Source organism: Cydia pomonella, chromosome 26, assembly GCF_033807575.1.
Source record: "Cydia pomonella isolate Wapato2018A chromosome 26, ilCydPomo1, whole genome shotgun sequence".
Classification (NCBI taxonomy): Eukaryota; Metazoa; Arthropoda; class Insecta; order Lepidoptera; family Tortricidae; genus Cydia; species Cydia pomonella.
In genome coordinates, this window is record NC_084728.1 from 7,065,269 (window position 1) to 7,209,447 (window position 144,179).

At 36.7% G+C, this 144,179-nt stretch overlaps 4 protein-coding genes across 7 annotated transcripts; 3 read left to right on the forward strand and 1 right to left on the reverse strand.

Moving 5' to 3' along the window:
• The first annotated feature begins 27,066 nt into the window (after positions 1–27,066).
• Positions 27,067–84,104, forward strand: LOC133531899 (uncharacterized). 3 transcript variants are annotated; one of them, XM_061870310.1, is made up of 7 exons: positions 27,067–27,145; positions 29,143–29,221; positions 29,793–29,890; positions 49,651–50,872; positions 53,023–53,051; positions 82,524–82,617; positions 83,545–84,104. In XM_061870310.1, exons 4-7 carry the CDS (start codon positions 50,842–50,844, stop codon positions 83,856–83,858), a joined length of 468 nt encoding a protein of 155 aa, XP_061726294.1. In that variant the 5' UTR covers positions 27,067–27,145; positions 29,143–29,221; positions 29,793–29,890; positions 49,651–50,841; the 3' UTR covers positions 83,859–84,104. The 3 variants fall into 3 exon arrangements, with proteins under 3 accessions (XP_061726294.1, XP_061726295.1, XP_061726296.1); XM_061870311.1 differs by lacking the exon at positions 27,067–27,145 and having other exon boundaries at positions 28,903–29,221; XM_061870312.1 differs by lacking the exons at positions 27,067–27,145; positions 29,143–29,221; positions 29,793–29,890 and having other exon boundaries at positions 48,640–50,872.
• A 1,527-nt stretch (positions 84,105–85,631) lies between these two features.
• LOC133532190 (uncharacterized) lies at positions 85,632–88,841 on the forward strand. Its single transcript, XM_061870739.1, has 5 exons — positions 85,632–85,849; positions 86,564–86,705; positions 87,071–87,224; positions 87,515–88,136; positions 88,389–88,841. Exons 1-5 carry the CDS (start codon positions 85,800–85,802, stop codon positions 88,627–88,629), a joined length of 1,209 nt encoding a protein of 402 aa, XP_061726723.1. The 5' UTR covers positions 85,632–85,799; the 3' UTR covers positions 88,630–88,841.
• Positions 88,842–99,066: 10,225 nt separating this feature from the next.
• Positions 99,067–100,742, reverse strand: LOC133531861 (uncharacterized). The gene is made up of 2 exons (XM_061870257.1): positions 99,439–100,742; positions 99,067–99,359 (listed from the first exon to the last, which is right to left on the reverse strand). The coding sequence occupies exons 1-2, from the start codon at positions 100,517–100,519 to the stop codon at positions 99,067–99,069; spliced, it is 1,374 nt and encodes a 457-aa protein (XP_061726241.1). The 5' UTR covers positions 100,520–100,742.
• Positions 100,743–103,243: 2,501 nt separating this feature from the next.
• Positions 103,244–110,534, forward strand: LOC133531941 (uncharacterized). 2 transcript variants are annotated; one of them, XM_061870378.1, is made up of 8 exons: positions 103,244–104,044; positions 104,873–104,918; positions 106,089–106,185; positions 106,883–106,993; positions 108,063–108,161; positions 108,954–109,081; positions 109,299–109,382; positions 109,634–110,534. In XM_061870378.1, exons 1-8 carry the CDS (start codon positions 103,701–103,703, stop codon positions 109,994–109,996), a joined length of 1,272 nt encoding a protein of 423 aa, XP_061726362.1. In that variant the 5' UTR covers positions 103,244–103,700; the 3' UTR covers positions 109,997–110,534. The 2 variants fall into 2 exon arrangements, with proteins under 2 accessions (XP_061726362.1, XP_061726363.1); XM_061870379.1 differs by having other exon boundaries at positions 106,895–106,993; positions 109,634–110,532.
• Positions 110,535–144,179: the final 33,645 nt, after the last annotated feature.

A 144,179-nucleotide genomic window follows, 5' to 3' on the forward strand; every position in this document is an offset into this window, starting at 1 on the left:
TAGCTTGATTCATAATTCAAAACCCCATATGGAGCCAATTACCAACTAAAGCAAACTTTTCTTACATTTCTAAACACATTCGCGATTGCAAAAACATTTCACCAAGAAACATTAAATACTTAAACGCCTTTCGCAATGAAAGCCGTATCCCGCTTTCGAAAACGGAATATTACATCCAAAAAGTGCAAAATAATCAAATATTTCCATAACTTAATACCTTTTAAACCTACTCTAAAAATACTTGAAAAGTGGTATACCATTTTTAAACGAGATCATGACATCCTTTTCGCAACAAAATGGCTTATCCTTCTTTATGGATTTAAAATTCTTCCGCATTGCTCTAGGATTTTCTTATTTTTAGGAGTGATCAATAAATCTACTACAACGATAAATATATCAAATGAATCCTTATTTAATTGGCTTTCTAACAAATAAAAAAGAATTAGAATCGGTCTAGTAATTTAGAAGATATAGCTAAAAATGTAAACATACTATTCATTTGTAACTAGTCAACTTAAGTCGTTTCGGCTTGAAACACTCACAGAGCAAAAGTAGTATACTATTTATTGAACTTAATACCAAAAGGATTTAAGTATAACTAATATACATATGTTTTCATACATTTTGAGTGTAAGACGTAAACAGCAAGGCACTTAGAATGCTAGTAATGTAGGGTAACGTACGTTTAAGGCGTGAGTGAATTTTTGTAACAACTTTAACTTGTTTACATTCTATCATGTCGCGCTGATTACGTTTAATATGATAATAGGGTATCGAACTATGTTTTTTAAACGTCATTAGGCATATTATCTTAAATCTTAGTAAGTATATTAGTGTTCAAATACCTTGGTTCCGTGCTGCACGAATCTGGTGAAATCGATCACGACGTCCAAGTCCGAATAAGTGCTGCTTGGGCAAAATGGTGAGAAGTAACCGGTGTCATCTGCGACCCTAGGATACCGGTGAAGCTAAAGGGCCTTGTGTACAAGAGCATCATCCGACCAGTCCTACTATATGGTAGCGAGACCTGGCCTGTCCTCGGAAGACATGTCCAGCAGCTTCACGTCCCCAAAATGAAGATGTTGCGATGGATGTGTGGCGTTACGCGATTAGATCGCATACGTAACGAACACATCCGTGGCAGCCTTGGAATTCGTGACGTAGCGGATAAGCTGCAGGAAAGTCGCCTCCGATGGTATGGTCATATAAGCGGAGGCGGAGTTAGCTTGGAACAAGTGGAGGCTACCACCTTTTTAGGTTTCAAAATAGACCGGAAACTGACTTGGGCAACTCATATTGACCAGCTGTGTGGTAAGCTAGGTGGTGCCTGCTTCGCTCTGCGCCGCTTGGCTCAAGTAGTGCCGCAGCATACCGTGCGGACAAGCTACTTCGCGACTCGACTGTCCACTCCCTGTTGCAATACGGTGCTGAAATGTGGGGAAGCGCCGCGGAATGGCAGCGTGCGTTCCGATTACAAAAAAGAGCCATAAGATCTGTGGTCCAGGTAGCACAGGAAACCTCAGTAAGACCATATTTCAAGGAACTAGGAATATTAACTCTGCCGTCGATAGTAATCTATCAGATAGCAATTTATACGTACGTCAATTTAAGCGAATATAAAAAACGCTCAGACTCGGCGCGCTCTTTGCGGCACCCAAATATGCTTCTCCCTGTGAAGCGACGACTGGCGAAGTCCGAAAAGGTCACTCACGTGATGGGTCCGACCGTATACAATAAATTACCTGCAGAGGTCACCTCCGCCCCATCCTTGCAATGTTTTAAAACTAAATTAAAAGCATGGCTTCTCAAACACACATTTTATAGTTATAATGAATTTTTAAATGTAAAGATATAATATACTACCTATACATAGTATATTATATGTTGAATAAATCACGTACAACGTGGATAAATAATTATAATATAATACTGTACCTAATAATAAATTGACATGTAATATGAATGATATTATAAATAAATAAATATGAAAATATGAAATATAAGCCGCAGACCAGTAGATTACGTCGGAAATAGATACCTCTACCTCACTGTCCAAGGCCCTAGATCACGCAGCCGCGGTAGGCCTAAGAAGCGCTGGCTGGAGGTCGTGAGAGCGGACATGGAAGAGAACAATCTCACATCTGAGGATGCCGAAGACCGGGCAAAGTGGAGAAGATTAAGTAGGAAAGCGGACCCTGACGTTAGGCCGGGAAAACGCTAGGTTGAAGAAGATGTGGTGTAACCACTATACTTCTATTAAGTGCATGTATATAATAATAAATAATACCATAATATTTACTTATATACATAACTAGCATATAATATTAATACCAAATATTAATTTCTTTGGAGTCAGATCCCGCTACTACAACTACAAAGAGAAGATTATATTAGTGGCTGATAAAAGAATGTAGGAACCAGTGATTAAAATTTCATAAAGTGCCTGTCAAGAATATGGCTGAAGTAAGGGGATCAGATTTTACTGATTTATTTTAATTATTTTATTGTTACATACAACATATTGTACAGCATTACAGTGAACTCTAAGGCACTATACAAATTAATTGTTAATAAGGGACATAATAATTTCAACTATTTCAAGAGACATCCAGAGTTTTACAACTGACATGTCCGACATACATTGATTTTGGCCCAGAGAGTTGCAAAAATATCACTTTTTGGTGTCCATGACCGAAGCGAGTTAGAGTCTTTGTGCTCGCACTGCCTGAGAGTTTCTGTGCGCAACAGTGCATGTGGTTGGGAAACTTGGGAACTTGGGATTGCCAAGATATTTTGACTTTTGGGTTAAAAAAAGCTTACAATGAAGACCTGGAGGCCATTTATTCTAGCTCACATTGTAAAATCAAAATCGTATCTAAATGATCCAAGGCCAAAGGTATGGTAGCATCGTTTCGAGCGATGGCGCCATAACCTTTAGGTTGTGTCCGGTAAGATGGCGCCACTTATTAATATTTAACAAATATCAGTGAAAGAATAAGGATCTTCGGATCGAAGGAAGGAAAAGTTTTAATCATGTGTCGAAAGATGGCAAGTACATTTACGTGGCTACAAAGGTACAAAGTTTTCTTTAACTCTTTGCCACTACATATTTGCTGTACCACGCCATCTGTACACATGGCGTTGAACTCCGTAAAAGTTGGCATTTCCAAGCACAACGAGGGCTCAGTATCACAGCAGAGAAGCTAGATAATGTAACCTACCCCACAATAGATGGCAGCACATGTAATCAAAATTATTAACCACAAAAACGTTTACTTAATTAAATTGCCGAATTTTAATATTTATTAATGTTTTTATTAATATTAACACAAAATGATGGCGCCAGTTAGTTATAATTTATATAACGTAGATACAGATTGTTGCTAATATGTTATAAATTATGCCAAAATACTATTAACCGCTATCCAACGGTAGATGGCAGAAGTAGTATCTTTTATCATCCTTTTCCTTATTCTTTCATACATACATACGCTTTATATTTAAAAAGTTGTTGAGTTTGTAATAAAAACACTGATTTATTCTTTCCCGAAGTGGTTTATGGATAAAATATTTGCTTAGTTTGGTATTCTTTTCTAATGTACAAGTTGCAAACATGATGAAGTTCTACGGAATCTTCCAGCATAATTATATTATATGTATGTATGTCAAAACAGCACATTTTTAATACCACGTCGGTGACAAACAAGCACACGGCCAGCCTGATGGTAAGCGACAACTCGCCTATTCTTTCTTTCTCTCCTGAACAATCTATCATTCCAGGCTATTTAGATGTTTAAAAAATACTTTAATCATCTAAAATATGGTGCTACTTTCCCGCACCCGATACATGTGCGAATAGATAATTCGCACATGTATCGTACAACGTTTTACAGTACATATGGCCCTTTAAATGTTCGACATAGTAACGTAATATGCTAAATTTCGCACTAGTGCTATAAAGTAGCACCAAATGTATTGTAAATAACTATTATTAAACATCCAAATCAACACAACTTGCAACCCGTTAAGTAAGTAGCAATTAAAGTAGGCTTTGACACGTGCCTACGGATCAGCTCACCACTTTTCATTCACTGACATTGACATATATCTGAACTACGACCATCCTTAGCGCCCGAAAGGCCCGTCCTTAGATATAAGTCAATGTTCACTGATCAAAATCTGCAACAGGCCTACGTTCTTCCTGATATCACCTTTTTTTTTTAATACCACGTCGGTGGCAAACAAGCATACGGCCCGCCTGATGGTAAGCAGTCACCGTAGCCTATGGACGCCTGCAACTCCAGAGGTGCTACATGCGCGTTGCCGACCCTTTAAAAACCTGTACACTCCTTTTTTGAAGAACCCCATACTGTATACCCTCGGGAAAACCTCGGCAGGGAGCTCATTCCACAGCCGGAGCGTCCGCGGGAGGAAATTCCTCTTAAACCGCACAGTGCGCGACCACTTAGGCTCTAGGGTATGAGGATGAACACCCTGCCGACGGCGAGCGGTGCGGTGATAGAAAGTGGCCGTTGGCATCATGTCAAACAATTCTTCAGAGCACAGCCCATTGTACAAGCGGTAGAACACACACAAGGAGGCAAAGTCACTCCTTAGACTTAATGGCTCAATGCTTCTTGTGAGTTTGGGGTCGTCGAAGATTCGTACAGCGCGCCTATAGACTGACCTTTAAACTTTCAAGAAAACATCTTATGCACTAAGGCACTAATCATGGGACATTTAAGAGAAAATTTGGAGTATTTTTGATACATCACCGGCACCTATAAAATTTAGATAGAATAGAATACTCTTTATTGGCACACCTCAGTAAAAGGTACAGCTTAAAGAAAAACTATTGATTAGTGATATTAGAGGCAGACAACAGCAGAGTAGGTGTTGCAAAAAAAAAACCTGTATGACGCTTTCTTTCATACACACAATTTAGGTCAATAAACATACATATATAAGGAAATAAAATAGACATACATAAACATACATATAATAAATATATAAGACACCAAAATATACTAACATATCAACCACAAATTTCTACCGCTTTGTGCGTTAAAAGTTGAATGTCATACAATCATATTCGTTCTTTATGTTTTATATGTATTTAATGAAAGCTACTGCAATTGGTTTCAATATTGTTAACAATTTAAAACTATAGTTTTTGACTCCGCTCGTGGGATGTGTGGCTCCATTAATTTTGAAACTAACAAATATCAATGGAAAACTAAACTTATGCAGCTCTATTGCTCCTGTTTATGGTAAAATGTTGCCAACGTTTAAAAATTTATGGTAAATACTTGTTTAACAGGATTTGTCTATACCATCCCGTTACTGGTAGCAGTAAAGTGGGCTGAATCGAAAACTATGTCTATAAAATGCTACCTGTAAAATTTAAGTTATTTTTTCCCGTTAATTTCTTAGAAAATCGCGAAAAAGTGTAACTGGAAGTGTGACGTCATTAGTATACTGTGTTCCAACTCCTGCTTGTAAGTTGTAAATTGTTGAGCAATCTTTCCGTCAGTCGCGACACTCGTGACATCTAGTGTCAAGGAGCAATTTCATTTCATTTATTTCTTGCTTTGTGTGTGTACAAAAGGTCTTATGTATTAACCCTGTGAGGGTATTGCAACATTTAAGAGCTAAGTAATAACATTTAATATTGAAAATTAATAAGTTCCTCATTCGAATACAATTTAAATTACCTAATTTAAAAGATGATAAAAATATAATTTAGATATTACTTAGATAATGGTTGGTTAGCTATAATTTCCATTGATTGATAATTAGTTATTTATATATAATACAGTGTTATATATAGAGGTGACAATCTGACAATATCTATGACCATTTTTAACCGACTTCAAAAAAGGAGGAGCTTCTCAATTCGACTGTTTTTGTTTTAAATATCTTGGCTCATCATTCTGTAGATATTCCGCGACGGAATAATACGAGTAGGTACTATTATAAGGTCGCTACTTGACCCTAGATGTCGACTACGAAAATAATAAGCGTTTTGGTAAGAAACGTTTTTTCTATGCCTAGGTGGACTATACTGAACTAACATGGATCTGACATCATTCCAATATGAGATAGTTCCAATCTCCTTTAGAGGTCCTGCTGAATTGCGCATTACGTCAACCTTCAACCAAAAACGTCAAACGTGGACCCGGTTACGTCCTTAAATTACGTCCACAAGAGAGGTATGGGCATTGTGAATGTCATCACGCTTTGTGTGGTAGGGTACAGCCGGTGGATGTCATTCCAGATCTAGAGCAGAGCCCAACTGGGGAAGTACCTCCACCTTACAGAAAACCGCAGCCAAATAACACTAGACCCTACTCATAGTGTTGTGTTCCTGCCGGTGAGTAAGGTTACCAGAGCTCAACGAGGGGGGTGGGGGTTTAGGGTCGGCAACACGCATGTAACTCCTCTAGAGTTGCAGGCGTACATAGGCTACGGAGACTGCTTACCATCAGGCGGACCGTATGCTTGTTTGCCACCGACGTAGTATTAAAAAAAAAAACTTTGTCACTGACAGATCAGTATCAGGTGGGAGAAACTGCAGCATTCGGGCATTCTCGGCTCAGTTTGGCTCAGCATTGAAAGAAAGAAAGAAAGAAAGAAAGAAAGAAAGAAAGAAAGAAAATAAATTTATTCAGGACGCGTACAATATTGCTTAAATCTATTGAAACACATTTATTAGTAAAAAGTATAAACGACACTGAAAAGGTCTCCCCTCAGCTTGATGTCAAGTTACCTTTCAAGTATCTTGACGCTGGTCTTCCGTGGAGACCTGTCCAAGCGATCGCGTCTGTACGTAAACTTAAATAACAGTACTAAGTCGAGATGAGGATAGGAATCACATTTTTTTTCAGTTAGCGCTATTTATACACCGTGTTTTTATTGAATTTCGTTAACTTCGGGATATCGGTAAGTACGTTTAAGGAAACTAAATGGCATAGTTAATTTAAAAAAAAAAAAAAATGATTTCTGTTATTTTTTTACTATGTTTATTTTTATAAAAAGTAACTAAATGTTGCATATAGCGTTGTTGTAAAACGGGCATTACATTTAACTCAACCAAACAATTGAATACTGTGACATATCAATGTCATTTCGAACGTCGATCGTCCGAGATAGTACTTACGTTTAGTAGTAAATGTATGAACTCGCACTAAACACTAATCAATAAGTAAACAGGCCCTAAGGCAAGTGTACACGCTCGTAAGGGCCTTATAAGATAAAAATTAATGATTGATTATCTCCGAAATGGAGTTAATTAGAATATCGGTGTCTTTGAGAAAGTTACTTAATTTAAGCTCAGGAATGCACCCTCGAAATTAACGCAAATCAAAAAAAAAACACGGTGTATATTATGTATAACTTATTTTCACAACGATATATGTGTAGGACTAATTAGAATTTACCCCGTGGTTCTATGGAATGAAAATAATAAAAACTTAATAAAGGTTAAAGTTGGAATTGGCACTTGGAGCAGATTTCTGCAAAAAGTTGCTCCGAGCAATTATTAGGGTTGGCACAATTTCACGTTCTTTTGAGTGCACAATCACAGATAAGATAATGACTTGAATCTTGACAATCTTAAATAGCCGATAGGGATAGTGCCAGGTAAAACGAACTAGAATCGTGATGGCTCCATCTAGTGACAATATTCATTATTACTTCGACAGCTCGATATATCCGTCGTGCGCTGTTGCCCATAACGTAGTCAGTCGCAAATCGCAATATAATTATGGTATCAAATTTTGTAAATTAATGCATTGAATTCGTGTTGTTATTAATGTTTACATTTCATTTATAATATTTTTAATTTATGGCACTTTAAATAACTCTTAATCTGTAGGATAAGAATTTCATAATGGCTGATTGTGACATTTGGCGCCATCTATGATATCGATTTAGAAATAATTATAATTACTTCGAGATGGGAGGGCATGGCCATACAATAGACATGTACAGCATGATTCGTCCCTGAATCGCTGTCAAACTTCGGTTTTGTAGGAAGTTTGTTCTCTGTACGATAGTACTTTTCTTATTTTGTGTCAGTATCATATTGGAATGAGATCTAATAACTAAAACTCGAATTCAAAAACGTCACATTTTACACAGACAGATCAGGGGACCGATTTTTGAATTTGGAGCGCTCGATTTCTTCACTCTAAAATCTGTGGAAAACGGCGAAATGCCATTTTTTTAATACGAGCGATAGAAATTGGGAATCGAGTGGTATTGACCACTCGTTTTCAATTCCATTAGGAGAATTTAAATGCCCAGTAGTGGAGATATTATTGAACAAAATACACGAAATCGAGTGGTCGAAATTCAAAAATCGGCCCCCAGTATCAGATAATAACACTCGAATTGGTCTGTAGATTTATAAGGATTTTCGGTACAAAAGACATCAACGACATAATTTATATTAGTTACAATACAATACAATACAATACAATAAAAATACTACTACTATTGCACACCTCAATACAAAAACAGTACAAATAATACAACACATAAAGAAGAGGTAAACAACAGGCGGTCTTATCGCTAAGAAGCGATCTCTTCCAGGCAACCTAACCTATATAATTATATGTCATTTGGTTTAAGGATAATGTTCTAGCCTACTTTATCCACAGAAGCTGCAAGTTAAAGGATATCTATTAGAAAACCAAGAAAACAGAGACGGATATTAAAATGAGCAACATCTGCCGCGGTCGCGGCTTACGCCTCGCGAATTACATTATCCTGTAACCGGATTTATTCCTTAAGTCTGATTTCTGCTTTGATTTCTATATTAATAATGTAAAATATTGTATTTTAATATTTATTTCGTACCTTAACTTAGTTAAATACCATTTAGCAAAAATAAATTAGGAATATGTAATATTCTTACTTACACGTATCACACGTCATTTACAAAATGTAAATAAAAATTAGAGCTATAATAGAACTGAAATCATAGTACATCATTTAACTGAAAGAAATCTGAGGGCACGGTAGTGTTCCCGCCAAGACGAGCAAAGTGAAACGCAAGGGCACTAAGTTTTCTCTAAAGCACTTTGTCGTTTATATGAACTCTCATAACTTGGGTTTGGATCATACCAGATAAACAAAATTCTTAGGATATGATGTCAATAGTGGACTTATTAAGCACACACAATTTCAATTGCCTAGCTCTCATACTTTAGAATTTATTCATATCTAAAATAAACCCGATTTCGTCACTTACTTACTCACTCACTGATGATCATCAAAACCCTTTGGGAACTTCCTAAAGTCCTAGGAAGCTGAAATATGGTATGTAGGATAGTATTAGTACATAAACAACAAAAAAGTTAGATTGTTTTTGTTATGTGGAAGGATATAGAATAGTTTGCAACCTGAAAATCACCCCTTAAGGGTAAAAAGGGGGAGGAAAAGGGCGTTAGGGGGGGAAAGGGGAATCAGTAAAAGCAGATTGTATAAGAGATGCCCTCAGATACGTATTTATTTTTAATAGTTAATCACCGAATTAGGGGATGGAAGATTATCATAAGCGACTTACAAAAATAAGTGAAAATCCATCAAAAACATTTTCATGTAAAATGTTGCCAAGACTAAACCATATTCCTTATCATTTCGTCTTAGCAAAATATAACATGAAAATGTTTTTGATAATTCAAAATATTCTCCTTTATTTAATAAATATCTTATTTCTACCCCGCTTTTCACCCTCTTAAGGGATGATTTCCGGAATAAAAACTATGTCCTACCCTGGGACTCACACTATTTCTGTAATAAATTTTAACTGAATCAGTTCAACGGTTTAAGCGAGAAGAGATACCGCACTTACAACCCCTGGTCTGGTGTTGCAGGTGTCCATGGGCGGCGGTAATCGCTTACCATCAGGTGATCCGTCTGCTCGTTCGCCTCCTGTGTCATAAAAAGATAGACAGTCACACTTTCGGATTAGTACGAAAGTAGGGATACCATCTCAGGAAAAGGAGGGAAATTAAGAGGAAAGAGGACGGCCAATACTCCATACAAACGTAGTCCCCATTTTCCTCTCTGAATATTGACATATTGGAAAATATTTTTATATAATTTGATGTATATTAACCATAGCTATAACCCTACGTTTGACTTTTTTCGATTATTTATTATTATGACGGATATGACGTCCGACTTTCAATCCGGAGGTCGCGGGTTCAAATCCTGGCTCGTACCAATGAGTTTTTCTGAACTTATGTACGAAATATCATTTGATATTTACCACTAGCTTTTCGGTGAAGGAAAACATCGTGAGGAAACCTGCAATACATCTGCGAAGAAATTCAAAGGTGTATGTGAAGTCCCCAATCCGCATCGGGCTAGCGTGGGGACTATAGCCCGAGCCCTCTCGCACGTGAGAGGAGGCCTGTGCCCAGCAGTGGGACGTATATAGGCTGAATTATTATTATTATTTATTATTTTATTATTATGAAAGTTCGAAATTCTTCTAATTTCTACAGTTAGTTAATAAAAATCTAATGTAGGCGCATAACTATGGTTGATATATAACAAATTATGTAAAAATATTTTGAAAAATGTTAATATCCAGAGAGAAAAATGAGGACTACGTTTAATATGAAATAGTTTTTTTTTATATACTACGTCGGTGGCAAACAAGCATACGGCCCGCCTGATGGTAAGCAGTCTCCGTAGCCTATGTACGCCTGCAACTCCAGAGGAGTTACATGCGCGTTGCCGACCCTAAACCCGCCCCCCCTCGTTGAGCTCATCGTATTTGTGCAACAAGAGAGGAAAGTTAGTTTTTCTTGCGAGTATTGATTTTGAGTCCCGAGTAAGCGAACACATACAACTTTTCACCTCAGTAGTGAGAACATATTAAGGTAGAAGTACTAGTGCTCGACGCTGCACTAATACTCGACATGGGCACTTTATGTCAAAGTGACAAGGATTAAGTTCGAATACAGAAAAATCTTCGTTGTTCAAATTTAACCTATATTGCCATGAAATAAAGTGCCCATGTCGGTGACTAGTGCAGCGTCGAGCACTAGTACTTCTACCTTAAAGGTTAAAACAATTCAACATCAAGTAAAGTTTTTATTCCTGTATTCATGGCCTTCACTAAATTAGAAAGCTACTTTGTCTCACTCCCTGGAGTGACGAAAGTAGGCTTGTTCGAGCTGCTGAGGTGAAAAGGTGGTTTCGTTGCGGGTCCTTCAGTTTCATCTTAAAGATGTTGAAGATCCACACTTATGATACAAATCATGGCAAGCAGGATAATCTCAGAATAGGATTACAAATCAGAACAATGCTTCAGCAGGAGCGCTCAAGCGAGCGGCCATTTTGTATTCCAAGCATTCTTGCTGCAGTGCAACTGACTGCAGGGGTGCGGGGGATCGGCTTATTCTTGGGTCTTATTTATTATTAAAATTTTGAATCAGGCAATAATAGGCCCATATTTAAAAAAAGCGTTTATTTCAGATCTTGGTCCATACAATGTTAGTTTTAACTTAATTTCTTAAGCACACTAAACATTATTTATTTATGTTAAGCTTCATGGCACAAAATATATACAACAATGTACAAATGGCGGACTTAATGCCAAATGGCATTCTCTACCAGTCAACCATAGGGCCAAACTGAGACACTTACAATTGGTGCAGAGAGAGAAAAAAAAACAATGAATTAAAAAGCAAAGCAAAGTAATATCGCGCATGTAATGCCATTGGTGTTGCTTGCGTGACTGCTTACCATCAGGCGGGCCGTATGCTTGTTTGCCAACTTCGTGGTATAAAAAAGTAATATACTTATAAACTACATAATTATATATGGCATAAATACAAACATTAATACACACTATAAATATAAGACACACATACATACATACATACTATAAATATAATATAGATGAATATTATTTGAGCTCTTGTTTTACGTAACATCATAATTATGATATTATTAACTAAATTAACTTAAAATTAATTGAAATATTTACAGTGTTTAACTGGAGCCAGGCCTATACACCAGTAATAACTACATACACTCATGTGGGTCACGTATATGTAGCTACCACTGAGTGTACCCTGGTCCAGTGCACAAGAAGCTGACTACCAAGCCTGTCAGCTATAACTGCCAGGAGACTGTTGCGGCTGTCCCGCAGGTAGGATTAGAACTACTTGACAGTTTTTTGTGAATAATGTCAATCGATCTTGATTTTCCTGAGGATCAAATGTCTATATAGGATTCATGGCATTTAAGCAACACAAAGGTCAGAAATGAGAGTTGAAGTCTGACGCTTATACTCGACGATTAAAACGCCTCTAATAAAATTATATTGTAATGTGACGCCAGATTACATTAGTCTATCCTAAATGTATGGAAAATCAATTTTGACCCTGAAATATTACGTTTAATGTGTATAGTTGTCATACAATTTATTTTTCAATAAAATGTAAGAGTGTCAATAAAATCGAATGGTACTATTTTCTTTTTTGTTTAAGAAAGTAGATTTTATTTATAGACTTGGGAGCCTTGTATTTTTTAAAAAATCTGAATATAATTTTATAAATCTCACTTTTTTAAATGGATGGTTCATTTTTTATCCATTTAGCTAAATTTTGTTATAATATTCTACATGTGTCAACTGTCAAGTACTTATGAACTTAAAAAAAATCACTATTTAGGCGACAAACGGCGTGGCTCTGTTGAATCCTCAGTACCCCTAGTGTAACTTTGATCGACATCATAACGTGACGAACGCGTTTGCGTTAAGTCTCATTTTGTATAGGATTTTGAGTTTCCAAAACGTCCCGCTTGGCGCGCTCTTTCGAAATGCAATACAAAATGAGACTAAACGCAAACGCGTACGTCACGTTTGGAAATCGAATTTATTTACACTAGGGGTACTGGTCTTGTGTCTGGATTCGGCGGTTTGCCCCGGAGTCTCCGAAACACTACACCTTGCGACCAGACGGTTCATAGTTCATACACATTTTACATCAAACTCGTCCGCGTCTTTCCTGATGACATTTCAAATTTAAGGGAATCTAAATTTAATTTTGATGCGGCGCTTTTACAGGCGGGATACATTTTTCAGTGCTTGAAACTCAAATAAGAAAAACGTGATATCTATGTACCAGAGTCTTTAACTTTTATCGCATTTTTCACAGAAGTGACCTTTTTCTAAAATTGATATTTTCTGTTTCTTTTTTTTTTTTTTTTTTTATATGGTAGAGGAGGCAAACGAGCAGACGGATCACCTGATGGTAAGCGATTACCGCCGCCCATGGACACCTGCAACACCAGAGGGGTTGTAAGTGCGTTGCCGGCCTTTAAGATGGGAGTACGCTCTTTTCTTGAAGGTTTGAAGTTAATTGTATTTTATAATTGTCGATGTGTTTTTTTTGCATGTATGTTAAGTCCATTATGTAGACGTGTAAAAGTGCCTTTGTGGCATATTTGCTGAATACTCGTACTCATACTCATTCTCGTTTCTTGGTAAAATATAAGAATTTTACATGTCAGTAATTAAAATACTTACGTGAAATTAAATGTACAAATAACAATTATTTAGTTGATCTACATTACATTAAAATAAAAGGATACAAATGAAAACGTTGTAAGTAATTAAACGTTGAAGTTTGAATTTTGAAGAAGGCGTTTGGTGCCTAGCCAAGGTGACAATCCACGCCTTCAACTCCACAACGGCCGGGAAAACGCTAAGATGAGAAGATAGAATCGTTGCAGTTTTTAACCCAAAAAACATTTCCCTCCCATCGTAAGTCAGGTCTAAGAAAGGGCTAGAGACAGAATTTGTAAATATTTAATTCATCATCAGAAATTTAAAGGCTGCCCTCTTGTCGGTGAAGTAATATCCTGGTATTTCTTTCCTTGGCCTTTCCTTTAACAGCCTGATACGACACGACGTTCACTTTCTCCTTCACTTGGTCCATGTATGTCGTTCTTGGCTTTCCGCTCTTCCTCTTTCCCTCGACTTTCCCTTCTATGATGGGATCATCAGGTTTCCTCTTTGGTTCTCAATGTGCACCGCTTTCCTCGAACTCTAGTCAAGACCTCCTCGTTAGTTACTTTTTCCGTCCATCTTATTTTCTTCATACGACAGCATATTTCAAATGCTTCAAGACGTTTTCTATCGCGTTGAAGCATTGTCGACATTTCGCTACCGTATAATACAAGGTTCCAGATGTAGATGTAAATATTTAATTAAGGTAAAAAAAAACAAAAGGCACATGGTCATAAACACGACTCGAACCTGGGACGGGTGAATAAAGAACGAGGTTACACCGCCGAGCGCCGCCGAATATCATCTTAGGGTAGGCCTCACTAGGGTTGCCAAAATGCCCAAAAGTAAAATTTATACGTAAACATCTATTCCCAATTGTTCCCGGCGGGGACATTTTTAGGGTTCCGCTGTCCGTCCGTCTGTCTGCCTATATGTCCGTCTGTCACCAAGCTGTACCTCATGAACCGTGATGGCTAGTAGCGAAATGATAGTAACAGGTCCCCAAATGTCAAATAAATGGTGTGGTCATGAAAAGGGCCCTTTAATTTACATACATACCAAATTTCAGGACTGTTCAAGAGATTTCGAGGTTTGTTCAATTCCGATTGTACTAATTATGGTTCGATATATTATATTGACTTTGCCCTTACACTTGGTACGTGATAAAGGCATTATTACCGCTAAAATAGTGATACCTCCTTGTTCTGTTAAAATCGGTACAAACTTATATCTAAATGCGGCAATATTTTTTTGCTTGAAACAAAATTATTGCCACCCCTAGTAGCTAATATGTGAGTGACAGACGCACATAAATAACACGCGCCGCTCAGGTCCGGGTTCGATTCCGGCTTGTTTACGGCCGCGTCTAATTTTATTATGTTTATGTGCCCCGCGCTCCGGCGTGGGGCATGATAGTCTGGGGCACACCTATGGTGCTTACGGTAAGTTATTATTGGTAATTTTTTCGTGTAACTGTTGTTAGATGTAACAACAGTAAAATCGCGTTGATATTTAAATCCTTACTAATATTAAAATTATAAATGATTAAAATCAAATCCAAACATAATATGAATAATAAATAATATTGCAATAATAATTGAAATAATGAATATAAACATAATTAATAAATTAACATGTCAAATTCAAAATAAAATAGATTGGAATAATAATTAGAATGTCAAAATTTACTATTTTTATTTATATAGGGAGCGTGCATGAACTGTCACCACAGGAGCCGTCAGATTTTTGGCGCGAGGCGTAAATGTGATGTTTTTTGTTCCGATGTAGCCCACAAGATGGCAGAACCTACTATGCACAAGAAAACACGTGACGTGTACATGTGCATGTTTATGGTTCCGATTCAGGCCACAAGATGGCAGACCCTCCAATGCTCAGGGTCCAGATTCCCATAAATAATGATATCACGTCAAAAGAACAATAGATCCAAGTATAAAAATGTCGATGTATTTTAATATTTTAATTAATAATTTCGACCGATGTACACAGGATGGAAAAGGAAAATAAATCCCTATTGCTTTAGATTTAAGCTAGTTATAGTGATATGTATGCTGTTATTATAAATGAAATCATGAAAGAATATCAACGTAAGCTTCAATACCGTGCCATGTAATTTCCCAAAATAATAGACTTTTCTATCCAATGTGGCAACGACGAACAAGGTGATCTTGCCTATTAACCCTAATAAAACCTTAGGCCTACAGAACCCCAATGAAATCGATAACATGGATTCAATTACGAAAAAACATCCCAAAAAAGTCAACTTTGTGAATCTTAATAGCAAAGCAACAAAGTTGAAAGTAGTGTAGATATTATTGACGCATTAAGGTGAGCTGTGGGAACGTGGGGCTAGCGTGGTCCGGAACGGTCGTAAAATGGTTGGTTTACCCCATACGTGTAGGTCGAGGGTGTTACCCTACAAATTAGGGGGCTTGAGGTGAAAGAGGAAGCGGATTATTGTTTATTTTTACCAGCTTCTACTCGTAAATCCGTGACGTTGCAGATGCTGCAGGAAAGTCGCCTCCGATGGTATGGCCATATAAGCCGCAGACCAGTAGACTACGTCGGAAATAGATGCCTCAACCTCACTGTCCAAGGCCCTAGATCACGTGGCCGCGGTAGGGCTAAGAAGCGCTGGCTGGAGGTCGTGACAGCGGACATGGAAGAGAACAATCTCACACCTGAGGATGCCGAAGACCGGGCAAAATGGAGAAGATTAAGTAGGAAAGTGGACCCTGGCGCTAGACCGGGAAAACGCTAAGTTGAAGCAGCTTCTACTCGTGTTCGTCTACGTGGTATGATGACGATTGATAAGAACTATACTATTTCCTTCCCCGGACCTCAAACTAGGGATGTTATGGAGGTGGTTTTATCGGAACCGAAGCCGAAACCGGAGTTTCGGCTTCGGTTCGGAACACAGATGGGAATACACCTAAGGTAAGTATGCATATTACCATTTTTGCTTTCCGCTACCTCTTCTGTCTCACAACGGACCATGTATCGAGGTATCGATGTGTAATACGACGGAGTGAGACAAGACATTTTTACGATTGTACTTCTTTTTTACGGCTGTTATAGTCAGTGTGCCGAGAATTGGCTACTCGCCTTAGATTTTTTTTACACATGCTTGTAGTGTTTGAAATAGTAGCTCTTCAACGTGGTTCTCCTGTTTAACGAAAGTTATACGGTTCCTGTTTCCCGATCGGTTTAACAGAGATAGCAACAAAGAAGGAACACTTGAAACAGCCCGGCTCTGGGCCAACCGTTATGCACCTGCAGCCGATTCGACTCCGCGCGCATTGACTTGTCTTTCCCGCGGATCTAGTCGGTGAGATCGAGAGAGAGCCATAGGTCTTGGGCAACCCTGTGTCTCTTCGTTTGTGTGCCAGGTGATGCAGTGTCTGTGGAGAGATAAACGTTGTCGCCCTAGCTGACACTGCTTGTTTACTCAGTAATAGACTCGAAAACCAATTAGCTCTTCAACAAACTGATTAATAAAATAAATAAGTTTTTGGCAAAAATTTCATTTTTGGTACAAGCTTTTATCGCTGACTGTACTTTTCTTTCCACAGGCAACTAATACTCATCGAGAAAATTCTAAAAACTCCAAACACAAGTAGGTTGCGTTGTTTTATCACAGATTTCCTATGTCCACCTCTTGTCTCCATCATCAGATCAGCTCGATGGTACCATAATATTACATTGTCACCCGACATATATATGTATGCAAATTTTCAGCTCAATCGGAAACCGGGAAGTAGATCAAATTTAACTTGCAAGATTTGATTACAAATAGACAATGGTCAGGTGAAAGTAAATAAAAGCTTGTAAAATATGGTTTTGGTTTAAAATACACGTATTATGAACTGTTAATTGTGTAAGTAGAATACAATTGGCAATAACAGTTTGTAACAGAAATTAAATAAAGTATACGAACATGTCACTAACGTATTTCAAGTCAAATATTGGTTAACATGTTTTGCCCCATAAAGAGTAGCTTCAACTGGAACACGCATTGGCGAACCGACGCAAATCCCGCGTGATAACGTCATGGCTTCACTTTTCTTTATGAAGTGAAACATCTCGAATATTCGGGCGCTATCTCTTCCCCCCCTTTTTTTCGACCCGTCCCCCTCTCCAATAATCCGTCCCCTTCTCGAATAATCTTCGACGTAAAGTACCTGAGTAAACCGTTTCAAAATATAAAATATACCTATATCTCACGGAAATAAATATGTTCATTCCTCAGTTAAGCATTTTTGACCGAAGCATGAGCATAGGTCCCCGTATTAATACGTTGACTGAAGCGTTAGCGACAGTCTCAGTTTTATCTTAAGTCCGACAACGCACTTGTAACCCCTCTGGTGTTACAGTGTTCATTGGCGATGGTAACTGGTTACTATTAGGTGATGCTGCTAGTTTGCCGCCTATATAAAAAACTCAAATTACACTTAACTTGGCTTTTGATTTTCAAAAATTAAAGACAAGAGCCATTTCAGCACGCCCGCACTATATTCTTGTCAAATCTCTCCTAAGCCTGGATCAACTAAGCTTGTTGACGACATACTCAGCTGTCAAATATTGGTTGAGCACGCTTATTACTGGGATCAGGTATTGCATGTCTCACTCGAAGATAGTTTTTGAAATGTTGGTAAAATGATGACCAGCGCTGGCTTCATAGTAACTTTATGCTGAGTTGGATCCATTTCGTAATGCGCACGTAATGTTCTTCTGTTTTTGTTGCCTGTACATGTTCGTACATGTTTATGACTGTCACGAAAAAAATGTATTTTATCTTATCTTAAAATAGGGAAAATACACCGTTTAAGGCAGGGCTCGGCAAACTTTTTTGTAGAAATCGCCAGCTTTTGGATTTTGACTTTTGGAATGTCTTGAAGAGCCACTATTAAGCATAATTTAAAAAAAAACACCATGTAGCACGAGAGTCGCTTTTTATATCAGTTTTATCCCAAAAATAAGTGCAAAATATTATGTTTGTAAAAAAAACATACACTTTAAAACTATCGAGATTTTTTTGCATTGCATTTTTTTTCAGGCTTATTCCATATAAATCATGTTAAAGAAATACATAACATAAACATACAAATAGAATTTACGAACATCATGAGTGATGAGTATTTCTCTTGTAAAAATCCCGTCAAAAAACGGAGAAGTTGAAATCGTATAAGAGTGGTGTACTGTTGAACGCGTAGATATCTATTACGTTTCCCGATTGTGGGCCCACCTAGTTGGACCGGGTTATGCAAATATACATCAGATACTGGAGTTATAAAATAATAAAATAAAAAAAATAAAATAATTTTATTTTTATTTTGAACGCGTAGATATCTATTACGTTTCTCGATTGTGGGCCCACCTAGTTGGACCGGGTTATGCAAATATACATCAGCTACTGGAGTTATTGCTGCTGTGAGAAAAAATATCAGGACGCTACTGTTAACTTTAAAGCTGCATTTTTTTTATAATATAGGAGGCGAACGAGCAAACGAAATACCAGCACCACCCAACATCAAAGGGGTATTAAGTGCCTTTAAGTTGAGAGTACGTTATTTTCTTGAAGGTTTGAACTTGAAGGTCGTATCGGTCCGGAAATATCGCAAGCGACAGTTCAATTCTGTATTTTTAAAGAATAATGTAGGTAAATATGTACAATCTTAACAAGATTTTTTTATATAACTATTATTGACGTTTTATAATTATATGTTTGCATGCCAAATCATTGACGATCATAATGTAAATTCATATAGATTAACCTAAGAATAATTTATAGTGTAATTTATCGTTATGAAAATAAATAAATCTAAATCTAATTACAGGTTTTACAAAATCTATAAATTGCAAGTCGTGGGTATGGTTTACTCGGTAGTGAGTATTTGTGACTGGAAATACCTAGACTGCCAGGTAAGAAATACAGCTCAAAATGATATTGTTCCAACTAAAGCTTATTTAACCATAATAACTAATAAGCATAGCCTTTCATCAAATCAAATACCAGAATGTGGCCAGCCTTCTGGGCACCCTACCTAGCGAATTCGACTTAGGCCAATTTTTTTTTTATAAGTTTTTAATTTAAGTGTTTTATTATGTTTTACATACTTGTTTATTGTTGTGTCAATAAAGTATTGTAATAAAAAATACCCGTATTTGTAAATACAATTTAATTTTTATATAATACATATTGACTGGTTCACATCTCACATAAAGCGCTCCAAATACGCGTTTGCTTTTAAATTCCATTTAGCGGTAGCGTGTGCAGGGAATATAAATCAAGTGCGATTGAAAAGGTTCTGAACATCTGGAAAGTTATTTTAAACTGTAGTAACGGCCCGATTCGAAGAATGAGATACGATAACGATAAGTTCTGGTTTAGATCAGTTCTCATTTAGATATAGTTTGTATGTCGTATAATTGACAGAAGCAGCTCGATTCGGGCAACCAATGGCACTTTGACGTTAGAAATATCGTAGATAGATCTTATTGGGATCACAGCGGAATCGAAATAAACGTCAATTTTGATATATCGATTAGTTATCGATCTTTTAAATATCTTTCAAAGATCTTAAACGTGTCTTAATCATTCTTCGAATCGGGCCGTAAGTTATTTCAGATTTTTTTTTAATTCAATTCAATTCAATCCAATCAATCAAATTAGTTCAGATATAAATATCCATACTGTTGTTAGTAGGCCAAGCAATAAGAAGGTATAGAAGGAAATGTTTGGAACACAATTTTTGACTCCGTAGTTAGACTACCGTTAGACTAGTTAGGAGGTGAACATAATATCAAAATTCTCCGGCCGGCCGTAGCCCTTGAGCTGGGGGGAGGGAGGGGGGAGAGGTTTGAAGGTCCCATTTTGTCGGTTATTCACTTATATCTTCGAAACTGCGTCTTATCGACATGACTACTTACACATAACGAAAGCTGATTAAATTTGATAAAAGTTTAATTTTAGTCAAGTTTTTCGAGATCTTGAATAGTTTGAGACCATTTTCAAAATTTGTATTACCTATGTGCGACGCTGGTGGTAGGGGAAGTACAAGCAACGCTAACGCACGACTTGGTGGAAATATAAGCTAAAGTGTGACGATGTTTTCATAGTATTTGGCAGCTTCCAACCGTCAAAAACACAATCAATAAAATAAATAAAATCGGCCAAATGCGAGTCTGACTCGCGCACGAAAGGTTCCGTACCATTATCTAAAAATCACTTTTTTGTATAGGAGCCCCCTTAAGTATTTATTTTATTCTGTTTTTACATAATCTGTAGAAATTTCAACTGGCTAACTATAACGGTTCATGAGATACAGCCTGGTGACAGACGGACGGACGGACGGACAGCGGAGTCACAGTATTAGGGTTCCGTTTGACCCTTGGGGTACGGAACCCTAAAGAAATATGTCCCACACCCACTATAGGTCGTTTTTTTAGCATCATAAAGAAGGTGAGCGATTTTAACATTTTTAACGTGTCTTTTTATTGAAAAACACTTTTGCAAAATAACGGCCAGATTCGAAGAATGATTAAGACACGTTTAAGATCTTGGAAAGATCGATAACTAAACTACATGTCAAAATTGACGTTTATTTCGATTCCGCTGTGATCCCAATAAGATCTATCTACGATATTTCTAACGTCAAAGTGACATTGGTTGCCCGAATCGAGCTGCTTCCGTCAATTATACGACATACAAACGATATCTAAATGAGAACTTATCTAATAAATATAAGATCTTTTACATCCTCTGGCTTTCATAAGTAATAGTTCACACGCAGACATGCACCCGGACAGTTGGGCCAAAATAGCGACCGAATGAGCACCACAGATCACACGAGGCAGAGGCAGAGGCAAATACGAGATGGCGTGACGACCTGGACTCATTTTATGGCGACTGGCATGCACAAAGCCGTGACGAGTGACGAATGACAGGGGATGCCTTTGCCCCACAGTGGGACACAATGTAGGCTATAAAAAAGTATTATTTAAGTACAATAAATCAACATTTCGCGTAAACTAGACGCTTATATACCTTATTCTTACCTCGTTATTTAGATAACTAAGAAACCAGAATGTAAACAAGCAATAATGGCGGCAGACCGTACTACGCGGTTTTCGCTTGCTGTTTACCTATGCAATGAAAAGTATTAAGTACCCGTATTGTTATTTTTCTTATTACTTTCACAATTTTACTAATGCTTAATACAAATGTTTTACTAAATTATTTTTACAATGTTTTACCATTATTATTATCATAATTGTAGTTCATTTTGCTTCATACCTTTTGATTTATTTAAGTTTTGACGAACAATACAATACAAATATACTATTATTGTACACCTCAATACAGAAACAGACGAACAATTTTATTTTACCTAAAAATATAAATGAATGACATAATTATGTATTGCTAATGAAATCTATATTAGGAATATTATTTATTTTGCTAAGCCCTATCCGGGTCCTAGTAGTTATCATTTATTTACTTTGGTTACAAATAAATATTGAAATTGAAATTAAGTGTTTTTGGATAAATAAATAAAAAACTAGTGATATACAGAAACATGAAACCGATATTAAATACCATAACCACATAAAGTTGAACATTCTATAATAAAGTACAGTAAAACATTTAGGGATCAAAGTCATAACTCTCCTCTCTGTAACCGGCGTAAATAAAGTGCCAGTAAAATAAGTGTAATAAAAAAATGGCGGTTGAGTTTTAGGTTGTATGTAATGGTTCCGTATTTCCATGTAGGAGTGGCGTAGTAATAGTGTGAACGAGTGTGAAAAGTAGAAAATTGGCAACGAATGGCGATAAATTAAACACGACCGAAGGTATTGTTCTTAACCACCACGAGTTGCGAATTACCTATTCGCAAATGTATCATACAACGTTTTACCCCCAAACAAAGCAAGGATTGTACTATGGGTGCTAGGCGACGATATACAACTACAAATATATATACGTCTGCGTAAAGTTTTACTCGCCATTTTATGCTAATATTATACTTGTATCGTAGGCAGAACCTATGACAACTCAGGATAGAGAGTCCTGGCGCCGCCGTACAAGGAGTCCCAACGCCAGATAAAACTGGGACTAAGGGAAGGAGAAGAAGGTAGGCAGGGTAACGATATGCAATTTAAAATAAGTGAAATTTAGACAGCTTTTTGTAAATTTTTATATCGCGCCATCTTTAACTTTTTGGTTGGAGTCTGTACCCTGTACCCTTACTCTTACAAGTACAGTCTGTTTTTTATGGCATTTATCTTTCATTAAATATAAACTATAATATTGCGTTAGCCTAGCCTAAAAAACTATTAAGTTACGTCAGCGACAGAATCAGATGTTTTTTAATCAGTCAACCATAGGGCCAAAAAGGGATTGAAATTCCTATAGGTTAGGTAGATTTAGAGTCTGTTAATATTTGGAGATTTTGAAACTTTCACAATGTCCAAGTATAAAAGTCCCGAATAACCGACTTGCTATCAGTCATCGTTGGCGTTTCACAATCTTCAAATAAGATCAACTGGTAGATAAAGTGCTAAGTTTTGCAGGAAGTTTTATCTGGCAGTTAATTTATTTGTTAATTAGCTATCTAATACTTTCCTTTGTGAAACAGACTATAAATCTACCTATATTTACCTATAGGTATCTTAATCCCTTTTTGGTCCTATGGTTGATAGATAGAGAATGCCATTTGGCATTAAATCCGCACGTACATATACACAGTTGTATATATTTTGTGCAAAGTATAAATAAAGTACAGTCGTCAATAAAAGCTTGTAAAACCAGGATTTTTCATAAAATCATTTTAACCCTAACTCATCTCTGGGTTTAGTTATTACCCCTATCCAAGGACCCCTAAAAAAGAAGTAGTATCACTCAAGCGAATTGCGTGTATCCGCCATTACGGACGGTAAAACGATATTTGATGTGTGGTGCTATAATTGTGGGCTTAGTGGCCCTTAGGGATCTTCAGACCCCTAGGTGAAGCATTAGTTATTATTAGTTTTATTTTGTAAAGTTTAAAACGCAGAAAACATTAAAAAGATGGATCGTATAAGACTCTTTTGATCATTACATTACACGTAAGTATGAATAAGTTACGGACGAATAAGGACGGGCCTTACGGGCACTAAGAATGGAGCTAGTTCAGTGGAGTCACTCACGAATTCGAGCCAATCCTGCAGTCTAACGCAACTAGTTGCGACCAATCGCGCGCGTGATGCGAACTCATCAACCAATCGCGTTGCGGCGTTAGGTTAGGTTAGTGCTGTACTGGCCCCATTCTCATTGCCCGTAAGGCCCGTCCTTAGATATATACGAGTATGTTAATGGTACAAAAATATTTATTGGTACAAGTTTTTATCGCTGACTGTACTTTTCTTTCCACATGCAACTAATACTTGTATAGACACTTCTAAAAACCCCAAACACAATTAGGTTGCGTTGTTTTTATCACAGAGTTCCTATGGCCACCTCCTGTCTGACAGGCTGTCTCCATCAACAGATCAGCTCGATGGTACCATAATATTGCATTGTCACCTGACTTACATATGTATGAAAATTTTCAGCTTCATTGGAAATCGGTAAGTGGGTCAAATTTTACTTGCAATCACCCGAGAGATTACGAGCTATTTACTATTTGCAGCTACCAGCTGGACACTTTTGCAACAGTACCCCTAGTGTAAATAAATTCGATTTTGAAACGTGACGTACGCGTTTGCGTTTAGTCTCATTTTGTATTGGATTTAGAAAGAGCGCGCCAAGCGGGACGTTTTGGAAACTCAAAATCCTATACAAAATGAGACTTAACGCAAACGCGTTCGTCACGTTATGATGTCGGTAAAATTTACACTAGGGGTACAGTTCTCAAAAAGGAGCAAAATCTCTATGTATGAAAAGTGTCCATTAAAATACATTAAATACGTGGCGCCGCTATACACCAAAATGAAATGTCATAGTCATAGACCTTGCAATACGCACGTGCCCGTGAGGGACAGAATATACGCAATACGACAAAATTAATAACGTATTAACATTCCTGACAACATACCAAAAACAACCTATGTAATTTAGTCGCGTTATTTGTTGCCCCTCTCCCAATTTCATCTCTATGTAATTATACATCTATGGTTCATATAATACCCATACGCCTACCTAGAGCCACCGGAGAGATTAGGAACAATTATTTAAAGCTGACAGCTGGTCACTTTTGCAACAGTTCTGCCTCATAAGATTGTCGTCCTTTCTCTACCGTTCTCTACCGTCCATAGTTCTCCCATAAGAGATTGAGAGAGAGAGATCCTTACCTCTACCCTCCATAATTGCGATGTTGGTCACATTTTTTAAATATTTGACTAGCAATCTTCTACGGCGTGTTTAGGTACTAACCTTTTAGGTCTTGTAAGAAGGAAAAACTAATTTTCTCAAAATGTTATTTAGTCAGAAGAAAAAGAAAGACGAAACATCGATAATTGTCATAGATGTCAAACTGAGAAACATTTTTATAAGTGACTTTTTTATAATTATTTGTTGATATCATGTTCCAGAGCAATAAATGGTATGTATTTTAAATAATAGTGCACTGGTAGGTAGGTAGGTGTATATACAAATGATTATAATATAACTAAAGTTCAATTTAAAACTATACATCGTTATAAAAAACTAGTATGTTTAAAAAAAAATACATTAGGTACACTAGTGTTGAAAGAAACTTGAGCCTAAAGGACCATGGGCAAATTTGTATGGGCACTGTCCCCACCCACCAACGGAAACGAAACATGTCTCATTCAATAGGTCTTGGCAACCTGATGATTTGTTACTATGACGAGGATCGCCCTATGCATGGGGTTTTCGTGGAAAACTGTATTTTCTTTTTATCTATTTTTCGCTCATTTCATTGAAAGTTGCAGGCAGAAGGTTATAGAAACATTATGTTACTGGCAATAATAAACAAACTATGTGTCTTAAAAAAAGAAAAATAAAAATTCGCTTAGAGCTGTATATTTTTTATATCTACAATATCTAATACTACTTTACATATTAGACATATTATCACTTATCACATTGTTAACTCAAAATTCATCTAATATTACATTACTTAAGAGTTCTGCTGGCAGAATAAAATCAGTATGGCTAATGATACTCTGATAAGGAAAATTCAGATATAGATGTCGTTCGGGTACTATTTAGAATAAAAGTTAGGTTTGACATTCATTTGCAAGTCCGCTTCAACAGCATCGCCCCAGCGATATCTGGGACGTCCGATAGGCCTCCGCCCGACCAGGCGTCCCAGGTGTGCCCTTTTAGCGCCCCGATCCTCCTCCATGACAGTGCAGGTGTTATTTTAATCAAAAGAAAATTATGACGTTTATATTAATCTAACCAACCAACTGTCTTACAGTTTGGCAGAAGAAAATAAAATTGTAAAATCAGGGTTTTTTTTTACCAGAATAAATGATTTTTTTTTTTTTTTTTTTTTTAATGAAATTATGACACTTGCACAGGCTCGGCTATGAAAAAGGCTGCCAATTAAGCTTGGTCTGATCTATCTTCTTATGGGCTTGCTCTAAAACATGCGTGGCTGAACGGAGCGCGTCCACTGCCAGCTGCCACTCATAGACCAGGATTTAGAGACTTTGGTATAGCACTTAGAATTTAGGGAGGTCCCCTTCTCCATCTCAAAACCATTGCTAGGTTGCTTGGGCCCCTGGGTCCAGGCTTTGGAGAAAATCCGGCCTGGCCGCCGAGTGGATCAAACACGTCCGCGGCAGATAGCACAGCTTATATTAGAAGGCCTTTAGGACTAAGGATGTAAATTCCGGAAAAAACTAATCTGTTTTTCGGGAATTTTATTTAAAAAAAAAAATAGTTTTTTTTTCTTTTGTATTCAGGTAAATTAAATATGGCATACACAATGCTACTGATGAGATGACATTGTCAAAGTAAATAAAATGCCAGAATATGGAGTGTGGAATTAAGATATTATGGTAGAACTGTTGCAAAAGTGTCCAGCTGTCAGCTATAAATAATAGTTCCAAATCTCTCCAGAGTAGCGCTAGAGTAGCTGAGAACCTAGGCGTTATTGACGGAGTGAATTGCGCTGTCTATGATTGATTTTTTTGTTCAAGTACTCTAGGTGTTGTAGCGCCACCTATTTAAAGTTTTTTGATGACACTTTTTGGTACAAGGAGATTTCGTTCCTTATCTCCACCTTCCGTATGCCAGAAGCTAACAAATTAGACGTGCAACCTTAACCTACCTCTTTAAATTCTTACTTAAGTATATATTGAAAAATAAAGTTTAAAGAAATACTTGTTTTTTACGGCATTATTCGTTTTTTACGGAAGTATTTTATCTGAAATTTGTATTGTTTTTTTGAAAAAAGAAACTTGAAAAAAAAACGAGCCGTTTAGAAATTTTCCGGGTTTTTTTATGCTACTTAGGACAACCAAATAACTTGAGCGCTAAAATCCCTTGTCATTTTTCAGCGGACTTTGCAAGGTGCCACAGGAGACACAGTCGCCCGTCACTAAACTTTTCAGGAGGCTCGGAGGCTCTGATTCCAGGTGCCTTTTTAACTAATTGTTTATAGAGGAAAGGGGACGACCGGTTCTCCGTACAAACGTAGTACCCATTTTCATCTCTGGATATTGATATTACGAAAAATATTTTTTCAGTACATATGGTGCTACTTTTCCGCCCTAGTGCCTAAATTAGCACATTATGTATCTATGTCGAAAATTTAAAGGGTCATAAGTACTGAAAAACGTTGTAAGATGCACGTGCAAATAGGTAATTCGTAACTCCGTGTCGATTTAAAACACTCCCGTCGGTCGTGTTTTAATTTTTCGCCACTCGTTACGAATACGAATTTACGAATTTCCTATTTTTCGCACTTTTATCGTAAATAACTATTACATTATTTGATGTACATTAACCATAGCCATGCCCAGCGTTTGGCTTTTTCGGTTTTTTAATTATTATAAGAATTAGGGGCGGACGAAACAAATTCCATACAAATTAAAAAAAAAACCGGACAAATGCGAGTCGGGGCTCGCCCACCGACGGTTCCGTACTTCTTAGTATTTGTTGTTATAGCGGCAACAGAAATAAATCATCTGTGAAAATTTCAACTGTCTAGCTATCACGGTTCATGAGATACAGCCTGGTGACAGACGGACGGACGGACGAACAGCGGAGTTTTACCCTTTCGGTACGGAAGCCCAAAAAATCAAATGGCGAGGTATAGATGGCAATAATAATAATAAGCTAGTTAATTGTTATATTAAGTATAATAATTAAATTAGATAAAAAAGGGCAAATCAGATAAATTACCCAAATATTGATTGATAATATTTAAAAAAAAATTATAAATCTATAAATAATTATAGAATGTATCTAAAATCTTCTTATAATTAGTACAGTAATTTCAACTATTATAGTTAACAATAAGTAAATACATAAAAACTAATATTAAATAATAAAAATAATAACTTTAAATAATTAATAATAAATAATATTAAAACGAAATAACAAAAATGACTATAAATAAGTTCATTACCTTTAATTCAAATATTTTTATCACATCTGTAGTGTGCACAGCTATGCCGCATCCATCCATGCTACTTACATTATAACTCGTGAACATTTGTATTCACACGACTTGTTCGTTATCTACGCTGTGACGCATCTGAACAGGACGGTCGAAGTAAATTGTCCTCTAAGCTGCCGATTCCTATTCCTACCCACTTTACCATGCATAACAAAACCTTATATGTAGAATTTATACTCGTATTAATCTTTATAAAATTAAATAGTGCTCGCTAGTCTTAAAAGTATTGTTATATAAGTGTATCTCATGAAAGTGAATTTTGTAAATTCTTTATGAGATAATAAATGTCTTAAACCATAGATGTGGTTGATACGTCAAATGGTGACAATATATTTTAAATTTTCTTAATATCCAGGGAGGAAAATGAGGACTACGTTCGTATGGAAAGATGGATTTCGCACGGTCGTCCACTTTCGTAAGAGATTTAATAGTTACCTATATAGAACAAAAGGGAAAAATCCGTATTTCAGTCAATCAACTTTTTTGACTCTGTTCGTTTGCTAATCCTCTAGTGTCTCCTGAGTCACTCTTGATATCAAAACTGATTTTAACACGAAATTGTTATTTATTACTCACAGTAGACCTTATTTATACACGGTGTTTCACGAGGGACCCGAAATATTTTGATAGTGTATTGCTGATCATATTTAAAGCATAACATGTATTTTTTATTTCGAATTTGAATTTCCTATTTTTCGCACTTGACCACGATGACGCACAGATTTGTCAAATCTAACCCTTAACAAGATGACAATATGGGTCAACGCGTCGTCGGTTTTTAAATAACAAACATTAAAAAGTTGATTGGCTCTTTTATTATTGCAACTGTTACTCACTTCGTTCGTTTCTTAAACCCACACTCGTGTATTTTAATGCCTTTTATTATGTAGCAGTAACATAAACTACTATTACGCGCCCTCTTAATTTGAGTACGTGCTTGGTTTGTTCCAGCTCAGAAACAGTGAATCTTGTGAAAGTTAAGAAAAAGAAGTCACCGACATTACCAGCTCAAGCAAAACAGCAACTACCAGTAAGTGTAATCAGTTTTTCTTCGCTTAAAAAAAAATTGGCAAAAATTTCATTTTTGGGACAAGCTTTAGCTAAAAAAACACGCGTGTTTAATATCTAGGATTATGAGCCAAAAAAATAAAAACGCCGATTTTAGCAAGTGTGTTAAAAAATGATGTTAGTTGCATCTATATCTATGTGGACAATAAGGTCCCTTTTCATAGATAACGTCGCATATACGTCACTTTATTTCCAAAACTAATATGAAATTCAGCATGAAATATCAGCAGTAAGTAAATATTGGTGTATTAATCACACTCGTAAAAAAGTAATAAACGTAAAATCACAAAATTGTCACTTGCCTCGGTATACTTACGAGGTATCGATATTGTTTTCGTATCGATATCATATTATGACACTTAGGTAAAAATTTTGCTTCGCTTAATTTCATCTTAATTTTTTAGCGATAAGACCGTCTGTTATTACCTGGTTCTATTTTCCTTTAAAATTTATTTGTAGGTTTACATTTATATAAAATGTATAATTGTTGGTGCAATAAAGAATATTTACTTACGTACTTACATAATTTTTAGTGTGAATGCACTGACGCGGGTATGCAGACGAGCAACATCAACAACAACAACAAACCACCCAAGAACCCAGATGATACGTTCTCGTTCACCTCATGCTCGTAAGTACCATGTGGGACACAGTGGACCACTTGTGAATTCTAGAGTGTATGCAGACGAACAACAACAACAACAAGTTGGCCAAGAACGCAGATGACACGTTCTCGTTCACCATGTGGGACACAGTACATCACTTGTATATCCAGTATCGTCCCCTGGTGTATACCACACACACCATCATCATACCATCATACCACCACACACATCTCTCCCGCACTCGTCGCGAGCGGACGTGTAAATTGCTGCTTTGAAACTGTGCTTTTTTAAATAATTATGTTAATTGTGATTGGTTGTGGAGTGCTGCTCGCGATTCCTTGTCACTCTTAGGAAGCGCTTGCCTGAGGACTCCACCCAGTAGGCGTTCTTAGAAGAGGACGGCTAGGCTTCGTCACCTCCGCTGCCGGGGATCGAACCGGGGTGGGCGAATTAGCAAGCCGCCACACACGCCGCTGGACCACGATCGTTGGACTGCAGTAAGCGAAACTTAGAAAGGCAAGGAGTTGTGACGTCACCGCGACTACGCACATCAGCTACGAAACAGTGCTACGCTCTACATCTACGCGCGCATCGGCTACAATCTATTGCTACGCATCTCGGCAATCATCGGTGGTGAACATAGCGCGCACGAAGCGAGCCTACGACCAACGAGCGCTATCGGTGAGTCATAACGCTACATCGGCGCGGCTACAATAATAACAACAGCTTTCGACAGCCCGTCTTTCTTTATACGTCTGCTTGTTAATCATTGCTTTTAAGCTGTAGAAAAATATATCAACATCAAAATGACTACGCAAACTACACCTATTGCTTGTTCCGGTTGTCACAGTGCCATCGTGGACCAACGCCTTTTACAATGCCTGACCTGTATGGACATATATGACTTGGTGTGTGCTAATGTCGCAGAGGATCTGTATGACACGTTGACGACAGAACGGAGAAAAATTTGGATATGCCCGGGCTGCGTCTGTCGTCAGGCAAAGAGAGGAGACAACACAAATACACCAATACGAGCATCGGAATTCAGTTTTAATCATACCGAGCATTCAGTGCATGCCGATGAATCCATGGACTGCTGTTTTCTGAAACACTCGACGAGATCACAACATGTAACTTTCCGTCGTCCACAGCCACAAAACAATGCCCAGGATAACTCGGTGTGCTTAGACAATATCCGAATTCTTGTTAGGGAAGAGCTGCAATACTGCTTGGACGAGTGCCTGACGTTTTTAGTTAGCAAAGCAGTTGCAAGTCAACTTGAGCCACTAGTACAACAAGTGACGCAATTGAAAACTAGGATGACGGCAATCGAAGGAAGAGTCGCGGACATTGAAGAAAAACTGAACTCATTGAACTCGTGGAACTCGTTGGTAGCATTTGGAGACTGTAATTCCAGTGCAGCCTACGTGCCCGCTGTAGAAAATTCAGGGATATTGTCCGCGTCAAACTGCGCCGGCACTGGTGAGTCACACTCGTCAAACTCTACACAAGTCGAGCAACAACCTAATGCCAATATGTATGCGAAACCTGCAAGTGGAAACAACGTGCAGCAGCTGTCAACGTCGGTTAATCCGCCGATGCCTGCAGGACTAGAGAAAACCAGTCTTTTGCACCAAGAGCCCGAGGCTAACGTAGAGCTGAGGCGCGCAAGAGGATCGAGGACTGGCGTATTGACAGGAACAGCTGAACCTACTGTGTCAGGACTGCAAGCTTCGGAGCGAATAAACTATTTGCACTTGTTTTACGTAAAGAAGGGAACGACAGCCGTACAAGTACTAGAACATTTGAAAAATACTATTGGAAATGACTCATGTATAGCTGAACCACTGAAAGCGCGAGGCGAATACGCATCGTTTAAACTGGGTGTGCCATCTACATTAGTCCAAGCAGTGCTGGCACCAGGTAATTGGCCCAAAGATATCTGCATAAAACCATGGAAGCAGAACTTTCGAAGCTTTCGAGCCAAAAAGCCGAAACCCCAACCCGAGCAACAATAGCATCAAGTGCGTAAATAATCAGAATAAACCGTCTAACAAGGCAAACTTTACATTAAACGCCTACTACCAAAATGTTCGTGGGTTAAGATCCAAGCTCTATAATTGGAGAACACAACTAGCGTTGGCATCGGATGAACTACTGTTATTGGCTATAACAGAGACGAATTTGAACGAATCTGTGGATGACGCCGAGTTATCCAATGGAAATTGGAAAATACTGCGACGTGACCGGAGCAACGGTCGCAATGGCGGTGGGGTCCTGCTGGCTGCACGCCCACCTATACAGCTGGAACGAATTAAGGATTTCGAAACGACTAGTGGAGAAGATTTGTGGGCGAAATTTCAATTGCATGGCCAATCTATTTACATCTGTGTCGTTTATATTCCGCCCAATGTGTCTGACCAAGTGTATTTAGATTGGTTTGACAAAGTCGAGGCGTTTAGTGAAAAACACAGTAGTAAGAAACTAGTTGTATTTGGGGATCTCAACTACCACAGTGCCAGTAATAATGTTTTATTAATGTATAATTACTTCCTAACTGTTTGTGATTTAATTAAGTACAATGATGTAACTAATATGAATAACAGAATTCTGGATGCGGTATTAACTAGGGCTCCCGGTATCCGTGTTACACGCCGAAACGGATACCCGTGTTCTTAAGCCCGGCGGTGCTAAGAACACGGTTTAAACGGAACCGCCGGGATCCGGATCCGTCTCCAAGAACCGTTCCCAAGAAACGTTTCTCAGATACGTATCTCCGTTTAAACGTGTACTTAAGACCGGCCCGAACGGATCCGAAACAGTTTGAGCCAATGCTTACAAGGTCTACTATTGAATGTTGACTTCAGATGAACTTGTTAGGCGTACAATTTTTTTTAATTGTTTCTAACTGGGTGGATATTACATATTTAGCCAACTATACTATATATAAATCGAAGTAGGTGTCCCTATTCTATATTGTCTATTATTTTTAATTTTAAACCTATTCGGCCCTAGTTTAGTATCTTATTTTTTTAGTATTATTGTTTTTAACCTAATATCATTACATATTATATTTCAATTTTATATATACTGGTGTAATAGTTTCGTGAAGAATATGTATTCAGACAAATACTACCTATGTATATTAGTTAAAAATAACAGTTAAGAAAATAATTATTAATTACTTTGTGGTTATTTTTATCAATTTACTGCTATGCGAAAACAACAAATCTGCCAATGATGCAAAAAAAATACACACACAAGCGGCATTCGAAACGAAGAATTTCACGCGATAACCTTAAAGACTCATGCTACCTTTCTTACCTTTCGATTATATTGTTTAATACATTAAGATAGATCTCAAAATTGGCAATCATTCATATTCACTTGGGACACTTTCACAGTTTGCCGCCCGGTGGAGTTCCATTCACTAGATTCTTAGAACGTATTGTTTTTCGAAAACCCTATTGTAGTATAGTCAAGTTAACGAAAAGTATGGAAGTAAGTCGTGTAGTCGTGCTTTTTTTGGATTCGTTAGATGGCGCAACTAGATTATTTCCCCCGAGTTGCACCGTTTCTATTATGTACGGAAGACCGTTAAATTTTAGGTATAAACTATAAAGTGCCGTAATTTTGGAGTAAATTAAAAGCTATTGGGTTCAAGCTAAGTAGTGTATAGACAACACCTTGGTGCATAGTATATCTTAATTAAAAAGATGTGCAATGTATGGTACCCTAAAAAAAATTTTTTTTTCGATTGCGGCTCGAGGATAAGTCAGTCGGTTGGTGCAATCTCAAGTTAAGCTTTTTAAAGCATTATAAACATTCAGTTAACTTTGCACGCCTGGGCAAATTATGGAACATGTATTTTTAATTATTTTGTACATTGTGCTTCGGGGGAAATTAAGAGAGACGTGAAAATTTTAAAAACGGTACTTATCTAAAGACACTACATTTGCACTAAATAAAAAATAGATTTTTTTTACCGGAAGTTTGTCAAAAATTAAATAGAATTAATCGCAACGAACTGCAAGCGAAGGTGGTTGGCCGCACGCGGCGCGGGGCGCGCGGGGCGGGGAGATAGCGCAGCGCGCAGCTAGGGTTTGCAATATCCGACAATTTTTCGGATCCGGATACATAGAAATAGGATATTAAGAACGACTGTCAAACTTCAAAAGTGCGACCAGAAATGAAATGCAAGTTTGTGCGTAAATTGTCTATGTGAGATCAAAAATAGTGATGTCATGTTACAACATATTAATAATCTATCGGTGTTTGACCGCTTTATCGACTACTTATTCAAATGTGTTTGATTGTATAAAAAAATTTTATACGAGTAGGTATGAAGGCGCTTCCCTTAGGGTCATATAGGGCCCAAAAGGTGCCTTTGATGAAACCAGCACCATATTTTAGTATGTTGTTAAGCATATTATTTTGACAAAAAAAACCATCGGGAGACAGTTTCTAACGTGGTTAAGTCACCAGTTATGACGTCATCAAAATGGCCGGTGCCGTGTTCAGAATATTGCGTATACCACAGAAAGTATATCACATGTAAGCTTGTGTGGGGTGTCTTAAAAAGCTAAATTAAATGCGCTACATTATCGTTTTTACATTTGACCTTGTAAGTACCATAGTTTGCGAGAAATTTTAATTTTTATTTAAAATTTTCCCGAAAAAAAATCCGTTTTTTGTTTTCATCAACTTTACTAGTAACTTTACAGGAAAACATTGTATTAAGATATGAATGCTACATTAGTAAGCTATTAAATTCCATTAAAATTTTGAAAATCGGTTTATAAACAAGCAAATTACACTATTTTTGTTCCATACCGGATGACACCACCAAGAGTCGGATGGCTGTTTCAATACAATTTGCAAGGCAAATGATGTTTAAGTAAAGGTAACTTGCTGAACGATATTTATAGTAAAGTAATATTTTCGATAAAAGTATTATTATCAAAATTAAGAATACTGAGATCGTTTTATTGTAATTTACTCCAGATCTAGCTAATTAAAGTTACACACTAATTAAACAAATTTTTTTTTAACGAGATATTTTGGCCCAGAGCATGCACCTTCGCATGCGCAAAGCATAGTGTATTTAAATCCGTGTTTTACTCACCCACACCTTGTACAGCGTTCTTTGCACTTGCAAGACAATAGCTCCTTGCAGCTGAGACTAGCATCAGGAAGGGTTTTCTACAAAAAGGTGTACGCTGGTCCATCATTTTTCTTTCGCCAAGCCTAGTTGCAAGAATCTAGCATTTGTGGGTCGCTATTCAGGTAAATTGGTCCCAATGTGGGTCTGTTAAGCCCTTTTTATATGCTGTAAGAGAGCATCCTGTTGAAGGAATATACTCGATCCCTCTGTTTTTAGGGTTCCGTAGCCAAATGGCAAAAAACGGAACCCTTATAGATTCGTCATGTCCGTCTGTCTGTCCGATTATTTCCTAAACAAGATCCTCCTCGCAGTATTTACATTACCTATTTGTGTCACTACTATATGTAGGGTTTGCAATTAGAATATTGTGATATTCTAATTATTCGAATATCCACCAAAATAAATATCCGAATAAACGGATTTAGATAACACAGAAATAACAATACAATGATATTATCCCAACCAATTTTAAATGATTACTTGATTATTATAATAGCTAACATAATGTTATCTCTAAAACCGTACTTAATAAGGAGGATTTATATCTGGATTAGCTGGTGCATAGTTGGAAATACATCCAATGCCTCACCTCGTGTTCATTCGTCATGAAATACTAACTATGAAAGCAATACTTACTTACTTCACTGGATCAGTGACCCAAAAAGAATCTTGGCCTTTGACACAAGTACAACGTCACTCTGCTCTATTCTGCACCACTCCACGCTAGTTGGATACTCCGAGGGCGTTTTAGGGCTACATCGCTCCTATCTTCTCACAGCCCGATTCTCTCCCGTCCACTCCAAGTGACCAAGTCTGCGAAGTCGTGCGGCTATAATCTCGCTAATTATATTGGGTGCCGCAACTAGCTACTCTAGCTCCCTATTTTTCCTACGCTTTCATCTTCTCTATCTTCATCTCTGATAGGTCCCAGAATATTCCGCCAGAATTTCGTCTTCTTAACTAAGAACTTGTTCTTTTTTTTCTGATTCAGAGTCCAAGTGTAATACTTACCGATGCCATTCATCAAAATCTAATTATTGTCTTATAGACTTGAATCATGGACAGTCTACTGATCAGCTTGGATACTAGAACTCGGTGAAGCGCTGCTGAGCATCTTAGGGCATTTTGGATTCGAACATCTATCTCCTCTTAGTCCTCTTCCCGATTACTTTAGGTAGGTCTTTTCTTTTCGATCTGCGGTGGCAGCATGGTTCTATTTTTATCACTTGTCACTATGCCCTTCATGACAAATGATAAAGAGCCGACCATCTTAGCCCTATTCATTTGGAGATATTCTAGTGGTTGATTATCAGACCAATTTTCTCTCCTTCCTACTCTACTATCCTAGCCTTGGCCTCCAGGTCGCTTTTGTTTTGAGCCTATAGCCCCAAGTCATCAGGATATCCAATGATCTAATGTTTGCATTAAGCAACATTCGCATTCATTGTATAAAGTTACTGCGTGACATGATGTACTTATCAAAATTGATGTGCTGTTAGTATTTGAATTGCTTAAATATATGAAAATACTATATTTAAATGACAAAATTATTCATAAATTTCATTAGATTTTTTTTTCGGTTATAGGTCAATAACCATATTTAACGGATCCGTAATATCCGGATCTTATGACCCGCTAGATCCGGATCTTATAGTTGACGGATATCCGGATATTTCGGATATCCGGATCTCAAACCCTACGCGCAGCGATTGTTCCGAGACAGTTTGTTTGACACTTTTGACGGGCAACGAGCACAAATCTTTCTTCTGGCATTAAAACGGAACTATTGTTTTAAACAATCATTGAGTGAACTAAGTAGTCTAACGTTTTCGTAAGTATATGGAAAAACGCGATTTTTCGAATTTAACAAACATTGAGCGTACCTGTATTTAATTTGTTGACTGTCTGTCTGCATACTCAGAAACCTTTTACGAGAGGTATGGGCATTGTGAATGTCATCTCGCTCTGTGTGGTAGGGCACAGCACAGCGGATGTCATTCCAGATCTAGAGCAGAACCCAACTGGGGAAGTACCTCCACTTTACAGAAAATCGCAGTCAAATAACACTAGACCCTACTCATAGTGTTGTGTTCCTGCCGGTGAGTAAGGTTGCCAGAGCTCAACGAGGGGCGGGAGGGGGTTAGGGTCGGCAACGCGCATGTAACTCCTCTGGAGTTGCAGGCGTACATAGGCTACGGATACTGCTTACCATCAGGCGGGCCGTATGCTTGTTTGCCACCGACGTAGTATAAAAGAAAAAAAAAACATACTATTTTTGCAGTACGTACATGCAACTACTCGTGCCTCAAGAGCCGTGCTTCGTCGGTGCATCTACGCGCGTTCCTTCTCTTGCCACTAATCACGCGCTTGTCGCTTCTGTGTATTTATTGCTCTACGTTTTTGGTACTTGATTACAAAACTGCATGTTCCGTATAAAAATGCCAATTTTTTATGGGGTGCGAATGTAAACAAAATCAAATGAATATGATTGCATCAATTTCCAATAGTATTAAAATTTCCCCCGAAGTACAACGACAGTAAAACATGAAAAACTACTTTCCGGGTGTCGCACCCTGGTGCGAATTTGACATTGGATTTAGATATTTTTTCTAATTATTTACTCAATTTGCACCGAGTACATTACTTTCCCCAGACCCGCAATGGCCAAAATAGATTTTTTTGTATGTTGTTTTTTTTTTACCTGTTCCGTAGCTTAAATTAACATAAATAACACGTGCGAATTTAGATATAAGTGTTGTAAAACGTACGCCAAATTGCACCGAGTACACCTTTTTTCTCTTCTTAGTTACAACCATTACATTATTTTCAGCCGATTTCACCCCTTTCCGGGGGGGTGAATTTAGTAATGATTGTATAAAGTTCGATTTTTAGCCCATACAAAACAATCCGTAGTGATTTTATTAGTCCTTAGAATTAGTTCCTGACTTTAGTGAAATTTGAGTTAATTTGACCGTACTATTGTACGATATCGCCAAAACAAATAGGTTCCCAAACAGTTATCAGAACTGTCACAACCAATTATGAGCTTTATGTCCTTGTAATAAGGTAAACATATCTGCATATATTAAAATTGTAACAGATGCAGCGGCAAAAATTAAAGTAAATGTATCCCATTGTTTTGTAGCCGCACCACACTAAAAGGCATTTTTCTATGACGAGAGTGAGAGCTACAAGATGTTATTACTTAGGTATATATTTGATTGTAATTTGTTTTCAAATTAATCTTAATACTAGCATTTGATTGTTTTTTAATAATTGTTTTAAGATATTGCATTTTTTAATTTTTAGGAATATCATTTTGATTTCAATTTTATTGTGTAATCATTTAAACAATAGTCTACTCGTAGTCGTACTAATGATTAATTTTTTTTTATTAAACTTCCAAACTTTGTGTTCTAAGATATTATATTTTTTACATACGTTCCCCAAGATTACCTATTTTTGAAATACAACTATTTATGTTATTGTTTGTTATTGATTATACACTACATTTAACGAAATCTATTGATATCATTTGTTTATATACCTACTTATACATTTTTGTTTTTAACGATATTCGATGGAATTAAGTAAATAATTTTAGTAAATATTGTCAATTTTGAGCCTTTGTTTGACCTCTGTTATATCTAATCTACCTACTGAACTCGACCGATCCTATAAAAAAAAATAACATTACCTATTCCTAAAAAGGCTTTTTCATTTCTCATGCTTTGAAAGTGGGTCGTTGTTTTTCTAAGAAGTGTGCAGAAAATGTACGTTTCTGCACTAGCGTCTTTCTTTCGTAGTTGTTTTTTTTTTACGATAAGCAATTTATTAATTTTAAACGGATTTGTTGTACAATTTCCATTCTGATATTTAACTTCTTATTCTATAAATAACGATACCCTAAGTAAGTACCCTCAAGAAAGACTATAAAAGTTTATATGTACTTAAGTAGTTATATATTTTTAAACACATGTATCTTACTTTCCTTGTATTCCAAATGAAAATTAGAGTTGAGAGTGAAAATTAACTCAGATGAAAGGCACCATTTCAGCCTCGGACTATTGGCGATGTGAAAAACAGTATGAGTCTTATGTTAGATTTTTTTTTCCAGTTTGATTGTTAACATTTGAATCCCTCACTTTGATTAGAGTCCCTCGCTAGGCTTGGAGTTTTACTGTAAAATTCTTCGTTTCGTTTAGGATTTAATTTACACCCACGCCGTAAATATGTCTTTTTACTCCCTTGTGACACAAACTACTAAAGACTACAAGAATTACATAATAAAAATACAAACATAGTTAGGTTGTCTATGATTTTTAGTAATATTTATATTGACTCCACCATTGCGCATTATGGTAATTCTGATTTTGACATTTATTGCTTTAGGCTAAAAGGGCCATCTTATATTTATTAGTACACTTAAACGTATAAAGTTCATTTTATATGATAATAATATGTAAAACTTTTCGTAAGTTCAAAATTAATTACAATACAATTTATAAGTACATTTATTATTGGCAGATCATTATACAAATGATAATTTAATAATTTTTACATGGTTTACTATAATAAGACAAAGATGTCAGGCTCACGTCAGTTAAAAAATAAAAATATATATTTCATATTGACCGAATGTATATTCAAGAAAACTCACACATACATTGTAATATGATTGACAATTGATTGAATTTTTACCACATAGGTACCCCAATAGGACTTATATCTAATAATAATAATAATAATAATAAAATTCTTTATTGCACACTACATAAAAAACAGATACAGAAATTGATAACATATACACATTGGTAGGTAACAACAGGCGGACTTATCGCTAAACAGCGATCTCTTCCAGACAACCTTCAGATAGTGAGATGGCGAACGAAGTTAACGGGTGGTGCAAAAAAATAAAAATAAAGAAAAAAGTAGTAAAAATACAATATAATACATATACTACACATATAAAGTTAAGATAGACTACATTATTACTATATACAAAAAATATATATATACATATATATATATATATATACATATACATATATAAATGACAAAGGAAGCCATAACAACGACAACGAGTTTAAAAGAATACGAGTATAGGACCTTCATGAAATAGACAAATAATGTTCTTTTAATAGGTTTTTAAAAATGGGGAGTGATTTAGCACGTCTAATATCAATGGGTAGATTATTCCACAGCCGGACAGCACGGAAACTGAAAGAGTTGTTGTAGAATTTTGAAGAGGAAGGAGGGGGAACAAGTAGCAGATTTTGAGAGCATCTAAGAGATGAAAGAAATTTAAACCGGGCTTTAAGATAACACGGAGTATTGGGGTGGAACAGAGTGGCATACAAGAGGGAAAGAATATGCGTGTTGCGACGGAATCGGATGGGTAACCATTTGAGCTGCGAACGAAAGCTTGAAATATGATCGAATTTGCGCAACCCGAAAATGAACCTAATGCACACGTTTTGAAGTCGTTCGAGTTTGTTCAATTGCTCTTCAGTAAGGTCTAAATAGCAGATATCAGCATAGTCCAAAATAGGCAGATGGAGAGACTGAGCAAGCGCAATTTTAGTGGCGAGAGGCAGGAAGTTACGAAGTCGACGTAGGGAACCAATCGTAGCAAAGATCTTTCTGCTCACCTCACTGATCTGCGGAATCCAAGAAAGAGTACGATCAATGATTACACCCAGATTTTTGACCTGGTTAGAGAAAGGAATCAGTACCCCATCGAACAGAACCCCAGGCAAATCATCGAAATCGACTCTTGCTATACTTCTTGGGCTGCCAATGATAATTACTTGAGTTTTAGATGGATTAACCTTTAAACCATAGCAAGAGCCCCATTCAGAAATGCGTTCTAGGTCGGTGTTAATGGAATGTACAAGATGTGGTAAATCATCTAGCAGGCCTTGTGAGTAGATTTGGAGGTCGTCGGCATAGAGATGATAAGAAGAGAGGAGATTGGAAGTAATAGAATTAATGAAGATAGAAAATAGTAAGGGGGACAGCACACCACCCTGCGGGACGCCGGCCAGAGTACTGCACCAAGATGAAGAAGAAGAGTTATCAACTTTAACTCGTTGCCGACGACCATCCAAGTAGCTGCGGAACCACTCAATTGCTGCAGAAGAAACATTGAGAGAGCGTAAAATATCCAGTATCTACAGATTATTAAAAATATAACTGTTTAAAATGTTCAGTTGGTAAAAAGAATACCAGATCAAGCACTTGGCAGATTTTATCGTGTACAGTCTTTATTGATTTTATTTTTTATTACTAGCACTTTATATTTATTGCTATCAAGTTATATAATAAACAATAAAGTTTTAGTATTTGAACTTTTATATAAAATACTACTATGGTAGCACTATACAGTATTTCTAATTTTCTACTCGTACTTATTGCAACTTAAAACATTGCAAGCAAAAACTAACAGAGGACCTACCGCGAACCACGTTCGTCGTGTTGCCTCTCTGTCGCACTTATAAAATTTTACGTAAGTGTGACGGGGCGGCAACACGTCGAACGTGGTTCGCGGTAGGCCCTCTGCTCAGAAAACGGTTTTGCAAATAAACCGTTTATTGAATTTCGACTCTATGAACCACGGAATAAGGTTAAATATGGCATAAACGTCATGAATCTTTTGTCTAATAATTTGTAGCTCTTACGTACGCCGGTCCGTTCCTTTGCTACTCGTCAAGGACGTTTCCGGAGCCACGGGTAAATAAGATCCGTTTCTTCGAATACCCGTTTATCCGTGAAAACGGCTCTTAATTACACGTTTCTTAATTACACGTGTGGAGCGGGCCAGAAAACCGTTTACTTATTATTCGGAAACGGGTATTCGGAACGTGTAAACGAAACACGGATCCGACCGCGAGCCCTAGTATTAACAAGCCCAGAGTTGAGCGGAGCAGTGGAAGTACGCTGCGCAGAGGAGGGGGAGGAACTGTCTACAGTAGACGGGCATCACCCACCGCTATTTGTGTGCATCGAATATAATATTTTTCGGGAAAAATATAAGCTTATGCCTCCGTCGAATATTAGCGGCGATCGTGACTGGGACTACAAAAAGGGCGACTTCGCTGCATTGTACGACCTTATAAAAAGCGCGGAATGGAATAATTTGTATGAGATTAGAGACCCTAATGAAGCAGTTAACTTTTTCAACGAGTCTATATATAATTTTTTCAATATGTGTTTTCCAAAGAAAATTAGGAAGAGTTCAAATTGTAGAGTATATCCAGTTTATTATACAAAGCAGATAATTCGAGATATAGAGCGTAAGGCAAGAGTTCATCGTTTATGGAAAATTTGTAACAAAGCGTCTTTACAAACAGAGTTTAAATTACTACGGTCCAAAATAAAACGGGATATCAAAGCCGCATATGATTTGTTTGTTACAAATATGTCAAATCGACTATGTAGTGACCCAGCAAAATTTTGGCAATATGTTAACAGCTTGCGTTCACGAGGAGGCATCGAAACTAAAGTTACTCGTGGTGAAATCGAGTATCAATCAAGGCACGTATCGACGTTCAGTACGAATGATGTCCAAAAAGCAATAAAAAACTAAGGTCTAATACGTCCCCAGGGCCGGATGCCATACCGCCTTATGTCATAAAGGGATGTGCTGACTATCTGTGCGAACCAATTAGGTTTATATTTAACATAATTCTATCGACCGGAGTTTACCCTAAGTGCTGGAAACAATCTCGAGTCACACCTATCCCAAAAACAGGGCCTAAGACCCAAGTTGAAAATTATAGACCGGTTGCGATATTATGCTCTCTTGCTAAAGTATTTGAGATGACGCTGCATGCACTTATATTACCTCAATGCTTACCGCACATTACGAGCGCGCAGCACGCATTCCTTCCTAGGCGGTCAGTTGCAACCAATCTGGTTAGTTTACTCAGTTTAATGTCTTACGAAGTTGACAAAAGAAACCAAGTGGACGTCATATATTTGGACTTTCAAAAGGCATTCGACAGAGTGGATAATGATATATTGCTAACCAAATTGGGTTCTATGGGTTTTGCACCTAGATTGCTACGACTTTTCTCAAGTTACCTCGGCGATAGAACGCAATTTGTGAAGTACGGACCTTTTCTATCAGATGCATACGTGACGCTCTCGGGTATAAGTCAAGGGTCGAATTTGGGCCCGTTGCTTTTTAATATTCTAATAAATGATCTGCCAACAGTAGCGCGTCATAGTAAAGTTCTCACGTTTGCAGATGATGTTAAAATTGTAAAGGTCATAAAGAATGGAGCAGACTGTAAGGAGTTACAAGACGACATCAATGCGATGTATAGATGGAGTGTGCTTAATGCGTTGACATTTAATTTAAAAAAATGTGAAGTAATGTCATTCACTCGTTCGTCTCAGCCAATTATATGCCAATATACTTTAAGCGACAGCGCCATTACACGCGTAAGCTCGGTAAGAGACCTGGGGGTATTGTTTGACCAACAATTAACGTTCCGCGAACATGTGATAAATGTCGCTAAGAGGGCGGCTCAAAAACTTGGATTCGTACTGCGTAATTCTCAGCCATTTTCGCCCATGGCTCTGCGCGCTCTATATTCGGCTCTCGTTCGGAGTGTATTAGAAACGGGTGCAACAGTTTGGACACCTCACGAAAATTCTTATATACTTTTACTCGAAAGGGTTCAGAAAAGGTACTTACGTCACTTATACAAAAAACAATTTACATATTATCCCTACATGTACCCGACGCGTTTTCTGCTAGGCATGCTAGGGTACGAATCACTAGAAACCAGACGATACCTAGCAGTGGTGAAGCTCGCCCTAGGCGTCATTCATAATAGGGTGGATTGTGTAGACTTGGTCAGTGAGGTGGTAAGACTATATGCACCTGATGCGCGCAGGCGTCTGCGCAGCGCGCCGCTGCTGGCAGCGCCGCCCGCGCGCAGCGGGCTGCTGCGCCAGGCGCCGCTACACACCGCACTCACGCTGCTCAACTCTGTGCTTAATGTGGCACCGCACATTGATGTGTTCGCATTCAAGTGGTCACAACTTATACAAAAATGTAAACAAATATTTGTATCGCAGTATTAATTAAGTAGTCTAATGTAGTGATTTTACATATTAGGTTAAGTAATAATGGTTAATATTAAGATTGTAATGTATTGGCGAACGCTGTAATTACAATGTTTTTTTTTTGAATAATAAACAATAATAATAAACAATACCAGGGGACGATTGTCCCTCGATATGTATCGGCGACAAGTCAAGCGTAGTCGGAAGTCGAGCGATTTTACTTGACGTTCGAGACTTTAAGAGCAATTCCTAGCTGAGCAACTTTTCAAATCTCGAATTTTTGAAGCTATGTTTCTGTCGCGCTGCGGTGGGCGGGAGCCGGAGCTATCTAAGTGTGAGTGCGCGCACACAGACGCGAGACTCGTGCGCTCGCTCATTGCGCGCCGTTCCGTCGACATCGCCCGCGAGTCAGACGGAATTTATTCTGCGCTGCCCGACGCAAGTTGTTTTTGTTGTTACCACGTAATATTGTTTTTCATTTTCATATTATACTGTATCTATTACACCCTAATACCAAATACCCTATCACCTATACTAAATGTATTTTACACCTATGATGACGAAATAATAAATGATTGATTGATTGATTGATATTAATTACCATATAGGTAAAAACTGCAAAAAATAATTATGTCTCAGCTTCGGTTGTCGTTGTACAGTCAAGTGCATAAATATGTATCGAAAGAATCATCTCATAAATATGGTACTACGCTCTTATTACACTGGAATAAGATGCTATGGGACATATTTTTGAGTAAGATGTGTACACCCATATTTTTACACTTGACTGTACCTATCCGTATCAGTAAGTTGGGAGTGATCATGGTGTGTTGTGAAATTTTGTAAGTAGGTATAAATATACCTATGGTTAAACTACAATCTATTTAACTTGTAGTACGATGGGGCTAAACTTGGGCCGCCTTATTGAAGAACGTATCGCAATGACAATCTGGGTAAAGTATGTTGGGATAATGCCGGACAATCTTGGGACCAATTGAGAGAACTCGTGAAAAAATGTTTTTTCGAGATCTCAACACGTGACAGATTCTTGAAGTACGTAGCGAATCGTTAAATAATAACCGTAGATTCGGCCTGAATTTTGGTAATCTCCAATATAGAATGGTTTTAGTTTTGTACCTGTGTAAAGATGAGACATACTTTTTTTTAGGGTAACGAGTGTTTTGCCATCAAAGGAGAACATTGGATGGTGAAAAAAAGTTGCTTCTAATGGAAAGAGAATAAGGTATCACAAAGAAATAGGTCCGGTGTCTACCCTTTTGTATCCGATCTTAACCCTGATACAAAAATTGGTAAAATTGTGGCTCTCAAACTTTGATACCTATGTCATAAGGCAATTTGATAAGTAAACAATGTACTAAGAAACCTCGTATTGTAAGGTTTACCCGAAGTAATAAAAAAAACCACTAAAATAATAGATACGTTGCGAAGTTTTGACAATTTAAGATTTCGTGAACTGTACAGGTTTAGGGAAAGTGTAAATGTATTGTTTATTGAATGGAATGTACTGGAAGATATTAAGTACTTAAGTAGGAGGGACAAAAATCAAAATAAAAAATAATTGTGCCAAGTCATTTTTAATGAAGGTCGCCAAAAAAATAAGAATCAAACTTAAAAATCAAAAAGACTAAGTAGTTCTTTAAAAAGGTCAAGGTCACTGAGAGCCCATCTTGAAGTATGGAAAATAATTAAAATTGCGATTTTGTTGGTTTAATTTTGCAATATATAGTTGATATACAATCTTTTTTTTTGATAATATGTAAGGATCGTATGTAAAGAGTAAAGTAAATAATTAAATATATAGGAAAAGAGAGCCCTCTTGAAGCATTTTAAGGAAACTAATTTCGAAGCCCTATCTCTATTTTGTATCCGAAACTAGCAATGTATGTATGCGTGCACATCTACATATGCATCCGTATGTGTAGGTACTTTATTGCGAAAAATTGCTCATTTGCTATCTATTTTACTCGATTTTGTTATAAATTTCAACATGTATCATCATCCCTATACAATATAAATACTCTTTATTGCACACCTCAATAAAAGAAAACAATACAAAAGAAAACATACACATAAGCACAGGTAAACAACATGCGGGCTTATCGCTAAAAGGCAACCTTTGGGTTGCGGAAATTAAAAAAATTACATTGTCAGTAACCGTCGCGCTGGTAGTGGTACTGGATAAAAATAATGGTACGAAAGTGTGATCAAGAAAACAATAAATGTGATAATTAAGGTCAGTAGGTAAATTGAAGAAAATTTAAAGTTGTAAAGCTGCTGTTTTTTAAATAGGTAAAGATCTGATTGTTTCTGGTCCAATCTTTACCTGGAAGGGTCAAGATCGGATATCGGTCTACAGCAGTGCTAGGTCTGTTAACACAATTACAAAAACAAACACAGTTTCATCACAATACGCAAAATAAATTACAGAGCGAAGATCGGATAGAAGGAAGAATTCGCGAAATTTACCTTGCTCTCTGTGATTGCACATAGCACAAGCCCGACTCCCTGAGCGACGCGGGGACACTGACAGTCGAGGCGCAATGAAATGGCGTCTTACACAATGTTGTCAACATTAAAAAATAAAGCCAAATTAGGGGGAAATGAATGTCCTACGTTCTTCACCCGCATCCGGTATTTACCCAACATACCTTAATCGTTGAACCGCCGCATTTCAAAATGGCCCTTATTTTGATATCGGCTAGCCGTAATGTAATACGGCGGATTATACAATACGACTGCGATACTTATATATAAATCCCCTCGTCAATGTAATTTCATTAAATTTGCTATCTAGTGGCAAACATCAAAGTAGTCATCTTTTACTTGTGACGCACAAGTGTGAGCAATGTAAAATACTATATTTCAAAAAAAAATTGCCTACTACGTTATAAAATAAAATGTGATTATTAAATTATAATACGAAAGGTGGTCAAATCGCAAAATGCTGTCGTTTTATTTAAAATAATGAAATAATTAGACCAGTTCCGAAAGTACCGTGAAATCCCGGTTCTTTAAAACAGTACCGGTTCTGCAATCCCCAATAAGGATGTTATGCCCATCACTATTCCTTCTGTGTACGTATATTTAGAAACTGTCTCCGCCTCCAATTCGTGCGATAAGGACAACTGCAGCTCGGGCCGAAATTCACTCGCAAAAAACTCAAAAATCGAGGTTTCGCTCTCGACTGTTTCCTCCTCCAAAACGCAACTAATCATTATGAAATTTTGGAAATTGCAAGAGGAAGAAATAATCTATGCCGCTATGTTTTGATTTTTTGGATATTTTTTGTCATATTTGTATACTGTGCCTTTTTTTACAGCCAATTCAATTTAGCTGTTTTTGCGATTTTCGAGGCGCTGTATCTTTCTTCAAAATAAAATAATCCAAAAAAGCAAAACATAGCGGCACAGATATTGATGATATTGATCTTATTTGAAAAAATCACTGCTCTAGGTTAAAAATCCAGGGAGGAATCAGTCGAGAGCGTTTGTATGGAAAAATCGCAACTAGGAATTCCTCTTAAGTGGTTATCGACGTCAGATGAAGTCGTCCGACTTCGCAATACTTCGCCTGACATACTGGTGACATCGCACGACTTATGACTTGTCTAATACAATAAACAGGCGTAAAATAAGACAAGCATTTTTTTCCAACTCTTTATATATACTGCTCAAAATAAAATACGCCACGTACTAAGCGTTTTGAATGTTCAGTGAAAAGCAGAACGTGAAAACAGGGTGTTTGGTACCTCGTTTGCAAAAAAAAGTTATTTTATTTTACACCTATTAAGTATTGTATTAATTGTATTGGACAAAAACGAGGAATGCATTGTTATTTATAGTATTTGTAACAATATTATTTGCTTAGTGCGTTTCCGGGACTTTAGTCCCTTTATGACTTTGTTTTACCAAGTTTAGGTATTTAGGGCCTCCGCTAGCTGATGCGGATTATCCGGAACGGACGCCCCGTCTCATAAGAAATTGTATGAACAGCGCTAACTGTCCTCCCTGTCACACTTACGTACGAATTCACAAGTGCGACAGAGAGGCAACACGTCGAACGTGGTTCGCGGTAGGCCCTCAGGACCCGCGAGCGTGCGCACGCGGCGGGCGTCCGCGTCAGATAGCGGAGGCCCATAGACTGCCTATTCTGATCACTGCTTACGACACACATTAGTGACACGTGTCGCGCGATGTTGCCAGACATATCGATCGATTACACTACTGATGGGGGTAAGCAGACGACCAACGGCAAGAATAAGCCAGCCGAGAATACAGATGATACGTCCTAGTTCACTTCATGCTCATAAGTACCATGGGACACAGTGGATCACTATACTCGTAAACACCGTTATCTCATTTCGTTGCCGGACGCCAGACCGTCACATCTTCAACATCTCTACGCCTACCACGAGATAACTGAGTTCATACTTGACATTTATTCTGCTGCGTAAACTCCATCGCATTCTTGATCGCGCCACATCAGTGCGAGCGAGATGGACTGCGATCAAGTTTATGCAGGCGCTAGCGTGACCGTCAAGTGTCAAATCGTCTTTTTGTTTTAATTACATTGAGTATTCGTTGAATCGTAAAACTCTTGTGTTGAAATGCATTTGCTGTCCTAGATTCGTAAAAATATAGTGGAACCTCGCTAACTTTAACCTCGATAAATAAAAATCCTCGTTAACACGAAATAAAATGCTATCCTTTTCCCTTCGAAGCCCAATACCTCCGTAACTCGAAATATTTAACCTCATAACCCTTTTCCAGGCATAGTACGATTTATCAACCACATACGCGCCATTAGAATTTCAACTTTAGCATTCCGATTTAAGGTTCAAATTAGATTGCACTTTCAGGAAATGTTACTTGTCTTCAAATGGATCATCAAAGCTGGACAATTGGAATATATTTGGCTTTTTTGGGAAAACCTTGTATATTGGTGCGGCCTGGAAAAGGGTCAAAACGAAGTTACCAACGATTCCCTTCATGGATAGTCAGTACAAATTTTACCTCCTTCCTCGGGTTGTCCTGGCATTTTGCCACGGCTCATGGGAGCCTGGGGTCCGCTTGACAAATCATCCCAAGATTTGACGTAGGTTTTGCGAAAGTGATTAGTTTTTACCTCCATAACTCGAAATATAAAATTTGACCTCTGTAACTCGAAAAATAGATTTATTCTTTTATCACCTCTATATCTCGAAATTATTAAATTTATGAACAAAACTAACTTGAAGAAAATAATAAGAACGTACTTTACGCGTCTGCATTATTACTCCTCTAATACGAAATTTTTATTCCTTTTTTTACCTCTGTAACTCGAAATCTTTTTAAGACAAAAAAGCCTATAATTAACCTCTCTAAGTCGATACTCTCTATAAGATGAAAACTCGTAAACACGAACTTTTTGGAGTTGGCAGATTCGTCCTATCTAGGTTTCACTGTATTCTCAATCATAATAAGTAAATCGGCAAAAGTGGCCGCCATTTCAAACTTTTACCTCACCGAACCGATTATATTTCAGTCTGAAGAAGCTCCTCGCCTCAGAATCTCCAAAACTCATGATGGCTCTGATCGTGGCCGTTGGTACCCTCTCTTTGATCCTGGTGCTGAAGTGCATCTGCTCTCCTTCATTGATAACTGATCTGACAGAGACTAGAGAGAGACGGAGCAACGATGCTGTCAATGCCAACGAGAGGTATATCATCATTATTATTTGTATGTTAACTTTGTATGTTTTTTTTAGTTAGTTTGTATGTTAACGGCACCAATCATGGAACATTTAAGAGAAAATTTGGAGTATTTCTAATATTTCACCGACATCTGTAAAATTTCTACGGCTTTATGCTTTAAAAGTTGAATGTCCAATTTGTCCTTTATGTTTTCTATGTATTTAATGAAAGCTACTGCAATTGTTTTCAATATTATTAACCAATTAAAACTATGGTTTTTTGCTCCAGTCATGGGATGTATGGCGCCATTAATTTTCAAACTAACAAATATCAATGAAAAATTTAACTTAAGCAACTCTTTGACTCTTGTTTATGGTTAAATGTTGCCAGCGATTGAAAACTGACGGTAAATACTTGTTTTACAGGATTTGTCTATACCATCCCATTACTGATGCCTGTTCCATTATAGGGGTGTTTACTAATGTTACTATATATGGCATTATCTATGAAAAGGGACCTTATTGTCGATGGCGCTTACGCCGCACTGCGTCGCGCAGCGTTGTATTTGTATCGGAGCATCGTTTATGACGTTGGAAGCGCCATCGACAATAAGGTCCCTTTTCATAGATAACGTCACATATGACATTTTAGTCTCTAAAAGCGGGCAAGAATAGGAAGCGTGCATGAACTGTAGGAGGCAGCACAGGACCCGTCAGATTTTTGGCGCGAGGCGTAAATGTGATGTTTATTGTTCCGATGTAGCCCACAAGATGGCAGCACTTACTATGCACAAGAAAACACGTGACGTTTAAATGTACATGTTTATGGTTCCGATTCAGGCCACAAGATGGCAGACCCTCCAACGCGCACGGTCCCTATACACCTTTAAAATCTGTTGGATTATTTGAGTCCACGGTGTATATTTCGTGGTGTTATATCGCATTAGTGGACTATTAAGAGTAAACATGCGTGTTTACTCTATGGTATGACAAATTCTGTGTTCTTTTTACAGAAAACCTTGGGAAGCATCTAAATCGAAGCTGATGAGTGAGTTCTCCGAGCTGACAGGGAAAGGTAACGCCATTTTGGTAATTTTGTTCATTTGTTATGTCATGTTTATTTGCAATTCACACGACGATCGGTCTGCCGGACGCCTATGAAGCCGATAGTCTTGGGTTCGAAACCTTTGGGCCTTTATTTGAGAGATGAGCACAGATATTTGTTCCTGAGTTATGGATGTTTTCTATGTATTTAAGTATTTATAAATATTTATATATTGTATATATCGTTGTCTAAGTACCCTCAACACAAGCCTTATTGAGCTTACTGTGGGACTTAGTCAATTTGTGTAATAATGTCCCTATAATATTTGTTTATTTACTTCAACTGTTTTGTGGTGTGCGTGCCGGTTCCGGGGCAAACTTCCAAATCCGACACAAGACCAGTTTCAACACTTTCAACGGAGCCACGCTGTTTTGGCGCCAAAAATAGTGTTCAGTTATAAAAGTCCGAAGCAAGCTCGATTGACGACCGGTCTGGCCTAGTGGGTAGTGACCCTGCCTACGAAGCTGATGGTCCCGGGTTCAAATCCTGGCGAGGGCATTTATTCGTGTGATGAGCATGGATATTTGTTCCTGAGTCATGGGTGTTATTTATAAATATTTATATATTATATATATCGTTGTCTAAGTACCCTCAATACAAGCCTTATTGAGCTTACTGTGGGACTTAGTCAATTTGTGTAATAATGTCCTATAATATTTAAGCTATACACTTAGCCTAAAATAGATAAGAAAAAAGTATGTATATATATATATATATATTTTAAAGAATAAGTAATATATAATCAAATGTAAATTTTGGAAACTTTATCAACTTTATAATGTTAATATCAAAACTTCTCTTAGTGTAGATCTAAATCTGTAATCTGGAAGAGCGAGGTCTCCTGACACAGGTACTTCATACCTAATAGGAGGACTCGACCACTGTGTATTTACCAACTAAGTTTGAAATGAAATAAATGATTATCTTATCTTATCTTAAGCTCGGTTCTCCATACATACGTAGTTACGCTCTTATTTTTAAACAACTAGCTAGATTGCTCTGAATCTTTGAACTGATAAGGTATATCTATGCCTGTAATTAGTTTATGTAGCTTCAGATACCATAGAAAATACAGCGAATTAAAGTTTTCATACAAAACATGTTGTTGTTTTGTTTGTTCATTTCGTTTGTCTTATAAGCTGGAGCTATACATATAAACTAATTACAGGCATAGATATATCTCATGTAATTGTATGTGCAAAGTATGCCTGTTTGCCACCGACATAGTATAAAAAAAAATTTGGCTGCGGTTTTCTGTAAGGAGGTACTTCCCCAGTTGGGCTCTGCTCTAGATCTGGAATGACATTCGCTGTGCTGTGGCCTACCACACAAAGCGAGATGGCATTCTTTGTGCACATACCTCTTTTTAGGGTTCCGTAGTCAACTAGGAACCCTTATAGTTTCGCCATGTCTGTCTGTCTGTCCGAGGCTTTGCTCCGTGGTCGTTAGTGCTAGAAAGCTGAAATTCGGCATGGATATATAAATCAATAAAGCTGACAAAGTCGTACAATAAAATCTAAAAATTTAATTTTTTTGAGGGTACCTCCCCTACACGTAAAGTGGGGGTGAAGTTTTTTTTTGCTTCAACCCTACAGTGTGGGGTATCGTTGGAAAGGTCGTTCAAAACTAATATGGGTCTTCAACAAAAAATTTTTGATAAAGTGTATATATTCGGAGATAATCGCTCCGAAAGAAAAATAAAATGTGTCCCCCCCCTCTAACTTTTGAACCGTAGGTCCAAAAAATATGAAAAAAATCGTGGAAGTAGAGCTTAAGAAAGACATTAAATGAAAACTATAGCGGACATGATCAGTTTAGCTGTTTTTGAGTTATCGCAAAAAGTTTCCCCTTCATAGTAAAAAAACTTACTTTATGCAAATTTGCCTATTTGTTTAACTCGCGTGAAAGGTACCGTTTCATCCCTTGGTTAACAATTTACTATACTTTAAGCTACAGTTTAGCTTATTGTGACGGAAGAGTAACTACGGAACCCTACACTGAGCGTGGCCCGACATGCTCTTAGCCGGTTTTTATTTGGATGTAGTTTAATTACATACCCGGGTCCGTTAACTACGTAAATTTTCTACTGTCACTGTTTAATTTTCTCTTTCTTTTTTCAGATACCAGACAAAGCAACTTACACAGTGGGGTAAGTGTTATTTATTGTTACCTAAGTTAAAATTATCATTTTTAGGGTTCCGTAGCCAAATGGCAAAAAACGGAACCCTTATAGATTCGTCATGTCCGTCTGTCTGTCCGATTCTGTCACAGCCACTTTTTTCCGAAACTATAAAAGCTATACTGTTCAAACTTGGTAAGTAGATATTTTATGAACCGCATTATGATGTTTACATAAAAATAGAAAAAAAAAACAATAAATTTTGGGGGTTCCCCGTACTTAGAACTGAAACTCAAAAAATCTTTTTCATCAAACCCATACGTGTGGGGTATCTATGGATAGGTCTTTAAAAATGATATTGAGGTTTCTAATATCATTTTTTTCTAAACTGAATAGTTTGCGCGAGAGACACTTCCAAAGTGGTAAAAAGTGTGTCCCCCCCCCGTAACTTCTAAAATAACAGAATGAAAAATAATAATAAAAAAATGATATACATTGCCATGCAAACTTCCACCGAAAATTGGTTCGAACGAGATCTAGTAAGTAGTTTTTTTTAATACGTCATAAAAATTAAAAAAAAAAAAATTATCAAACCCATACGTGTGGGGTATCTAGGGATAGGTCTTCAAAAATGATATTTAGGTTTCTAATATCATTTTTTTCTAAACTGAATAGTTTGTGCGAGAGACACTTCCAAAGTGAAAAAATGTGTCCCCCCCCCCTGTAACTTCTAAAATAACAGAATGAAAAATCTAAAAAAAATATATGATATACATTACCATGCAAACTTCCACCGAAAATTGGTTTGAACCAGATCTAGTAAGTAGTTTTTTTAATAAGTCATAAATGGTACGGAACCCTTCATGGGCGAGTCCGACTCGCACTTGGCCGCTTTTTCGTATACCAACATATTGGAAACAAAAATGCATAAAGTGTGGCTGCAGATAAGTGTGCGGCCCACACACATTGGGACCTGTTTACACATTGGTCACTTAGGCTGGCTATACACACTAGGGTATGCCTGCGCAGTTTTGTCTATATAGTTCAACTGCTTAAATAAAGTTGGTTAGGAATAGGGTTGAAATAACCCGGAAAAATTCCGTGTTATTTCAACCCTATTCCTATAAAAACGTTTTTTTCGGAAAAAAACAATGTTACTTAGTGTCTATATTTTTCCGATAAAAACGAAAAAATCGGAAAAAAACACACTTTGAAAAGAATTTGTTATTTTCCCATTCATATTTAATCCACAGTTTAGGTAGCTACACCTGCTTAGTAGTGTGTTTCGTACATTCCCAAAAAAACTGAAAATTACGGAAAGTAAACGAAACGAACATTAGATTTTATCGAGAATTTTCAACCCTAGTTACTGTTAGGCAGCTGCACAGTCGAATGCCACATACGGTCCTTTTTACCGGTGCAGTTGGCATTACTGCATAGGCGTACCCTAGTGTGTATGAGTATCTTTAGACCTAAAGATTTTCTCAGCACGAACACTGTAAGTGCTTGACAAAATAAAAACATCGACAATCCTGTTATCGATAAGTAGTTACCCCTTCTAGGTTAATCATTTTTCATATAATTACGCTATCCACCCACTACATGAGAGGAAGTGGAATAATCTTTTAGTAAATTAAAGTGGACTTTTTCAAAAAGCCAAAGAAGTTTTGACACCTACCATATAGAAGAAAATTTAAGTTTACTTCGAGAATCATATAAAAAACACCTGTGTGATGGTTTTATTGTGCGATGGCCATTTGAAAGACAATGACATCATATGTCATGTTTTTTTTAAGTATGGAGTACGCAGGTAATATATTAAAAAAAAAATAGTTTCTCTATAATTAATGAACATTGTTTATTTCAAGTTCATACATTAGCCACAAAACGTATGTATTTATGTATATACTTTATTGTACATAGAAATAAAAACACGAAAAACACAGTTACAGAGTAAATTAAATACAACAAAGGCGAACTTATATCTGTATGGGATCTCTTCCAGTTAACCTTTGAGGAAATGAATAAAACAGAAGTAACGGTGAATGAATGACAAACACAAACAAAAGTGTACAATCACTGAAATTAATGAAATGCACGTTTTGAATACATATTGATACAAATATACATAGATAAACGTTGCTATTAGCACTTGCTCCAGGCCCCTATTTTTCTAAACTGACAAGTGTCGGCGACATGTCGGCCGACAATTCGACATATGTCAAGCGACAGGTGACAAGTTTATAAAAAAGTTGTGACATATGTCGCACTTGTCAGGTTGGTGAAACAGGGGCCTGGTGGTGGTGGTGCTTGGTGTGTCCTGGTGGTCCTGACTGACTGATTCATCAATGCTGAGCCGAAACTACAAATCTGTCATACACGTAGATGGCGCTAGTAGCTGTCGCAAGTGGATGCGTTCAGTTTTACGAGGCCGTGTCGTACAGTTGCAATCGTGGCCAAATGGTCTCGCCGGAAGATCAGCGCTGACCTTCAGGTCAGCATTATGCTGAGGCGAGCCCATGTTTTAATCTTTTTTTTTATAATATATATACTTCTGTATGTAAATTAAGTTTTACCTCGAAATAAATGATTTATGATTATGATTATGAAATCAAGAAAGTTGAAATTTGCACACAAGGCTGCATTAAAAAAAAAGCAACCCCTAAGGGGGTTTTAAAGGGATTGAATGTTTGTATGGTGTTCAAGTTTTATTTTAAGCTAGGAACTTGAAACTTCGTGAAAAGGTATTATATTAAAATAGAGGAAAAGTAATTTCAGCGTTTTTGGAAATTCATCCCCTAAAGAGGTTAAAAAGGGAATGAAATTTTGTACGGGGATCAAGCTGTTTATTAAGTTAGGAATTTGAAACTTCGTAATAAGACATATTCATACAATACGAAAAAGTAATTAAGCTTTTTTGAAAAATTATCCCCTAATAGGGTTAAAAAGGGAAGGAAGGAAGGGGGGGGGGGGGGGTCTTACGTTTGTACGGAAACGTGGTCACTTGACTTTGTCCCCTTTCTTCTTAAGTTAGCAATACATATTCACCGCTTAGCTGCGAAGTAATCAACAGGGTGCCTAGCCAAGGTGACAATCGTTTGCGCTACGACAGTTTGTGTCTCTCTATCACTCTTCCATATTAGTGCGACAGTGACAGTTGCATTTCGTTTGCTACGGAGCGTAAACGATTGGCATCTTGGCTGCGCTACCTAGTCAGGGTGCTTAGCCAACATGCCAATCGCGTAGAGTAGCGTAATCATTTTTTTTTAAATATTATATCATATCCATGCTCATCACACGAGTAAATGCCCTTACCAGGATTTGAACCCGGGACCATCGGCTTCATAAGCAGGGTCACTACCCACTAGGCTAGACCGGTGGTCGTCAACTCATTCAAGTCATTAGTGCGACAGTGACAGTGGCGTTTCACCTAGCACTGATCACTTCGATGTCTGTCCATCTATCATAGCTTTTTCTTCGATTCTCAAAATACTCGTATGTTTTTCGTTGTCGCATAAGTTACATAATAACTCTCCACTTGTAAACTATGTTTTATGTGGCTATATAAAAGTTCGATACAGACGTATAGCTCCCTCCGGGCCTTATACAGCGTGCTATGTTTACAGACTTTAATGTTTTGGGAGTAATTTTTATCAATCTGTCGTTCGCTGCGGTACCACGGTGTCGCGTTCAGCAAAGAAAGTTAAATAGTCTAAAATAGAATAAATAAAAACATGACTGATTTTACTAGTAAACAGTGTAGTTAAGCGTTTCTTTTTTATGTGACCTTTTGGTCACATTTGTGTTATTTGTAGCCAGGATCGCCAGCCCCTTTCATCATTATAGGAGAAAAAAGTGCCCCCAAATTAATATACAAATTTCAAATTTTCCTTTTTGTTACCGTCATACAATGTATATAGGGGAAATGGTAACACAATTGGAAAAAAACTGGGATATTTTTTCATTCCATTAGGATCGAAAGAGCTCGTGATTCTGAGTAGGGATGAAATATCCGGAATTTTTTTTTCGGGAAGTTTGCAAAATTCCGTTTTTTTTTTAGTTTTTTTTTTCAGTTTTATTCAGAAAAATTAAATATATCACACACAATGCTACTGATGAGTTATGACAGTTTCAAATTCAATACAAATTCAGAAATTAGCACATTCGACGTACTAACCCTAACCTGCGTATTAAAATTCCTAATTACTTAGTACAGTCACGTCTGAAAATACGATACGAAAAATGTGCCAAAAATATGTATACACTACCTTAATATATGGACAATAAAGTCGTGTATACATATTTTTGGCACTTTTTTCGTATCAATATTTTTTTTCGAAAGTATTGTAACTGTTTTGAAAAAAAAAAAACTGTTTATGTTAATAGAAATCTGAAACAAAACCAGCCGTTTAGAAATTTTCCGTAGAAAACTTAATATCTGCTAATTCTGAGTAAAAATAACAAGATTTATGAAAAAACACAAAAATTATGAAAGTATCATTGTTTTTAAGAAACGATCAGTTATACAGGTTTACAAAGGACAGTGTTCATGTGTTATTTTGTTACCGTCTATATAATACGGCACATTACAGATTTTGATCTATTACACAGCAGGCAGTATGTACAGTATTTATTACTTTGTACAGAAATTTCACTACGTTTCAAAATCATTACGTAACTAACTCACAGCATGGTCCTTTGAGGCTCTCAGGGAACTGAGGTCCTAATGCGAACTTTGAAATTCTATTATCTACCGCTCCATCACATCAATTCAATTCAATTCAATATCTTTAATGTCAAAATAACACATTTCAAAAATCGGAATAAAAATAAAATACAAATGTCACAAAAAAAAAACTCACCTTGCATATTCAAGCGATAGAAAGGCAGATAACGATTTCTATTTTAACAGTAAACCCTCCAGATACTAAAACGACAGTTTCAAAGGCCAATTTAATCTTATTTTTTACCAAATTGGCAAATTAAAGCTTTATATTATGCAGGCTGTTTTTGCTTGTTCGTCTCTAGTAAAATACTCACTATATACTCACCTAATCCAGTAACAACGTTAGTAACGCAGCAGCCCCTCGAGCAAGGGATTGCGACGTCCCGGGATAAACACTGACGTATATATACGTCAACGTGTATACACGTCGAAGGGGTTGAGGGAAGATGTTTTATAAACGTTGGTGGCAAAGGATTGTGTAATCTACACGCAAGAATTCTTTGAGGGCCTAGCCGAGATGGCAATCGTTGGTAGAAACCGCTGATCGAAACTTAAATAATCTATGGAAAATGTCACGTTTTTTTTGTAGTAAAATACTTTATTGCACAAAGCAAGTGCATAACAAATAGAGAATACAATAAATGTAAGTCAAAAAAGAGGGTACTGTGAATGTCATCTCGCTTTGTGTCGTAGGGCACAGCACAGCGGATGTCATTCCAGATCTAGAGCAGAGCCCAACTGGGGAACTCATACTTTTAAGTAACAATTTAGGTAAAAATATCGTTATTTATGGAATGGTTAGTTAATTATCACAATGGAAATTGTACGTCAAATTTTAATAGTTTGTCGTAAAAAAGACAAAAAAAGTTTTTAGAAAGTACAGTGCTCTAGACGTATCATTTTCTGCACGCTTTTTTTAAAAAGAACGACCCATCTTCAGAGCATGACTCAAGCATGAGAAATGAAAAATAATGTTTTGCTTCACTTCAATTTAATGGGTGCTTCTTGCCTGCCAATAACCGACTTTGTTTTTTCCATACGAACTATTTTTTTTTTCACTCATACAATTATCATTACAGGCTGAACCCAATGCGATAATGTAGCAACAAATTAAATGTATAAACAGACAAAAAACAAGTACCAATATCTAACAACTCATTTTTAACCTACATACTACCTATTCAATATAATGGCTCCTCTACACGATGGCCCAGCGTAGGCCAGTCTAAGGGACAAAGCTATGCGGTAAAATGAGATAGCAATATCACTTGTTCCCTCTAACGCATAAATCCGTCCTTGGACTGGCCTACACTGGGCCATCGTGTAGAGGAGCCATAACAAAGAGACAAAGAGAGAGAGAGAGAAGATACTGCTACTTTTGAGAATTCGCTCATCGTACATGAAAATAGCCCTTTATCTATTATGTCCTCAAAAACTTTAATTGACTTAAAACTTCAACGAATATTATTTGTGAAATATGAAACCATGTCCATATTTAAGAGTTATGTTTTCACAACTGTGTACACAGGATATCTGTATATTTTCTATCTTTGTCCATATTGTCCTCCCCTTTGTCTGTTGATGAATTAAAGGGGACCGCCGAGTGACAAAGAGTTTTTTTTTTTTAAACTGTAAAGCGATAGTCTGGACTTTAAGCTTTAGCGGCTGATTGTCGAAGTGGTTGCGGCTTTGTTAAAATTAAACGAGAAATGGAGAAAGAACACTGTCAATTATATTGTTTATGCCTCTGTGGCATGGTATTTGGCAGGCCATTTTCATGAGTAAAGGTGGTAAATTTAAAAAATTAAGGCGCGAAGTGTTGTCTTTTTCTACTGACAAGTGGGCTTGCCAGAGTATAATTTATAATCAGTAGTTACAAATTAGTTTAACATGCTATTTAAATAAAGCGTGTGCAATTAGTTTCATTACATCTTTCTTACAAGCTTTTATTTAACTTGCCCTGTTAGTATGTATGGGACAAATCTTGCAAGTTAAATTTGACCCACTTCCCGGTTTCCGATGAAGCTGAAAATTTGCATAAGTACATATGTAAGTCGGGTGACAATGCAATATTATGGTACCATCAAGCTGATCTGATGATGGATACAGGAGGTGACCATAGGAACTCTGTGATAAAACAACGCAACTTAATTGTGTTTGGGGTTTTTAGAATTGTCTCGAGGAGTATTAGTTGCCTGTAAAAAAAAAGTAGTCAGCGATAAAAGCTTTTACCAAAAATATTTTTTTTGCCAAAAACTTATTAAATATATTTTTTAATACTACGTCGGTGGAAAACAAGCATACGGCGCGCCTGATGGTAAGCAGTCTCTGTAGCCTATGGCCGCCTGCAACTTCAGAGGTGAGCCTAACGATCCATACCCTCGTTGACACAACACAATGAGTAGTTCATTACATTTCAGTATGCTGGTATACAATAACACCGTTTACAAGCACGTGTGATGAAAAAAATATAAATTATGAAACTTACATAAAAGACACTTACCTCTTTCATAAAATATGATTATTCAATTCTCCAAAGAAACCATAATTTAAAAGTAAATAATTCAAATACAACTGCGACAAAATCGTCTTCTTATAAAACCCTTCAATTTTAAAACAACCCCTATTGACTAAGCTTTAAGATCGAAATTTGCTTGTAAATTCTTTGCCAAAAAGGCCAAGTCTGCCAAACGGCTTTTTTTAAATTGGACTTTATTATTATTGAAATTGTGTCGGTTTTTGGCTGCGATTTCTGAAAGGTTACATTGTAAGAGATAATGTAAGGAACCCTTCTTAAAATATAAATATTAATATATTGTTTTGTAAGGTGAAGGGAGTCAATTGGTGTCTTAAGCAAATATGTACAGGTTGTTTGGAAAAGTTGAGGAAAGCGGACTTTTTCGATAGTTTGAATGTCGACTTTTGTGTTTAATATAATAATAATGTTATGCACAAAGTTTAAAATACTAGTATCCTGTAATTATTTAATTTTTGAATTGATATTTTATTGATTATGTTTTTGTATATCTGTTTTGACGATCATAATATGTATTATGAAATAAATAAATCTAAATCTAAGTCTATTCAGCCTATATCCCTCCCACTGTTGGGAACAGGCCTCCTCTCATGCGCGAGAGGGCTTGAGCTATAGTCTCCACGCTAGCCCAATGCGGATTGGGGACTTCACATACACCTTTGAATTTCTTCTCAGATGTATGCAGGTTTCCTCACGATGTTTTCCTTCACCGAAAAGCTAGTGGTAAATATCACATGGTATCTCGTAAGTTCCGAAAAACCCATTGGTTCGAGCCAGGATTTGAACCCGGGACCTCCGGATTGAAAGCCGGACGTCATATCCACTCGGCTCGCTTGTGTTTAATGTTAAAGTCAATGTATTAATATTGATTATGGAACTCTTGTTAGAGCAATAAGTACACTAATTAACTCAACAAACTAAAACTTATAATCTTATTTTATTAACTATGAAATACTAATAGGTACCGCACAGGTGCTTATATCAAATAGTAGTAGGTACCGAATGGCACGTTCATTGGTTATTCGCATAGAAAATGTTCTATATACTGGATATCGGTAAGGCGCTTTGATTACATGGGGCCTACCGGGAAACGCAAAATTCTTCATAACGTGTATAACGAAATTTCGATTTTCCTGTTTAGCGGTAGACCCTCAAAATATGGTAGTAGCGCCCTCTATGCAGAGTTTCGCGTAATATCCCCTATTAACCATAAAAATTATTAACCCTTTTCGAGGCATAGTACGATTCACCGACCACATACGCGCCATTAAAATTTCAACTTTAGCATTCCGATTTCAGGTTCATATTAGATTACACTTTCAGGAAATGTTACTTGTCTTCAAATGAATCAACCAAGCTTGATTAATTGGAATATATTTGGATTTTTTTGGAAAACCTTGTAGATTAGTGCGGCCTGGAAAAGGGTTAAAACAAACTTGTTATAGTACATTACGATACAAGTGCGAAAAATAGGAAATTCGAAACGAGTGGCGATAAATTAAAACACGACCAAAGGGAGTGTTTTAAATCGACACGAGTTGCGAATTACCTATTCGCACATGTATCGTACAACGTTTTACAGTACATATGGCCCTTTAAATGTTCGACACAGTAACGTAATATGCTACTTCTCGCACTAGTGCTATAAAGTAGCCCCATATGTACTGTAAACTATGTTTTAATTTTTTACAATTTTTAACACATTCTTTACGAAAGTAGAACATAATCGCGATAAAATTTTTTTCCCCAAAAAAAGGCAACCTGTAGTTATTAAGGCCCCTCCGACAAATCATACCAGCTTAGTCCCGGTTTATTTATTTGCGACGCGCGCCTTAAGTGATTTGTGGGGCTCCCCATTAGAACCAGATTTATGACTTACACGATTGGGAATTTGAGAATGGGACATTGGAGATGCATTTTTCTTTGTCTTTGGCAAATTGGGTACTTGACACATGTTGAATATTATAACAAAATTTAGTTAAATGTATAGAAAATGAGTCATCCATTATAAAAAAGTGGAATTTAAATAACGAAGTATCAATAAATAAAAAAAATTGTCTTTCAAAAATAGAGAAGAAAATGGTACCATTCGATTCCTTACATTTTATTGAAAAATAAATTGTATGACAACTATACACTTAAACGCAATATTTCAGGGTCAAAATGGCAATTTCCTTGATCTGCCATACATTTAGGACAGACTTATATGATGTGACGTCACATTATCATTTTGTTAGAGGCGTTTCAATCGTCGAGTGCGAGCGTCAGACTTTAACTCTCATTTCTGACCTTTGTGTTGCTTAAATGCCATGAGTCCTATATAGACATTTGATCCTCAGGATAATCAAGATCGTTTGACATTATTTACAAAAAACTGTCAAGTAGACAATTGGTACTCTTTTTTTTTTTAAGAGTAGTCAACTCACAATTTTTTTGCGCCGTAAGGCGAAAAAATGAAATTTTTGAAATAGTCTGGTAAGCTTGAAGGCTACTAGTACGTACAGTTGGCATGATATATCTGAGCGGCCAAAGTGCTCAAAAATATCTGAACACGCACTTTAACGCCTTGACAATAGAGGCGTGTTCAGATTGGTGTACAGGCGACTGTACAGTCAAGAGATTTCTGGCTCTTTCTAGCGACTTTCATGTTGTTTGTCACTGTGATAAGGTACGAAATGGGTAACAAATTAAATCTTTTTAATGATCAGAAAAATGCGCAAAATTAAGATTATACTTTGATTAACAAAAAATAAAACCGACTTCAAAAATTACCAAAAGCGCCATACATGTACCTATAACATTTGAAGAGTTCCCTCGATTTCTCCAAGATCCCATCATCAGACCCCGACTTGGTGCCAACGGGACCATCTCGGGGTAATACCCGTTCGATTAAAAAAAAGTTGAATGATAAAAAAAGTTGATTTTTACCAAAAAAACAAATGTACCAAAAAATAAATAAATGTTCCTAAAAATTGTTTCATTAATAATTAAATTTTTTGACGACCAGTCTGGCCTAGTGGGTACTTGGGTAGTGACCTTGCCTATGAAGCCGATGGTCCCGGGTTCAAATCCTGGTAAGGGCATTTATTTGGATGAACACGAATATTTATTCCTGAGTTACGGCTGTTTTCTATATTTATTTAAGTATTTATATGTTATAATATATCGTTGTCTAAGTACCTGCAATACAAGCCTTAATTAAGCTTACTGTGGGACTTAGTCAATTTGTGTAATGACCTTTTTTTTTAATATTAATTAAAACAAGCCAAACGTGTATTCCTTTTTCCTTTAATTTCTAGCGTAATAAATACTAAACAGCTGAGGGTGTTGCTGTATTATTATTTTTACATAGGGGTGGGAGGGGGTTAAAAACTAGCAAAAATCATATTACCTAATAAATGAATGGAGCATTTGAAAAATGCTGTTACGGCTAAAACATAAACGTGTACTAAAGTTACGATGCCGTTAATCATCGTTTGTCCCTTTCCGACGTATTGGTATGATGGAAAGGGATAAACGATGATTAGCAGCATCGTAACTTTAGTACACGTTTATGAAAAAGGGGGTTAGAATCTAAGAGGGAATCACTGGTTCAAAAACGAACACTATTACTTCATTTAGTTGAGATTCTATACACGTCCTTCAACAGTTATGCCACAAGAATCCAGTCAAGTTTCCTTGAAAAAAAAAAGGCTAACAACGTGAAACATGCCTTTTCTCGTTTTTCCGTTCCCGGTAGCTAAAAACGGCGAGTCGCGAATATCAACAAGTATTTATGAAAGCACCAAATGGCAAAATAAAAGGTCGTGGACGCGGGCTTCATCATAATGTTGTAGGCTAAGAGCTGACGTCGGGAAAGCTTGACAAAAAATAAATATGTACATACGTATAAAGTACCGTCTACAAGCTCTTTCGTCAATCAATCAAATATTTATTGATAAAATATAAGTATTTTACATGTCAACACTTTATAGCTAATGGGATTACACATATTATTATTTATCTAATTAAAACATTACTTATCTATTACTTATCTAGGGTACATCATTATCTTGAGGCAAACAAAAATTTTAATTTATTTTAATTCAATTTATACCGACTATTTTTTATTCTTGCATTCCACATAATGTTGTTTTAAATCAATAAAAAGACTAATATAAATAGTAACTTATTTTATAACATGCAATATATAACTACTTTATTATTAGATCTAGCATATATAAATAAATAACAATCTCACAATTAATATTATTTAATGTTATATAATATACCTCCTATTTTCTTGGAGCTTGGGCAAGCAATCAGGTCGTCTCAGAGGTCCGAAAGAAATCATCCACCGAGTACAGTGGCTTCTTACTCTTGCGTTCGTCGCTTTATACTCTTGTGTTCGTACACTTACTGAAGGACTGAAGCTCTTAATTTCTGACTGTGTAAGAAAACACGAGATTTCTTATCCGTGAAGGTCTTCCGTGCTATAGATTTTATATACCGGTTTTCCCCCTCCGGTCGACTTTGGGTACTTACTAATTTATCTCTTTCCAAACTTGTCTACTTCCTAATTCGTCCACTCCAACATCGTCCTTTTCCTAAGTTGACACTTTATAGATTCCGAAGTTGACTACTTCCTAAATTATCACTTCCCTATTCGTAATTTCGTAACATGTCCATTTCCAGAATTGACCTTAATTGAGTTTGAAGCATTGTACGATCAAGGGCTCAATACCGCTTCAAACAAACAAACATTTATTCAGCAAATAGGCCACAGGGGCACTTTTACATGTAAATTTTTTACAATCATAAAAATAAGAAAATACAATTACAAATATGGAATCAATTAAATATTAGATACATTATTAGAGATGTATACAGTCTTTTAATGTCGAATTACACAAACAATACAAACAACAAATACTAAAATTCTTTAGAGATGTAAAAGTCTCTAAGTGTCAGAGATGAGATATAATTTATTAAAGAAATATCATTAAAATATCCTTAGAGATGTAAATGGTTTCCAAGACATGAATTCTTACATAAATATTAAAGGACATGAAATTAACAAACAGACAAGAACCGAATTGAGTATCTTACGTAACTTACGTTAATGCCGCGGTAAAGTTACATACTTATAACATGTAGCCCGTGTAAGCTTGAACAGACCGGTCTTCACAAACAGCACCCGTCCACGAGTATAACGCGTATCCACAATCCTATTTTGTCACCTTCTTAACTTGTCATTCTTGTCATATGATCCACTGCTCTAATTCGTCAACATTCCTGTATCCTCACTTTCCTAACTTGTCTAAATTTTTATATGGTCTACAGTGCTTTCTCGTCCATATTCCTATATGGCCCACAGTGCTGACATAATGGATGGCACAATAATGATGACGAGCTAGCGCTGTGGTCAACAAAGGAATGTAGACGATCTGGGACTTTGTTCAACATAGTAATGTGGACGAGTTAGGAAGGTGACGTTTTAGGAATTGTATGCTGACGACATGGTATTATGGCTCTCTTTTAATACCTCTCCAACTAGTGAAGGTTAGCAAAGCTTATCAGTGTTATCGAGAGGCCCAAAAATGGACCTTAGTAAAATATATTACTATGAAGCCGATGGTCCCGGGTTCGAATCCCGGTAAGGGCATTTATTTGTGAGATGAACACAAATATTTGTTCCTTAGTCATGGATGTTTTCTATGTATATACGTATTTATTTATTTATTCATTTAAACTTTATTGCACGATATAAAATTGTACAAATGGCGGAATTAATGCCTTAAGGCATTCTCTACCAGTCAACCATTGGGTCAAACAGAAACTTGCAGTTAGTTTGCACAAACAAAGAAAAAAAAACAATAAAAACTATTCTGATAACAAAAAGATGACTGGCTCGTAGCCTATAGCAGATTGTCCCGTGCCCGAACGAGACTTGAACCCTGGACCTTCTCTTTTTGCCTCGCCAGCTCTTTTGTGTACGTAATGATAGTCTGATGTCTGGCTGCTGTAATCAAAATATTAAGAGCAACCATACAAAATATCATGTATTTTTACGGTGTTTTTAAAGTTCTCGACCCGAATTTTATTCTTATGTCTTTATTTATGTATAGTTTATTCATTTTCATAAACGCACTTCTGGCCACTTCTATTCTTGAAGTATCTCAATGTCTGGGTCCCATCTCTCGTTGAGTTAGTATTCAAGGTATTTGTACTTATTTACTCTTTCCACTGTGTTCCTTTTTATGCTTAGGTGTTCACTATCTACATGTTTTTTGCATATTATCATATACTTTGTTTTAGAGATATTTATTTTCAAGCCATATACTTAGTTCAAATTTTGAATTTAATCAATTTAGTAGGATATTCAGCTCATGAATGTTATTTGCTATATCATCTGCATATCTTAAAATATTTATTATCATAACGTTACTTTCAATTCCTACGTCTGTGTTTTCTAATGCTCCCTGAAATAAAAATTCCGAATAAATATTAAAAAGAGATGGAGACAACATACACCCTTGCATTACTCCTTTACGTATTTTTAAGTCATTGTGGTTTTCTTGTCCTACTTTTATATGGGCCGTTTGGTTCCAATACAAATTCTGCAACAATCTCTTGTCCATATCATCAATATCCGTGAGTTGTAAAACCAGCAAGCAAGCAGCAAGTTAGCAGCTTGTCACGTTTAACATTGTCAAACGGCTTAACAATGTCTCAAACTCAATCAGGAGAATGATCTATTAAATAAACTAAAATAAGTTTTTGACAAAATTTAGTTTTATGCACAAGCGTTTACAACCCTAAACCTAATTAGTTTGCGTTGTTTTATCACAGAGCTCCCAGGGCCACGTCCTATCCCCATAATCAGATCTACTCCATGTCATTATAATCATGGCGAGTGTGAGAAATGAATGCTTGAGGTTCTGTGAGGTGATGAATTCCAGGCCTTCGAATGTAATGTAATATTGTTTTATTTTGTGTACAATGTTATTGTATCTTCTTTTATTATGTGCTGTTGTTAACATGTTTGATCTTGGTTGCATGACGCATTAGATTTCTGTAATGTCGTGTAAACATATTTTTAATTAATAAATAAATAAATATGCATTGTCATACGATTTACATACTTTTGTATGCAAAATTTCAGCTCAATAGGAAATCGAAAAGTGGATCAAAATTAGCTTCCAAGATTCAACCCACACTATCATACCTACTAATAGGGCAAGTTAAATAAAAGCTTGTAAAAATGCGTCAACTTCTAAAACTTATTATTAGTTATTATAGAGACTCCACTGTTCACTAATATAATAATTAATATCATATTTAAAATTATTATATACGTACTTGAAAAAAGTTCACATTTTTTTTGCACCTGCTTAATTTAATTAAGCCAAATGCTATTCAAGCGTCGATTTAAGGCCATTATAAATCTTTGCGAGTTAGTAGCGGTAATACACAACGTCTCAAACTCAATTAGGAGAAGGCTCAATAAATACCGAGTAATTATACGAGGGGTGCTTGAATTTAAAATTTGGTGCGCGGCGTTGCACTGACGGCCTACCGCGAACATAGGAAATTGAAATTTCGTTACATAACCTGCACCAAATAAGGCCCGGTTCTTAAGCTTGACAACTTTCAAAATTTCATACTTTTGAAATGTATGGGTTCAAATTTTGCGTCCATATCCGCTAGTACCATCTTGGAGGATGTAACAACTGGACACGCCTTGTCTATAATTTTCTATACAAAACAGTTTGCCTAATTTTGTAGGGGAGGGGCACGTCAAATGTATGGCTATTTGTACGTAACGTAAATAGGCATGTCAGATAAACGTCAGTCCATACAATACATATGACTATTGGCCGAGGTTTTCGACAGAGGGGTAAGCTGTTAAAGGCGACTCCGGTTATTAAATCCTCCATAAGTACTACCATAGCCAACAGCAAGTTCATATTAAATAGAAATATAAAAAAAATAACGATATCTTGGGAGCATTGTGCACGATTCCGGATTACTGGAGATCAACATTCAACACAGGATTGCGGCCGCCTGGTTAAAGTGGAGAGAGGTGACTGGTGTGACCTGCGACAGTAAAATGCGGATAAAAATGAAAGGCCTCGTGTACAATACCATCATAAGACCGGTCCTTACTTAGGGGAGTGAAATATGACCAGTGACCCAGCTATATGTCCAAGCCATCCATGTGGCAGAAATGAAGATCTGAGGTGGATGTCAGGCGTCTCCAGGATTTATAGGGTTCGAAACGAACACATCCGTGGTAGCCTCGGAGTGAGAGACGTCGCCGATAAGCTCCAAGAAAGTCGGCTGAGGTGGTTTGGGCATGTCAAAAGAAGGCCGCCATGATACGTAGGCAACAAAGCCCTTAGTTTTGCCTTACCAGGCCCAAGCAGGAGGGGCAAATCAAGACAGCGTTGGCGCAATGTCATCGCCAAAAATTTAAACGCCTGTGGGTTATCGGAAAACGACGTCCAGGATAGAGCGAAGTGGAAGGAAAAAAGTAGGAAAGCGGACCCTGTCACAGTACGGGACAAACGCTAGAAGGATGATGAACGATGGACCTTATTTGGTGCAGGTAACTTGTTTCTCGAAATCGAAACCAAATCGAGAAAAGTATGACTTTTTTATTTTAATAGAGAAGTCAGGTTTGAAACGACTGATAATCTCAATAATTTTAATCATATGAGCGGGAGCCATCTAATTTTGTAAACGAAAATATGGCAAATAAAAAACGAATGCAACCATATGGTTCGAGAGCTGGTAGACATTTTGGAGTAGGTTCTTGAGGCAAGCTAAAAATTTGCCTGAAACTTCTCCCAACTCCTGCTTGGGATATCTAGGACGGATTTCCGCACTAACGTGTCTATACGCCAGGAGCTCAGCATCACACAGCGTTTATCGGCCGTAGTACAGTCGTGCATACTGCAGTACTTTAGACATGTCTCTAGGCGAAATAACGACTCCATAGAACGGTTGGTCGTACAAGGAAGAGTGGAGGGAACCAGATCGCGTGACAAGTCACCTATGCGCTGGACTGACCAAATAAAATCCGCAGTTGGACACCGCGTATCTCACTGTGCTGTGTATGGGCATTGTGAATGTCATCTCGCTTTGTGTGGTTGGGCACAGCACAGCGGATGTCATTCCAGATCTAGAGCAGAGCCCAACTGGGGAAGTACCTCCACCTTACAGAAAACCGCAGCCAAATAACACTAGACGCTACTCAGTGTTGTGTTCCTGCCAGTGAGTAACGTTGCCAGAGCTCAACGAGGGGGGGGGGGGGGGGGTAGGGTCGGCAACGCGCATGTTACTCCTCTGGAGTTGCAGGCGTACGTAGGCTACGGAGACTGCTTACCATCAGGCGGGCCGTATGCATGTTTACCACCGACGTAGTATAAAAAAGCGGCCAAGTGCGAGTCGGACTCGCCCATGTAGGGTTCCGTACCATTTATGACGTATTAAAAAAAACTATTTACTAGATCTGGTTCAAACCAATTTTCGGTGGAAGTTTGCATGGTAATGTACAGGGGTCGGACAAAAAGTGCGGATGACGTAAAAATGACGTAATCTTACACACAGGATGATGTTTGAGTTTGTATTTAAACTTCCGTGTGACATGTAGTATCAAAGTAGTATTAATGAAGTAACAAAATAAACGTAAATAATTCCATGGAATTAAAAATACAGGTGGTAGGGTGATGTAGTGAATAAAATAAATTTCACGAAACTTGTTACCATAAGGTATAATTATTTGAAATTAGTTAGAACAAGTCTGTGGGATCCTCAGATAAATAGGTTTAATAGTCAAAAGTGGGAACAGTAGGTAAGATTAGCAGTATACGTGTTTGTCACCTACCTCCAAAAACGGAAAATTGCCACAATATTCGAGTAAAGATGACGTGACATTTTAGAGCATTTTCTTATACATTAGTAAATATAAATTTTAGCAAAATATAATCGTGAAGATACAATAGCTAAACAGTAACGAAGTCAATTTATTGTTCATCTGATTGACAATGTGTCAGTCAAAAACGTACTTACTCATTTCAAGTGGCGATATCGTTTAATAAAGAGGTTGATAAATGATAAGTGATAATTGTTTATGAAAATCAAAAATACTATGTATTTGAAATCATCCTATAAGTGGTTTGACGTCATGCGCACTTTTTGTCCGACCCCTGGTAATGTATATCATATTTTTTTTTACATTTTTCATTCTGTTATTTTAGAAGTTACGGGGGGGGGGGGGGACACACTTTTTACCACTTTGGAAGTGTCTCTCGCGCAAACTATTCAGTTTAGAAAAAAATGATATTAGAAACCTCAATATCATTTTTAAAGACCTATCCATAGATACCCCACACGTATGGGTTTGATGAAAAAAGATTTTTTGAGTTTCAGCTCTAAGTATGGGGAACCCCCAAAATTTATTGTTTTTTTCTATTTTTGTGTAAACATCATAATGCGGTTCATAGAATACATCTACTTACCAAGTTTGAACAGTATAGCTTTTATAGTTTCGGAAAAAAGTGGCTGTGACAGAATCGGACAGACAGACGGACATGACGAATCTATAAGGGTTCCGTTTTTTGCCATTTGGCTACGGAACCCTAAAAAGGGCGAGACAGCGGGAGATCATTCGAGGAGCTGTGTCCGCCTCTACTACCGATGCGGGCGCTTCAACGTGACCACAGAAGAAGACAGAGAAGAAGAAGGCCCTAACTCAGCATTGCAAGTCTGGCTGCGGGGTAGCGGGGCTAAATCAATCCTTAGATTTTTAAAGATTTTTCTTTTGCCCAAAAAATGTTCTTGAGGGAATTTCTAATTATTACAAGTCAAAATTCAAAATCTGTCTAGTCATCAAAAATATAAGCCAGACGATTTGTTCGGGTCTTTAACCTTGCCAGACGCGTGCAAAATAATTTTAGAAAAATTCAAATAAAGGTTCTTGAGGCAGTCTGTTATTTTTACAAGTAGGAATAAAATATCTACGAGTACTTATAAATAGTCGTAATAAAAATAAGCCAGACGATCTAGAAAGTTTTAAACTTTCTAGATCGTCTCGCAGGTAGAAAGACCCGACCAAATCGTCTGGCTTAAAGGTCCCTTTCCGAAAAACTAAGAAAGGGACCTTTAAACTTAAAAATTCAAATTGATGTACTGTAAAACGTTGTACGATACATGTGCGAATAGTATCAATTCGGTTGTTTTAATTTATCGCCCGTTGCAAATTTCCTATTTTTCGCAATTGTATCAAAATCTAATACTTATTAAAATGTCCCTTACGAATATAGTAGTAGTAAACTCTTTGCTGTACAAAAATATATATTAAAAGTACCAAACATAAAATTAGTAAGAAGTACAAAGGTGAATTTATCCCTTTGAGGGATCTCTTCCAGTTAACCTTTGAGTAGATGAGAGGAGAGAGTGAAAAGAGTGTGACAAATGCAGCAAAATGTACAACAAGGTACCGGAAAGACCAAAGATATGAATACATACATAATTTATACGAATATATAAATATATAAATGTTAATTTAAATATTACTTCTCTACTTCACCTTTCAACCCGCTTTATTGACTCCAAATCACCTTCGCCGGTAACACAGTTTAATCTCATCTAGTATTTCATTCGCCGTCCCGCTCGAACGCGGCGGGGGGAAAAGGGACGGAAATTAATTTGGTGCCACACGTTCGTCACATGTTAATAATGGGCGGATAATTTGAATTGGGTTAAGGGGAGGTTGTGCTTTCGATAAGACTATATAAATTGATATAAATTAAATGTTACAGTGGGTATACTTACATATATCACAACTGAGGCATAGCTACTTACAATAAATATAATAAATAAATATTATGGGACATCATTACACAAATTGATGAAGTCCTACATTAAGCTCAATAAGGCTTGTGTTGGGGTACTTAGACAACGATATATATAATATATAAATATTTATACATACTTAAATACATAGAAAACACTCATGACTCAGGAACAAATATCCATGCTCATCACACGAATAAATGCCCTGACAAGGATTTAAACCCGGGACCATCAGCTTCATAGGCAGGGTCACTACCCACTAGGCCAGAACGATCGTCAAAATTATATTACAATTGCGAAAAGTTTCATAAAAGTTGAAAGTTTTCGGAAAGTTCAGAAAAATTCCATAGGAAATTATGGAAACTTTAATTTTGGAAACAAGTTTTGATCCCCATATGAACACATGAGAAATTTACAAAATGTTTCAATGTGGAAAGTTTGGAAATTTTAGGACGGGACATCAGTAGTTACAATATAAATTTACATCAATGTCACTATAAGAATCTACACGCTCTGATCGACAAAAAAAAGAAGAGAAAAAAAGAAAATTTCTGGATAGTCAGTCAGTATCTAAAAAATAATAGAATGATATCAAATCCAAAGTCCATTTGAAAATAGTTCGACAAAAACATGAATAATTTATTGGAATACCTAGTAAGTTTTTGGGAAAAATAAATTTTTTGGTTCAAGCTTTTATCACAGACGATACTTTGCTTTCCACAGGCAACTAATACTCATCAAGACAATTCTAAAATCCCAAACATAATTAGGTTGCGTTGTTTTATCAAGAAGTTCCAATGGTCACCTCCTGTCTCCATCATCAGATCAGCTCAATGGTACCATAATATTGCATTGTCACGCGATTTACATATGTATGCAAATTTTCAGCTTCATTGAAAGTCGGAAAGTGGGTCAAACTTGGAAGGTTTGACCCATGCAAACATACATAGTTACATACATAGGTACATTGCAAGTCCAACGTGGCAATGCGGCCAGCCTTCTGGGCATACTGCCCATAGGGAGCGACTTGAAAGACATTTATTATTTACTTTAAGTTTATTTGTAGTCTTTATCATTAGTATTAAGTTTATTTACTTATAGTTTATTGTTAAAATTCTGTCAATAGGTATATCACAGTTTTGAATGCATTGCAAATTAAATAAAAACTTGTAAAAAAAATATTGAATTGAATAAATGAGGCTGAATATTTTTTAACGTCAATAACATGTACATGGAACAAACGTAAATTATGTAATGTTATACAAATGCGATACAATGGTAAGTAATATTACAATATTCAGCGTTCAAGTTTCCATTATTCATACTCAAGGAGTACGTGCTTATAGGTTACTCTCACATGCCAATTCGAACGTAGGTACACTGACATCTATGACATCTAAATGATGTCATTCAATGATTTATTATTTAATTTTATAACACATACCTACTTCCTCTTAACCCAAGACGCCGTACAATACGTGTATGTTTGTTTCCCTCTAACTTTTAACTGTCTAAGTTTCGAGCCTCCGATTTGACATCGATTTCGCATAAACAACTGCCCAAGTTCACTAACCTTAGCGAAATATGACGTTTGACAGCGAATTCAAAATGGCGGAGTTTAGAACAAAATGGTTGTCGCTTATGTTAGAAAATTACCGTAAATTTAACTGAAAACTGTTTGAATTTGTAATTGAAATACGTTTTATATGAAATTTAATTAACTCAATTTAGAAATGTGAATTTGTGTGTCATTTATTTCAAATAGACCAAGGAAAACTTTGGTAACTTATTGGAAAGTAATTACCTAGTATGATATGGAAGTTTTAATTCCAAAAGATGGAAATTTAGGTGGAATATAATTACCTATATTTGTTAACAAACTTTATTAGAAAATATATTTGTAGCAACAGATACCTTGCCGGCTGATGCTGGTTTTTGTCAACAACGGTCTACCACTAAGCTACCAAGGCCCGCGGATTAAAGCAGTAATAAAACGCACAGAACCGCCTATGAGGATTTTTATCCACAACTTTTTGTACCACTAAGCTACCAAGGGTCAAACACCTCGCAGTTTTTATCAACTATTTTTACCACTAAGCTACCACGGCCAACGTATTAAAATACGCAGTAATAAAACGCACAGACCAGCCAATGCGGGTTTTTATCTAAATTAAACTACCAAGACCCCCGAATTAATAACATGCAGTAAAAAAGCCTCTAGTTTTTATCAACAACTATTTTACCACAAAGCTACCGAGGTTCGCGTATTAAAACATGCAGTAACGAAACGCACAGACACCTCGCGGTTTTTATCAACTATTTTTACAACTAATCTACCAAGGTCCGCGTATTAAAATACGCAGTAATGATACGCACAGATAGGGTCGGCAACGCGCATGTAACTCCTCTGGAAAAAATAAGTCGGATTTTATAAACTGTTCTTACCACTAAGCTTCCAAGACCCGCGTATTAATAACATGCAGTAACAACAGTTTCTAGTTTTTATCAAGAACTGTTTTTACCACTAAGCTACCAAGGTTCGCGTATTAAAACATGCAGTAACAAAACGCACAGACACCTCGCCGGCTAATGCTGGTTTTTAATCTGCCGCCGCCGCGGGCCTATTGTTACGTGCGGACAGACGACAGATTTCCTTCCACTAGATAGAGGATTATTCAATTTAAATGTTATCCGGGCAGACAATTAAAACAGCCAGCCACGGGCGTGTTCGGACCATGCAAGATGGAGGGTTCCGTACCTTCATGCATTACAATTCAATTCATTTATTTCATTAACATATTTATATTTCACTTGTAGAATCGATTGTAGGTTACTCTCTGGATTGTTACGGACTAACTTTTAAAACTAGTATAGAAAAGTTGAAAAATTACTAACTAGATTTCTAAAGCTATTAGTTAACAATAAAACTAAAACCAAATATAAAACCGATTATTACCATACCCCGGGGTTTTCGATGCGGGAATGTTTTACACTAGCCAAAAACAGGTTAAAACTATAAAAACCAATACTATTTTAATATTTATAAGCGCATTTGAAGCTTACCTTCTGTTTTTAATTCATAGTTTGGTAATTATTTTACAATAGACAAAGTTATAAATACAAGAAAACATTCCCGCACCGAAAACCCCGGGGTATGATTATTACAAGTTATTTAAAATAATTATCTAAAATTCTTCCGGCAACCCTAAGACACAAATATGTATTTATTTTTAGTTAGACTTAGACAACGGCAATCAAGACAGTAACTTATCTATCTCAAATGAGCCATAATCATGGCACCAGAGGGCCTACCGCGAACTACGTTCGACGTGTTGCCTCCCTGTCACACTTACGTACGAATTAACAAGTGCGATAGAGAGGTTACTCAACGATCGTGGTTCGCGGTAGGCCCCCAGGTCTATAGCTGCAGGTAAGTATGCTGTTATCAGAGTAAGCAATTACTATGGGAACAGGCTCATCGAGAAGCGCTTACCATACTTACTCAACGCCTTACCTGCAACTATCAGACAGGATATAAAGAAAAATAAATTTAAAAAAGCTTTGTTCCAACATTACCTTGATAGCATTTAACACATACGTATCCAATTTTTGCTTCAACAATGAATTAGATCTAAGACTTTAAATAAATAAATAAATAAATATTATAGGACATTATTCCACAAATTGACTAAGTCCCACAGTAAGCTCAATAAGGCTTGTGTTGAGGGCACTTAGACAACGATATATATAATATATAAATATTTATAAATACTTAAATACATAGAAAACACCCATGACTCAGGAACAAATATCCATGCTCATCACACGAATAAATGCCCTTACCAGGATTTGAACCCGGGACCATCAGCTTTGTAGGCAGGGTCACTACCCACTAGGCCAAACCGGTCGTCAAACTTTATAATTAACATGTACCTCATCTAGCATGGACCCACGGATCCCACAGTCAAACTGTGCAAACAGTTTTGTGGGACGTTGTATTTAATATTAAGTCAGTAGCCATTGTATTTCATTGAAATAAATAATAATAAATGTTGCTCCTGGTCGTCTTCACGACGGCATTTTTAGGGGCCCATCTAGTTGGCGGCGAGTCACCGCCTGCCTCGATAACTAGTGAAAACATTGTTATGGCAGGTGTCCTGACGTCTTTGCAATAACCCAGTCTCATTGTCCTCCCAAACTTCAATCCATAGACCGTTATACTGTTCACTTTACTACAATAGTCCCAATGCCTGTTGCGACCGGTTCATGGGTGTCTATTGTTGCGCCCGTGAACGGGTTCCAGCAGGCGTTCTACATGACATTAAAGCTCTCCAATAGGCCTCTACGTGTTGGATCTATATCCCCACGCAAGCCTATCAAAAGACCGGGATTTATAGGCCCGTGAAATCCAAGGAGATACAAAAATAATAAATAATAAACATTGATCTCATTATTGTTAGTACCTACACACTTCAAAATAATGTTAGTACTTAAAAGCTTAATTAGATTCCAAATTGATCTTATCACACGTATATACTAAAACCTTTACATGCAATAGGGCGTATCTTTGCGGGACATGCGTCATTTTAATTAGCAGAAGTTTCAAAACTCATTAATATTTGTGTCAACCGATATAATTTTTTTTCGTGTAATGTATCAAGCTAAAAGTTAAAGAAGTCAAGTTAAAAGTTAAGTTACATTTGGTATTATGCTTTATTTCCTGAATTTTAAAAAGTAAGGGACGGGAGGGGGACATAATGGTTTGATTTTCGAATTCTAAAAATGACAATTGAATGCCATGCCGCAATCAATTGAAGGGATGTTTACAAAAACGACATAACTGTCTACACTGGTTGACTTCTGAAACGATTATCAATGTTCTTAAAAAAGTGTCAACCGCTCGCTCTAAGCAGTTAATTACTTTCGTAATTTTTGTAAACATCCCTTCAATTACCTGATATGCCTTAACAAGGGATAAAATGTACATACTCGTATAAACTGATTCGAGTTTTACAATGCGTGATGTGTGTGTAATTGAATGAATAAATAAGGATCTACTGGAGGGTTATCTGCGAGACGGACGGACGGCCCGGCCCTTTGTTATTGTATGTATATATATAAATATATATAAAAACCGCTAGGGATCTTGGGAGCATTGCGAAAATGAGTCTAGAAATGCATTCTAGGAAAGACTGAAACTCTCGTCCGTTTGCAGTTGATTTGGATCCGTTCAAAATATTATTTTGTTTTCCGAATAGGTTGTGCTAATAATGTGATTTTCATAAAATAAAAAAAATAATATTATAGGACATTATTACACAAATTGACTAAGTCCCACAGTAATCTCAATAAGGCTTGTGTTGAGGGTACTTAGACAACGATATATATAATATATAAATATTTATAAATACGTAAATACATAGAAAACACCCATGACTCAGGAACAAATAATGAATATGTCATATTTTCATACAAATGTTCTCGATATTTTCCTTTCTGGATTTTGGCCTTCGATGAATATTTTTATATGAGTTCAATATTACCATTGTCTGCGTCTGTGCATTTTTTAGGGTTCCGTACCCAAAGGGTCAAACGGGACCCTATTGCTATTACTGAGACTCCGCTGTCCGTCCGTCCGTCCGTCACCAGGCTGTATCTCATGAACCGTGATAGCTAGCCTCTTGAAATTTCTAAAGATTATGTATTTCTGTTGCCGCTATAACAACAAATACTAAAAACAGAATAAAATAAATATTTCTTTCCAATCTCGAGGTCCTCATCCAATTACCGAAGTTAAGCAACGTCGGGCGGGGTCAGTACTTGGATGGGTGACCGTTTTTATATGTAGATAGTGGTACTGTGCGAGTCCGACTCGCACTTGGCTGGTTTTTAGGGTTCCGTAGCCACTACCTATTCACATTACCTGTTCACACATGTATCGTGTGCGGAGCCCAGGTTTCCAAAAGCTTTGACAAAAATGGGACAACGCGAGAAAGATGATGATCAGCTTGGGCAACAATGCTATTGTTGTCCGGCTGTTCTCTGGGCTCATTTCTCACTTAGGTAATCGATATCTATAGGATAACCTAAGGAAATATATAAAATATATAAAATTTTGTACTTTAGCGTGTAGCTGCGCTCTCTCGGAAAGGTTTCCGCGGAAGACCAGCGTCGAGATCCTTAGGTGGTATCTTGACATTAAGCTGAGTGGAGACCTTTTCAGTGACGCTTAATAATAAATTGATTCCGTCGTCTCATGTATTACCTAAACTTAAGCGTTTTCTGAATAAATTTCTTTTATTCTATTCTATTCTATTGAAATTCCTGAAATGTTAAGTTATGACTAATGATAATATGACTATCATTACATTATGACTTTCAATAATTATGTCATACAAAGGGATCCGTTTATCAAGTCTTTGGAAGAGTTTCGAAATGGTGTAATTATGGGAGGTCTACAGCTCACGGAGTATTCTACTGTAATGAAAATAGGGAACAATAATATTATTTAGAATAATATTATTTATATTGACTGGGATATGGTCCGTGATTACCTTTTGTTTTGTTTTCAAGCCTCCGATATTTCTACGCAGTTACATAATGCATCTTGTTCCGGTCAATATATATGTCTAATGCAACTAACCGTGAATCACTTAAAACTGTTATAAAATTATTTGTCATGCAATGGTGAATTAAAGTTTGTCCACGTGAAGTCAAAAGATCGTTTTGTACCCACAACCCAGGCCTTATTGAACTTACTGTAACTAAGTTCAAAATACTTAAAACGAAACGCATCAGAATAATGTAGGCAGTACAGTCTGGTCTGGTCTGGGCTTTGGTGGCTGAAGGTGTTCCAGCTTCGATCGCGCCACGTGCTTCTCAACTCTTTTGTGGTGCGCGTGCCGAGACCGCTGCAGGAGACCATCGAATGCGCCGACTTCTGGCCAAAAGGTGTATTTCGCCGGTTCCGGGGCAAACCGCCGAATCCGACACAAGAATAGACTATTCAACGGAGCCACGCCGTTTTGTCGCCTAAATAGTGTTTACTCGTAGTTTTAAGTTTATAAAATGCATATATATGTGAGTCTGTAAGGTATTGTAATATGGGCCTTGTTGCCTGATTGAAAATATTAAATAAATATTTATATAAAACTGGCCCACAAAAAGTAGTTAAAAATATAAATAACCACTAATCCTACTAAATAGGCTGAAGGCTCTTAAGAAAGCTGTTCAGTTGACAATTATTTGTCAGTTAATTATTAATTCACGAAACGATACGGTAGTCGCAGATAATTAACCAATCTTGAACCTTAATACAACCGCGTAAGGTCTAACGACAGTCACCTGTGTTGTTAGTATCAAGAAAGTGAATAAATTGAGTGCCCAGTAATTATGACAGAGTGTAGCTTGAAACAGCAGGGCCGCTTGGGTGACAGAATACAGTGCTTTGGTTTCATTGCACCTTAATATCATAATGCCATTGTCTTTATACAGTGTGTCCCTAGCCATTGGACAAAGCCGAAATGTACATATGCATTAGGGTATTTAGAACCAGTGTACAAAGTATCATAATAACCGGTGTAGCGCTTTCGAAGAAATTAACAAATTACCGTTTTTTACTTTGGAGCAGCATGTATGTGTTAGTAACTCCTAAGGTAATATCCTCAAAGAATAGTATGGAACCTTCTTCGACCTTTTTGATTATCTTTTTTATTTATGACACTAATAAGCTTATGACTTTTGAAAAATGTCATCATTATCAAATATTTCGAACAAATTGTCAAAAGCACTGCCAAAGATTAACACAGTGTGTTTCTTTTTGTTGTCGATTATTGCAAATAACTCTTGTTCAAAAAAATTTTTTTTTTACCTTTTGTTCTAATTAAAAAAAAAATTAACATCAGAGCATTCCTGAGAAGTAACCCTACGTGGGATTTCAGGGTTTGTCCAATGGCTGAGGTCACCCTGTATATTATATATTCCGAATTTCAAAACAATTTAGTCTCAAAATGCCTAAATGTCAATTTTTTTCCTTCTTTAAATGGCCAAATTTCATAATGACTTTTATTCATATCATCCAACTCTCAAAATATCTACTTAAATGTCATAAAGTATGTTTCATCAAATGCCGAATTTTCGATGGGGCTTCTTTTTTTAATATATTCTGTTTATCTATGTCTTAAGTACTTTTCTTAACCTTTGTCGTATTAACAATTATTTGATATTTAACAATCTGTTGGAATGAAAGACGACAAAATTGCATAAAATATCACTCCATAATTTAGGCAAGTAATTTGATATTTAGGTATATGATACCACGTCGATAATTAACAAAAAAAATAAACATTCTGAGATTGACGTATTTTGACCCTGTTCCGTTTTGAAATCGAGTAATTTTGGTACATAGGTAAAATTAAATTAAGGTGCAATGGAACCAAAGCAATAAAGTGTGTCCTTAGCCATTGGACAAACCTTGTAATCCACGTAGGGTTACTTCTCAGGAATGCTCTAATGTTAATATTTTTTTAATTAGAACAAAACATTTAAAAAGAAAAACAAGTTTTTTCCAATAATCGACAATAAAAAGAAACACTGTATTAATTCATCAGTGTTTTTGATAAATTGTTCAAAAATATTTGGCAATGATGACATTTCCCAAAAGTCACAATCTTTGACGAAATTTTCTTGTCCTTATGGCAAGCGACAAAGTGGGACGTTTTGTCGGCCGCGGTCATATATATATATATATATCTATATAATTGTTGTAGACGCACTAGCTGTGACAAGACTTTATTCGTCTTTAGGTTTTCATTTAGTCCACTTACAATGGATATTTTGTAAAGGAAAAAAAATCCTCACATTGTTTTGAATCTATAATAAAGTTAAATGTGCACCCACTGTTTTCATTGTTACTTAGTGTATTAGTAAACACTTTAGCAAAATAAAGCGCATATAACTCAAGGCCGGCACCTGCGCCGTATTTATGCACGTAGCCGCCCACCGACCCCTAACGACGCTCGTAGGGTTAATTATTAAACGGTTTTTATGTGGAGATGGAAAGGGTTAAGTGAGTTTTAATATACATTTTTTTTTATTACTCATGATCTGAAATTGGGTAGTTGTTGCTCTAAAATGTGAGCAGAAAATGATACGTTTCTGCAGTAGAGCATTTTGGTTTCCTAGTACGACTTTTCGTTATCGATAAGGATCAATGTTTATTAAAATTAATGTTAAATGGGTTTGTTGGAAAATTTCCATTCTAATATTTAACTCCCCATTCCAGAAATCACGGTACATATACCTTAATTGTTAATTAAAAGTAACATCAAGAAATACTATGAAAGTTTATACGTTTATATTTTATTAAAACAACGTACCATGAAAAATCAATAAAAAAATATGATCGAATAGATGGCAATATACGTTTGGCTTATACCCGAGTAGATGGCGGTATCGTTTTAATTTTAACACATATCAGTGAAAGGACATGGGCCAAACAGCCATATATCATTCTAAGCCCCACTTGCACCAACCCACTAACCCGGGGTTAACTGGTTAAACCGTTAACCCATTATCAAATTGTACTGGTAACCATGGGTATAGTCGTTCGATTTGAAGGTGGCCCCGAGTGGTTTATCGTTTGTCAATTGTTAAGTAAAACAGCGCGTGCCACTACCTGCAAAAAAGGGTCGTATAATTCTAATTGGCCCCTGAGCGCGGGCTAGTCCAACGCTCAAAAACCAGTGTAGGTGCGCTCTCCGATAACGCGCCTTTGTTCCGCATCTCCAGGACACATTTTAGACTGGTTCTGTAGCGTTCGACTCGCCGGCAATCAGTAACCGTAGAGGGACCACACAAAAAATCGCAAATTATTTTTACAATTGTTCATTTTGAATCTTATTTTAATTGCCTTAGGAGTTGTAATTAATTGAATTACCGGACCATTTTTATGCAGGTAGTATAGCACGTGCGGTTTTACTTAACAATAGACAAAGGATTAGCCGCTCGGGGCCAGCTACAAATCAAACTACTATAACTCCAGGTTTAACCGGTTAACCCCGGGTTAGTGGAATCGTCCAAGTGACCCTGAGTTGTAGTCTTGTATCGAAAGATGGCAGTAAGTTTAGTTGACTACAAAATTTACTTTGACGATACGCCTCGATAGAGCCTGTGCGGAAAGAGAAAAGTCGCAGAATGTATGTAACGACTCTTCTCTTTCCGCACAGAATGACAAATGAATGATGAATGATATGAATTGATATGTAAACTGTATTGTATGTTTATAAATAAAAAACTGAACTGAACTGAACAGACTACTCAATTCTCTTTGCTTCAAACCAAATGCATTCGTCAAAGCGATGTGCTCATAACAACTGACAGTAAATAACTTTGTCCGCAGGATGCAGATTATGCTGAATACATGTCACCCGATTTGTCAAGCATTCTTGATCCTATCAAGGTTAACGAGGGCTACAGCAGCAATAATTTGAGAGGTTAGTACTAATGAGACACCCATGTTATCTATGAATTAATCAATGACATTCATTTATACTAGAAAACATTTCCATGTAAGATTGAAACTAATAACCAGAGCCCGGAATTTTAGGGGCAAAACAAAAGACTGTCGTAGCTAGTGTTCGAAACATTCTTTCATCGATATCGATAGATGGGTAAGAAAAAACGGTCCAACAAATAAATATTTAATCTAAAAAAATAAACTAATACTGTAAGCGACCTTGACAAATATTGACAAATACGATTAAATAAATACATCTTTAAAAAATGACGTGAGTTGTGTATAAAATTGCAGTTTCTTCTTCGAAATCCACGTCAGTACACATAACATTTTTTTGGTTTGTGATAGTGATGGGAGTAGATAGTCAATTAGTAATTAATTTCTCAAAATACTCTGGGAGTAGACAGTTTCGTTTATCACTATGAAGCCATTTAAGTATACTAAATGATCGTTCAACTTCACTTGACGTCAAGGAAGCAAATTTATAAAATTCATTGTAATTGGTATGATGTTCAGATTAGGTAAGATTTTCAAATATTTTTCGTAAATTTTCATAATCATTACTTCCTTCTATTACACAACTACCGATATCGATAAATTAATAAAATATTAGTAAATTCAAGCGTACCTATACATAATTTTAATCAAACTTTTAAATTAAATTAAAAACACGTCAAGTAAGGACCTGCGTCTCAGCTCACCCGGACTCCGCCATGACAGGCTTATGGCAGGTCCTTCAGCGCTCTTGCAGCGGGCTGGCGTCCCATTTTCTAGCACCTATACTTGTATCTAAGCATGCCGCGAATGCAGAGACAGTGGCTCGATTCCAGCCCTGGGCACTGAAGGCCTTGGTAACTTTCCTTATATAAGATTTATTTCAATTTGTAATTCTGTTTTGTTCCAGATTTTTACAGGAAACTGTTAAAAACCGACATACAAATCAAGAATCTCAAGAAAGGCTTCGCAAATACCAAGCGAGGCAACATCGATTTCACTGACCCCAACGCAAGACTGAAGAGATCCCTTAAAATTTTCGCAGGCCCTAAAAGACATACTGAGACCCTTTCAAATAAAGGAAATGTTAATAAATACTATGGACTGAGTGATGATTTGAAAATTGCGAAGGATATTTTAAAGAATAAAGAAGATTCTGCAGTTGGATCTAATGATTTGGAGAAAGAAAAAGTAAGTTATAAAGAACTAGATACTCTATTATAAAGACGAAAGTAAATCTATCTGTAACCTGTTAACACTCAAAGAATAGGTGCTCTTATCGCTATAAAGCGATCTCTTCCAGACAACCCTTGGGTAGCAAAAAATAAAGAACTTATATCAAAAGTCTATAGATAGTGCAAGGAGCTAAAAATGGAGATTATAATCACACAGCACATAGTTTAATACAAATACATACAAATAAATAAAATAAAATTTTATGTATTTACAATGTAGAGACAGATAATAAAGATTCAGCTGGCTTTTAAAAATATGAAGAGATATGTAGCAAGTTTTATTGCTATTGGCAAATCATTCCATAACCGAATAGACGGGAAGGTAAAGGAGTTGTTATGCAATTTAGAAGAACGGTAGATAATTTGAGGCCCGGGAAAGGATAAACGGAAGTTTTTATCAATCATCATCATTTTCCACGCAGACAAAGCTTGTATAGACATAACACAAAAAGGACGTTTGATTTGCTTTAAATGATTATTCCTTTAAGTGAGCGTAGTTAGCGAAAGAAAGATATACAGTATAAACCCTATATAGCGACACTCAAGGGATCGGATATACACCGTGTTTTTATTGAATTTCGTTAACTTCGGGGTATCGGTAAGTACGTTTAAGGAAACTAAATGGCATAGTAATTTTTTTTTTTTTTTACTATTTTTATTTTTATAAAAGTAACTAAATGTTGCATATAGCGTTGTTGTAACACGGGCATTACATTTAACTCAACCAAACAATTGAAAACTGTGACATATCAATGTCATTTCGAACGTCGATCGTCCGAGATAGTACTTACGTTTAGTAGCAAATGTATGAACTCGCACTAAACACTAATCAATAAGTAAACAGGCCCTAAGGCAAGTGTACACGCTCGTAAGGGCCTTATAAGGTAAAAATTAATGATTGATTATAGAATCACGGTGTCTTTGAGAAAGTTACTTAATTTAAGCTCAGGAATGCACCCTCGAAATTAACGCAAATAAAAAAAAACACGGTGTATTGACGCGATATAGAGAAATTAATATTTATGTAAAGCACTTATAGCTAACAAATGTTGACGTAACAGGGAGTCAATCGTTATAACGAGTGACGTTATATGAAGTTTACACTGTTTTGTAGACAGCTTGATAATATTAGTATGGAAGGCACCAAAAATTGTCTGTAAAAAAAAAAAACATGAATGGCGCTACCTAGAATATTTGAAAAAAAATCAGTCAAAAATCCGTCAGTTACGGCTAGGTTCTTAGCTACTCTAGCGTTACTCTGGAGACTTGAAACTATTATTTATAGCTGATAGCTGGACACTTTTGCAGCAGTTCTACCTATGGAGATTGTATTTGTTAATTGTTACCTCCACCTTCCTTAATTATTAGCATTTATATTTAAACTGTATGCACTCGTGTTTCTAAAATGTACGTTATGACAGATTGTTAAACAATCCTGTTGGCTGTAAGATAAAATTTTAGCAATCAGACATCCTCTAATGTACTTTAAGTTTCAATTATTTCAGACATTAATGTAATGTTACTTTCTTTAATTAAAACGTACGAAAACTATTTTTTGTATAGTATTAATGCTTGCTAAATAAATATTAAAATATGCCTATAATTAATGTAATAAAACGCAAAATTACTATTATTTATTTACTATTTGGCTTGCCCGGTGCCAAATACGAGTATATTGGTAACGCGTATACTTAAGGATAATATTTTATTTTGAACTGACTTCAATTTCATAGAAGGAGGTTCTGTATTCGGTTGTGGCATTTTTTATTATTTAAGTCTTTTTATATATTTTTGTAAACAGTTTTTATTGATTTAATATAAAATTTAACAGACCCTTATTAAGGAAGAAAAACTTCAACATGAATATAACGACAAAGATGAAGAACACCGAACGTTTCAAGCTGAAGATTTGAAGCCAGCGAAGAATAACATGAAACCCTATAACAAGTATACGCAATGGCTGGAGACGATATTTGGCAGGTATGGTTTTATATATTAGTACGGTGTGTGTTGTTAAGAAAAGTTAATCACTATCAATTTTGTGGTAGTAACTAAGCAGTAGACGGTCAGGGCAGCCTCGTACCATTTGGAGGCGATCAGTTGAGAAGGAGGCTGACTCAACTGGACTCGGCTGGAAAGAGCTGGATGTAGCCGCTTAGGATCGCGCCAAATGGAAAATTCTTCTGCGAGCCCTATGTCCCTACTGAGGGATAACAGGATTACATCATCATCAATTAAGCATTATCTTGGCATTTTCAGATTTTTACAATCTTTTTATAATGTTCGTATGTAACTATGTATGTAAAATGTAAGATGGCATACACTCATATACGCATTTTCGACCGTTTGTTGTTATTGTAAACTGGGTCATAATACATAACATTGAGCTGATTTGGTGAAGGAGACGAAAATTTCCCATTAGAATTCGGATATAAAACACAGCAACCACATTGAATTTCGGCTTAATATGGCGGCCTTGTTTGTGTATCATAAGGATCCTGACCGAAATTGTAGTCAATTTTTTTGCATTTTGTTTCTAGAACGCTTTTTTCTGCTTAATACAGCATAACCGGATGTTTGAACCAACGGTTATTGACCACCACACACAAATTAAAGTTTGAAATAGCTATAATGAGAAGTGAAAGTAAAATATGTTTTTTTTTATAACATTAATATTTTCATATATTTTTTTAGAGAATCATCAGCTACACAGCATCGTCGATTGCTCCAACATGATGATGATGATGACGGTGACCAAGGTGCAACTGAAGATTATGAAGAACAAACCAAAGAGCCTTGGGAAAGAGAAAAAAGGACAGCCGACCTCAAGTCATTGGTCAGTTAGTAACAAAAACTGATTATGTAAGATGTATACTCTAAGACAAAATCGTGCTTTGACTTTGACAGCTGATGTAGATGATGCTGCACCGCTTGGTACATTAGGCGGTAACTCTGGTTGTCAACTGTTGATAATTCAGTGACCACAAAAAATATTGCACAGTTCCTTCTAATCTCGTTCTCCTTTAATTATTCTTACTCCCTTATTCATAATATAATAAAACTTTACAAACCTCAATTTATGTTTTATCCCTTTCTTACAAATACATAAGTCAAACTTCAACTTCAACTTCAAAATTACAGATAAGATATAAGAATATATATAATATAATAAATAATACTGTGCAGGATTAATTATTCTAGGAGATATACGTGAAAACAGAAAGAAATTTCGTCCCCGAAGCAAATCATCCGACATCGAAAATATCGAAAATCTCTAATTTCAAACCATCAACACCACCCCTCTATAATGATGAAATCAACTTCTTAATTGATGCAGCTATGAAAATGAAATCAGGTAAGATAGATAACATGGAGCATAAAGAAAGTAATCGAAACTTTAAAGAAAATAAAGAAGATTTGAAAGGCAATGTTAATTATAATGAATTAGTAGCACTTGCTCAAGCCTACAGCGACTATGGTGTACTGGATAGTAAGAAAGAGATATTTCAAAACAATATGGCACCAGGGAATACCAATTCAATGCGGTCGGATAAATCACACAAAACAGTAGAATGGTTCAACAATATTATAAAAGAAGAATGTATACGTGTGTAAGTATTTTGACAAGATGTTTCTTTTTTTAAGATTATCCACATGGGCAAAGAATAAAGTTAAAATCTAACGGCGAATCAATAACGGAAAAAGATAGCTTTTTAAAGAGGCTCGGTCTGAAGATGTTTTCGAAAAATGTTCGTCCTGAAATAAAGAACATCGAAACTACAAAAACATCTAACACTATAGACGAAATCCCTAACTCAACGTTCAAGATTGAAACTACTACTTCTCGGATTAAATCTACCCCGAAAATGACTCAAAAACATAAAGAACGTAATTTCATATTTTCTGGTCATAGACGATCATTAAAATCTATAGAAATTGGTGAATCAAATGATGAAATCGCACCTTCTACCAGTGATATTAAAGCGTATGTTAACAATACAGCTCAACTACAATATAATGAAGAGAAAAACATAAAATATATAAGTGATACAATAGAAAGCAAATATGAACCTAATAATGCGACCAATAAAACAAATAATAAAACTATTGTATCTATTGCTCGTGAACAAGAAGATTTTAAGGTTAATGAAGGTACATACAAACATAACAACAGTACATGGGGGCTGGGCGAGATATTTAGTATGCTTGCAGACCTCTGCATGTTTTTGGCTGGTTTCGATGTAAATCAAGAAGATAATGGTTACAGGTAAAGTAAAAGGATTTATAAAAGTAATCAATGGCATAGATATCCCTGCTAAAATTTTTTTTTAGCCCCGACGTAAAATACTCTTTGTATATGTGTGAACCGTAACGCGTGAACCGATTTAGACGCGGTTTTTAATTGATTTAAAAGCAAGCTTTCAAGCGGTGGTTCTTAAACACGCTTTATCTAAATCGGTGTAATCTGTTTGTGTATTAGTTTTTTATTTTAAATTTAATGCAATGTCTTTGTCCTTAGGTTTCTTTATGATTTCGTGACAATGCTAAATCCGAACTACTTGCGAAAAAACAAGACTTTGTCAGAAAAAGTTATTAATGATACAAGACATGTGGAAGCTTCAATTGGCTCAGAGAGAGTTGAGAATATAGGCCACAGATCTAGAGTGTTACTATCTTTCGAAGAACCAGCAGAAAATGTCACATCAATGACCTCTGAAAAAGATGTGAATGAATCGTACGTAGTTACAAGTAAGAAATGAAGTATGAGAAGTAATATAATCGGGCAAACTTGCCTATTGTTAGTAAAAAAAGCATGTTTCATAATTTGTAAGGTACATTGAGATAATTTCGAAGGCAGGGTATTTTTTAATGGCAAATACCTATCTATAAAACTAGAAGCAACACACTACTGTAACGCGTAGAGTCTGTTTGGGCTCCATACATTCCACGACTTTTCTGTTTCCGTACAGACTCTACGCGTTGCAGTAGTGTAAGCAAGATGCCGATGTATTGGCCTCCATACATTCCACAACTCTTATCTTTCCGCACAGACTCTACGAAGATATCTTGCTAACTGTTGCAACAGTAAAAAACGCTTCTAATTTAGTACATATTTGCCATTTACAAAATTACCCCGCTTTCGAAGTTATTCTAATTGCATGCCAATTTTTTTTTTATTTGCCGCTTTTTTCTACTAACAGTATCGTTTTCGATCTTAGGGCCGGTTGCACCAAACTATCTGTCACCGTAAAAGAATTCAATTTATTATATGGGAAGTTTCATAGTTCACGGCCGATTGCCGTTGATCAGTCTGTCAAGTGTGAATGGTGCAATTGGCTCTTAATCTTTCGAACGCTTTATGTCATAAACACAAACATCACTCAAACGCCAAGATCCCGGGCGCAATGGCGCTAATGTAAACCTTACTCGAAAGTGTGAAGGTTACTGTCACAGCGTCCGCCATAACACCTATAGTTGTACTTGGCGCTGCGGGCACGACAAGTCGCTGGCCCAATATAACAATTCAATTCAATTCAATATTTTTAATTCGAATAATACAATCCATATTAGTGTTAGTACATAGCACAGCAAAACTTATAAATCTATGTTAGTGACACCTATAACAACAAACAAAAATAAAAATAATAATAAACATTAATTAAAAGCGGCGCGGTGCGGCGAGCGGCGGCGCGTGGAGCCGTACCCAGCGCGCGAACAAAGGCGAGTCCCAGCGCTGCGCCAGCACGCTTAGAATACTGTTTGGGCTACTGCGAAGACGGTTTAGTAATGACGCACACCGCTTTCTAACTATTGCGTCGAAACTATCAGTGTGCGCCTCAGCAAACATAGTTGACGCACTGCAGTAACGCGGCAGCCCAAACAGCACTCTAAACGCGTTATTGTATTGCACGCGCAGTGCGTTGTATGCCCGCTGCGTGAAATTGACCCACAGATTGCACGTGTAGAATGTTTGGCAGTATGCTTTAAAAAGCGTTAACTTCACTTCAGTACTACAACGAGCAAATCTGCGGGCCAGCATGTTACTACGAACACACAACGCCCTGCGCTCCCTCTCCATGTCATCATTATCTGACATGTTTTCTGTTACCCAGTGGCCAAGGTACTTCTATGTTACAATTTGACTTCATATCACTATGACAATGTTCAAAATGTTCAAATCGTAGTACAATAAAAGTAGAACATAGAGCCCTGTAATATTGGGCCAGCGAAGTTACGACGCCTTTAGGTGTTCTTGGCGTTCAAAACGTTAATGAATCAGATACTTGGACGTAGTTAAAGGAAAAGGATCCAATCCACAAAAATACCAAAACATGAGTTAAGTATACCAAGCAGGCCTTTAATGTGTATATTTTCATTCAGCAAAAAAGCAGTGAGCTCACATAGCGTTTTCATATTTTAATCGACATCGGATACCATCCCCCATGTATGAAAGATTAAAAATGATATTCACCAATAAGTATTCAATACTCTTGGTACCTTGTTGTAAAATTAGGTTAGTGACAGGACTGGTTTATATAAATTTCAACAAGAAAAATCCAAACTGCTTGGAATCTTTTTGAGAAAATGCAATGAATACTTTTCGTCCTAAATATATATCAACAAAACTGATCCAACCCATTTGGATCGTTTTTGAGAAACTAATTTGACGATGTGTAAATACTTTAGCTAAACAACAAAAACGATTCAGCAAACTTGGATCACATTTGTGGAATTCTTGTTATTCCAGCATTGGTGTATCAGTAAACAACAAAAACGATTCATGTTAAATATATTAACTTTAGGCTGACTTTTTAAATTTAAACAACTTTATACTTAACCTAAAAGGCAGTTTTACTGCTATGATAGGCTAATTTTGAATTTTTTACTATATATGTCGACTTGGATCGTAATTCATAAACAAACTAAATAGATGAGGAAAAATAACAGAAATCATTCAAACTGTTTGAATCATTTTTGCAGGTTTAAATTAACTTGTTCTTATATTCAGCGTCAAAAATCAAAGTCGATTTAAGTTAATTGGATCTTTTTTGATAATTTACTCCAGGTATAGTTTCATAGTGGCAAATTAATCAACGGAAAAGATCCAGTTTACATGAATACGTTATAGGGATTTTTTTATATTTAAAATGGCAATACAATGCTAAATTTTAATAACGATCCATGTTAATTATATTGTTCATAAAAAAAATTGCTTTTAGTATTAATTTCGTTTATACGTTGTTGGTATTAATAATGTTATAGTAATTATAATTTTGAAACTTTACCTATCATTTTTGTAACTAAAAAAACTGATTTTGCTATTGCGTCATGCTGTGCATTGTCGCGAAAGACAGGCCTGTGGATTTGTAACGACAAAAATGGTGAGTAAAAGCTATTTTGGTTGAGTCCATCAAAACTTCTTCCGACTTATAAGATTAATTATTAAAGTTCTGTTCTAATATGTGTATGTTATTATTTAGCTGAGAATAGCGATCCTAAATTTTTTGCAAGGAAGGCATGGCGGGACCTTGCTCAGCACAGGGGGGATTGGAAAGCTAGAGGGGAGGCCTTTGCCCAGCAGTGGGACACACAAATAGGCTACTAAAAAAACCGATTAGTGATTATAAGAGGCTTTTATTATCGTTAAACAGAAGTGATCTCAATTTTGTTAACACTCAATACTTTGATAAGCTATTACATTGTTTTTTTAATAAAGTTTTTTTATCTTTTCTTGGTGATTTTTTCGTTTTTTTTTCCAATTTATTGGGATGGATCCTTATTGCCTATTTAAAATGAAAAAGGTTACATGGAAAAAGTATTTTCTCAAAATGGATCCAACCCCACATTTAGTTAAATATCTCAAGAAATACGACATTAAACTAAATCGTTTATGTACAGAATCTTAAAACACATCAAAACTCATGTTTCATCCAAATAAGTATTATGGGAAAAGTGAATCAGTGATGAGGAATACCATTTCTAACTTTAAACCTCCATAACTTTTGCTCATCTCGCTGTGGATTGAATCCTTTTCCTTTAACTACGTCCACTTAAGAGTTTCTGGACTATGTTCACACTGCCCCACTACGCAAACCGGAGTAAACGTTTTTAAAACCATTTCGTGTTTCATAGATTTTCATCACACTCGAAAAAGATCTTATTTCATGCAGGTGTGCTGAAGGACAAAGGCCTATTTGGTTAACGCGGGAGTTATGGATTGTGGAAAAATAAGCTATAGCTCCCTGGAGTTAAGCTTTTTTTGTTATGTCACTTATTCATACAAACCAAGTAGCATAAATGAGTTTTACTTTTAAAATACTGACGTTTATAATTTAATATTTTTGTTTATGATTAAAATTATTTAATTTGATCAATTTAACAGCCGCTTCAAACATTTTTATATAATTTTCAATCGTGGCTGAATGCCGAATAGGGAGCGTGCATGAACTGTAGGAGGCAGCACAGGAGCCGTCAGATTTTTGGCGCGAGGCGTAAATGTGATGTTTATTGTTCCGATGTAGCCCACAAGATGGCAGAACCTACTATGCACAAGAAAACACGTGACGTGTAAATGTATAATGTTTATGGTTCCGATTCAGGCCACAAGATGGCAGACCCTCCAACGCGCACAGTCCCTATAGGTCTGTGCATTCGATGCCTAACCTGCCAAGAAATTACAAAATGGCGGACGAATGTTTCATATGTCACCGTATTTAAGAATTATTTCGCTTAAAATTTAGGTTTTTTCTTTGCAAGTGTGATAAAAAACATTGTGTGTAACTCCGGGGGTAAGAATATTGCAAACTCGTGTCTTTAATTCCCTCCAGCCTGCGGCTGCGGCATCCATATCCAAAATTACACTTACCCCTCTCGTTGCACAATGTACTATTGCATAAGACTAAACACAAAGAATATTAAAATTCAAGGGACTTACAGCATTAAGGGCATTGATAATGTTAGAATATTAACAGTTTACGATTGGCACGTTGGCTACGCGTCCTATACAAATAACGCCTGTCTATTTTCCTTCGTTTTCATTTAGATTAACATGGCCAACATACAATTGTAATTCGATTACAAAAACTCTTTTATTTTAGTGAATCTATTCATCCAGGTCCCATTTTTCTTCATTTTCTGGAATTCATAAGGTATGTAGAATGAATTAGGCGCTAATGAAGTATTTTAAATATATCATCATAAAGCTTTATTCATCCTTTTCATAAAAATATACAATACTCTTATTCATATATAAACACTTCAGTCTCACGAGCGATAAACAACACGTCAGTCGTACGCTCGTTAAGTGTCAAAAACTCGTGGGAAATACGGGGTTTGGCCATCACGCAGTGCTCGGGTCCTCGGGAAACATAGGGTGCTGATATTTTGGCCTTGGGAGACAACGGCAAAATTAGTTTTCGGGTCGTGGGATCAGACAGGTTAAAACCTACAATTAGTCAGGTTCATTGTTGCCCATGCCCACCATGCCAAAATGTGACATTATCTATGAAAAGGGACCTTATTGTCGGTGGCGCTTACGTCATTATCAACGATGCTCCCATATTATAAACAACGCCGCGCTACGAAGTAAGGCGTAAACCCCATCGACAATAAGGTCCCTTTTAATAGATAATGTCACAAATAACCTTGTTTTGGTATGTTATCAGGAATATTATCACTTTTTTTTATTTCATCACATTGCGTATTGCGTATACAGCGTGTATTAGATACGACGACATATTCCACGGGGAACAATCACAATGAAACATATAAAATTTAATGCGAGACTAACCAATTGTTTATGCAGTGTTATTATTTGCTCTTATTTCTTTTTAATGACTGGTTTTAGCGATTTACTTATTTTAACACCATATTCGAGACCTTGAATCTAAATCGATTTAGTTTGTCTAATTCAGTGTTGCCAGAATATTACTCGAATTCATTATGAGCTCGATAAAAATAACTCGCAAACATGTTTTGTCAGTATCAGTAGAATAAAAAACTATACTCATCCCTCTTTTATGAGGTTATAATACATGCAGAAGAAAAAGACGTCATGATTCTGACTGCCGTTGCTCTACTGACTAGCAACTCATGACAAACTACAGTGTAGTTTTAACCACCAGCCGTACTCTGAGTAGTGACTTTATAGGTCATACTGAACATAGATTTAAAAAGCATAGATTACTAGTCCGTACATCCTTAGTGAAGCCACTTCAGCTGCGACATTATGTCGCACTCGTTCGAACGGCCCTCGCAGTACTCAAGGTCGAGTCGGTTTGCGTACACCTCCCGGTTGTAAATTAAATAATTTTTAAGAAAAAAAACCGACTTCAATGAGGGAGACCGGTGAAAGAACTATTATTGTTGATTTTAGATTTCATACAATGAAATTAAAAAGACAACGTCCTACGCCTAATTATGTAGAAAAGGAGGTAACATGTTTTTTTTTGCCACTGCACCCACCTTGACACATTTCAGATTTGCCCTATGGTTGACTGGTAAGATACTCGCAATAGGGTATTCGACTGTATTTAAGATAAATTATTTCACACCATGCATGAAATAAAGCACCAGATAATTATTAAAAAACTAAATAGGATAGAACTATAAAAATGTGCCTTGAAAACCTAACTGCTTGGCAAAGAGAACAAATTGCCAAACGTGAACTATGCATCATTGAAGAGTTCCGTTCTTTTAATCATCAGCAGTTCCACTTCATCAAATGTCACTTCTACAAATGTAAATACTTGATTTGTTAATGAAAATACTAATATTACTATATATATGCCTTTAACATTTGAGGAGTTCCCTCGACTCCTCATGGACCCCATCGTCAGAACTCGAACTTGACAAAAATTTGTCTTGAAAATCTAATTTGCATAACAAACACAGCGAAGAGGAGAAATCGCCAAACGTGTACCATGCGTCGTTGAAGAGTTCTATTCTGATCATCATCAGCAGTTCCACTTCATCAAATGTCACTTTTTTAAATGTAAATGCTTGATTTGTCAAAGAAAATACAAATATCACTATATGTATGCCTCCAACAGTCTGCAGTCCACTCGGTAGTTTGCTTAGCCCACAAGCAAAATGCAATACGATACAAAAATTATTTTATTAGCGATCATTAAATTAATAAATATTCTTCATTCCTTTCCTATACCAAAAGAAACTAAAAAGAAAATAGATATTAAGCATATACATTAAAAATCTTAAAAATTAGGATTTTTTTATTGGTAACCCACAACATTCCACGAATACCACGAGTATATAAGTTAAATTCAACGTTAGATAGCTACAGTTTGAAAGTTCCAGTTAAACCGAAAACATCATTGGTAAAAGATGAAATACTTACAAGTTTTTATTTTGGTAAGATGTTGTTTTTTTCTTAGGTACTTACTACTAGTAGTACTAGTATTTATTACCTTTTCAACGTATGCTTAACTATCACAGATATTTGTTCTTCAGTTCTGGATGTTTTCTATATATTTAAGTATTTAGTTAGTTAGTTAGTGCTTCTGGGCATTTTCCGCAAATCGACAACCATTGTGCCTATTTTGCGTGAAACGAGGTAGCGCTACTCTAACCACCCCAGCTCCTCCACGAAGCCTAGCAAAGTTTTCAGGTTGCTAATTGCCTCTCCTAGTGTGCACGGATTACCTAGGTATTTGTTCCTGTATACTTCTACCTGTTTGCAGTCTAGGAGAATATGTTTTGTTGTTTCTTCTTCTTCCATGCACGCTCTGCACATGGGGCTGTCTGTTTTACCCATATTGTGTAGGTGTTTGTTAAGTGTGTTATGTCCTGTAATTAATCCTACTATTTTACGTAGTTGATGTCTAGGTGTTTTCAGTAGTATTTTGGTGAGTTTGTGGTTCAGTTCCGGTAGAAAATCCTTGGTCTGCCTGCATGTGTCCATTTCCTTCCAGTATTTATTGTGCAGTTGTCTGTGATGTAGGTCTAGCTGGTTGTGTATATAGGATATTGGTAGGGGTATGATGGGCTCGGGTCCATATGCCGGCGTTTCTGAGCCTTTCCTGGCCAGTTCGTCCGCTGCATCGTTTCCTCTTGATCCACTATGCCCCTTTATCCATTGAATTGTCACTTTGTTGCCTTCTTTGCTCACTTCCGTGAGGCTTCGATGACATTCGAGTATGAGTTCTGAATTAAGTTTGTCGCTGCATAGCGCTTGTAGTACTGATTTACTGTCTGACAGTATTAATATATTTTCGTGTTTCGCCTGTCGTCTTGTTATAGCATTGCAAGCTTCTATTATTCCCACACATTCAGCTTGGAATACCGTGTTATGTTCTCCCAGGGGTTTTGAGATGTGTATGTTCAGGTCCTCCGAGAAGACACCACATCCTGTCCCTTCAAATGTTTTTGAGCCGTCTGTGAATATTCTTAGGTTTGTTTGGTCTAGTCCTTCTTTAGGATCTTCTGTTAATGATATGGCGTACTCTTTCCAGAAGGTCATAGTTTTTGGTGTTTTGTCGATGGGCGCCTCCAGCATGGGTAGTTTTGAGATCATATTTTCATAGATCTTCTTGTGCGATGAGTTGAGGGATGTCCATAGGTTTAGCTTTTTCAACCGAAGAGCCGTGGCAGCCGCTTCTTTTTGTATATATATGTGTAATGGTAGGAGTCCTAGCATTATTTCTAGCGCCGCAGTCGGAGTAGTTCTCATACAGCCCGTCGCAGCCACACATGCTAGTCTTTGTGTTTTGTTTAGTTTGTCTATTACCGTGGTTAGCTGGGTGCGGGGCCACCATACGACCGAGCCATAGCTGATCATTGGCATTATTACCATTTTGTATAGCCACAGTATGATGTGAGGAGCAAGTCCCCATCTCTTGCCCACCATCCTCCGGCATTGCCAAAAGGCTACTGTTGCTTTGTTTAGTTTATTGTCCAGGTGTTTGTTCCAGTTCAGTCTATCATCCAGGATTATGCCTAGGTATTTTACATCCTTTGAAAGTGTCAATCTTGTGCCAAAAAGGGTTGGCAGTTCGTATGTACCCAGTTTTCGTTTGTGTGTGAAGAGAATTGTGTCGGTCTTTTTTGGGTTTACCGATAGGTCATTCTCCTTGCACCATTTCTCTACTATTTTCAGTGCTGTCTGTGTGAGATCACACAGTGTGTTTATTACTAGGCCGCTGATTAGTATTACTAAGTCATCTGCGTACCCTATAGTCATAAAATGTTTGTTGTTTAATTTTGTTATCAATTCGTTCACCACCAGGTTCCATAGCAGTGGTGAGAGTACTCCTCCCTGGGGGCATCCTCTCATGACTAGTGCTTGATGAGTTTGGTTTTCGGATAGTTTTATTATTCTCTGTCTTAACATATTCATTATCCATTCGGTTACGAGTGGATTGGTTCTATGTCTTTGTAATGCTTGCTGAATGCTGCTAAAGTTTGTCTTGTCAAAGGCTCCTTCTATGTCGATGAAGGTGCCTAGGCATGAATTCTTCCTTGCTAGCGCATTCTCTATGTTGCTTACTACAGCATGGAGAGCTGAGTCAGTTGATTTCCCTTGACTGTAGGCGTGTTGGTTTGGATGGATTTCTATGTTTTTTAGGGCCGTGTCCTTCAGTTCTCTGTCACATAGTCTTTCTAGTGTTTTTAGCATGAAGGATGTAAGGCTGATTGGTCTGAAAGACTTGGGGTCCGAGTAATCGGTTTTGCCTGGCTTTGGGAGGAAAATCACTTTCACTTCCCTCCATTTATGTGGTATATATCTAAAGGCTATACAGCTGCACAGTAGATTGGATAGATGTTTGATTAATGTATGTCCACCCCATTTTAGTAGGGCTGGGTAAATTCCGTCCGTTCCCGGCGATTTAAAGTTATCAAAACTATTTACCGCCCAGGTCGTTTTGTTATATTCTGTTATACATTTTGCTGTTCTCCATTCGCTTTCAGTTGGATTATAGTTCATTGTATCCTGTTCTGGGTCTTGCTCATTTACTACTTTGCATCCTGGGAAGTGAGTCTCCACCAGTAGCCTTTCTGTCTCAGCTGGGCTGCTAGTGGTACTATTATCTGGTCTCCTCAGGGTACCCAGTAGTTGTCTTGGTTGGTCTGCAAGGATTTACCTTGTTCTGTTTGCTTGAGTGACTGTGGATATGTTGTCGCAGAAGTTTCGCCATGTGGCTGATTTTCTGTATCTTAGTCTTTTCTTGTAGTCTGTTTTAGCTGTTTTGTACCTGTCCCAGTCCTCTTCAGCTCTTGTGTTTATTGCTCTGTTAAGTAACCTTCTCATTTTTGTTCTCATTCGCTCTAACTCCGGTCCCCACCAGCTGTTGTTGTTATTGTTATTGCCTTTTCCTCTAGCTGATGGAGTCGATAGCGGACATGTGTTTTCGTAGCTTTCAATTATGTTTTTAATAATTAAGTTTACCTGTTCCTCCAATTCCTTTGTGTTGCTAGGTCTGTCAGTGTGTGTGTTATTGTGTAGTTTACCTTCCAGAAGTTCCTTGTACGCCGCTATGTCCGTGCGTCTCGGGTTTCTTCTAGGTGTGGGTGTTTGGATGTCAGCTGTCAGGTCATACCGTATCCATCTGTGGTCGGAGCAGGATAGCTCGTCCGACACGTGCCAGTTGGATATGTGTTGAGCTGCCAGTCCTGTGCTTAGAGTAATGTCAATTATAGTATTACACCTACGAGTGACAAAAGTTGGTTTGGATCCTGTGTTTAATATATCTAGGTTAGTTGACATAAGGTATTCAACAATATCATTACCTCTTTTGTTGTTGGTTTCCATTCCCCATAGGTTGTGATGGCCGTTGCAGTCTGCAGATATGACCAGCTCGAGCCTTTCTCGTTCGCAGTAGCGTATGAGGTTGTTCACCTCCACTGGAGGTGGTTCGTCCTCCGCCGCCATGTAGGTGGACGCCAGGACTATCTCCGGTAGACTTGAGTTTTGTGTTCTGAGGAGTTTTATGGCACACACGTCTCTGGAACAGAATTGAGTAAGTGGTTGTGCCATTATGTTACGAGATATGTATATGCAAGATCTTGGTTTGAAATGTGTATTGTAAAATAAATTACCTCCGGTATTACCAAGGCCGTTTATGCGTGTGTTCCTGATCCACGGCTCTTGAATCAGGGCTATGGATGTTGGGTTAACCTCCAGCCATCTTCGAAGTTGAGCCGTTGCAGATTCGCTGTGCTGGAGGTTAACCTGGAGGACCTTACAGTGGGAAGGCGCCATCTGGGGATATCCCTTCCGCTGCCTTTCCCTTTAGGTCCAGGAGACTGATCCCCTTTGGTAGACCATCCTCGTCCTCAGAGTCCAGCAAAATGCCTTCCTCGATGTCTGAGGTGTGTGGTTCCGCGCAGTCGGTGTCCATTGCAGAGGGGGTGTTCTTTTCAGGCGCGTCCTCTGCAGATTTGTTCTCCCCTCCGTCAGTGTTCGCCTCTGTTGCGTTTTTCTCCGGTGGAGAATCTCTGAAGCGTCCTCCGCCGTGCTGGAAACTGATGTAGACTGTCCCACATAGGTAGTTCAGTCTTCTTCCCTTTTCCATCAACAACGTCTTCAGGTATTCCCACCAGGAGTAGGGTACAGGCCTTTTTTTTCAGGGGGATAGCCTGGTGGAGTTTCCACTTCCTCACCATGGCCCACGGGTTCTGGAAGTTGAGGACCCTGCCTATTTTGGTGAGGTTGTCTTCCAGGGACGGGATCAGGATACCGCACCTAGTGTTCCGGACCATCTCGTCCTCCCTCTTTCCAACGAGCTGGTCTCCGTTCTGAAGGGTGGCCGACTCCAGCCACTTCATCAGCCACGCCTTGGTGTTCGCGTCCTGGCACCACAGCTTCAGGTACCCATCCACAAAACTGGGTCTGCCTGAGAACGCTGGGGCCTCCGCTGCGGTGTCCAGATCGGTTTCGATGGCTGCTTGGAAGATAGCGTCCCCGATCTTCTTCTCCACCTCTGCAGCATCTTGCTGCGTCAGTCTGCCCGTGCGGTTATTGGTAATCGCCACCGTCAGATCTGACGCTGCTGCCGCCGCATAGGAGGAGGGTGGTTCTCTGTTCCCCGAGGTGGCGTCTGTCCGTTGTTTTTTGTGGTCGCCTCTGGGGGATATGGTTTCGTCCAGGCGTGCCCTCTTGGCTTTCCCTTCTGGTTTCTTCTTTGCCTGGGTTTGTTCCGCAGGGGTCGTCGCTCCCTCGCCCTGTCCCTCCGGGGCGTCAACCTCCTGTTTGTTTCCAGAGGAGCGGCTTTCTGCTTCTCTTCGCTTTTGGAGCCGCTGCCTCTTCCTCTGCGAAAGTTTTTTCCGCATAGGTGAGTCTTCTTCGGTCTGGGCAGGCTTCCCTCTTGGTTTGCACCTGATCTCCCAGCCGGGATCTATGACCTGCTTCGAGGGTTCAACAGATGTCGTCCCACTCTCAGCCGCCATCGTTTTGTCAGTCGAGGGTCCAGCTGTTGAAAGCTCCATCGTCTCTGGCTTAGTCACCTGGGCTGGGGTTCCGATAGGTACCCCGGCTTTCGGCGGCCTCTCCAGCTTCGATGGCTCCTCCTTAGCCTTCCCGCTCTTTATTGGTTTCGCCCCCCTTAGTGCTTCAGCATGTGCCGTCTCATCTAAGGAGGTCGTTTGGTTTTGTTGGTTTTTATTACTAATTTTTTTTGATTTATTGCTATACATATGGTTCCCACGAGTAGCTAGGGATATAAAGGGTCAGTACTACGCAGAGCCCCGCTTGCGTAGACAAGGCTATATTTACAACGGGTTTCGCCCGGTACCCGAGGCCTATCGTTCGCGACTGAGCTCCCTCTCAGCCACGCATCCATCGGCACGATCAGTTACACCTTGGATTAGGGTTTTTGGAGTCGAGGTTTTCTCCTCCAGGAAGGGGGGATGTGGATAAATGGATTAAGATGGGAAGGGGGGTCAGGAGGGTTGGTCTGGGTAAGGTTTTATGGGTAAATTGGGGGTTTATAGGAAGGGATAAATGGGTCGTTTTCATGGCCCTCAATCTCCGAGCCACCCCGTGCTATTTAAGTATTTATTAGTATATCTATATATTATTGACCGAGCGTTAGCGGAGGTCTTGGTGTTAGCTTGGACAAAAATGCCTTACAACGACTGCCTTAGCAGTGTCTAACTGACATATTCGCTAATGTTTGCGTAACTTATTTTCTGTACATCTCGCTCGCATTAATACACGAGTACGAGCGAGAAAGTAAGATACGCGCTCGCTAGCGAATATTTCAGTGTCAAATTGGTGATAACCGTAAAGACCGATTCTCGTGAAATTTTGTGAAGGATCGATGATTAAATAGATTCAGTTTTTGGAAATCTTTCAAAATGGCGGAGCCATACATTTATTGAGTTTTACGCTATGCTTACGAGGTCTACAGCTCGAAGACCAGCTAGTGTATGGATATATCGTCGTCTCGTCAAGTACTCAAGTCTCACAAAACGAGATTTTTTGAGCATGTTGTGGGACTAGGTCGTTTTTTATAAGATAATTATGGGACAATAATGTATATTTTTTATTATTATATTGTACTAATTTCAGGGGCTTATTTTAATTCTAACTATTGACTATAGCGAGTGCGCGCTGCCGCCACCGAAGTATGACCCAAGTAAGTTATTTTAACAATATTTTTATCGTAAATAATTAGAAAAGTTAAAATAATATCCAACATTGGCGTCAAAAAGATTAAGCAGAAACGTCTGCATATGATACCAGAATTCTTATTAATAAAGGAAAAGTGCAAAAATTCACTGTCTCGGCCGAGAACAACTGAGCTACAGAGACTTACTTGACGATGACGAATTTTTCCACTTTTCCTTTTTTTAATACGCTTTTATTAGGTCGACCTGTATGTAACTAACTATCTAATGGAATCTAAGGTACCTAACTAATTTAACCATCTTCCAAGGATCGTAGCGCCATGAAAATTGGCAGCTGTATGTAGTTCTGATGACAATACAATAATATGGTACTGTCGAACTGATCTGATGATGGAGCCGGAAGATATGAACTGGAACTTCATGATGGAACATCGTATCATATCTGTGATTGGATTTGTTAGAAAAGTCTTGTAATGAACTTTGACCACGGACTTAGCCGTTCGCATGATAAAACTGGATGCGAAGCGATTAGTGCGAATCAGTGGTAAAGTAACGACGTAAGGGTGAACGCAAGTCCGCGTCTAGTCCCACGGTGGCAGAACGGAGACGGGGGGATTAGATTATGTAATCCCATCGCACACTCCCCGAAATGTATCCTGTAGAATACCGATAAACAGGTTACCTTTCTACGGTGTTCTAATCTCTGCAGTCTAGCCTCTAGTCTTTCCTTTATTTATAAGAATTCTGGTATAATTTACAGACGTTTCTACTTAACCTTTTTGACGCCAATGACGGATATGTCCGCACCGTAGTTAAAAAATCGGTACAGTCCATGGATGGTTGCCTAGATTTTAGATAAAAATCGGTTGATCTAGGCAACCATGGACGGTACCAACTTTTGAATAAGGCAACCTATTATTACAGTTAGAATAAAACAATAAGCTTTCATTTGATATAATAGATAGATAGATAGAAGATAGAATACTCTTTATTGGCACACCTCAGTAAAAATATACAAGAATATACGATTAAATACAATAAAAAAGTATAAAAAAATCTGTCCGTACACAATTTTACTGGCAACTTATTTGCAATGTGTCAATGTGAATATTATCTCATTTTTACTAGCCTATTCAGGTGTCCAACTGCTGAGCAAAGGCCTCCTCTTATACCCCCAACCTCCTACAAAAAAAATCCTTAATACCTTATAAAAACATTTTTCAGTTACTAATAATAATCGATTAATTATTACTTTCAGAGGACTTGGTGGACTGTAGGCCTGGATCCTACGTACAGAGTCCTTATTATCACCTCGCCTGTTTGTGCTTGAGACCTGGAGTTGCAGACGAAAATAAATGCATCGATACCTATTCAGTATAGGGCAGTATAGAGCGAGACGGGTTAGAAGAAAGAAAATACATTTATTTAACTTCATAACCAGTGATCGGAATACTTTATGACTTTGTTCTGCCAAGTTTAGGTATTTATACTCTGCTTATTCCTGACTTGACCTACAAAAGTGTTCAGTAACAACCTATTTTGAATAAACATATTATCACTTAAGAATATCGGTTCGAAATCGAATGACAAGAAAATAATGTCAAATGATTTAAGGGTTAAATGCTCGCTTCCACGCGGGCACTCTTCCTAAGAAGAGACTCATCTATGCTATGCATTTTGTCTCAAAGGGTAATTTAATTCTGTATTACTTGTTATTTGGCAATAATGATACCTATTGTAATTTCCCTTATTGAAAAATAAATTAGATTTATCTAAACTGTGTTTTTTTTTCTTTTACTCCTTAAGCTAATTCGTTTTGTTTCCGTTTCGAACACGTTTCACAAGGAAGTTTATATATTTTATTGTAGTGAGTGCAGTAAAATGCAGTAACGGTTGATATGCGTAGTGGGGTAGTAATAAATCACCCATCACCCATCTCCCACCCAATCACCCATCAATCACTCATCAATCACCCATCTGCAAAAGTGCATACCAATTGGAATTCATTCATGAAGTGGGTATGTATCTTTGCAGCTCTCTGTACAATCAGCTGCAGAGAAATGGTCTCCCCCTCCCCCATGTATTTGCCATATTGTTCCTTAAATTGCACTTAGCAATTTTAACTTTAATTAGTAAGACTCTAAAGATGAACGCTGTTACTGATGATGGTGTGGATGGCGAACCATTCGAAATTCAAATTATCATTAGTGTTGAATATGGTATAAAATAAGAATTATAGGATTTAATGCGTTGTATTATTGTAGATAAACATACAAACGTAACCTTAGAAAGCAACAAACTAGCAAATATATCCAACATCGAAAGCAAAAACAAAGAATCCAACAGAACCGTTGTAAAAAGGAGTGCAGATGGCGACAGTATATTTTGGAATGACATGTATGACGATGAATATGGAATTAAAGACCCTATGGAAGACGATATGAAGGACAAATCTGCTGTTAAATTTAATGATCTTATGGGTAAAGATAACTGGATAGGTTCGAAGTTCAAGATGCTTGCTAAAAGTATTAAAGATAGAAGAAATCGTAAGATGGAAAGGAAAAAGGGTAGAAATTTAAAAAATGCAAGGTAATAACTAATAACCCCATATCAGCCCGATTCGAACTTTAAGATACTTCAGAAATTTTCTAAAGATACGATATGAATTGGATATGTCGGTGTCATAACTGACGTTTTTGTTTGAAGAAATGTAACTTTTGACACTGACATATCTAATCCGTATCGTATCTTTAGCAAATGTTCGACGTATCATAAAGTTTGAATCGGGCTGTAAGATTTATCCGCATAGACATCATTTAAGGAGCATCCAAAAATCCAAACATCCAAACCTCCGCAAAATTATGTGGAACAACTCTGTGTAGCATTATGCACGATTCTCACTGACCGGCTTTAGTCGGGTCGTACCGGAGCGCATTTTCAATATGTCTATACTTTAATTATGCTAGAAGCAATTAACTCCGTCCGGAACCGTTCGCGTCCGCGAGCAGCGGACCGGCTTTCGGCCATACAAATGTGACTCCGCCCGTTCGGTGGGAATCCGTTTTGAGTAACATACCTAGATACCTAGTTACTGTTGCACAGTGTTGGTCAACAGTTTTTAACAACTTTCAACACTTTTTTCAATGTTTGGTGTTGGAAAGACCTTCCAAGTGGAAGCTTCACTTCTTGAGGTTGGAAAGGCCTTTCAAGTGGAAGGTCAACTTTTTGGGGTTAGAAAGGACGTCCAAGTGGAAAGTTTTGGGGGTTGGAAAGTTCTTAGTGGAGCTTTCAAACATTTGCAACGTTCTAACTTTAACAGTTTAGGCTTGGGTCTCTTAGGACTGTATTTTATCTTCTATATGTCTTCAAATATCAATGTAATCTTCTATAGTATTCACAAATCTATTGCAATTTCAGAAACAAAACTAACACTCATACCAAGAGATCTGTTCCAGTACCTAACGTAAGTACTTGTATTACTTGATCAATATGGTTGTTTCCATCTACAAATCTTAGGGCAGAATTGTATCCCAATAAATTCTTTTGGATTATAAGAACATGTTAAACTACTTTTAGGGGACCTGTAATGACCATATTTTTGTAAATATTGAATTTAAAATATCTTTTGGCACACGTCACGTGACCAAACTCGAAACGTCTTTGAAGATTCTGATGACGTCACAACTCTCGGATTGACACTGTTGACAGTTAGGCGATAAACAACAAATGACAAATGTCAGTTGACAGCTCGTATCTTCTACGTGTGTAGGTAGTTATGTGTCAAACCGTAAACTGTGACGTCACACAATTTTCAAAGAGCATTTTGGGCGCGAAAACATCTATCAAAACATATTTTGTTAATTTAACATATTTAAAGCCGTTTTTAGTATAAAAGTTGAATTTTAGGGCAACTTTTAGTTAATATAGAACGTAATACAAGCGTTTAAAAAAATTGGAAACAACCCTATTAGAAAGTTCGCCAAAGGAGCAAAGCTTATCCTGCCCTCTTAGATACATGACACACCAAGAACAAGCGGGCGTCTTGCTCATTTGTTTCTAGAATGTGCAGAGTGTGGAATGAGTTGCCTCCTGAGGTCTTTGCGCTACGACATGGGAATCTTCAAGAAGCGGTATTTAGGTTTCTCAAGGGTCGGCAGCGCTTAAGTGACTCCTGTGATGTTGCTTATATCCATGGGCAACGATGACCGCTTCCTATCAGGCTTGTCTGCTCTTTTGCTGACCATCACATAAAAAAAACACAAAGAGCCGATTCAGATAGACTTCGGTATCCAAATAAAAAAAATCCTACATGCACAATTTTACTGGTATATGTCAAACATGAATCTTAGTAGAAACCCGAAAAGCTCCATAGAAAATCACCGCAGGTCCAAATTTTTTTTTTGATCGAGGAAAAATGGGCTGTACTTTTCAGAATGACTCCATCTTAAAGAAGATTTGTACGTAGTGTCAGAAAGAAATAGAAACTGGAATTATAAAATAAATTGTTACTAATCTACTACAGTTTTCCAGATTCTACTAACTTTCAGTATGACCTAAGTATGTACTAAATGCGAAACGAAACGATTAGTAAATATTGATAAATTAACTAATTACTTATTTATATTTTTAAAAGGACTCCGGCAAGCGTATGTTTGAGGATCTGACAGCGAACATGAAGAGAGTGTGCCATGAAGCTGCTCAGGCCATCCATGAAACTACCAATAGGGAAGGTGACTATCAGCATTGTATGTAATAAACAGTAGAAAAAAAAATCTTTAAGATCAGAGTCTGCTTGTTGGAAATATTCTCGTATTAAAGTAATTTTAGGTCATTAAAATCCTTGGAGAATTTAACAACCGCAGTAGCCTTTAAGATCTTACCCCTCTGTCTAAAATCTCTGCCAATGGTCATATGTATTGTATGAACTGACGTTTATCTGACATGGCTATTTGTGCGTTACGTAGAAATAGCCATACACTTGACGTGCCCCTCCCCCGCATAAATCGGCAGGCTGTTTTGTACAGAAAATTATAGACAAGGCGTCTCCAGTTGTTAAATCTTTCAAGTTAAAATCCCATATATAGCGTCGACTAGTACCCATAACATAAGCCTTATTGAGGCTACTGTGGGGCCAAGTCAATTTGTCTAAGATTGTCCCATAATAAAGCTCGAAGAGCTCATTGTGACCGGCAAAGTGGATAGGAGAAGGCCTGGACGCGGACGCAGTCCAATTGATCTGACGAGTTCCGCAACGCTCTTGACTCCACACATGGCTCTCCACACCGCCAGAGATAGAAACAGATGGAGAAAGATCATAAGAAAGTGGTACAAAAGGAAGGTCACGACCCTCAATATTGAGCAATACGACGCAAGGAGGAGGTCCCATAACATATTAATATATGAATACATTTATTAATAATGAAGAAGTTGGTTTTTCAGTGCGAGCTGACAGTGACCAGGCATCTTCACTGATGCAGCAGGTGGTCGGTCTCATGTCGGAGCTGGTCGATCTTCAGGTTCGCGAGAAGACATGCATCCGTAAGTGTTATACGAGTATCCAGTATCTTTCATGTCAGAAATTTTGAGATCAAACCTCGGTTGCGTGTATAGAGTAGGAAAAATCTCTCGATCTTCGGGAAGTTTTTCATGCCAATATATATAGTGGTGAATTATGTTGTACTACCAAATTATGTCCACCATTGACAATGTACCATAATTCCAGCAAATAAAAAACTATGACTAGGTATATTGACTATAACTATGAGAAAAATGAAAAAAGATGACTAAAATTTCGGTCAGGACCCTTATCGGCTACTTACAGACAAAAGCTTAATGGACAGCCAATGTTGGGTCACATGACATGATCGCTGATGATCCAGAACATTCAAAACTGGTCACTTTGTTTCCCCTAATTTTATGGTTCAAATCCACGTGTTTTAGTCACTCGCGCGACATGTTTCGGAGAGCCTAGCGCAGTGGTTCTTAACCTTCCTGACACCCCTAAGACTAACTAGGGATCCTGATTTTACCCCTCCTACTAATAATCATCAAAAGTCTTTCTTATAGGTCTAATCTTTGTTATCTTTAATTAAGCTTATTACCACCGTGAAATACCAGTTTTACCCCCACGGGGGTAATTACCCCCAGGTTAGACACCGCTGGTAGCGGCTGTAGCACGGTCGCATTTTTGTCACTTGTCATTATGCCTGTCACTTTCGCACTTACATACTTGTTAGAACGTGACAGGCATAGTGACAAGTGATAAAAATGCGACCATATGGCCGCTGGCCTCCTTTGTCCTTTCTCAAGCACTAACAGTGCGAGCAGCGTTCACGATGGCTGTGCTTCACGTACTGCTGCGCGCCGCGTCGCACGCTGCGAGCGCGCTGAGAGTACCAGTTAGGGGAGGTCTTGCGCTGTCGTTGTAGGAGCATAGTCATTAATCTTGTAGCACTGGTATTCAGCGTGAGTGACTGTGAATGTTAATATGTCTCACGACAGTTTGAATTCGATGGTCACCTTATATTAAGATGTATGTACTTATATACAGTTAGTAGCCATTTTCTTTGCTTTTAAATATACATTCTCACACAAATTCATATTTCAGAGTTACCGGAAGACCTACGCAGCTTCCTGGCTTGGTTGACATCGCCAAGCACTGAAGAACGCAACGATGCAGGTTTCTCTCTCGATACTTACGATTCCGGTGAGTTTTGAGCCCCACGTGACCACCGTCATTAGGGGGGACAAATAGGAATGATTCCAATTTTGTCTCTGTCGGGCAGAGATGACAGAGACAAAATGGGAATACTTTAAGCCTTTAAGGCAAGGTATGCCCAAGTCAGTTGGTGGTATTTTCAGGACCCAATTTTGTCGATAACTAACTTTCGGTGTAGCTAATTTGGAAAAATGTCAACTTGTGATAACACTAAAATAAATTGTTACTTACCTACAACATTTCATAAACTTTGGCCTCGAATACACCACAAGTTCACTAGATTATGCTACGCCTTTTACATTAATTATTTTATTTTATATCTTTTATTTACACTTTGTTGTTTTATTTGTACATTTATACGTTGCTATAATTTGATAAAATCTTGGAAAACCTTTCCAAGATTTTATCTAAACTAATGAAGTACCTTTGTAGAAGTCGTTAACTGTTAACATTATTTGTTACATCACATTGGATATAATAATATATATATAACACATTAACACATCTCACACAGGTGAAAAGGCCTATTATATAACACATTGTAATTTAATTTATGTATGTATTGTATGTAAATAAAATTTTAAAAGCCTTAGTTTCATTTAAACGATTGTTTAAACGGTGTATTCCCATGTGTCCCCTCCGCACGTGAGCACCTTCATACATGATGCGGGGACAGATGGGAATGTATATGAATGCTTTTAATATTTACCTTACCCTTAATATTGAAACTATGTGTTTAATGCGTTACTCAGACTCTATAAGTAGTAATTTTTCTTTAAGGTCCAATGTCCAATTTGCATAACCTCGATGATCTATTGTCTTCCGACGTGAGGAGCGAGTGTTTAGGTACCATACACGATGTGGAAGACCTCATAATGCAATATGATGAGATGAGTGAGGAAGACAAGGTAAGACTATCTTCATTTTAAGGCTCTATGTCGTATCTGCACAACCTTGATGACCTATTGTCTTCCTATTGAACACACACCGCTGAACTAGCATTATTCTTAGTGCCCGTAAGGCCCCTCCTTAGATATAATATGTCAATGGATCTTTGTCTTTCAATAGCTATATAACTGTTTCATATATTTAGATGTATGTATGTACACTTTGTTTCTATTTCAGAGTAAAATGAGCGGCGTGAGGGAGTATCTGGAGCATCAATTACATTATCTACACAAACAGTTGTCCAACTATAATGAGTATGGGGTATGTAGAAATGTATTACAGTATTTCTTGTCCTATGATTAACATTTTTTTGTCAGAATTCATATAAATTGGTAGATTTGAAGAGCTCCTCATTCTGGTCCGAATAAACAAGAAATTCCAATTTGGGATAAAAAAATGTATGGAAGTTTTCATTGAGTTACGAAAATTCGTAACTCAATGATAATTGACCAAAACCTTTTAGTAAAAAGAAAAGTTTCTTTTAAATTTATTGCAACTTTTGTATTTTTCAGTCGTCAGTTATGTACCAAGAACAAATCCGAAAGCGTCGACAACCAAAAACATCAAACAAACAACGAAAACGAAAATCATACAAGTTCATAAACTACTACGGAAAGAAACATACTAAACCCACTGTTTTTGATGACGCTACCAATGATTATGGAAATATAAAAGGAAAACAAGCCAGAATTGAAAACGATAACAGAAATGAAGTCAATGGCTTTCTTGAAAACATTGAAATAATGAATGATGATAAACTGAATGAAAACAAGGCTCTAAGAAGAAATGTTGAGAATGATATGAAGAATTTGGATGATTATTTAAGCGTTTTGGTGAACAATAATGATAGTTTTGTCAAATATAGTAAAATATAGAATTGTTAATCTATTTAAGATGTGACTGTGTCATTATTTCATTAACATTGAACAACAAATATTATGTGCATTATTTTAGCTAGTTAATTGTTTTACGTATTATAAATAAATATACTGATTTATAATGGGCGTTTTATACAAAAGCTTTTTGTCATATCTGTATCTAGAAAAAAATATCCGGCCAAGAGCATGTCGGGCCACGCTCAGTGTAGGGTTCCGTAGTTACTCTTCCGTCACAATAAGCTAAACTGGAGCTTAAAGTATAGTAAATTGTTAACCAAGGGATGAAACGGTACCTTTCACCCGAGTTAAACAAATAGGCAAATTTGCATAATCAGTACCTAATTAAAGTAAGTCTTTTTACTATGAAGGGAAAACTTTTTGCGATAACTCAAAAACAGCTAAACTGATCATGTCCGCTATAGTTTTCATTTAATGTCTTTCTTAAGCTCTACTTCCAAGATTTTTTTCATATTTTTTGGACCTATGGTTCAAAAGTTAGAGGGGGGGGGACACATTTTTTTTTTCTTCCGGTGCGATTATCTCCGAATATATTCACTTTATCAAAAAATGTTTCTTGAAAAACCCTATTAGTTTTGAAAGACCTTTCCAACGATACCCCACACTCTAGGGTACACTTTACGTGTAGGGGAGTTACCCTAAAATAAATTAAATTTTTAGATTTTATTGTACGTCTTTGTCGGCTTTATTGATTTATATATCCATGCCAAATTTCAGCTTTCTAGCACTAACGACCACGGAGCAAAGCCTCGGACAGACAGACAGACAGACAGACAGACACACGGACATGGCGAAACTATAAGGGTTCCGTTTTATGCCATTTGGCTACGGAACCCTAAAAAGGGGGTTCATGTTTGGCGCCGATGTCTGTCTGTCTGTGGCATCGTAGCTCTCGAACGGATGGACCGATTTCGATGCGGTATTTTTTATGTGTAAGCGAGTTTCCTTTCTTAGTTATGTTTCATAGAAATCGATCCAGCAGTTTGAAGAATATCAGCTCTTTTCCAAAATAATGTAAGGCATTTTTGGCATAATAGTAATAGCAGAAGGCGGCACCCTAGGTCAGGTTTTTATAATGTGTTTATATCTTTTTGATTGTTTTGTGTTTTTATATTTTACTTTTATATAAATATTGTAAAAAGCCTAACCTAAGAAAAAAGATAAATAAAGGAAATAATAATAATTCAGCCTATACATATACGTCGCACTGCTCGGCACAGGCCTCCTCTCATGCGCGAGAGGGCTCGGGCTATAGTCCCCACGCTAGCCCAATGCGGACTTCACATACAATTTGTATTTCTTCACAAATGTATGCAAGTCCTCACGATGTTTTCCTTCACCGAAAAAGCTAGTGGTAAATATCATATGATATTTCGTAAGTACATAAGTTCCGAAAAACTCGTTGGTACGAGCCTGTATTTGAACCCGCGACCTCGATTGAAAGTAGGACGTCATATCCACTAGGCCACCACCGCTCTTAATTTTGGCATAAAATTGATAATTTTGGCATATAGGGAGCGTGCATGAACTATAGGAGGCAGCACAGGAGCCGTCAGATTTTTGGCGCGAGGCGTAAATGTGATGTTTATTGTTCCGATGTAGCCCACAAGATAGCAGAACCTACTATGCACAAGAAAACACGTGACGTGTAAATTCAGCCCAAAAGATGGCAGACCCTCCAACGCGCACGGTCCGTATAGCGTAGGGACTTTAATTTATTTAATTTAATAGTTATGTGCAATGTACTGTTATAATCATACCACCCCGGAGTTTTTGGCCCGAGAATGTTGTAGGTACGCTAGCTAAAAAATAGGTATAAACGCTAAAAACAATTTTTACAATTTTAAGCACATTTGTGGTTAGCGTAAAGCGAGGTTTAGACTAGCAAGAACTTGCATGCAATTTGAATTACATTACGGTGTCTGATCAACGTTTTGAATGCAGTTTACTTTAGTAGTCGGCATTGTAACGTAAATTGCATGCAAGTTCTAAGCTCGCTCTAAATCAACATAGTCATACATTGTGCAACGAGGGGGGGATGTTTTTCATCACACTTGCGAAGAAAAACTAAATTTTAAGGGAAATAATTATTAAATACGGTGACATTTCAAACATTTCTCCGCCATATTTGATTTTTTTTTGACAGGTTAGGCATCGTATGCACAAACCTATCCGGCATTCAGCCAAGATTAAATAATAAATTTATCAAATTTAATAGCCGTAAATATAAAAATGTATTTAACTTAAACAATAAAAATATTATAAAAGTCAGTGTTTTAAGAGTAAAACCTATTTTACCTACCTGCGGTGGCAGCATGGTTCCATTTTTATCACTTGTTACTATGCCCGTCACTTTCGCGCTTACATACTTGTTAGAACGTGACAGCCATGGTGACAAATGATAAAAAGCCGACCATCTTAGCCCTACTGGTTGGTATTAATTAGTGACACCCAAGGTAGCCCTGACCTAGAAGATGCCCGGAAAACGGAAACATGGTCGCCATAAATCTACTTGGCGCCGTTCCGTGGAGCAAGAGTTGGGTGTATTGGGGATGAGATGGGAGGAGGTTACCCAAGCTGCCCAGGACCGGAGTCAGGGGAAGAAAATGGTTCGAGCCCTACACCCCAGCAGTGTTTAACAGGGTGAAAAGAAGAATTAGTGACACAATCCATAACTCCCCCGGGAACAATATAGGCCTTTGTGTTTCAGTACACCTGCATGAAATAAGATCTTTTTCGAGCAAATGTGATGAAAAATATAAGTCACTGACCTGATTGGTAAGAACGCGAGCGAAAAAAAATCGCCGTTATTTTGAATGATATTACATTACAGTATCATATCATAATACAAATGTGTGTAATTCATGAATAATGCCAGTTCCTTACCTTATCATTTCCTCTTTTTTCACACTCTTTAATTTTCGTTCAAGATAATATAAATGCTAATAGATGCTGTTTACGATGTTGTAATGTCGTCGCTCATTCCGCTAAACGATTGTATTTGGATGCGGCGGACGTGCCCCTTAACACGGTGCACTGTAGGGTGGACACACTTCCAGTTTAATAGGAGACAATTTACATGTTTGTTCTCATGGGACAATGTTTTTTTAGGGCTCCCAAAACGGGACCCTATTACTAAGACTCCGCTGTCCGTCCGTCTGTCTGTCCGTCTGTCACAAGTTTATATCCAAGGTACTCAGGTAGGTAGGTAGCTGCGTCAGAAGTAAGTGAGAACAGATCATCGGGGCCACCAGGATAGGCTAGGCTCTGAGAAGCACTCCTGTACTACAAGTTGTACAGTTTGAGTCGGCGCCATAATCGCATCTGGGCGAGTCGATCGATCTACAAAGATGTTAAATATGAAAAGGTATAACGAATATTTCAAAAATGAATTCTTTCCTTAGTCTCGTATTGTAGACAATGTACATGATTTTTCATGAGTCAATAAATTATAGGGCTCGCTACTCAAAGGGTAAAACGGAGCCCTATTACTAAGACTCCTCTGTCTGTCCGTCGTCACCAGGCTGTATCTCATGAATCGTGTCAGTTGAAATATTCACAGAAGATGTAAGTACTTATTTCTGTTGTAATAGTATGAAAACCTCAATGGGCGAGTCCGGCTCGCACTTTTCCGGTTTTTTGTTTCACGCATTTATTAACAATTACAATTTACACAAGAAAATAAAAGAATTTACTAAAACACATAGGAAACAAATAATAGGTAAATTAACAGACTCTCATAACAAACTAGTAATCGATAACGAAAAACGATGTAAAACATGGGAACTGTATATTGAGCAACTGTTCGAAGATGATAGAGCAGATTTGGATACAAACGTGATGGAAACCCAAAGCAACGTGGAGGGGCCACCAATACTCCAAATAGAAATTGAAAAAGCAATAAGAACTATGAAAGACGGAAAAGCTGCTGGCCCAGATGGGATATATGTAGAACTATTAAAACTGTTAGATGACGACAATTTGAAATTATTAGTTAAAATATACAATAATATTTATGATAATGGAACATTACCAGAAGACTGGTTAAAATCCACATTCCTCGCGCTCCCTAAAAAGGCCAACGCTAAGACATGCGGCGACCACAGGCTCATCAGCCTGATGAGCCACGCCTTGAAAGTATTTCTTAAAGTGATTCACATGAGAATTTATAACAAAATCGACAAAATTATTTCAGATAACCAATTTGGATTTAGAAATGGTTTAGGAACTCGAGAAGCCCTAGTTGCAGTTCATGTGCTAGTGCAGAACAGTTTGCAATATAATAATAAAGTATATGCATGTTTCATTGATTTTGAGAAAGCATTCGATAACGTAAAACATGACAAATTAATGCATATACTCAACAGGACAGAAGTGGACAGCAAAGATCAAAGAATTATCAGAAACCTGTACTGGAACCAGTCAGCCCACATTAAAGTCGGAACATCTGGCACTAATGATATCAAAATACGTAAAGGAGTGAGACAAGGATGCATCCTATCACCATTATTGTTTAATCTTTACTCCGAAACTATATTTCAAGAAGCTTTTGATGGCGTTGAAACTGGTATCAGAGTAAACGGTACAGTGATAAATAACCTCCGATACGCCGATGATACCGTTATCTTAGCTCACTCCCTACAAGACCTTCAACAACTTTTAAACCGCTTAAATACTGTCGTGGAAGATTACGGTTTAAAAATGAACATAGCAAAGACCAAGTACATGATAATGAGCAAGAACGCGGTGGAATCGACCACGCTGTCTATCAACGGTAAGCCACTTGAAAGAGTCAAACATTACAAGTATTTAGGAAGCTCTCTTAATGAAAAATGGGACCCACGGAAAGAGATACGTACAAGAATAGAGATAGCGAGAAGTACATTCATGAAAATGAACAAGCTATTCACCAACAAAGATATAAACCTGAAACTCAGATGGAGAATGGTTAAATGTTACGTGTTATCTGTATTTATGTATGGTGTCGAAGGCTGGACCATAAACCGAACCATCGAGGCAAAAATAAACGCTTTTGAAATGTGGCTCTACCGAAGAATGCTAAAAATATCATGGAGAGATCGAATAACCAATGTAGAAGTTTTGCAAAGAATGAAGAAAAAATTGGAACTTTTGGAAACAGTAAAGAAAAGAAAGATCTCATACTTTGGACATATATATCGTAACAATAAATATGTAATTCTAAGGAAAATAATAGAAGGCAAAATAGAGGGTAAAAGAAGTAGAGGAAGAGGGAAGCTAGCCTGGATGGATAACATTAAAAGCTGGACTCATATTAAGGACGCTGCTAACCTGAGCAGAATAGCAAAAGATAGAAATAAGTTCCGAGAGATGGTCGCCGACGTCAGATGATGACATGGCACAACAAGAAGAAGAAGAATTACTAAGACTCCTCTGTCTGTCCGTCGTCACCAGGCTGTATCTCATGAATCGTGTCAGTTGAAATATTCACAGAAGATGTAAGTACTTATTTCTGTTGTAATAGTATGAAAACCTCAATGGGCGAGTCCGGCTCGCACTTTTCCGGTTTTTTGTTTCACGCATTTATTAACAATTATATATTATAGGTAAAAAAATATGTATAATACAAATTAAAACTAAAATTGCATGTTGACTTTATCTATTTAAAATAAAGTAGTGCAAGTTTACCCTATCTTGTTGATGATATTAGGATTGTCTGCATCAAAAAGAAACGAAAGCCAAACATTTGAGTCAAATGCGTAAAATTTCGTGTATCAACCAGTTTAATTTTCGGTAACGTTAACAAGGAGAAAACAGGAAAACAACAAACTGTTGTTAGAAAAACATTGTACAGAATATGTTTGTTTGCCTACGAATTTAACTCTTTTATGTTCTAAATATTCTGTAAACGAAAAAAATACAACACATGATGTTTAAGGCCCCATGACGGGTTCAAAGCTGGAAGTTTTTTTAAATATTATAAAATCTTAATTTAAAAATTCTGCGGTACCTATACGTAAACATAACCATGTCAAAAAGTGACAAGAAAACGTTGATCTACGCATTTCTAGAACGTGATCAAAAGCCGTCATACTAATGTCACAAATGCTCATCCAGTCAGTCCGTTTAAGCTAACTGTGCCTTAAACCAAGCCTGGAATAGAACAAAATGAGGGATTGCCATTACAAATGTCATATTTTTATAGAAACTTGACATTAATGATGTCATGGCTTTAACATTTGACATTTCAAATGGCAAGCAATGTTTTTTATACAGTTATCATTTTGAGTCCAGACTCCGCGAAGTTTACGGGTGGCTGGATCCGTAAAGTCTGTGTTTTTATTTTCAGTGATCCGACTCTAGAGTATACTGAAAAATAAGTAAATATTTTACTCGGGACTGTCCCATAATTTACTCACGAACATGGCCACCCTACCCAAAGTTTACTGTTTGTTGACACGCCATGTTATTGTCACGTGCTTACCGCTTTTAAAAGCTTTATTGCATATGAGAACCTTTTTATTTCGCGCTCCAGTGTCTCTTGCAATTTATTAGTTTGGTTACCCTAATGTTTCAGGTGATATTGCGGGTGTAAAATGCATATTGGTGTGATCTTATTTGATACAACGTGTTAGGTTCGTGAGCATCAGAATGTAACTATGTATGTTGTATAAATAACTATACTACCCTCAAAAAGTTTAAGACCAAATACAAAATATGCAAATAATCAACATTTTAATGTTTTTTTACGAAAATACTACTTTGCAGATACCTACAATCCGAAAAATAAAGCGTTAAACATTTTCTCAACACAAGCCTTATTCAGCTTACTGTGGGACTTTGTGTAATAATGTCCAATAATATTCATTTCTTAGAATTTATTAAAAACCGGCATATATGTAATAATAAGTTTTTTAACAGTTTCTCATCGAAAAATCCTCGACGCTTTTCCACTACAGAGTAATCTTGATTTTCTTTCTACAAGTTCGTATAGTCGCGTTTCTTGGCTTATGGATTTCCACTCATATTGCAGTATCTCCCATAAATAGAGTTTTGAAAACTGTGATATATCAATGTCATTTCGAACATATAAGTAACAACAACGCAAAAAAAAAAATTTTTTTTTTGATATGTCACAGTTTTCAATTGTTTGGTTGAATTAAAGGTAATGCCTGTGTAATAGAGTTTTTGCTGATGTCAGACATTGTTTTCGGACCCTACGGTCGAGTTCATTCCATGAAAGCTCGATCGGGTAAGGTCTGGTGATTGCGGTGGCCAAATCATGTTTTTAACACACCTTGCTGTTCTTTATGCTGTGTAGCCTCTACAGATCTTTGTCGAATGTTTGAAATAGCTATCTTCTTGCAAAGCAAATAGGTTACCGATCAAACGTATTCCTGATAATAAAACTAAAAATTGTGTTTGGTCTTAAAATTTTTGACGGTAGTGTATTCAAAATTTCAAATCGATGGCTTAAGTGGTTCTATAGATATTTAGCGATGTGACAGATTCAAAGATTCAAAGATTCAAAGAATTTATTTGCATAGAACACAGTAATATAAAGGTCTTACAAGATAAAAGAAAATCCGTGCATTCAGTCTGCATGCAGGCGTGCAAATATTTTAAAAAACAGTCAATATATATAAAAATAGAAACAAAAATTTAAAAATATCAAATTTACATAATGTCAAGTAAAATAATAATCGAGGGTCGAAGTTAAACAAAATGTCAAAGTTATAATAAATAAAATAGAATTTACAATATTTCCTGAATATGAATGTCAATTATCAACTAGAAATTTCAGCAGCATGTCAGTTGTGATCTAAATATTTTTGTACACTATAGAAACAATTATCAAGAAGCCAAGCAGTCAGTTTATTCTTAAATCTATTTCCTTTCAATAATTTGATGTCATTAGGTAATCGATTATATATTACTATACACATGTTATATACATTTTTTTTGTAAATAATTTTATAAGCTCGTGGTTTATGTAGCAAATTCATAATATTTGGTCGGGTCTGTCTGTGTATCACTTCCCCACGTTTTTTGAAAAAAGGTCTATTGTTATTTACAAACATACATATTTCTTTTATGTATAAGCAGGGTAAGGGGAGTATCTGCAATTTTTTAAACAGTGGAAAGCAAGGGTCTTCAGGCCAGGCGTTACAGATAGCCCGAACACATTTTTTCTGAAGACAGACATACAGACGGACGGAGAGAGTCGCATCATAAGGGTTCCTTTCGTACCTTTTGGTACGGAACCCTAAAAATGGTAAGGTGTTATCACATACGTAGGTAATACACAGGAGGAAATACTAGTGGTAATATTTCCATACAAATGTTCCGGACATTTTTCTCTGTGGATTTTGGCCCTAGATTAATACTTTTTATGTGAGTTAAATATTATTTTTATCTTTTTCTGTACGTTATGCTTTTTTTGATATTCTGGTTTTTATAAGAACTTGGTTGCTTCAAACAGCCGGCCCTACAAACGGCCAAAAAAATGCGCTGTAAACAGACGCCTAGCATACAAAATCGGCAACAAAAAATGCAAAAATCAAAACGGTCAGACACAGATAATTTATTTCTTTTTTTTTAATTTATTTATCCAAAAAAAAGTTGGTACAATATACATTTACATAATATTTCGCCAAACATAACGTTTATCGGCGAATGTTGCACTCGCTTACAGTTTTTGTGTAGGTACCCGATCTTATCTTATGAACTATTTATTTATCTAAGTATTTATGATTATGACTTATTCTAAATATTATATGTATGTATGTAGGTGTGTATTGTTTTTCTTATCTGAAAAAACTAGTTGCCCAAGCTTGGGATCGGTGTCATTCCGTTCCCAAAATTTCGTTAAGATTGGTTACGTTTTGGAGAAGGAAAATGTTGAGAACGAAACCTCTCGATTTTAAGATTTTAACGCAATGTTTTTCACCTAAGCTGCAGTTGTCCTTATCGCACTAATTTTAGAAGCCGCGCCCGTCTGCGCGATGGAGATACTTATTTACCGAAATCGCCTGATCATATAAACGTAGTCCTCATTTTCCTTTCTGGATATTAACATTATTGAAAATATTTTGACACAATTTGTTGTATATCAACCACAGCTATGTCCCTACGTTTTATTTTGAATTTTTTTAGGGTTCCGTACCTCGAAAGGAAAAACCGGAACCCTTATAAGATCACTTTGTTGTCCGTCCGTCTGTCCGTCTGTCTGTCAAGACCCTTTTTCTCAGGAACGTGTTAGAATAATAAATTAGAATGGATGTCCGAGCAGATAAAAGCAAACCCTGCTGCTATGTAAATAATCAATTAAAACAGAATTAATAGTAAATATTACCTTAAATTCTCAATACTGCTTGATAACATTAAGTTAGCTGTATAAATTCGGCATAACTTGTCATCAAGTTATTTATTTACCGATTCAGAATTATTAGAAACTGCCAAAACTATCACTAGATGCTATTTGGATTACTAGTATGATAAATTAAATAATGAACAAATATAATTGAAAATAAGACCTTTTTATTATAGTTAATAAACCAATTTATTAACCTTATCACCAACAACTAATAAATACAATCACTAATACTTTATAATTCACCAATACATTATTTAATAATTAATTCATCAAATTAATCAAGTAAGCACAAAAACATTAACATAATGATCAACATAGTATTTACTTAACTTTCAATATTCCTGTGGCGACGATTAACTCAGTGCTGCAGCGCAACGAAGAATCACAATGAGAATGATCCAAAATGAAACAGGTCGGGCCCTTTTATATCCACTGCTAACATGCCACTCACAACTGGTTAATCATGCCATTTGTCGTTCGAGAAGTGACGTCACAAACGTATCTTCTCATTTATCGAATAATGCAGAATAAAATTATCTTCAATAAACTCCGTTATACATAATTACTAATAAGTAATATTAATACATAATGTAATCACTTTAAAATAGTTTACGAATCTTATTAGTAGGTTAACTACCGTCTCAATGTTATCACTATCCATGTTTCTCTAATCAACCGTGGTTTCGTATCGTACCCACATAAATCACAAATTGTGTAAACTTCGCGTGATATTGAGTCAAGTGTTTAAATAATGAATATTGTCAGAGAAACAGGTCAGTTTCATACATAATACAATTTATAAATAATAATCTAACAAACGCGTGTAGGTATCACGCTGGAATTTATATCAAATATTCAGGTCTACTGTCCCTTGGAGCTGTGAAACGAAAAAAAAAAACGCAATCAAAAGATACACCCGTTTATGCCGCAAATTTTCGACACTCGCAAGGGACTTCCCGTGAACTCAGAATCTTGAAATTTGGTATGAAGCTACGTCTTATAGCCCAGATAAAGGAAAAATTGTGAAAACTGTAAATGTTTAGTTACATCATATAATAAAATATACCTACAGGTTTCTACGGAACCCTCGGTGCGCGAGTCCGACTCGCAGTTGGCCGGTTTTTTTTTAATTGTAACTTATAATTATAAATAAATAAATATATAATTTATTCACGACCAACTTGGATCATTTTAAGAGCAATTCCTAGCTGAGCAACTTTTCAAATCTCGAATTTTTGAAGCTATGTTTCTGTCGCGCTGCGGTGGGCCGGAGCCGGAGCTATCTAAGTGTGAGTGCGCGCACACAGACGCGAGACTCGTGCGCTCGCTCATTGCGCGCCGTTCCGTCGACATCGCCCGCGAGCCAGACGGAATTTATTCTGCGCTGCCCGACGCAAGTTGTTTTTGTTGTTACCACGTAATATTGTTTTTCATTTTTATATTATACTGTATCTATTACACCCTAATACCAAACACCCTATCACCTGTACTAAATGTATTTTACACCTATGATGACGAAATAATAAATGATTGATTGATTGATTGATATTAATTACCATATAGGTAAAAACTGCAAAAAAGAATGATGTCTCAGCTTCGGTTGTCGTCGTACAGTCAAGTGCAAAAATATGTATCGAAAGAATCGTCTCATAAATATGGTACTACGCTCTTATTACACTGGAATAAGATGCTATGGGACATATTTTTAACCGACTTCAAGATTTCAAAAGAGGAGGTTATCAATTCGGTTGTATTATTTTTTTCTTTTTTTTATATTTGTTACTTCATAACTCCGTCATCACTGAACCGATTTTGAAAATTATTTTTTTGTTTGAATGTATATATATACAGATTGGTCCCGTTTTTGTCAAAACTCAGTTCTGATGATGGATAAGGGGAGAGGAGGGGTAAAACTGCAAGGAAAATAAAAAAATACGGCTGAAAATTTAGAGAAAAAAAATGAATTAATGTGATGAATAATTATGGACTATGAGGGTTGATACGATGGCGCATGATACCTACATTTTTAACCGGTTAATTAAACAGCCCGACAAAAGAGGCTTTTAGAATTTTGAGGAAAATTTAGTATGGCGGATCACAGAACTTTAGCAAATGGATAAAACAAAAATATAACACAAAAATACACAAGAAATAATTAGAACTAGATAATACTGACGTTAAAATTTAAAAACAAAAATATTTCAGTGGAAACAGGGTAAAGGGGATAAATGTGGCACATGCCAAGGTACCGGCAGTTGGATTCAGGTTTACTTGTGTAGAATGGATGGCGCACAAGTTGGCGACTTTAAACAAGCCGACGAGGTAAGCCTTACTCGCTTTCTGGCGAGCACGTATGGCAGCAGACCGGGCGATAACGATGAGGTTTCTTCACTTCACCACTGCTTAGCGCTGACCTGCGCACGGCTTTGGAGACCTGTCGCTTCCTGGCTAGCGCGTATGGCAACAGACCGGGCGATAACGATGAGGTTTCTTCACTTCACCACTGCTTAGCGCTGACCTGCGCACGGCTTTGGAGACCTGTCGCTTCCTGGCTAGCGCGTATGGCAACAGACCGGGCGATAACGATGAGGTTTCTTCACTTCACCACTGCTTAGCGCCGACCTGCGCACGGCTTTGGTGACCAACTGTTTATGAGAGGCCTCTCCTCTTCGAACGCCGATTTACGCGCGCCTTTGGTAGTCAACTGTTACCAGGAGCTTCTCCACCCGTGGATTTATGCGCACTTAAAAAGACTTCGTGTTAACTATTAAACTGGCTATAAATTGCAAAACTGGTTTAAAACGACCCGGGAACACAAACGACTTCTCCACTCCAAATTCACAAAACCATCTGCCGAAAAAACAACTTCAATCTTCTCTTTTTCGAATATTCCATATTTAAAATAATGAAATAATTAGACCAGTTCCGAAAGTACCGGGAAATCCCGGTTCTTTAAAATAGTACCGGTTCTGCAATCCCTAATAAGGATGTTATGCCCATCACTATTCCTTCTGTGTACGTATATTTAGAAACTGTCTCCGCCTCCAATTCGTGCGATAAGGACAACTGCAGCTCGGACCGAAATTCACTCGCAAAAAATTCAAAAATCGAGGTTTCGCTCTCGACTGTTTCCTCCTCCAAAACGCAACTAATCATTATGAAATTTTGGAAATTGCAAGAGGAAGAAATAATCTATGCCGCTATGTTTTGATTTTTTGGATATTTTTTGTCATATTTGTATACTGTGCCTTTTTTTTACAGCCAATTCAATTTAGCCGTTTTTGCGATTTTCGAGGCGCTGTATATTTCTTCAAAATAAAATAATCCAAAAAAGCAAAACATAGCGGCACAGATATTAATGATATTGATCTTATTTGAAAAAATCACTGCTCTAGGTTAAAAATCCAGGGAGGAATCAGTCGAGAGCGTTTGTATGGAAAAATCGCAACTAGGAATTCCTCTTAACATAACATGTAGCCCGTGTAACTTAAACAGACCGGTCTCCACAAACAGCACCCGTTCACGAGCATGACGCGTATCTCAGCCATCGCCTCCCCTCCCTCAACCTTCGGGAAAGTGCACACAAAGTTAAAACTATGTCCGACTGTACCGGACCTCAGACTAGTTAATAATACACTCGCCTGCATTTTATTACAGCGACCAGACGGATCTAATATTAATGCACTCCATTGCATGCTGCATTTTATTGCATAGGGACTTACACAAGTAATTTGATTATATGTTTAAGTTTACAACGGTCAACAAGCGTACCGCCGTTAGGGGACGTCCATTAATCGTGTCATACGTTTTTGGCTTGTTTTAGCTAGGCACAATTTTCAGCTCTCCAATTATTTTTATACACTCAACTACTCAAACAGCCATAAAAACTATCAATCAGCCGACATCATGGAAGGTATGTGGGATTTCGGACTTTCTGTCATACACATTTGTTATTGGAGTCCAAGAATTGTAATATATGTCTGCTCAAACTTGTCCATAATACTTGTGTTTGATATTGCCTGGTATTGTAAAGTTCAAAAGTTCCAAGTTATTTATTGTATATAAGAATCAGATTACATTGCAGATCGAATATACAATTACACATTCCGTTATACTGAGACTTTACCTTTTCAGGTGTACATACATTTGCATCATATTCATTTACATATTTATCTAAATAATAAAAATACTTATGAGTCACTTAAATAATCATTAACACAATAAAAACATTTTTCTATAAGCCACATTTATGTGTTTGACTTGAACAGTTTGAGATCCATATCCTTAAAACGATCAGTAGCCCTAGTGTAAATAAATTCGATTTCGAAACGTGACGTACGCGTTTGCGTTTAGTCTCATTTTGTATGTGATTTAGAAAGAGCGCGCCAAGCGGGACGTTTTGGAAACTCAAAATCCTATACAAAATGAGACTTAACGCAAACGCGTTCGTCGCGTTATGATGTCGATTAAATTTACACTAGGGGTACTGGTAACTTGTTATAAATTGTGATACACATAATATAGGCATTTTTTGCAGTGAGTGACAAGTTTACATATGGCTTAGGTAATCTGTGTCTGTATTTAGGTCTAGTTACGCGGCAATCCAATGGGTTATTATCCGTGAATAGGTATTTATTATATATAGGTATTTATTAGGTAGAATTATTGCTAGTAAAGTATCAACCATTTACAGGTATATCAGTTTTGCTAAAAGGAAAATAACTTTCATCATCTAAACAATGATTTCCCTTTGTGATTTCGAGTCATCTAGCGACACTGAGACATAATGGTCGACCTACGTGTACCTACGTGTGTGTGTGTGTGAACTAGACCGACGTGTGGACGCTACCACGCACAAATAAAGAATGAAGAGCGCAGCGGTCGCCGCACGCAGGTAACCAGTAAGCGGAAGTGGGCGGAAGTTGGTTTTCGCAGTTTTAATCAAAATAGTTACTCTTAAATGTGTGCGATGCTATCTGTACAATAGGGAAACTACATGGTTAATATAAAATTATATCTGAAAAATGAAGTGACGAAATATAATTACTGATCAGTGTATTTATTCCGGGGCTCTTACCTTCTAGCAGCATTCCAGACCTATCTTTTTTAATGATCGACAAATCTACGGTTGGTAAGTTGGTAACACTTAAAAATTTTGGCGGCATCTCGTTGGCTCAAGGAATTCATAACTGGTAACACTGAAAGTTTCTGGAATGAGCCATTTAGAGGTCACGCAATGAAAATGTTTATTTGTTGAAAATATAACTTATTGTCTATTTTTAGATACAATTTGTTCGGTGATGACTTTTATTTTAGGAATGCTGTTTGAAAATATATGTCAGGGATTTTTTTATTTTTTTAAGATTCCAGGGACTTTCATTATGAACTAAGTATAGTAGAAACTGGTACATATTCTGTACTAAAATTGCGCCTGTGTGCCTTTTCCCATGATTAACTTACAATTTTTAAATGTACAACACGTTTTCGCAGAGTTTCTTCTTTCGACTCCATTCTAACAAAAACAAATGTTTGAAAAAGTAAAGTCTTTTGAAATTCTAGAATCTCAAAACAACTAGCTTAGCTCTATGTGGATAGCTTTGTTTAAAAGTCTACGGAAAATCATTCACATTTTTGTTATCACACGTTATTAAAATTAAAGTTAAATCCTATACAAATAAAACTATTTTTTTTTATACTACGTCGGTGGCAAACAAGCATACGGCCCGCCTGATGGTAAGCAGTCTCCGTAACCTATGTACGCCTGCAACTCCAGAGGAGTTACATGCGCGTTGCCAACCCTAAACCCGCCCCCCCTCGTTGAGCTCTGGTCCGAACCCCAAAATAACTAACCCCAAATAACACTAGACCCTATTCATAGTGTTGTGTTCCTGCCAGTGTTGTAAGTATTAAGGTTGCCAGAGCTCAACGAGGGAGGGGAGGGGGTTAGGGTCGACAACGCGCATGTAACTTCGCGTAACGCGCGTGATACTGCTTACCATCAGGCAGGCCGTATGCTTGTTTGCCACCGACGTAGTATTAAAAAAAAATATTTTAAATGAAGTGATTCTATTGGTTCATAACAAAAACAACCCTCGCTACGTATCCTCTCGCAACTCTAGTGGAAATACAGCTTAAAACATATCTCTCACATTGTATAATCGAAAGGATCGAAAAATTTCCAAATTTAAGAGCCCATCAACGTGCTCACTAGCGCCACTGCTAAATAACACAAACATGACATCCATAATTGTATTCTCAAGAAGTCCAAACCAGACGGAATCCATTAAATAAAACAATACATATCAATTTAAAAGCACTCCTAAACGATACATTTGTCATACGGTCTAGTGACGTACTTAAGGCATTATCGATAGTAATTAGTGTTGTACGTTGCACACCTTATGATGGCGAGACTGCACTTTGCAGGGACTATTAGTAGGGCGGGGATGAGATAATGAGTTGTCGATACATGTCTAATGGTATCGATAAATATTATTAATGGCTTTATTTATGTTGCAAAAATACCTTTTAAATAATTGTTTTTGAGTAAATAATTATTGACGTTTGTAGCTTAACCAAAAAATAATACACAATTAATTTAAGTATCCTCATATGTAAATACGATTAATTAAAGATGACTCACTCAGGAATAGTCTGAATTGTTTATTTGACGTCTTTTATAATATTTTAGTTCTTTATGTCTAAACAAATATAAAATCATAATTTTATTCTAAATCATAATATCCATGTCTGTTATTCTGGGACCAACTTCAGACAGTGCCTTATGATACAATTTAATAACTAGCATTATTTATCCAAAAAAAGATCTCGAACAAAACCTACCTATTCAATATTCCGTCTATCGATATCGATACAGTATTCATCGCCAATTCCCCTCCCTAGTTGCCGCAATGCTATAATTTCGTACAAAATACAGCACTTACCGCGCGGTTACTTTCGATACTGCCCCTCTCTACAGCTACAGGCTGCTCTATAATATTAACATCGGAATTTCTCGGCCATTTTCAGATAATTTTAATATGTACTTGACAAAAAACAATCTAAGAAGAGTGTTTATATAATGGTTTTCATTTACATTCAGCGATAGAAAATAGTACATTACGATACAAGTGCGAAAAATAGGAAATTCGAAACGAGTGGCGATAAATTAAAACACGACCGAAGGGAGTGTTTTAAATCGACACGAGTTGCGAATTACCTATTCGCACATGTATCGTACAACGTTTTACAGTACATATGGCCCTTTAAATGTTCGACACAGTAACATAATATGCTATTTCTCGCACTAGTGCTATAAAGTAGCCCCATATGTACTGTAAAAATATTTTTGTTCTGCTTAAGAAAGGATAATGTTTTCATATTTCATACAATATGTATTTTATACAATAAATACAACATATTGGAATATGTACATATTAAAATCTATTTTATTATGAGAAAATTAATACACCTTAAATTAAGTAATATGAATCGTATATATTTTATGATAATGCCAAAAATTGCTTTATAAAATTTTATCACATTTTTGTTTCAAGAATTTACATTACCAATTTATAAAGTAGAGTGTGAAATGTAGTAAATTCGCAACGTGTGGCGATAAACTAAAACACGACCGAAGGGAGGGAGGATTGCTAATTACCTTTTCGCACGTGTATTATACAACGTTTTACAGTACATATGATCTTTTAAATTTTCGACATACACACTTATAGTGCTAGTTACCGCACTATGGCGGTAAATTAGCGCCATATATACTGTAAAGGGCCCACTGATTCCTGTCAGTTAGAACAAAAAGTTGACAGTTACGAACAACTGACAGGCCGATACCGTCCGGCAGACTGTTAATAAATGGGCCCCTTTAAACGTTGTACAATACACGTGCGAAAAGGTGATTCGCACTTGTATCGTAATGTACTATTACCAATCAACTAGATACTCCCGAGAACTTTTTCTATATTATTATTTATTTATTTCATTAAACAATACACGATTGTGCAAACAATACAATATTGGATATTTACTCGCACACCCATAGACATAAATACTTTAAATACTGTTTTCTGTAAATCAGTTCGACAAAATCAATACTTACATCTAAAACGCACCTAAAAATACATAAGTAATTTTCAAAATCAGTTTAGGAATCGGCTATGAAGTAACAAGCATTAAAAAAAACATACTACCAAATTGAGAACCTCCTTTTGAAATCTTGAAGTCGGTTATAAACAACCAAACTCCCACCCCCTGTATACACCGTAATGAGTAAGCACGTACACTCGCGATGTATATTTAAATTTGATACAGGTACATTCGTATACACCTGTATATACACAATATATACATATACACGGTGTACGTGAGACGAAAGCTAACTTAAGATGTCCGTAACGTCTGTAACGTCCGTTACCTCCGATATATTTCAAGGGTTGAAATACTGGTTGATACTAGATTGCTTCAGAAGTGTTTGTATACGGAGGTCAACCAGTTTAGGGATGTTTTTGTGAAATATTTGTTTGAGACAGGGAGATCTGAATGTATTAAGGTGTGTTTTTAAATGTTGTTTTTCTGAATTTGTCGGTATTGGGGATGTTTTTATATGTTTTTGGGCGAAATGAGACTGAAGGTGCTCACTGATTACCAGAAGGCCTACCGCGAACCACGTTCGACGTGTTGGCTCCCTGTCACGCTTACGTACGAATTTACAAGTGCGACAGAGAGGCAACACGTCGAACGTGGTTCGCGGTAGGCCCGCAGGTCGCCGGACGATATCGGGCTGTCAGTTATTTGCAAAAGCTGACAATGGCGAATAGGTAACTGACAGTTCGATATCGTCCGTAAAGATAACAATCTCTTATGTGAGAACTGTTGCTAAATCCAGCTGGCAGCTGTAAATAATAGTTCGAAATCTTTCCGGTGGCGCTAGGGTAGCACAAAGACATGACATGAACCTTGGATATTATTGATGGAGTAAAGTGCGCTATCAGTGATTAGAATTTTTTTATCAAAGTCAAAAATTTGTTCGCGATGTATTGTGGGGATCCATATTGGATTGCATACAAGTTTAAGTCATAGCTTTGATACGAATAACAACTTGTGTCATAATCATCATTGCGCATACAAATGAAAAGTCATATAATATTGTGTCATACATTTTTAGCCATAATATTTGATGACATACATAACAGTTAAATATATTTTTTTGTGCATACCTAACGAACCTAACCTAAAAATTTATGCCAATTAAATTAATGACTATAAAAATTATGACTTAAGTCATTTATGACAAAAACCCAGTTATGCTCAGGAATAATTATGACGAGCGACGACTTACAATTTTATGCATAAAGTGTTATAAGTTATAACAATTAAAAATATGACAAAAGTTGTTATGGGACCGAGGGAGTCCCGTATAGTGGCGCCACCTATTTTAGGTTTTTTTGATGGACACTTTTCATACACATAGATTTTTCTCCTTCCGGCGAACTGGTAATCAGTGGGCCCATTAATATTTGTTATTGTTTTAGTATGATCATATATTAAGTTTTAAGACGTTTTACTGAAATTTTATACGATTATATTAATATTCTTATTTAACAACCATACTATAAGTAATTAAAATATTTTGAGTTTATTTAAAATGGCCTTCAGTGTTTATCATTATAGTCGTTTAATAAGTTCCGATGTTACGTTCACCGGCGGGGAAGTATTGGAAGGAGGAGCAAAACTATAAAAGATGAAATATTATATTACGTATATACCAAAAAATTAATACTTAAAATTAATAAATTAAAATTAATTACTTAAATTACTTAGAAGCAGTGGTGGCCGAGTGGATATGACGTCCGACTTTCAATCCGGAGGTCGCGGGTTCAAATCCTGGCTCGTACCAATGAGTTTTTCGGAACTTATGTACGAAATATCATTTTATATTTACCACTAGCTTTTCGGTGAAGGAAAACATCGTGAGGAAACCTGCAATACATCTGCGAAGAAATTCAAAGGTGTATGTGAAGTCCCCAATCCGCATCGGGCTAGCGTGGGGACTATAGCCCGAGCCCTCTCGCACATGAGAGGAGGCCTGTGCCCAGCAGTGGGACGTATATAGGCTGAATTATTATTATTATTATTATATACCAAAAGATTGAGAAATAATTAAATTCTATGCTGAATAGCCAATATTTCAGAAGAACTAAAACACTTGATAGTCCATACAAAAGGAGAAACAGTTTTTCCACTTCTAAACATTTTCTATTCTCCATGTTTTTTTTTAGTATGTTATGAAAATGAAAAACTAGGTTTATAAGTTTTCCTTTTTTTAAAATTGCAAAAAAAAAAAAAAATTATACTTAAAGCGAAACCTATAAACCTAGAATAAAATTATCATGCTGAAGCGATCGACAACAAAATCAAAGTGATTTGTTAAAATTTAGTTACTGGAAACCGTTTTATCCCGAAATGAGATTTCATAGAAAAATTGCCGTTACTTCATTAGATTCAAAAAGCCATTCTTCCCTCATGATTATCATACCCGTATTATAATATAATGCCCGTCTCGGAATATTGGCGCTCTCACTCGACAGAAATGGTGCCTTTCAGCGTTTCACCGAGTTAAACACTACTTTTCATATCCAATGCGAGGAAACCAAAGAAGACAAGGCAAATTTGTAAACACAGTAATTAAAACAATAGCTTAGACCTACGGCCATGCTTTTTTCCTTAGGACTTACTTGCAATCGGAGACTTCGCATGTCTGAAGATAAAATAATCCCCAACGAAAAACATTTAGTTTGCAATATTTATGACAACACACATATTTTATCTAACTGCAGTAATTTTATGAAAATTAGCGGATTTGCCTCTTACTTTTTATTATTTTTTCATTTTTTCGTTCTAAAAATGCCAATAGTCAACGATATTACCCATACTGCCAACATAATGAAATTTAAAAGAATTTAAATAATAAATAACAATTTAATGAGTAAAATAAGCAATTTTGAACGAATATTTTATGTACATCAATAATGCAAAAAAAATCGAAAATCCATTTAATGTCATGAAAATGTTTAAGGGCTTGTGTACAAATCACGCGTTTTTTCGGCTACTTTTTGACCCCCTCCTCCCCCTTGGTGATATTTGGTGAGGTTCTTGGCTACCCCCGTCCCCCGTCCCCCGTTCCCCGTCCCCCGTCCCCCACATAACCTCACATGTATTTTTTCAAATTTTCATTCGACCTAATTTTAAGATAAACAGTAAATATTGTATTTAGTCAATCTTGTTCATTCTTCTATTTTCGTTATGAAAGTTATATATATTTATTATAAAAGCTCCAAAATTTCGTAAAATATTCTGAAGTGCGAAGTGAAGATTTATGTTTAACGAAACCGAGAAAAGGTTCAACGTACACGTGAGGTGTTCCAGGCGGGAAAACCCATAATATTTTACCATTTGTTTCCACCTAGTTACTCATGGGACGGGGGCACAGAGGAGTACACCAATTTTCTACACTAGAGCAGAAACATATCACTTTCTGCGCACTTTATAAATCATCTATGACCCACTTTCAGCGCATGAGATATGAAACATTCATACCTTTCTTCTTTTCCTTTTCTTTTTTTTTACGACCTTTTATTTAAATTACAATGTTTTTATGTATGTTAAATCTTGCAAGCCAGTTTAGACCCAAATCCCATTATTTGATTGAGCATATATACATAATTATTTAATTTTGGTGAGTATGCAATATAACCATCGAGCTGATCTGATGATAAGCCCTGAAGGTGGGAGTAGGTGATCCTTTTGAACTCTGTATAAAACAACGCAACTCGTGTTTAGGTTTGTTAGAATTAGTTGCATGATGAAAGAAAAGTACATTCTTGTGACAAAAAAAAAGTTCCATCAGTCTATGCTTCAGCTAATTTTCACTTTCACCAAAACAAAAAATTCCCCTTTTCCCTCATTTTATTCTCCTTCCCGCAGACCCCAGACCATAAAGCCGTTGCCAACTCCTTAAATATTTACACGCGTCGGGCGTCGTAAATATATGGGTAATGCCGCTATATTGTCCAATTACCCTGACGGATGTGACGTGACCTTGTTGCCAACAATTTGACCCTTACCTTTCTATAAAATATTTAGTAGTTTTGTAGAAAAAAAAAATTTTTTTAGAGTTTAGATAGAATTTGTGAGTGTTATTTCTTCCTCGTCAGTTTTTTTTTATTTTCGTGTAGGTAAAGTGTAAATAATAATCGTATATATGGGTAATGCCGATATATAGTCCAATTACCCTGACAAATTTGACATGAACTTGTTGCCAAAAATTTGACCGTTACCTTTCTATAAAATATTTATTATTTATATAGAAAAAATAATTTAGACAGGATTTGCGAGTGTTATTTCTTCCTTGTCAGTTTTTTTTTATTTTCGTGTAGGTAAAGTGTAAATAATAATCGTATATATGGTTAATGCCGATATATAGTCCAATTACCCTGACAAATGTGACATGAACTTGTTGCCAAAAATTTGACCATTACCTTTCTATACAATATTTATTATTTATGTAGAAAAAAAAATTTAGACAGGATTTGTGAGTGTTATTTCTAGCTCGTCAGTTTTTAGAGTCCGTACCCAAAGGGTAAAACGGGACCTTATTACTAAGACTCCGCTGTCCGCCTGCCACCAGAATGTACCTCACGAACCGTGATAGTTAGTTGAAATTTATGATGTATTTCTGTTGCCGCTATAACAACAAATACTAAAAAATACAGAACCCTCAGTGGGCAGTACCGACTCCGACTCGCATTTGTCCGGCTTTTTAATTTTCGCATAGATAAAGTGTAAATAATAATCGTAAATATGGGTAATGCCGCTACATTGTCCAATTACCCTCACATGTGACATGACCTTGTTGCCAATTTGACCTTACCTTTCTTATATTTGTTACTTTTTTTTGTAGGAAAATATGAACTTTTTTCAAGGATTTTGCAGGGTTTCTTCCTAGTCCTTTTTTTTAAATGATTAGGATTAAAAACAATCCAGACTTTACTTCTAAGCAAGTCTTAGTATTTTAGTCAGAGACTATAAGTACGAGTATGTCATTGATATATTACCTAATTGGGTCAAAATTCGTTTCATTGTCTTGTTTTTTGCCCCTAAATAATGTGACGGAATGGAGCTTTTTGTATGAGATAAAACTTAATTTTTTTTGTTTATTATAATCTACAGTTAGAAAGACATGCAATAGCACTCGACTTTTTTTATTTATCTTTTTTTACAATTGTAAATTGACAGCTGATAACGAATAATAAGCGTAAATATGTAAATAAATGGGCTATATTGTCCAATTACCCGGATGTGATATGACTTGTTGCCAATAATTTGACCCTTACCTTTCTATAATATAAAAAAATACAAGTATTTTTTTTTACAAAAGCTTTTATTTAAATGCTCTAAAAAGAAGAAAATAAAATTTTCCTTTAAAATTTTAATCATCAACTTATAACCTCATTATACACAATTTATATGTTCATAAAAGCTTGTCGCGAGGTTTAAGTACCTATAAGTATTAAATTAAATTAAAATGTTTGAAAATTTAAACTTAGCAGTTGCTTTCAATAATTAAGATAAACCATATCTCAATTATACTTTTAGGTAATGAGAAGTAATTTCACTTAGGAATAGGGATTTAACTATTTATCATGTTATTTACTATTTATATGTTGTCAAAATTGACAAAATCAGTTAATGAGCGTTTTTTTAATGTCTCATTAATTTTGTATTTCTTCATAAATTTTGTGTTTTTTCTACTCAAAATCACGAGCTCTATTAATCCTAATGGAAAAAATGTCCCAGGTATTTTTCCTATTGTGTTACTATTTCCCCATATACTTTGTATTGCGGTAACAATAAGGAAACTTGCAGAAATGTATGGAAATATTGGGACCCTTTTTTCTCCTATAAGGATGAGAACGGCTCGTGAGTAGAAATAACACAAAAATGACAAAGAAGGTCGCATAAAAAAGTAGCAAAAACAAAAAAAAAAGAAACTTTCTATTAATACATCTACCTCATCTTGGGAGGATTTAACAACTAGAGTCGCCTTTAAGAGCTTATCCCTTTGTCGAAAACCTCGGCTAATGGTCATATGTATTGTATATCCTAAAGGAAAAAAATGTCCCAGGTTTTTTTCCTAATGTGTTACCATTTCCCCATATACTTTGTATTGCGGTAACAATAAGGAAACTTGGAAAAATGTATGGAAATATTGGGACCCTTTTTTCTCCTATAAGAATGAGAAGGGCTCGTGAGTAGAAATAATATAAAAAAGGCAAAGAAGGTCGCATACAAAAGTAGCAAAAACAAAAAAAAAACTTTCTATTAATACATCTACCTCATCTTGGGAGGATTTAACAACTGGAGTCGCCTTTAAGAGCTTATCCCTTTTGTCGAAAACCTCGGCCAATGGTCATATGGATACGTTTATCTGACATGACTATAGGTCAGGTACAAATAGCCATACATTTCACGTGCGCCCTCCCCCGCAAAAATCGGCAGACTGTTTTGTACATAAAATTACAGATAAGGCGTCTTCAGTTGTTGTTAAATCCTTCAAGACCTCATCCATCTACATACCTGTTTGGATTACCATCAGTCCTAAAAACACGCAAATTAGAAATATTGGTTGGTTAAAAAAAAATCTCAACCGTAACTCCTTAAAAAAAAACTGAAACCGCAATAAAACAATCACAGCCGACAAAAACTTTTATTTATGACCAAACTTCGCAACTTTGCCCCATGTGCGGGCAAACTTATCAAATTGAAGATTAGTGCCCTAATTATTTTATATTGCCTTTTTATTTAGTCTGGGGACCGGAGTTTGGAAGTTTTAGTGGAGTTTTATTTGATTTTGGTTGATTGGGGGCGACGCACCTTTTTAGAAAATGTAAGTAAGTAAATATTCTTTATTGCACCAACAATTATACATTTTACATACATGTAAAACTACAAATGAATTTTAAACTAAAATAGAACCAGGTAACAACAGGCGGTCTTATCGCTAAAAAGCGATCTCTTCCAGACAACCTTTAGGTAGCAGGAAATTTAGAACTCATACAAAAGTCAAGAGGTAGTGCAAGGAGCTAAATATGGAGACTATTAAACACAAACACACATACTACTTATATAAGTATTCAAACAATACCTAATATACTAATAAATATACAATATATTATAATATAATATATATATATTTATACTTACACATATACAATATATAAATGGCAACTTAAGGTAGAGATAGAAAGTATAGTTTCAGCTGATTTTTGAAAATGGGGAGAGATTTAGCTAATGTTAATTCTACTTTAAAATGTTTACTTTTTATACTTTTTTTATATTTTTGAGTTTTATTGTTTTATTGTTGATTTATGTTCTTTTTTACACGCTGTTATTGTGCATTCTTCTTCTTGTTTCCAACGAATAAAGTACTATCAATGAACCAGCACATTTTATGTAAAAGTGACAGAATGTAAAAAAGAATATACTTAAATCAACAATAAAAACAGTAGAATAATTCAAAAATAAAAATAAAAAATATAAAAAATATACATTTTCTAATAAGGTGCGTCGCCTACAATGATTTTGTGGTTATTTCTTATTCCATTGTTTATAACAATTATAAATGTACTGTTCTAGTCCACCTAAGCGAACTTTCCAGAAACTTTAACAGAACAAAGTGTCATTACAAATGACCAGGGGTCGGACAAAAAGTGCGGATGACGTAAAAATGACGTAATCTTGCACACAGGATGATGTTTGAGTTTGTATTTAAACTTCCGTGTGACATGTAGTAACAAAGGAGTATTAATGAAGTAACAAAATAAACGTAAATAAATCCATGGAATTAATAATACAGGTGGTAGGGTGATGTAGTGAATAAAATAAATTTCACGAAACTTGTTACCATAAGGTATAATTATTTGAAATTAGTTAGAACAAGTCTGTGGGATCCTCAGATAAATAGGTTTAATAGTCAAAAGTGGGAACAGTAGGTAAGATTAGCAGTATACGTGTTTGTCACGTACCTCCAAAAACGGAAAATTGCCACAATATTCGAGTAAAGATGACATGACATTTTAGAGCGTTTTCTTATACATTAGTAAATATAAATTTTAGCTAAATATAATCGTGAAGATACAATAGCTAAACAGTAACGAAGTCAATTTATTGTTCATCTGATTGACAATGTGTCAGTCAAAAACGTACTTACTCATTTCAAGTGGCGATATCGTTTAATAAAGAGGTTGATAAATGATAAGTGATAATTGTTTATGAAAATCAAAAATACTATGTATTTGAAATCATCCTATAAGTGGTTTGACGTCATGCGCACTTTTTGTCCGACCCCTGCAAATGACATATCAAGGCGTCGTCGAGGTTATCCCAAGAGCTTCAGTATGGGATTTTTCAAAAAAGGTGTGTAAAGGTTTTTAACGGGTCGGCAACGCGCATGTGGCATCTCTGTTGTTACAGGCGTCCACAGACTACGGTGGCTGCTTACTATCTGGCAAGCCGTATGCTTGTTTGCCACCGATACGATAACAAAAAAAAAACAGTTTAACATTAATTTAAAATTTAAAGTAATTTCGTTTAAGTTTGAATGTGTGTATTCTGATTTTTTTTAAGCCTCCATCACGGCTTCATTCTAGTTCTATCCACCATTCAGTAAAGGCTGTTAAAAAAATACAGGTTAAACTTACATACCTATAGTTAATTGAATACATGAATCAATCACGAGAATAATAATAGAATAGAGTGAATAATAGTGTTGTGTTCCTGTCGGTGAGTAAGGTTGCCAGAGCTCAACGAGGATGCGGAATGTTAGGGTTGGCAACGCGCATGTAACTCCTCTGCAGTTGCAGGCGTCTATATGCTACGGAGACTGCTTACCATCAGGCGGGCCGTATGCTTGTTTGCCACCGACGTAGTTTAAAAAAAATGGCCGTACAGACCCTTAAGAGTCCGCAGCAAGCTCCGCCGAATTTCACCTTCCCATACAGACAGAGTTTCGTTCTCATTTTAAAACTACGCGTTGGATTGTAATGAAACTTTGCACATACAATGACATGCGGTTGCCGTGGATAATTGTTTTTTTTTGCAGAATGTTTCGAAAATCCTCTTTTTATTTCGTGATTCTGTTTTCACCATCATAATCTAACTATTATAACGATTAATTTCATATATATATATATATACCTTGTTTTTTTATTTCCATTAATTTAAAAGGTGCCTGAGCTTAAATAAAGTAACTTTATCTAAGACACTGGTATTCTAATTAACTCCATTTCGGAGATAATCAATAATTTATTTTTATCTTATAAGGCCCTTACAAGCGTATGCACTTGTCTTAGGGCCTGTTTACATATTGGTTAGTGTTTATTATAGTACGAGTGTATACAAACTAAATTGTGCTTGTCCAAACGTGTCAAGTTATAATTCACACCTACCCACTTAACCGAAAAATAGACAAATTGTTAATCTACTTGTTCATTTCAACGCTAAATTTTAACTTGTAACTTATAACTAAATCAATTGGTTACACGCTTTAAGTCGCTTTAAATTAAGTTAAAATTTAATTAACTACTTGACAACTTAATACGCGTGAACCGGCCTTAACTTTTTGAGTGTAATGACGATCGCAAAAGGAGTGTTACAGTACATAATTAAGCATTAAAATACTCGTGTGATATTTTTATGAAACTCGCTTTCAGGTCGTTTCATAAACTCACACTCGTATTTTATTGTCTTTTATTATGTAGCAGTCACATATAATACTATAATTTATACAACAATAAAAATCTAGCATAAATATACAAACTAACCCCTCAAACTGTAATAGAACTCTTAAACCTCTTTTCCTCCATCGGTTAGTTTTCCACGGTCTATGTACTTCCGTACATAAGCTATCTTGTCTATGTAGGCACGCCTACCTAAAGGGGCGGGGCGTGTGGTGGGCGTGGCGAGTTTTTTAAAGATGTTGGAAAATTGGATGCGATATTGAAGCAATCCACGAAGTTTTCCATATTTTATCGTCTATTAGATTTATTTTTGGTTATAAACGATATACAGTCTTACAAGTTACTGTCAAAAATATTATTTTATTACACGTTTTTTTTACTTCTCTACCGTTATCTGTTATTAATACATTCATGAACACTAATATAAGAACATACATAATAGGTTTGAAGAAGTCTATATTGTCTATTCCTTATAACAGCACCTGTGCTTTAAAATCACTAAAACTTTTCTGTGATTAATGGCTAACCAACCTAACAAAATCAAAATTAAAACAGTTTCAAACTAAATGTAGTGCTGCCAATTTCCAAAATATTCATTAGGTTGTATGTGACACCCTTAATATAGCAACATCCATAGACTACAAGGACCGCTTAGTGTTGCTTGTTAGTCTCCATTGGCCAAAATCGAGAAAAAAACTGTCCAAAAATTGATGTAGCAAGGAGCAAGTGCCAGGCCCCCATGAGTTATGAGAAAGTGTCTTAGCTTTATAAGTACTTTGGTTTGTTTACCTATATGATTCTACTAGTTTAAAGTTTTTTTTTGACACGTAGAAGTATTGTACCTACCTATGCAACGTTGTATAAGTAGGTCAAAAAATGCTCGTGATGAATCCTTTACAATGTTCGTCTACGCCTGCGGCTCCGGCGCACATTATGACCCGCGCCACTTGCCTTTTTTGACACTTCTTATACAACGGTTGCATAAAATACTATTATTGCCGAGTTGCCGACTGTACCTTCCCTCCTTTGCATAACTACTTTTTTGAGATCTTTGTAATGAGCCTAAACTCAATGTTATTCATTATTTATTTATAGGCATGTTTAAACATAATGGAGTTAAAAACAGTTACTTACCTCTCCTAGGTCCTGATTTCCTCTTAACAACAACAAACAAAAAACAAATTCCAATCAAATGTTGTACTCTAAGCGCCACTTGCACCATCCCACTAACCCGTGGTTAACTGGTTAAACAATCAACCCAGTGTCAAATTGTACTAGTAACCATGGTAACTTCAGGTTTAACCGGTTATCCCGGGTTAGTGATTAGTGCAAGTGGCCCTAAGATCCACTTTCACCAGCCTGGGTTAGCCACTAACTCGGAGTTAACCGTTAAACCAAGGTTAAATTGTACTGGTAACTCAGGATTTAACCGGTTAACCCCAAGTTAGTGGCTATCCCAGGATTTCTGCAAAATAGGGGTTACATCGCACAAAATTTCTACTTTTTGGACCCCACCCCCTCCCCCCTTGTCATGCTTTTTCCTATCTCTTTATAGTCTAGTCGTTCAAATTGGTGAAAAATAAAGATACTACTCCCAAAATAATTTCTGAAAAATACGTGATACCTCATTGGATTTGGAATGATGTGTAGAAAAATGTATTCGAAACGTTTATTAACAGACAAAAAAAATCTAAAGTCATAGACAAAAAAGGCAGAAAATAGAAGATATTTATGTTTTCGTCAATATAATATCTCAATAATATTAATACTCGTATTTAAGAAATCTAAATATAATTTTATTAAAGAGGAGAAAATGTACAACATAAAATTCCTAACTTGCATAAGTGTATCTCCATTATTTATACTGTGTATTCAACGCCAACATAGCACATTAATGTATTTCATCTCCTATTTTATATATAGTTTTTACGGCAATTGTTAGTTTTTAAAATCTGTATTGTTTTAATTACAATTTAATAACTTAAAACCTAAGTAACCAAACTACAACTACTACAACTAAATATAAAATACCTGCCCCAAATCCCCTTCTTCCGGCATAGACCCTAAAACGCTAGCGGCGTTACCTCATTAATTCAACATATTATAATGTTAACATTTTATTACTTGTCTCAGCCAATACATGCCGCATCCTCGAGCGCACTTGCTCTGCTCTCTCTTCCTACTCCCGATGGGCGTGCCCGCCCATCCTGAAAAATCAATGCGCTACCATGAATGTTTCATACAGGCTTCGATCGATAGCCTCCAGACACTTCCTAGTATTTGTAACTTATGTTCTGAATGTTACAGGTCTGCAGTGCGAATTTTCAGCAAAAATAATACTATAAATCCACCTACCTACAGTCCAGTATTAAGTTGAACACGTCCAAACATTAATCGGGTCAAATTTATTTTCGATGTCTTGTTTTTTGTTACCAAAACATGTAACGGAGTGGAGCTTTATGTATGTGATCATTTTTTTTCTCATGTAAATTATAATCTACAGCTAAAAAGGCATGCACTTGACTTTCTTTTATTTATTTGTTATGAATATGGCAAAATCTATAAACCTAGAATATATTATGCTGAAGCGATCGACATCAAAATCAAAGCGATCTGTCAAGATTTACGGCCCAATTCGAAGAATGAAATACGAGAACGATAAGTTCTGTAGGGCTAAGATGGTCGGCTCTTTATCATTTGTCACCATGCCTATCACGTTCTAACAAGTAAGAGTATGTAAGCGCGAAAGTGACAGACATAGTGACAAGAATGGAACCATGCTGCCACCGTTGTAGGGCTAATATGGTCGGCTCTTTATCATTTATCACCATGTCTGTCACGTTTTAACAAGTATGTAAGTGCGAAAGTGACAGGCATAGTGACAGATGATAAAAATGCGACCATGATAACGCTGCTGGTTTAGATAAGTTCTCATTTAGATATCGTTTGTATGTCGTATATTGACAGAAGCAGCTCGATTCGGGCAACCAATGTCACTTTGACGTTGGAAATATCGTAGATAGATCTTACTGGGATGACAGCAGATCGAAATAAACGTCAATTTTGACATGTCGTTTAGTCATCGATCTTTTAAAGATCTTAAAAGTGTCTTAATCATTCTTTGAATCGGGCCGTTAGTTAGTAGAAACCGTGTTTTCCTGGAATTTCATAGAAAAAATACCGTTATTTCGTTAGAATCGCAAACAAAAATCTCAGACAAAAAGCCTTACAAATTAAAAACTGCTCTGTATGCGAACTGTTTAACGAATTTAACGATCAGTTAACTTTAACGGCGCTGTAAAACTGTTAGTTTTCTGACTGAATTGTTAAAACTACCCTCCAAATACCTAAAATGTTTTAACCGCCAAGGAAGTATCTTTATGTACAATTTTGCTCCTAAATCCATTGAGATAAGAATCAAATGTGTACATATAAATGCTCATGAGTATGTTTCAGACGTTTTGGAGTAATAAAACGGCCGTCTGGGAGTATATTCCAGTTACTGAATTTTTGTATTACGCCCAGTGTTTTATGTTTACACGAATTGAAGTGAGATTAAAAGTTTATTACTCTTCAGGCCGAAATTACGGTAGTTTTCAGAGGTCGGTCGTCAAAGGTTGCCCCAACATTTTACTGTACAGTCAGCTGCAATAATATGAATCGAGGGAATCGTCTCATAAATATGGTACTACGCTCTTATTACACTGGAATAAGATGCTGTGGGACATATTTTTGAGTAAGATGTGTACGCCCATATTTTTACACTTGACTGTACTATAGAGGTCTGAATTCAATGATATATCAATGTAGTATTTCTTAAACGGTTAAGAGTCCGTTAACCTTTTGAACGCTTTCTCTCTCGCATCAAAATGTGGCATATACGCCAACATCTCAACTAGGAAGAAACGAATTTAAACCTTATCTAACAACAGTAAAATTACTTTGACAGCGTCTGCTATGCCCTTTAGTGGTCGTTGGCGTTCAAAGGGTTAAGAGTGCGTTTCCACCAGAGATGTGCGAGGATGCGTATAGCTTGGGGTTTGCTTGTTAAGAACCAATATAATTACTTCATTTAATTACCTATCCTTGCTCAGCTCAGCTCTAGCCGGCAATTTTCTTAAATTAACTTCAATACTTTTGACGACCGGTTTGGCCTAGTGGGTAGTGACCCTGCCTACGAAGCTGATGGTCCCGGGTTCAAATCCTGGTAAGGGCATTTATTCGTGTGATGAGCATGGATATTTGTTCCTGAGTCATGGGTGTTTTCTATGTATTTAAGTATTCATAAATATTTATATATTATATATATCGTTGTCTAAGTACCCTCAACACAAGCCTTATTGAGCTTACTGTGGGACTTAGTCAATTTGTGTAATAATGTCCTATAATATTTATATTTATTTATATTTATTACTTAATTAAATTCTAATACCAAGGTTATTTTTTTGTATTTTCTGAGTATTTTTCGATTTTTCTCGCCATTTATCAAATTATTTATTTATTTAATCTTTATTGCACAAAAGAAAACCTTATAGTGAGGCATTCTCTACCAGTCAACCTTTAGGCAAAGCAGAGAGATTGTGGGCGGTTATGTTACCTAAGAATTATGTAGTTCAAATAATAGTGTTAGACTAAAAACACTAGAGCACCATTTAAATACAATATAATCAATGAACCACAAAATACGTACAAATAGTTGATTTATGGCTCCTCTACACGATGGCCCAGCGTAGGCCACCGTAGGCAAGGGACGCATTTATGCGTTAGAGGGAGCAAGTGATATTGCTATCTCATTCCACTGCATAGCTGCGTCCCTTAGACTGGCGTAAGATGGGTCATCGTGTAGAGGAGCCTTTAGATATAACGTGAGACGGTTCGCGCTCAAACTACAACTGACAGCTCGCAGGAACGCCACTTCATCTTCAACTTCAAGAAAAGAGCGTACTCGCATCTTAAAGGCCGGCAGCGTACTTACAACCCCTCTGGCGTTGCAAATGTCCATGGGCGGCGGTAATCGCTTACCATCAGGTGATCCGTCTGCTCGTTTGCCTCCTCCAACATAAAAAAAAACTTTAACAAATAGGCCACAAGGGCACTTTTACACGTCAACATGGAATTTACACAAAAATTGTATGTAATTAAATTGTATAAGTTATATCATTAAATATTAGTATTATTAACATAAGATGGACAGAATATAACATAGGTATAAGTATAGAAGTAAGACATTGTAATGCCCTCACAGGGTAGCATGTACTATTCTTAAGAAATTATATTTAACACCATGTATCCTGATGCATTACTGTATGTATATAATAAATCTTATACCTTTAAACGAGCAATTCTTGTATATATATAAATATATATATTTCTGTGATCTCGGAAACGGCTCTAACGATTTCGCTGAAATTTGGTATATGGGGGTTTTTGGGGATATAGAATCTATCTAGATTAGTCTTATGTTTGGGAAAACGCGTGTTTTCGAGTTTTCATGCGTTATTCTTTCGACGCAGAATATGGTCGCTAATTTCGTGTTGCCGGCCACTGTCCGTCTGGTCCAGCGGGTTAAGACGCGGACTGCTAAACGAGTGTTACGGGTTCGAATCTCGCCCGGTGACTAACTTTTGTTTTTTTTTTATATGTTCAAGTTTATATATAATTTTTTGATTTTTATTGTTTTATACAAGTTTAATTTAGTAAAAAAATGTAGTTAAGATTATCACCTATACACCACCATATTACAATAAATAGTTATAACCGAGCAAAGCTCGGTCGCCCAGGTACTAAATACAAATACATACAAGCACTTTTCATTTCAGTGACATGTATTTTCTGTTGGTCACACTTTCTCATTCCCCAACATTCAGATCCGTAAAGTAAAGCGGGTCTCACAACACGTTTGTACACGGTGCCCTTGGTTTTAATTAGCATTCTTGCGTCACAGAGAACTCCAGTTAGAGATCTCCACTTGAGCCATCCTGTTTTTATTCCCCTCCCCTGTGATATCAATGTTTTTTTATGTTGCCCAATTAATTTATGAGCGCTTGGGCACCACGGTCCTAGAGTCTCTACTGCAAAAGCCACAAATATATGCCGGTACTTCTTTCTGACATGAGTGATCCACAGGAACAGAGAAGGCCCTTACGAGTATGGAGTGTGGATTAAAAGGAGTGAAATCTCTTATGGTAGAACTGTTGCAAAAGTGTCCAGCTGTCAGCTATAAATAATAGTTCGAAATCTCTCCAGAGTAGCGCTAGAGTAGCTAAGAACTAGGCGTTATTGACGGAGTGAAGTGCGCTGTCTATGATTTGATTTTTTTGTTCAAGTACTCTAGGTATTATAGCGCCACCTATTTAAGGTTTTTTGATGACACTTTTTGGTACATGGAGATTTCATTCCTTACCTCCACCTTACGAGCGTACACTTGCCTAAAAGATAAAATAAATCATAAGATAAAATAAATCTCGTATTAAACATGTAATCCTCTTCCATGAACACCGAAACAATGCCTCAAACAAAGGGATTACGGTAAGAAGCAACAAGTATGTATATATAAATATATAATTGTTTGTTTGTAGAGCGCGCGGCGCCGCGTGCTCATTTCAATATGGAGGGTGACGCGAGGGGTTAGTATGGATACGTCGTTAACCCTATAATTTATTAAAATAAATCTTGCGGGTTTTTAAAATGGGTAAATTCTAAATTGCATATTTAAAAAAAATCGCCTAAAGTAGAGACGCTTTTCAGAAAAAATATCGTACATTGACCCGCCTATTATATAATATTATATATTGCTGTCCCGCCCATGATGCCGGTTGTCAATGTCACGGTGCGAGCTTGACAGCAAAATTATGCACGTGTAATAGAGATAGCATAGGACTTCCGGTTCGAGCGCCATCTGGATAGTTTGGCTCCTGAATAATTCCTTTGTTTTTTGCTCATTAATATTGTTTAAAGTGTAATATCGATAGCTTATTATACAATAAACTAAAGATAG

What these genes read in the sequence shown, in the direction of transcription:
- LOC133531899 (XM_061870310.1), top strand. Translation starts at nt 50,842, where the DNA reads ATGAGTGAGTTCTCCGAGCTGACAGGGAAAG. An exon ending in CTCCGAGCTGACAGGGAAAG is followed by an intron (nt 50,873 to 53,022) that starts GTAACGCCATTT and finishes TTCTTTTTTCAG; the next exon opens with ATACCAGACAAAGCAACTTA. An exon ending in AAAGCAACTTACACAGTGGG is followed by an intron (nt 53,052 to 82,523) that starts GTAAGTGTTATT and finishes CTTTGTCCGCAG; the next exon opens with GATGCAGATTATGCTGAATA.
- LOC133532190 (XM_061870739.1), top strand. Translation starts at nt 85,800, where the DNA reads ATGAAACCCTATAACAAGTATACGCAATGGCTGGAGACGATATTTGGC. An exon ending in CTGGAGACGATATTTGGCAG is followed by an intron (nt 85,850 to 86,563) that starts GTATGGTTTTAT and finishes ATATTTTTTTAG; the next exon opens with AGAATCATCAGCTACACAGC. An exon ending in AGCTATGAAAATGAAATCAG is followed by an intron (nt 87,225 to 87,514) that starts GTAAGATAGATA and finishes TCTTTTTTTAAG; the next exon opens with ATTATCCACATGGGCAAAGA.
- LOC133531861 (XM_061870257.1), bottom strand. Translation starts at nt 100,519, where the DNA reads ATGTATAGCAATAAATCAAAAAAAATTAGTAATAAAAACCAACAAAAC. An exon ending in CCCCCTGAAAAAAAAGGCCT is followed by an intron (nt 99,360 to 99,438) that starts GTACCCTACTCC and finishes TATGTGGGACAG; the next exon opens with TCTACATCAGTTTCCAGCAC.
- LOC133531941 (XM_061870378.1), top strand. Translation starts at nt 103,701, where the DNA reads ATGCGTTGTATTATTGTAGATAAACATACAAACGTAACCTTAGAAAGC. An exon ending in AGATGAGTGAGGAAGACAAG is followed by an intron (nt 109,082 to 109,298) that starts GTAAGACTATCT and finishes TTTCTATTTCAG; the next exon opens with AGTAAAATGAGCGGCGTGAG. An exon ending in CCAACTATAATGAGTATGGG is followed by an intron (nt 109,383 to 109,633) that starts GTATGTAGAAAT and finishes TGTATTTTTCAG; the next exon opens with TCGTCAGTTATGTACCAAGA.